At 48.8% G+C, this 141,843-nt stretch overlaps 4 protein-coding genes and 5 pseudogenes across 5 annotated transcripts; 4 read left to right on the top strand and 5 right to left on the bottom strand.

Annotated features, from left to right (window-relative positions):
* Positions 1-22,172: 22,172 nt before the first annotated feature.
* LOC137456221 (feather keratin Cos1-2-like) lies at positions 22,173-23,475 on the bottom strand. The gene is made up of 2 exons (XM_068167517.1): positions 23,410-23,475; positions 22,173-23,054 (listed from the first exon to the last, which is right to left on the bottom strand). Exon 2 carries the CDS (start codon positions 23,031-23,033, stop codon positions 22,728-22,730), a length of 306 nt encoding a protein of 101 aa, XP_068023618.1. The 5' UTR covers positions 23,034-23,054; positions 23,410-23,475; the 3' UTR covers positions 22,173-22,727.
* Positions 23,476-25,935: 2,460 nt separating this feature from the next.
* LOC137456200 (feather keratin Cos1-2-like) lies at positions 25,936-26,945 on the top strand (annotated as a pseudogene).
* A 7,995-nt stretch (positions 26,946-34,940) lies between these two features.
* On the bottom strand, positions 34,941-65,419 carry LOC137456212 (feather keratin Cos1-2-like). 2 transcript variants are annotated; one of them, XM_068167513.1, is made up of 2 exons: positions 65,400-65,419; positions 34,941-35,823 (listed from the first exon to the last, which is right to left on the bottom strand). In XM_068167513.1, the coding sequence occupies exon 2, from the start codon at positions 35,800-35,802 to the stop codon at positions 35,497-35,499; it is 306 nt and encodes a 101-aa protein (XP_068023614.1). In that variant the 5' UTR covers positions 35,803-35,823; positions 65,400-65,419; the 3' UTR covers positions 34,941-35,496. The 2 variants fall into 2 exon arrangements, with proteins under 2 accessions (XP_068023614.1, XP_068023613.1); XM_068167512.1 differs by lacking the exon at positions 65,400-65,419 and adding an exon at positions 36,170-36,234.
* Positions 57,260-58,315, top strand: LOC137456181 (feather keratin Cos1-2-like; annotated as a pseudogene).
* Positions 65,420-67,252: 1,833 nt separating the features above from the next.
* On the top strand, positions 67,253-68,300 carry LOC137456198 (feather keratin Cos1-2-like; annotated as a pseudogene).
* A 16,976-nt stretch (positions 68,301-85,276) lies between these two features.
* LOC137456174 (feather keratin Cos1-1/Cos1-3/Cos2-1-like) lies at positions 85,277-86,320 on the bottom strand. The gene is given in 3 exon segments (XM_068167486.1): positions 85,277-85,912; positions 86,188-86,275; positions 86,278-86,320. Coding segments are annotated over 3 exon segments (450 nt in total). The 3' UTR covers positions 85,277-85,593.
* A 7,562-nt stretch (positions 86,321-93,882) lies between these two features.
* LOC137456170 (feather keratin Cos1-1/Cos1-3/Cos2-1-like) lies at positions 93,883-94,920 on the top strand. The gene is made up of 2 exons (XM_068167483.1): positions 93,883-93,941; positions 94,216-94,920. Exon 2 carries the CDS (start codon positions 94,237-94,239, stop codon positions 94,543-94,545), a length of 309 nt encoding a protein of 102 aa, XP_068023584.1. The 5' UTR covers positions 93,883-93,941; positions 94,216-94,236; the 3' UTR covers positions 94,546-94,920.
* Positions 94,921-100,243: 5,323 nt separating this feature from the next.
* On the bottom strand, positions 100,244-101,198 carry LOC137456210 (feather keratin Cos1-1/Cos1-3/Cos2-1-like; annotated as a pseudogene).
* A 24,869-nt stretch (positions 101,199-126,067) lies between these two features.
* Positions 126,068-126,889, bottom strand: LOC137456177 (feather keratin Cos1-1/Cos1-3/Cos2-1-like; annotated as a pseudogene).
* Positions 126,890-141,843: the final 14,954 nt, after the last annotated feature.

Here is a 141,843-nt window from a genome sequence, read left to right on the forward strand (position 1 = left end):
CCTTGCCTCCAGCCAGGTGGAGGAAAGGGACAGTCAGGTTTCCTGTTCTGTGGAGATCCAATGGTCAGGCACATCAGACACACAGGAGGAGAAGGCTCAAGCAGACATTGGTGCACAGAGTCACCCTCATGCCCTCCAGCTGTAGAGGGCTTGAACACATCTCTGCATCTGGGTGACAGAGGGATCCCAAGAACTGAGCATGTGGGAAGCTGAAGAGAGTTCAACCAGGACTGAGTGGCGCAAACCCCCACATTGTGCCTGGCCCAGAGGCCCTGTGCACCCCTGGCATAGAGTGACTCAGAAGAGGCTTTTTCAAGGTCCCAGAAGCGCACCAGTGCATCTTTGCTGTAGCTGCCTTAAAGATGGAGGGAAATAAACTGTTGTCCCTCTTGCCTGATCCCTTGCAAGAGCCTTCTGAGATGAGGGATTAACTTCAGGTGAGGGATAAAGTTCAGCAGGTGCCAGTTGCTACCACAGTGCTGCACCAGCAGCAATATCACACAGCCCAGCCCCATCCATAAATTGATTGGTCAGTTGGAGAGCCAAGGGTGATCAGCAAAACTGGTCCAGCCTTCAGCAGCCTCTCTGGGAAAAGTAAATGCCTAATGGAGACAGGTTCCTCAATTCAACTGCCAACCCACCACCCTCATGCCTGTGTAAACATCTTGCAAACTCCCATGTCTACATGACTTTGGAAGATCTCCTAATATCCAACTTAAGCCTCCCCCTGGCACAACTTGAAGTCATTCCCTCTTGTTTTATCACTTGTCCCTCAGGAGAAGAGGCCAACACCCACCTCACTGCAACTTCCTTTCAGGAAGTTGTGGAGAGCAACGAGCTGTAGACTCAGCCTCCTCCTCTCCAGGCTGAACAACTCCAAGCCCCACAGGTGATCCACACCAGACTTGTCCAACCATTTCACTAGCCTCCTTGACCTTCTCTGGACATGCTCCAGCCTCTCAATTGCCTTTGTTGAGTGAGAGGCCCAAAACTGAACACAGTATTCGAGGTGTGGCTTCACCAGTGCCTAGTAAAGGAGCATGATCACTGCCCCACTTCTGATGGCCATACCATTGCTCTTAGCCTTCTTGTACTCTTGAGCACATGCTGGCTCATCTTCAGCTGCTGTCAAACAGCACCCCCAGGTTCCTTTTTGCCAGGCATTTTTCAGTCACTCTGCCTCTAGCCTCGAGCACTCAAGGGTAGTTGTGAGCCACATGCAAGATCCAACACTTGAATCTCATAAAACTGACCCCAGCCTAGCAGGTGCCTCAGCAGAGCCTTTCCACCCTCAAGCCTATCAGCATTGCCACCCAATTTAGTGTCATCTGCAAAATTACCGTGGGGCACTCAATCTCCTCGTCCGATCACTGATAAAGAACCAGCTCCAAAACTGAGTCCTGAGGTACACCACTATTTACTGCTCACCCACAGGATTTAACCAAACTCTCTGGGGCCAGCCATCCAGACAGGTTCTTTTGCAACAAAGAGTTCATCTTTCCAACCCATCAGCTGCCGCTTTCTCAAAGAGGATGCTGTGGCAGATAGTGGCAAAGGCTTTACTAAACTACAGGCAAACACATCTACAGCCACCAGGCAGGTCACCTGGTCATAGAAGGAGATCAGGTTGGTCAGTCAGGAATGCCCTTCATGAATTGATGCTAGGCAGGCTTGATCTCCCAGTTGTCCTGCACATGCCATATGGGTTCACTGTGGTGGTCTGAGCCTTAATTGGGATTTAAGAGCTCAGGTGGGGGCAAGGCTGAGAATCCCTCCTCCACTCCCCCCTCCTCTTTCCCAAGGAAAAAAAAAAAAAAGAGGAAAAAAACAGGAAGGAGGAAACCTACCAAGAAGTAATTTGGAGTCAGTTTGGAAGTAGAGAGGTAAAAAATTTTCTTTAAACAATATGTTTGTATATAACAATAACAGTAAGGGTTCACAAGGGTAAAGAACAAGGATGGTGGGGAAAAATATGTATACAAAACCAGTCCTTTAAAGAGGCATGGATGTAGCAGAGAGGAGGGCCAGGCCTGACCACGTGGCAGAGAAGCAGGAAGCCATCAGCAGTCCTGTCATCCAGGCAAGGCAGGAGACAAAAGAGAGCTAATGGCTGCAGTGTCTTCCTTTTTATAGGTTTGCTGGACAGGAAGGGACCAGAACACTCTCCATCCCAGGCTCCACAGCAAAAGAAAAGGCAAACACAGAAAGATTAAAACTTCTTCCTTTTGAAAGTGAGGGACAAAGAGGGACAGACCAGCCCCTCTGACACAATCTCCTCTGCAACACCTTTGGAGTGTCTCCTTCCTTGATGCTTGGGTCTCCTCAAGCTCTTGATGAGGTTGGCCTCTCCTGTCTCCCACACAGTGTCTCTCCCTGTCAGCACACCTTGAGGCTGCAGCTCTCACAGACACAAGGGTCAACATCATCAAATCCTGCTGACACCAACTCTCCCATTCAGCTCACCAGGCACTGTGCACTTTCTCCCTCTGCTCAAACAGAGATCTCTCAGGAATTAATATGTGAAACTTCCTGCACCAGTCTCACACCCCATCTGATCCAAACTCACATCAGCCTTTTCACTTGACCATAACCCTTCCGTTCTCACTGTCTTTAAAACAGATTTGATCAGAGTTCATCCTCTCAGTGCTTCTCTCCTTTAGGACACAAACCAGACTCTTGGTTGTTTTTTTTTTCCCATAGAATATTTTTTCCCCAAACAATAATCCAGCTCTGGTGCTGAGATATTTGTGTCCCTTCTCATGGTGGGTCTCATTATATCTGTCTGGACAGGGCTCTGCCCAAGTCCTGAACGTCTCCAACGTCACCGCATGCACACCAGCTCTCAAAATGTGAAACCAAATCCAGAATTTCCTACATTCCAAATGTGTCTGCTGCCTCTCAGCCTTCCATTGTGCACTTTAAAGAGAAGCTGGTTTCATCTTTTCTAAATCCTCAGAGCTCACAGACACCCTTCAGCCTTTTTCTCCTAAGGCCCTGTTCACTCAGGCTCTCAGTGTGTCCTGCCTTCACACCTCCATGGCTTCTCAGAGCCCAGAGCAGTGACATAGAACAAATGACATAGAACCAATTTGGCATGGAAGAAGAAAAGGAAGAAGGGCTTGGACTCAGGATCCCAGGGCTCAGTGCTGGGCCATTCCTGTTTAACATCTTTATCAAAGACTTGGACTTTAGAACTGTGTGCAGCCTCAGTAAGTTTGCAGACAACACAAAATTAAGTGGGAGTTTATCTGCTCGAGGATAGGAAGACTCTGCAGAGAGCTATGAATAGGTTGGATCAATGAGTTAAGGTCAGTTCCATGAGATTTAATAAGGCCAAGTGCCAAATGCCAGGTCCTGCACTTGGGTCTCAACAACCCCATGAACACTAGAGGCCTGGGGATAAGTGGCTGGAAAACAACCTGAGACATGCAGGCGTGGTTGGCATCAGCTAGGGTGAGCCAGCAGTGTGCCCAGGAAGGCCACCCAGATCCTGGCCTAGGTCAGCAGTGGTGTGGCAAGCAGGAGCAGGGCAACAATTGTGCCCCTGTAATGGCCATGCCTTGCACACTGAGGTCAGTTTTGGGCACTGCAGTATTGAGGGGCATTGGTGGGCTGGAGTGGATAGAGAAGGGCAAAGAAGCTGGTGAGGCATTTGGAGAGCAGGGCTTGTGAGGAGAGACTGAGGGAGTTTGTGTTATTGAGGCTGAAGAAGAGGAGGCCAAGAGGAGACCTTATTGCTCTCAGCAGCTACCAGAAAGGAGGCTATCGACAACAGAGAATGGCCTCAAGTTGTGCTGGGGGAGGTTTCAGTTGGAGATTAGGTAAAATCTCTTTCCTGAAAGAGTGCTCAGGTATTAGAACAGACTGTCCAGGGAGGTGGAGGAGTCACCACCCCTGGAGGTGTTCCAAATATGAGTAGACATGGTATTTTGGGACATAGCCTAGTGGGCATAGAGCTGTTGGATAGAAAGTTGGACTTGATGATCTTAGAGGAATTTACCAATCTTGATGATTCTATGATTCTACAATTCTGATGAAAGATTCCACAAAATATGGAGGTAAGAATCCATGATGGAACAGTTCAGAGATGGCTCCTGGGCCCCCAGGATGTCTGTGGCCCCAGGATGTCTGCAGCCCTTCCACTGTATTCCCAAGAAAGTGTGGTCCAAACAGGAAGGGAGTCTGGGAACAAGTAAAAGAGCACAGACCAGACAGAAAGGTATCTGAGCCTCAAAACTACCACATTTGGACATCTGGAGGAGGACTGTGAGAGCAAAGTCCCTTTCCTGACACCTTGGCCACAAATAAGCCCACAAGAATGATCCAGGAGCATATCACGTGCGTGCATGGGATGCCACCAGTACTTGACTCAAGACTTCTGCCTGTGCTGACCTGTGTCTGCCCTGAAAATCCTTGGGCTCTCATCTGGCCACTAACAGAAGCCTTTTGATGGTAAAGGATGTGGCAGAAATCAGGAAATGAAAAGGCAGCAGAGCAGGAAACCAGGACACAGCCTGTTGGGATGGTTTGCATTTGTCATGAGCTACTCTGAGAATTCTTCCTTAAACACAGCTGCCTCTGGGACTGAGGCACTGCATCACTGCTATAAAAGGCAGCCCAGCTCTCTGCTCTCTCATACACTTCTCTAACCCCCTTCTCCTTGGCAACCAGGTAAGTCTGAAGCCTCTGCTTCTCTTCCTTCAACATCAAAACTCTTCTTGATATCTGTCTTGCTTGACATCTCCTAGGAGACTAAAACAGTCACAGGAATGAAGACCTTCTGCAGAGAGGCTGGGACTTAGCTGAGGTAGAATAGAATAGAATAGAATAGAATAGAATAGAATAGAATAGAATAGAATAGACCAGGTTGGAAGAGACCTTCATGATCATCACGTCCAACCTATCATCCACACCACCTAACCAACTAACCCATGTAACCAAGCACCCTGTCAAGTCTCCTCCTGAACACCTCCAGTGACGGCGACTCCACCACCTCCCCGGGCAGCCCATTCCAATGGGCAATCACTTGTTCTGTGTAAAACTTCCTCCTGACCACCAGCCTGAACTTCCCCTGGTGCAGCCTGAGACTGTGTCCTCTTGTTCTGGTGTTGGCTGCCTGGGAGAAGAGACCAACCTCTGCCTGTTTACAACCCCCCTTCAGGTAGTTGTAGAGAGCAATAAGGTCACCCCTGAGGCTCCTCCTCTCCAGGCTAAGCAGCCCCAGCTCCCTCAGCCTCTCCTCATAGGCCTTGTGTTCCAAACCCCTCACCAACTTCGTTGCCCTTCTCTGGACTCGTTCCAGCAAGTCAACCTCCTTCCTAAACTGAGGGGCCCAGAACTGGACACAGTACTCGAGATGTGACCTAACCAGTGCAGTGTACAGGGGCAGAATGACCTCCCTGCTCCTGCTGGCTTATGATTGACCGGTACCCCCCAGGTCCCTCTCTGCCTAGCTGCTCTCCAGCCACTCTGACCCCAGCCTGTAGCTCTCATGGGGTTGTTATGGCCGATGTGCAGAACCCGGCACTTGGATGTGTTCCATCTCATGCCATTGGACTCCGCCCATCTGTCCAGCCTGTTGAGGTCTCTCTGCAAAGCCTCTCTACCCTCTAGCAGATCAACTCCTGTCCCCAGCTTGGTGTCATCAGCAAATTTACTGATTTACTCAATGCCCTCATCCAGATCATCAATAAAGGTGTTAAAGAGGATGGGGCCCAGCACTGATCCCTGGGGGACTCCACTACTGACTGGCCGCCAGCTGGATGTGGCACCATTCACCACCACTCTCTGGGCTCGGCCATCCAGCCAGTTCCTAACCCAGCTCAGAGTGCTGCTGTCCAAGCCAGGGGCTGACAGCTTGGCCAGGAGTTTGCTATGGGGGATGGTGTCAAAGGCCTTGCTGAAGTCCAGGTAAACTACATCCACAGGCCTCCCCACATCCACCAGGTGGGTCACCTGCTCGTAGAAGGAGATCAGGTTGGTCAGGCATGACCTGCCCTTCCTAAATCCATGCTGGCTGAGCCTGATCCCTTGGCCATCCTCTAAGTGCTGTGTTACTGCACTCAGGATGACCTGTTCCATGATCTTGCCTGGCACTGAGGTCAGGCTGACGGGCCTATAATTCCCTGGCTCATCCAGCTGGCCCTTCTTGTAGATGGGCACCATGTTGGCCAGCTTCCAGTCCTCTGGGACATCTCCAGTGAGCCAGGACTGATGAAAAATGATGGAGAGTGGCTTGGCCAGCTCCTCTGCCAGCTCTCTTAGCACCCTAGGATGGATCCCATCTGGTCCCATGGACTTGTGGGGATCCAGGCGGCTGAGCACATCACCAACTGCCCCATTTTGGAACAGTGGAAAACTATGCTGCTCCCTGGCTCCTTCTGCCAGCTCTGCAGGCCAGCTGTCTGGAAGACATTCTGTCCTGCTAGTAAAAATTGAGGCAAAGAAGGTGTTAAGTATCTCTGCCTTTTCCTCATCCCTTGTCACAACGTTCCCCTCCATGTCCACCAAGGAGTGGAGGTTGTCTTTGCCCTTCCTCTTGCTATTAATGTATTTATAGAAGGACTTTGTGTTGTCCTTCACAGCAGAGGCCAGACTAAGCTGCAAATGTGCTTTTGCCTCCCTAATTTTCTTCCTACAAGACCTAGCAACATCCTTAAATTTTTCATGGGTTGCCTCCGCTCTCTTCCAAAGATGATACACCCTCTTTTTTCCCTTAGCTCTATTAAAAGTTCATTAACCATCCAGGCTGGCCGTCTGCCCCAGCGGCTCATATTCCGGTGTTTGGTGGGGTATGAGTTCAGCAGCAGTCAGGAGGGGGTCTGGGCTCCACTGTGGCTGGGTTCATGCCTGCTTCTCATGTGTCCCTTTTAACTACTTCCTTCCTCCAGCCCCAGCCATGTCCTGCTGCAAGCCATGCCAGCCCTGCTGCCAGCCCTGTGGCCCAACCCCACTGGCCAACAGCTGCAATGAGCCCTGCTGTGTCAGGTGCCAGGACTCCACCATTGCCATCCAGCCACCTGCTGTGGTGGTGACCCTGCCAGGACCCATCCTCAGCTCCTTCCCTCAGAACACCGCTGTGGGCTCCTCCACCTCTGCTGCTGTTGGCAGCATCCTCAGCTCTGAGGGAGTGCCCATCACCTCCGGGGGCTTTGACCTCTCCTGCATCACCAACCGCTACTGCTGCCCCTGTTAGAGCTGCTGGGAAAGGCCTTGGCAAGAACATCAAAGACAACAAAACATGGTGCGAGACAGAAGACATAGCTCCAGGCCATTGTTGCCTTCTTCCACTCTCCCTCCTTTTTACTATCACTGTCATCCAATGCCAGTCAAGTCACTGTCTCCAAATGCCAACATCTGACTATTGGTCTACCTCCCTCTACAGGGCAGGAAGTTGAATACTCTGCAACCACTCCACCCCATCTTAGCTGGTGAAGGCCTTGGTGCTCTCTGTCAGACACTTCCTTTTCTAGACTCATTAAAATTTGTGCTGCATCAAAGTCTGGGTTCCTGAATCCTCCTTCTTTCTCTGGCAACCCTTCCAGTCTGCTTTGGGGAAAAGATGCAGGAAGGGGAGCCTGGGACTCCCTGGAGGGATTTTGTCACCTGGCAACATGGTTAATTGATTTCCTGCTTTCAGGAATGAACTGATAGTCACTGCTGACAAGGGATGCTCAGCTGAGTGCATGTCTCAAACTACCTTAGCTGCCTTGGTGTGGTAGTGCGAAAGTTTAATCCTCTCACCACATAAAGCACAGCTAACTCAGTCAGGGAAGTGAATGAAAAGTTGTGTTTTCCAAGCAGAATGAAATGCAATTAATATATACAAAATGCACAGGATTTACAGTATATACAAAAATACACAGGCAAGAATGCAACACAGAAACATCCTCCCGAGGAGAATCCCCACTGCATTCTCCCCAAACCCCACTCTCTTCCCCCCTTTCTTGTCCAAGGTGAATAGAATAGAATAGAATAGAATAGAATAGAATAGAATAGAATAGAATAGAATAGAATAGAATAGAATAGAATAGACCAGGTTGGAAGAGACCTTCAAGATCATCTCATCCAACCTATCATCCAACACCACCTAACCAGCTAAACCATGCAACCAAGCACCCTATCAAGTCTCCTCCTGAACACCTCTAATGATGGTGACTCCACCACCTCCCTGGGCAGACCTTTCCAATGGGCAATCACTCTCTCTGTGTAGAACTTCTTCCTAATATCCAACCTAAACCTCCCCTGGCACAGCTTGAGACTGTGTCCTCTTGTTCAGGTGCTGGTTGCCTGGGAGAAGAGACCGAACTCCGTCTCTCTACAACCCCTGTTCTTAAGGTAGTTGTAGAGAGCAATAAGGTCTCCCCTCAGCCTCCTCTTCTCCAGGCTAAGCAACCCCAGCTCCCTCAGCCTCTCCTCATAGGGCTTGTGTTCCAAACCCCTCCCCAGCTTTGTTGCCCTTCTCTGGACATGTTCCAGTAAGTCAACATCCTTCCTACACTGAGGGGCCCAGAAATGGACACAGTACTCAAGGTGTGGCCTAACCAGTGCAGTGTACAGGGGCAGAATGACCTCCCTGCTCCTGCTGGCTGTGTTCAGTCTCATGCCGTTGGATACTGTCCATCCAGCCAGCCTGTTTAGGTCCCTCTGCAAAGCCTCTCTACCTTCCAGCAGATCAACTCCTGCCCCCAGCTTGGTGTTGTCTGCAAATTTACTGATGATAGACTCAATGCCTTCATTCAGATCATCAATAAAAATGTTAAAGAGCATGGGGCCCAGCACTCATCCTTGGGGCACATCATTAATGAATGGCTGCCAGCCTGATGTGGCACCATTCACCACCACTCCCTGGGCTCAGCCTTCTGGCCAGTTCCTAACTCAGCTCAGAGTGCTCCTGTCCAAACCATGGGCTGATAGCTTGGCCAGGAGTTTGCTGTGGGGGACAGTGTCAAAGGCCTTGCTGAAGTACAGGTAGACTGCACCCAAATTCTGCCCCACATTCATCAGGTGGGTCACCTGATCATAGAGGTAGATCAGGTTGGAGAGGCAGGACTTGCCCTTCCTAAATCCATGCTGGCTGGCCCTGATCCCTTGGCCATCCTCTAAGTGCTGTGTGATTGCACTCAAGATGGCCTGTTCCATAACTTTGCCTGGCACTGAGGTCAGGCTGACAGGCCTGTAATTCCCTGGCTCATCCAACCGGCCCTGCTTGTGGATGGGCATCACCTTGGCAGCTTCCAGTCTACTGTGACCTCTCCAGTGAGTCAGGACTGATGAAAAATGATGGAGAGCACCTCGGACAGCTCATCTGCAAGCTCTCTCAGCACCCTAGGATGGATTCCGTCTGGTCCCATAGACTTGGTCAGATCCAAGTGGCTGAGGAGATCTCTAACTACCTCCTCCTGGAACACAGGGAAACTATCCTGCTCAGTGGCTCCATCTACCAGCTCTGGAGGCCAGCTGTCTGAAAGACATTCTGTCCTGCCATTAAAAATTGGGTCAAAGAAGGTGTTAAGCACCTCTGCCTTTTCCTCATTTGTTACTACGTTCCCCTCCATGTCCACCAAGGAATGGAAGTTGTCCTTGCCCTCCTCTTGCTATTAATATATTTATAGAAGGATTTATTGTCGTCCTTCACAGCAGAGGCCAGTCTAAGCTCTAAATGTGCTTTTGCCTCCCTAATTTTTTCCTACATGATTGAGCAACATCCTTAAACATTCCATGGGTTGCCTCACCTTTCTTCCAAAGAAAATACATCCTCTTTTTTTCCCTTAGCAAAGAAAATACATCCTCTTTTTTTCCCTTAGTTCTTTCAGAAGTTCATTACCCATCCAGGCTGTCCGTCTGCCCTGGTGGCTCATCTTCCGGCACAATGGCACAGCCTGTTCCTGCACCTTCAAGAGTTCTTTCTTGAAGAAGTTCCAGCTCTCCTGTATCCCTTTGTTTTTAAGAGCTGTTTCCCAAGAAACCTTCTGAGTTAGTCCCTTGAGTAACCTGAAGTCTGCCCTCTGGAAATCCAGAGTGGATATCTTCTTGCTGCAGCTCTTGGATTGATCTAGTACTGAAAAATTCAATTATCTCATGTTCGCTGGCCCCTAAACATCCTCCAACCACCACATCACCCACCAGCTCTTCCCTAGTGGTGAAGAGGAGGTCAAGCATAGCCTTACCCCTGGTAGGCTCATGCAGCACCTGGGGTAAGAAGCTGTCCTCCATACACTCTAAAAATCTCCTAGACTGCCTTCTCCCTGCTGTGTTGAGATCCCAGCAGATATCAGGTAGGTTGAGAAAAAGGTCAGGTGATCTTGAGACAGCCTTTAGCTGCTTATAGAATGATTAATCAACATCTTCTTCGTGGATGGGTGGTCTATAACAGACTCCAACCAGGATGTCTGCCTAGATGGTCTTCCCCCTAATTTTCACCCACAAGCACTGAACCCGATCATCCCTGATCTCCAGCTCAATGGCATCTAGTGCCTCCCTGATGTACAGGGCAACCCCTCCACCCCTTCTCCCTGGCCTGTCTCTTCTGAAGAGCCTGTAGCTGTTGATTGCAGCACTCCAGTCATGTGAGTCGTCTCACCACGTCTCCGTGATGGCAACTACATCATAACTTTCCTGCTGCAACAAGGCTTCCAGCTCCTCCTGTTTGTTGCCCATACTTTGTGCATTAGTGTACATGCACTTCAGCTGGGCTGTTGGTTTTGCCCCTGGCTCCAACTTATCACCCTCAGACTCCTGCCTGGGGGGACTGGTTTCAGCCCCTTTCCCCTTTTGAATCTAGCTTAAAGCCCTGTCAATGAGACCTGCCAATTCCTTTCCTAGAATCTTTTTCCCTCTGAGGAATAGCCATTCTCGTACACTGTGATCTTTCCCCTCCTCTGGGACAGATGTACTCCATCTGTTGCCAGCTGACTTGGTGCAGTAGAGTTTGTCAAGATCAAAATCCCAAAATTCTTTTGGTGGCACCAGCCTCTAAGCCACTTGTGGACTATAGCTGCTGACCTCTTCCTTATGGTATTCCCTCCTGCAGCTAAGGGTATTGAGGAGAAAACTATTTGTGCCCCTGATCCCCCAACCAGTTCTCCCATGGCCTTGAAGTTGGTTTTGACATCCCTGGGAGTTCTGGTTGCAACATCATCATTCCCTAACTGCATATCTATTAAGGGATAGTAGTCAGAGGGCTGCACCAGACTAGGCAGCCTTCTGGTAACATCTCTAACCTGAACAGGAGGCAACAAACTTCCCTGTGAGAAGGATCTGGCCAACTTTTGGGGCCCTCTGTTCCCCTCAGGAGTGAATCACCAATGACAATTACCCTCCTCTTCTTTTTGAGGGAGCAAGTCCTAATGCCAGGGGACGGCTGTTTTGCCTTAGGCTGTTTAGCCTTAGGGAAAACCTCAGATGGTGTATCCTCCAGCATTAGAATCACCTCACCCTTGACCTCCAGTGCCCCATACTTGTTTTCCAAGGACAGTGAGGAAGGTGAGAGGAGCAAGGAGGTTTTACTTTGTGTCTTTTGAGAGTAACCTGTGTCCATTCCGTGCTGCTTTTTGCATAACCAGTCTCTGCTGGGGGAGCCTGTAGAGCCTGATTACTCAAGCTAATCTCCCTCCTACATTCCCTTACAGCTCTAAGTCTAGCAACATTGTCCTTCAATCTGGCCACCAGGTTAAGCAAATAGTCGATCTGCTCACTCCTGATGCAGGAGCTGTCACCACCACCCTGCATCTCAAGTGCCAGGCTCCAGCACTCTCTGCACCCAGATACCTGGACACCCACCTGCTTATGTTCCACCCCACTCTGGGTCAACACTGAATTTTTGAAGGAATTTTTGTTGCGAGTCACAAGCATCCCTGCCCCTGGCCTCCCTGACCTCTCCCTGGCCACGGGATGTATTGGACAAAAACTAGAAAAAGTGTACCTACGGTGGCTTTGTTAGCCAGCCACCATTTACCCGCCTCCTCTTTTTGATACGACTGTAGTTTATGAAAGTTGTGTTTTGATTTAATAGCACATATTAGCGATGATGGGCAAGCTTAAGTAGCATAAGCTGTTTTATGAGTTTAGATTTTAATTTTTTTTCATGGTCTATACCTTTTTTTTTCTTTTGTTTCCTTTTCTGTGTGCCATGTCATCTCTTTCTTGTTCTCTCTTTTTTATTTGACATTGACTTGATAATTTAATTTTATCATCATTTTTAAGGATTTTTGATATTAGCATAAGGTAAGGGTTTGATATAGGCATATTATAAAATGAAACATTTTAGTGTTTTCTTTGTATTCATAATAGCTTTAAGGATTATATATATATATATATAAAAAAAAAAAGAAGAGCAGTACTGCAATCATCTCAACGGACAGCACAAGAATCAAGAAGATGGAAAAACAGCATTTCCCATGAAGCTGAAAATCACCAGAACCACCTTACACTGATCAAAATGACTATTATAATAATCTGAGACCAAAAGCAACAATCAGAAGAATGTACCAAGAAACATCTGAATTGAGACTGAATATTATGATTGTTTACTTGTTGTGTGATTAGAGAAAATGTTCACATGGATTTATATGTTAATGCTATAGTTTGTCATAGTTAAGTAATAATGTCAATCTTGCTTGTTTTTATGTATGCAAAGAATGTTAGGTTAGAGTTATATAGTTGTTGCCTTTTGATTTTGTTTGCTGTGGAGTTGTTAGCGAAGCTTTGTAGAAAAAGATAAACTTTATTATAACATGTGTGAACAATTAACAATAACTAACCATTAACAGGAACTGTGAAAAAAAACTTATTTACAACAATTATTGAGATCACAAAGAGCAGAGAGTAACACATTTACAGATCAATAATGAAGGTTGGTTTAAAAGATAGTGTAAAGGATGAAAATCCTCTGGTTAGTTTCTTTTGATTGTTAAAACTGGGTTATTAATATTATTAATTGTGATTGTGATGCTATTGATGTTGCCTTGCCTGATTAGTCTGTTGCTGGGAAATTGTGATGAATTTGTGGACCCTTTGATGGGCCAAGAAGAGATTGATCTCAAAAGTATCGCTGTGTATTGGTGACCACAAAAATCATCTCCCAGACATGGATTGTTCAAAAATTTAAAAGGGGGTATTGCAGGGGATTTCTTGGCATAACGTGAACACCTGATGGGAATAATGAACAATCCACACTATCAGGCCTGGGAAGAAGTGTAGGAGCTGGGGCGGCAGGCAACTTGCCCTTGGAACAGCACAGAACGATGAGAAAAGATGACCTGGCAGCTGATGAAAAAAGCTGCTCTGCAGCTGTCTGACCTTGGAAAGAAGGAGTTCCTAATCACAGAAACTAGCTATGCAGAGCACTGTGTAACCAAGCTTAACCTTAGAGACCTATAAAACCAAGACATGTCAGAATAAAGTTGAGCTATGCTTTAACCATATTGGTGCTTGTCATAGTCTCCATTGCTCTCTTCCCGACACTGGGTGATGTGGTGGTCAGAGGCTGTCTGGGGTCCAGCAACCAAGAAATATTTGAATTTTTAGTACTCAGTCAATCTAAGAGGGGAAGCAAGAAGACCTTCACTCTGGACTTCCGGAGGGTGGACTTCAGGTTACTCACGGAACTAACTCAGAAGGTTCCTTGGGAAACTGCTCATAAAAAAAAAAGGGGTCCAGGAGAGCTGGAACTTCTTCAAGGAAGAACTCTTGAAGGCACAGGGACAGGTTGTGCCAATGTGCCGGAAGATGAGCCACTGGGTCAGACAGAAAGCCTGGATGGGAAATGAACTTCTAATAGAACTAAGGGAAAAAAAGAGGAAGAAAAGTGAGGCAATCCATGGAATGTTTAAGGATGTTGCTCGATCATGTAGGAAAAAATTAGGGAGGCAAAAGCACATTTAGAGCTTAGACTGGCCTCTGCTGTGAAGGACGACAATAAATCCTTCTATAAATATATTAATAGCAAGAGGAGGGCAAGGACAACCTCCACTCCTTGGTGGACATGGAGGGGAAAGTAGTAACAAAAGATGAGGAAAAGACAGCAGTACTTAACACCTTCTTTGCCTCAACTATTAATGGTAGGACAGAATGTCTTCCAGACAGCTGGCCTCCAGAGCTGTCAGATGGAGCCACTGAGCCCTGTGTTCCAGGAGGAGGTAGTTAGAGATCTCCTCAGCCATTTGGATCCCCACAAGTCCATGGGACCGGACGGGATCCATCCTAGGGTGCTGAGAGAGCTTGCAGATGAGCTGTCTGAGGTGCTCTCTATAATTTTTCATCAGTCCTGACTCACTGGAGAGGTCACAGTAGACTGGAAGCTGTCAAGGTGATGCCCATCCACAAGTAGGGCCGGTTGGATGAGCCAGGGAATTATGGGCCTGTCAGCCTGACCTCAGTGCCAGGCAAAGTTATGGAACAGGTCATCTTGAGTGCAATCACACAGCACTTAGAGGATGGCCAAGGGATCAGGGCCAGCCAGCATGGATTTAGGAAGGGCAGGTCCTGCCTCTCCAACCTGATCTACTTCTTTGATCAGGTGACCCGCCTGGTGGATGTGGGGCAGGGTTTGGGTGTAGTCAAACTGTACTTCAGCAAGGCCTTTGACACTGTCCCCCACAGCAAACTCCTGGCCAAGCTATCAGCCCATGGTTTGGACAGGAGCACTCTGAGCTGGGTTAGGAACTGGCTGGATGGCCGAGCCCAGGGAGTGGTGGTGAATGGTGCCACATCCAGCAGGCGGCCATTCAGTAATGATGTGCCCCAAGGATGAGTGCTGGGCCCCATGCTCTTTAACATCTTAATTGATGATCTGGATGAGGGCATTGAGTCCATCATCAATAAATTTGCTGATGACACCAAGCTGGGGCCAGGAGTTGATCTGCTGGAGGGTAAAGAGGCTCTGCAGAGGGATCTCAACAGCCTGAATAGATGGGCGGAGTCCAAGGGCATGAGATTGAACACATCCAAGTGCCAGGTTCTGCACATTGGCCACAACAACCCCATGCAGTGCTACAGGCTAGGGTCAGAGTGGCTGAGAGTGGCCAGGCAGAGATGGACCTGGGGGTACCAGTCAATTGTAAGCTGAACATGGGCCTGCAGTGTGCCCAGGTGGCCAGGAGGACCAATGGCATCCTGGCCTGCATCAGGAACAGTGTGGCCAGCAGGAGCAGGAAGGTCATTCTGCCCCTGTACACTGCACTGGTTAGGCCACACCTCAAGTACTGTGTCCAGTTCTGGGCTCCTCAATTTAGGAAGGATGTTGACTTGCTAGAAAGTGTCCAGAGAAGGGCAACAAAGTTGGTGAGGGGTTTGGAACACAAGCCCTATGAGGAGAGGCTGAGGGAGCTGGGGTTACTTAGCCTGGAGAAGAAGAGGCTGAGGGGAGACCTTATTGCTCTCTACAGCTACCTGAAGGGAGGTTGTAGGCAGGCAGAGGTTGGTCTCTTCTCCCAGGCAACCAGCACCAGAGCAAAAGGACACAGTCTCAAGCTGCGCCAGGGCAGGTTTAGGCTGCATGTTAGGAAGAAGTTCTACACAGAGAGAGTGATTGCTCATTGGAATGGACTGCCTGGGGAGGTGGTGGAATACACCATCATTGGAGGTGTTCAGGAGGAGACTTTATAGGGTGCTTGGTTGTATGGTTTAGTTGATTAGGTGGTGTTGGATGATAGGTTGGACACGATGATCTTGAAGATCTCTTCCAATCTGGTCTGGTCCATTCTATTCTATTCTATTCTATTCTATTCTATTCTATTCTATTCTATTCTATTCTATTCTATTCTATTCTATTGCATTGCATTCCATTCCATTCCATTCCATTCCATTCCATTCCATTCCATTCCATTCCATTCCATTCCATCCTTCAGTTACAAGGTGTTTACATTATCCTCAGAGTGAAAGACGAAACATAACCTTCTGTAATTCAAGCAAATGCAAATCTTCCCTAGAGTCTTCTAAAGCTATCCAAATACAACCTCTTCCCACAACTGCTTGTCTCCAGAACTACTTTCCTCCTGGGAGGTGGTGGAGAACCAGTTATCCACGATTGTTTGGAAAAAATTGAGGCTACTTACTCCAGCAGACCTGACCTGAAGGAAGAACCCCTGGAAAAGGCAGACCATAACTGGTACACCAATGGAAGCAATTTTGTGATCCAGGGAGAAAGCAAAGCGGGGTGTGCTATAACTACAGGAGAAGAGGTAATCGAGGCAGAAGCCCTACCAAGTAACACCTGCGCTCAAAAGGCAGAGATGAGAGCACTAACCAGAGCCCTTGATCTTTCCCAAGTGAAATGTTCAAACACATGGCCTGACTCCAAATATGCCTTTGGGGTGGTACATGCCCATGGAGCCATTTGGAAAGACAGAGGACTGTTGTCATCTCAAGGAAAAGGTTTTAAACATGGGGAAGAGATACTGAGGCTGCTGGAAGCAGTGCAAGAGCCAAGCAAGGTAGCCACAATGCATTGCAAAGTACCCCAAAAAGGGAACACCGTCAAAAGAGAGGCAATCAACTGGCAGATGAAACATCTCAAAGGGTGGCCAGGGAGGGGAGGAAGGTGGCAGTGTTTGTTTTGATCCCAGATGGTAAACTGTCAATTGAGCCAAAAGAGCCAGAACCTGTGTATAGCACAGAGGATCAGAAACTAATCAAAGACCTTTTAGGGCTTAGGATAGGAAAGGGCTGGGCCAGGACACCAGATGGAAGTTAATCTTACCCACTAACCTTCTCTGGGCTTTTGTTCAGATGGAACATGCAAAGACCCATTGAGGAATGGAACCCCGGTATGGAAAATTGGTTCAGGAGTGTATAGCATGAAAGTTATACAGCACAGGAGAACAGGCAACCCGACAATGTGATGTGTGTCTTAAGGATAAGCCAAAGGTAAGGAGGGGAGTTAGGTTGGGACAGGTTAGCAAAGGCAATTATCCAGGACAACAATGGCAAATGGATTTTACTGAGCTCCCAAGAAAGGGGGGATCCAGGTATCTGTTGGTATTCACTGACACCTTCTCTGGTTGGCCAGAAGCATTTCCCTGTTGCACAAAACAAGTACCAGAGGTGTGGTGGGTTATCGCCCATCCTGAGAAAAAAAAACAAAACAAAACAGGAGTTCATCACCCTCTGCACCTTGTGCCAGGTGTGGGAACAGTCTTCACTGGGGTCCTCACTGTTGGTCAAAAGTTGATAAAAACATGTGAGCACTGGAAAGATAGTTTCACTTATGAAAGACTCATTGCTATGCTGTTGCTATGCTGGTTGCTGCCAAGGGCTTGGCAGGGCATGCCAAGGCTGACTCCGGTGGCAGCCCCCTCCAGATGCTGTGGAGGCAGCTTTTCCCCACTGCTGTGGGGGTGTGGTGTAGGGGCTGGTTCACCTGGAACAGGCTCTTGGGTGCTTGCCAGTGCCGGCGGCGCTGTGGACTTTGCAGGATGCTGTGGGGGGAGTGGTTCCCCTCCTGGAGTGGCTTGAGAGTGAAGGGTGGGGTGTGTGTCACGGAGCGGCTTTCCCTTGGCAAAGCTCAGAAATAAGCAAGCATCTGGGACACTCACAGATGGTCTCAGCAGGGCACAGACAGTGCGTTGGATCATCCTGACCCTTTCGCTTACAGAGTGTGGTGCTGTGGGCAACTCCTTCTCCAGCAGCTTAGCAGCTAGCAGACAGGAAAGGCTGAGTGCGGTTCTTGCTTTTGCTCACAGGTCTGCAACTTCGCTTGCAGCAGACACACAGAACTGCTGAAAGGATTCAGGCAAGTTCTCCCCAGTTGGCTAAGCTTACCAATGGGGCTCAGTCCCTTTAAGGTACGGTGTCAACTTCTTCCTCCTGGCAGGACTGCAGATAGGACACTAAGCTGTAGTTCCAGGGCAGCTTACACGAAGGACTCTTTGCTGCTTCTGGGTAAACTGAGGGACTCTGCCCCTTCCTGGGTAGCAAAGCTTCTCTCTGGAATGCAGACAAGGCAGAACACATGCATGAAAGCAGAGCATGTGCACAGAGCAAGAGCAGAATAGCTTAACAGCAAAAGAGCAATAGCGAAAGAACAGAAGAACAAGTTGTTTACAATTTGGTAATGTTTATAACTTGCTCAAGGCTTGGATTTAGCCAATAGTCAAACATGGTCAGCACCATTAGCCAATAGTAAAGCATATGGTTAGAATTATGCCCATGTTTGAAGAAGCACAAGCACAGCACAAGCATCCCATAAGGTGGGTGCATGATCTTGCTTACCCCAAAAAAGGCAGTTTGGGTTGCTTACCCAGGCTTGTTGATACCTAGGCCCTTTGTTTACTCAGCTCTGGCTGAGTACACACTCCAGAAAGGAGAGGGAAGGGGGGTTTGAGCAAAACATGTAGGCACAAGTTTTGACAATATTTGGGTCATAGGCACCCTTTACCACACAGTTATGCACTGCACAGGTTAGCCATACTCCAATCCCTGCTGCATTAACAATCTTCTTAGATGGCTTTGGCAAAACAAGTAAGGCAGGCGTTGCATGGCTACAAGATGGAAGCTGGCACACTTATGTATGTTCTCAGAATGGTTCCACACAAAAGCTGAGCTGCAAGCAGCCATCTTGGCCTTACAACATTTCTGACCCAGGAAATAAATATAGTTGCAGACTCTGCATACGTAGTTAGGGTTGTACAGTGACTTGAAGTGGCATTAGTAAGGGAAATTGGTAAGAAGCTATCGTCTATGTTTCTAGCACTGCAAGGCTTAATTGATAAGCACCAACCTCCTCTGTTTATCACCTATATTTGATCTCACACTGATTTATCAGGACCCCTGACAGAAGGAAATGCCTGGGCCGATGCCATTGTAACAACCACTCTAGCTTCTCAGAAAGCTCAGGCTTCTCACAATTTTTTCCATCAAAATGCCTACAGCCTACAGAAGACATTTGACCTTACTAAATTGCAAGCCTTAGATATCATCCAGGCTTGTCCAGACTACCAGCAGACTGCAGGTACCCCCTCTGTGAATGCAGTAAATCCAAGAGGCATAAAACCCAATATGATCTGGCAAACAGGTGTAAACCCACACCATTGTTTGGTCATTTCCAATGGGTTCCTGTTACAATTGATACCTTTTCTGGAATGATACGTGCCACTGCAGCTACAGGAGAGAAGGTTACACACATACAGAGTCACTGGTTAAGCTGTTTCACAACTATGGGAGTGCCAAAATTAATCAAAACAGATAATGGACTTGCTTATGCAGCTTGTACTACACAATTCTTTTTACAGCAGTGGGGGATTTGCCATAAGACAAGCATTGCATACAACCCCACAGTGCAGATGACAGTTGAACATGCTCATTCTACACTGAAACCCTGCTTTTAAAACAAAGAAGGGGGAATGCTGTTGATAGAATAGAATAGAATAGAATAGAATAGAATAGAATAGAATAGAATAGAATAGAGTAGAATAGAATAGAGTAGAATAGAATAGACCAGACCAGACCAGGTTGGAAGAGACCTTCAAGATCATCACATCCAACCCATCATCCAACACCATCTAATCAACTAAACCATGGCACCAAGCACCCCATCAAGTCTCCTCCTAAATGCCTCCAATGATGGTGACTCCACCACTTCCCTGGGGCAGCCCATTCCAATGGGCAATCACTCTCTCTATGAAGAATTCCTTCCTAACATCCAGTCTAAAGCTCTCCTGGCACAGCTTGAGACTATGTACACCACACAATCAGCTAGCAATGGTTTTATATACTCTTAATTTTCTAAACAGAAATCATTCTGCCTTAATGGCAGCAGAATGCCATTTTGGTGTTGCAGCAGACTCTGTGGGCAAACTACAGGTTCTGTACGAGGTAGTTCTTTGTCACTGGATCAGGCAGAGGAGGCTCTGCATTAGCAACCAGGTAAAAGGTCTGGGGCCTACCTAGCACCTCTTACCACAGTCAAGGCCAAGACTGGGTTGGCCTCTGTGTTTGCCACCAAGAAGAACCTCTAGCTCCGCTGTTGGCTGTGACCCAACAATCACTGAGTGGTGGAGACATATGCCATACCAGACCTTCACATGAGGGATGGATTTCTCTATTATGAAGAGAGCTATCCAGGAGGGGAGAACAGGCCAAACAGCCTGTGATTGGCACAAGGCTAATGCACCTGAAGTCCCCTGCCTTCAATGAGGATGGCCAAATGAACACTATCTGCTCTGATGGCTGTGCCTATAAAGCTGGAAGTCAACTTAAGAGTGATCCAGAGCCTGATCCTGTGTGAATGAAACCAAAAGGCATCCAATTCTTGACTGAATTCCATGATTGCCATGTACTCAAAACTAAAATCAAAAAGAGGGGAGATGTGGAAACATAAGGGAGTAGCTAAGAGGATGTTGTTTTGTTGTACCTTGAATCCTGTGAGAAAGGAGGGTACTATCCTCCCCCTCTACTCAGCATCCTCCCCCTCTACTCAGCCCTGGTGAGACCCCACCTGGAGTACTGTGTCCAGTTCTGGAGCCCCTATTACAAGAGGGATGTGGAGGTGCTGGAACATGTCCAGAGAAGGGCCACGAGGATGATCAGAGGGCTGGAGCACCTCTCCTATGAGGACAGACTGAAGGAGTTGGGGCTGTACAGTCTGCAGAAGAGAAGGCTCCGAGGAGACCTAATTGTCGCCTTCCAGTATCTGAAGGGGGCCTACAGGAAGGCTGGGGAAGGACTTCTCAGGATCTCAGGTAGTGATAGGACTAGGGGGAATGGAATGAAGCTGGAGGTGGGGAGATTCAGGCTGGATGTGAGGAGGAGGTTCTTCACCATGAGAGTGGTGAAACCCTGGAATGGGTTGTCCAGGGAGGTGGTCGAGGCCCCGTCCCTGGGGGTGTTTAAGACCAGGCTGGATGAGGCTCTGTCCAGCCTGATCTAGTGTGGGGTGTCCCTGCCCATGGCAGGGGGGTTGGAACTAGATGATCCTTGTGGTCCCTTCCAACCCTGAATGAAACTATGAAACTATGAAACTACTAAAGATAACAAAATGCTGTATCTTTGAAACAGATGGGAGAGACAAGTGGGGAGAAAGCCACCTGTTAAAATAAAGATAAAATAGCCAGCTGTGTGATGGGTTGAAAATTCCCAAAAGCATTAAATTTGCTGGACCAGCACAGTTGGAAACAAATGAAGCTGTATTTACAAGCAAAATTACGATCTACAATGAAATGCAAGAATATGTACAAAACATACAATATTTACAGATATTTACAATTTATAAACAGCAGAAGAACCTCCCTGGCCAAAAAGCAGGAGAGCTGCAACCTTGTCCCTTCACCCATTCCCCTCCTTACCCCCTCCTTGGACACAAAAAGGACAAGTAAAAGAGCAGAGAAGTTGTTGTTACTACCAGGCACAGCAAAAGCAATGCAGTCAAGGCCAGTAGAGGCAGGAGAAGCATCAGCCAAAGCTGAAGAAGCCAAAAAAGGGAGATTGTTTTAATTACTAGCTTATGTTTGTTATCTCTCCAATGGATTATTAGGACTTATCATTATTTTCCTTTTTACACACAACAGTGATTTCTTTACATTTTAGCACTTTCTGTTCAAGATCTGTGGAAAACTTTAAAGGTACAGCCTAAAACTAACACAGAGTGGTAGGCTGTGGGAATGTGAATTATACCATGCACAAACTCCTTAATATATAGCCACTGACTCTGCAGGTGGTTGCCATTTGGCCCACCCTGCAGCTGTGATCACCTCCTCAGAACCTACTCTGTCAGTTTGTCTTTCAGCTCACTGTGGTGGCACTGCCTGGATCAGGACCACTACATTTTTCACAATTCTCTCAGATAACACCTGTCCCTACTGCCAAAGGCCAGGTGTGCTGCCAATGGCCCCGAGCTGTGAATGAAGGAGACAGAGAGAGGTTGAGTAGGGACTTTGGGTCAAGCTAAGGACAAGTCCTGCCATCCTTCAGCAATCTCATCTTCTGGGCATTCTTGACCAGCATAGCACCAGCTAAATCAACAGAAGCACACTTCTCTGAGACCTTGCTAGCCCATTAAGCTCCCCAGGGCCTCCCACATGCTCACAGGTCCTCTCTTGATGAAAGCAGTTGTCAGGATTACTGTTCACATGGAATGTTCCAGAGTTGTTCTAGTTTGAGACTGCCTGCTTTAACAAGCAAGCCCAGTGCACACATTGGGAGTGAAAATGAGAGAAACATACAAAAAGCCCAGTGGCTGAGACAAGGAGAGTTTAATGGAATGATGCAATGACCAATCCTTCAGACTATTTTGCAGAAAAGCAACAGCAGAAGCAGTGGCAGAAGCCAGAGAAAAATGATACACAGTGAATGCCCTCAAAGACTTGGAATGAGTCTAAAGAAGGAAATGAGGTCACTCAAGTGGAGGTGCCCAGCACAGTGAGCAGCAGGAGCAGGCAAAGATGTCTTTCCCTTTTCCTGTGGCAGAGTCCCCACAGGGCATCTGTCCCCTGCATGGCAAAGGGAAACCAGGCTGGAGCATCTCTCCAGCCTGGTTCCTGTGATCCACAGAGCAGTTCTGAAAGCAGCAAATTGTAACCAAGGAAGAGAGAAAAAGTGTGAGTGGAAGACAGGAAAGGTGAACATTGGCCAAGTCTTCAGGGAACCCAGAATATCACTGTTCAGGCTTTCTCTTCAGGACAAGCCTGAGGTGATCATCTGCTCCTAAAGCAATGGCCCAAAGTGTGATCCTCTGTCCATCATCACATTCTGAAGTGCCTGGGGGTCCTTCTCTGAGGCCATTGCCAGCATCTCTAGCAGGGGCGGCAGGGCCTGCAAGAGTAGCGGTTGGTGATGCAGGAGAGGTCAAAGCCCCCGGAGTTGATGGGCACTCCCTCAGAGCTGAGGATGCTGCCAACAGCAGCAGAGGTGGAGGAGCCCACAGCAGTGTTCTGAGGGAAGGAGCTGAGGATGGGTCCTGGCAGGGTCACCACCACAGCAGGTGGCTGGATGGCAACGGTGGAGTCCTGGCACTTCACACAGCAGGGCTCATTGCAGCTGTTGGCCAGCGGGGTTGGGCCACAGGGCTGGCAGGGTGGGCATGGCCTGCAGCAGGACATGGCTTGGATCTGGAGGTTCACCTGGATGAGAAGGCAGGGGAGGAAACAGAGAAGGTGAGTGGATGAGGGAGGAGCAGCCTGGTGACTCTATCACAAAGGAGCCAAGGCCAAGCCTGAGTGCCCAGCTGGAATCTGTGCAGGGTCTTCATCACCCTGTTAAGAACAACCTGGCCCAGGGAGGCTCTCTCTGAGTTCAGAAATCAAAAGCTCCTCAGACACTTCCCTGCCTCCCCCCTTTAGCAGACCCTCTCCCTGCTTCCCACTCTCCAGACAGGAAGTACCAAAACCCAGGACAGAACAGAGGCAATAGGAGCTGAGAGCTCCATCAGGGAGAGATCTCCTTATGGAAGAGGAGCAGCAGGGGCTCCAGACTCACCTGGTTGGCAAGGAGAAGGAGGCAGGAGAAGTGGATGAGAGAGCAGGACCTGGGCTGCCTTTTATACCTGCCCCTCATTGCCGCAGGACCAGAGGCACCTTGGCAGAGGTAACAATTTTTGCACAAACTCATCTTGAATGCAAAGCATCACAGCTAAGGACATGGCTGTGCTTTCATTTCCTGCACTGCTGCCTTTTCATTTCCAGGTTTGTGTCAGGACCACACCCCAGCTAAAGCTTCTTCTGTGCCCTGGGAAGAAAAGCTCCAGGATTTCCCAGTAAGGAATGCAGTAGTGCAGGCAGGAGAGTCATGAGAGGTTCCTTTGAGGTCGGCTGCCCTCTCTGAAGCTACAGGAAATGGGAAGACAAGACCCTGACATTAACCCAAATTTGAAAGCACTCCCTCTGCAGAAAAAAGGCACCCAGTGTGTGCTGGTGAGACTCTAAGGGTCAGCTGCTATTCACCCTGATTGTGATGAAGACCTGACAGCCTCATGGCCTAATTTCAGTCAGCAGCTTGCAGACTGTGCTGCATGTTCCAGCTCCAGCCACAGGATGGGTGTTCTTGTTTTGAAGTTGGACTCTTGATATTGTCCCTAAATCAGGGCTCTTCACCCAGGCTTCCAGGCACCAATCAACTCACTGAGTGGGGAGATTTGTCTTTATTTCTGTTCTGCAGGATCAGGTGCCAGGTGTCTAACCACAGCCAGCTCAGCTGCCCAGAGATGCATTGGGCTTTGTACAGAAACAGTAACTAAGAATGAGCTGCCCCAAAGGGAGCGATTGGTCACCTGAGCTTGTGCAAGAGAAGTTTCTTTCTGCATGTGTTAATGACTGCCTAGCTCATTATGCTGAGGTGGTCCTCTGCTGACATGTAAAATCTCCTCTCAGATATGTGTTCTTCAATAGTGTAATTAATGTATTTAATATAATAATATACTGAAATTTTAATAGCTCATGCATCTGATTCTATCATTATGTACACCAAATCCATCAGAAGGTCTTTCGAAAAACTGCCTGTGTGAGCTGATGGTTCCCAGTAGCAACCCACAACTGAAGAGAAGCTCCTCTGAGGGGATGAGAGTCTCCTGATGAGACAGAGGAACCATACTTGCAGTGCAAGGCAGTGCTTACCCTGTGGTTACCTCAGGAAGGCAGCCAGGATGAGGTAGGCGAGGCGCAGGCTGAGACTGATACTGCTGCGTGTGTGAGAGAGACTCCAAAGGCCACAGGACCCAGCCAGAGCCCCACGAGAGCAGAGCTGCCGGAAATGACACTGCCAGGGGCACAGACTCGTGTAGCTAGGCTGAAGTTGATTTTCCATCCCACTTGCTCATGTCCTACCCATGGTCACATAAGTAAAACCCACAGGGTACACTGTGCTCTATACCTCCCAGATTCTCTCGCTTGGACAGGGAAGTGCCTGCTCCTCATGGATGAGACACACTAGCATACAGGAATGAAATAGCACAGGATCTCTTGGATTTGCCTGATCTTCTGAGACAGTTCTTCACAGCAGGGACACAGGCCTGTACAAAGGAAGAGAGACTTCTCTTGCATTGCTGGGGCTTGCCATTTCATCTGCTGTTTGTCTCTGGCCATCTTCTAAAGCCAGAGATAAAGACTGAATGAGTGCCCCTGGCTCTTTCTCCTGTTGCCCTGATGACCTTGACTCATCCTCATCCTTTGCCAGAGGAGTTGCTTTCCTGGTATGGATCTTTTTCAGTTCAAGGGCAGCTGATCCTGACACAGGCTGGTTCTCTGGTGCAGCTGTCGTGCCTGTTGGTCTGTCTGTGGGCCCAGAGACCTTGTCTTGCCCCTGAGCATTCTGAACACTGATGGGAAGCCCTTGATAGGCATGGGCCAGGCCCCAAAACACTGCAGTGATTTCTGTCTCTTGGGAACTTCCAGACTGACAACAGATATCCTTACAGCACACGGACACCCACAAGGTCTCCCTTCAACTTTCTTCTCCTAGGCCCCATACCCTAAGAGTGTCAGCATGTCCCGCCTTCACTCCTCCATGAATGCTCACAGCCCAGAGCAATGCCACAGAATTTAGCAGAGGACAGGGTATAAGACAAAGAAGAAGGGCTTCAACCCAGGATCATAAATGATTCCATATAAAATTTGGAGACAAGAAGGGATGATCGGACAGCAGGGCATGCTCAGAGCTCCTGGGCTCCCAGGTGTCACAAGCAGCTGTCAGAAGCAAGAGACAAGGCTGTGACAATTCCTCTCACATGTCAGTGTTTGGGCATCTGGAGAAAAGCATGAGTGGTGCCCATCTCCTGAAAACCTGGCCACAAACAGGCCCACAGAAATGGCCCACATCACCTGCATGCACAGGATGCCACTGGCACTTCAGTCTCCTGACTGTGTTGGCAAGTGTCTGCTGCAGAAGCGCTTGGGGCTCTCATACTGACACTTTAAGCCTCCGGTGGGTAAGGACAAGGCGGAAGGCAGGAAGTGATGTAGCAGCAGAGCAGGAAATCCATCCCATCATCTGGGATAGTTTGCATTTGTCATGATCTGCTCAGAGAATTTTTCCTTCCACAAAGCTGCCTCTGGGCCTGAGGCACTGCAGCACTGCTATAAAAGGCAGCCCAGCTCTCTGCTCCCTCATCCACTTCTCTTGACTCCTTCTCATTGGGAATCAGGTGAGTTTGAACCCTCTACTCTTCCTCTTTCAACATCAGATCTCTCCTTGATGTATGTGTCAGCTGATAGGGGCTGTGCCGGGACTGGGAGCTGCTTGTCCTGTGAGAAGGAAGGGGAAAGGACTTATCTGAGGTGTCTCATGGGCTTTGAATTGGACAGTGTATGTCTGGTCAGGGGGAAACTTGAGTGGCTGAGTTCATGCCTGCTTCTCATGTGTCCCTATTTTCCATTTCCTTCTCCTCTCTCCCAGGCACACGTCCAGATACAAGCCATGTCCTGCTGCAAGCCCTGCCAGCCCTGCTGCCAGCCCTGTGGCCCAACCCCACTGGCCAACAGCTGCAATGAGCCCTGCTGTGTCAGGTGCCAGGACTCCATTGTTGCCATCCAGCCTCCTGCTGTGGTGGTAACCCTGCCAGGACCCATCCTCAGCTCCTTCCCTCAGAACACTGCTGTGGGCTCCTCTACCTCTGCTGCTGTTGGCAGCATCCTCAGCTCTGAGGGAGTGCCCATTAACTCTGGGGGCTTTGACCTCTCCTGCATCACCAACCGCTACTCTTGTAGGCCCTGCCGCCCCTGCTAGAGCTGCTGGCAACTGCCTTGGCAAGAACTTCTAGGGCCTCAGAACATGGTGCTGTTTAGAAGGCCATTGTTGCTGCCTTCAACTGTCTTTCCTTTCTTCTTCTTACTGTCAGTGTGACTCAATGGCAGCCTAGAGGAGCCTCCCAGTGCCAGCAGCCTGACTGTTGGTGTCCTTCTCTCTGCAGGGCTGGACACTCTGAAACGGCTCCACCTCATCTTAGTGGGTGAAGTCTTTGGTGCTCCCTATGTGCCACCTCCTTTTCTTCTCTAGAATCATTAAAGCTGTGCTGCATCCAAGCCTGGGCCTCTGAATCCTCCTTTCTTTTCTGGCATCTCTTCCAGTATAGTCAAGAGGAAAAATGAAGGAAATGGAGGCAGTGCTTTCCTGCAGGGGAATTTGTGTGCTTAGTAATGCAGTCAACTAATTTCCTTCTTTCAGGAATGAACTGATAGTGAGGCTGAGGGATGCTCAGCCGAGTATCTCACTCTAGCTTAGCTCTCTTGGGCAAAGACCTTGGCAGCTTTCTCCCAGCATTCTCTCCTCTACCCAACCACACTTGAAGAAATCCTAGCTATGGTCTTTGTTACAGCTCACAACCACCTTGGGTGTTTGAAGGAGGTGATGAAGAAGACAATGCACCCAGGTGTTGTGGTTTAGGCTTAGACAAGCCCCTTGAAGCATTCATACTCTGCCCTCCACCCTGTAGTGGCATTAGAAGAAGCACTGGGAGCAAATGGAAAACCCCTGGGCTGAATACCCCAGAGATCCAAGAAGCACCAGGAGTTACACCACCACGAAAGAAGAAACACTGAAAGGCAGTGATATGAATCCTGAAGAGCTCAGCCCACAGGCCAGAGCCAAAAGCCCCCTGCCCTCACTGGACCTCCCCTTCTACACTGGCCATGATGTCACAATGGCATCCAGTGCCCCATTGGCTACTCTGGCTGTGGCTGCTTCTTGCTTCCTGTGAGAAAATTAACCCTCTCCTAACCGTATCCAGAACATTATCTACAACGTTCTGTGCCCTCTACCTCCTGCCCAGGAGATTGCATTTTTCACATCCAGTGGGGAGCCCAAAGGTTTGAGATAATGAGACATCTGACCAAGGTCTGTTAAAACAATTAGTTCAACAGTCCATGGCCTCAATGGGGGTCTACCGGTCAGCATCTTGATACTACATAACTCCCCATGTGCTCCATGTACTCCCTCTGGTGATCATCATCTCAGGGCCATGGGTCAAGTCTATGCTATTGCAGTATGTTGTCACTTATAAGATGATTACAGCACTGAGCATGGAGTTAGGGAATTTGGTTGGAGCATTCTCCTCTCTCAGTTATCTCACCCCATTTTTTGGTGAGACAGGGGAGGAGATTTTCTCAGCTTTGTCGAATGTTGAATATCTCTGAGATGTCCAAGCCAGTCTGCTCATGTTGCAATGTCTCCTGATAGTGTCCCACATCTTCTTCAGGTTTACAGCCCCCAGAGATCTGCCCAAAGGCTGGATAGTTGAGAGTGGCAGGTTGCATGGAATGTATGGACAAGTGCCTAGGGCAGTGGTCACCTCCAGTGCTTTGCAATTTCACTCCTGAACAAGTGCAGAATCCTGGAAAACTGGTGAAGTATTTGGAAGAATCTTGTCAACCTGGCAGTTCCTGAGAGGCAGAAATCACTGCCATGTGCTGGGGACTTGCATCCACCTACTAAGTCCTTCTCATCACTATCCTGTGTTGACAAGGGTAAGAGAATATCTCTGCAGCAGCTAACCAGGCAGTGCAGGTGTCAGTTGCCTCTCTACAGGAACAGAAATAGACCAGAACATCACTTCTCCTGATGAGGGATGATACTGAAGAACCAAAGCCATCAGGGGAACAGGAGGAAGAGCCAGGTATAATGACCCAATCCTTATCACTGAGTGATCTGTGAGATATGAAAAAGAGATATGAAAAAGGTGAGCCCATGATCACTTGGCTCCTCCTATGCTGGGATTATGGGGCCAGGGGTTGGAATTGGAGGGCAGAGAAGCAAAGCAGTTGGGATCTCTCTCTGGGGAAGGGGACATTGACAAGGAAATTGGAAAAGGGACACAGACCCTCAGCCTCTGTAGGTGGCTTCTGTCAGCTGCAAAGAAAAGGTCATATGTCACCTAGGCAAGCGGACCAACCCATGGACAGGGATATCTAGTGCCTGAGGGAATTAACTATGCTGGAGGTGATTTATACTGATCGCAATGACAAGCAGCCACCCTCAGATCCAGATGCAGTCCAATGCACACTACCCATGTGGCAGAAGTTCTTTTGAAGCACACCGCCATCATATGCAACTCATTGGCAGTGGTGCACTGGAAACACAGCCAGGGACAAAGGCTGGATAAATTTGCTGTCAACTGCACCAATATGAGAGAAGTCTCCCTTCCTCTCTGCTAAGAGGAACAGATATTCAATGCCCTAGAGAGAGAATCTGGGAGCTACCTACCACATGGAGATGAACATGACAAAATGGGATGGAAAATCCACTCCAGTCCTAGCTGCACGAGTGCATGGTCTGTGAGGGAAACAATCACAGAAGGGAATTCCTCCCACAGGAATTGTGCTCCAGTATCCTGTGGGCACTTCCCCAAAGAGAGCCAAAGGGCTCTTCTGTGTCACTGACATGGGGAATAATGCTGGCTTTGGTATCAACACCTGCTCTATTGCAATGTTGAGCAAGTTTGGTGCTGGGGCATTCCCACAGATCCAGCGCAGCAGATGAAATCCACAGCAGATATTCATACATTGAAATATGCCTCAAGTCCATACTCATTAACTAGCCAGTGGTCACTTTCTTGCTCACTTCAGATTAAAGCTTCAGAGTCTCTCAAATTCACTGCACATGCTCAGAGGATGAGGAGTTTATTTGGGACAGGATTATTCCAGCTAGGAGGTGTGGTCCTGAGTGTCTATGATGGTTTTCAGGAGAGAAAACTTTTCTGAAGTTTCTTTAATCCTTTGAACTCTTCTTCCTCATATGGTCATAAGTTAGATCATCACTTTGTTTGTCAGGTCCTGGACACTATCAACTGGTTCTAGCTGGTTTTGAAGGACAGTTTGTTAGGTAAGGGGAAGGTGTATGTGGAAGCTTCAGAAATAAGGATGCAAGGACTCTTTGTTACGGGTGATAAGGATGTGGTTACATTGCTGAGGTGGCCCCAGCTGCACAAGCTAATTGTATTTGTAACCATTTCCCAACAATTCCTCCCTTTGAGATTTCCAAGAATTTCTTTCTTGGAAACCTCATGGTCTTGCTCTGTAAAAATGAAAATGATATTTCTCTTCCTTGGGGTTTCTGTACAGTTTTGTTAGACACTGGATGGTCAGTGGAACAAATTGGATTCTGAAACAACATCAGATACTGTCTTGTTCCGGAGAGGGAAAAGACTCAGTTCTTTTGAATATTCCTGTGTTGTGAAATGAGAGGCACAAACGAGGCCAAAATATCAACAGCTAGACTATTTTTTACATAAACAAAGTGGATGGATCCGAAGGGGAGAGAGAGAAAGTAGAGAGGGAGAGAGAGAAGAGGAAAGAAATTATATTACCACACCCCTCACCCCTCCAAGACAGTTTGAGTCTGTGGAGGAAAGGTGCTGCAGGAGAGGTTGGGTCTGTAGAGAAACGATGCTGAGGCTTTTGGCTGGAGAAGAGATGTGGTCCTCTGGGCAGCCTGGGTCTGTAGAGGAAAGGTGCTGAGGCTTAGGCTGGAGAAGAGATGTGGTCCTCTGGGCAGCCTCTTCAGTTCCATGAGTTGCAGCAGGCGGATCTTAGGACATGGGGAGAAGGTTCAGTCTGCTTCTTCCAGGCTCCACGGCCTCTTTTCTCCGGAGCAGCTTTGTCCTGGGCTTTTCCTGCTCAGCGGCATGCTCCTTCTTCTGTGTTTTCCTTCATCTCCATTTTTCTCCTGTGTTTTTCTTCTGCAAGCCAGTAGTTGCTCAAGTCTTTTATACAGTTTTTAGTCCTTAGGTATGTGTCCAAATATTGTCCTTCAGGAATTCAGGGGCCAGGAAATCATCCTTAGGTAAATATCCAGGTATCATTCCCCAGGAAATCTTTCTGTGCATTAGGAAGGGGTCTGGATAGAGGGGGGGGGGGGGGGCCTCCACCTCCTCCTTGTTGATCTACATGCCCCCACACTCATTACACATCAGGAAACAGGTGGTGAATCCATTGTCTACCCTTTCCAGGGCACTTGATGGGTGGAGATTATTTTGTCCTGAAGGTGTGATGGCTGGGTCCTAGGGCCATTGTTGTAGGCCAGCTGCAGTCCAGTGTTATCATGATGCAATTACAAGGTGATTTGCATCCAGGATTGGTAGACAGGATTTCTACATGATCTTTGCACCTTCCTTCCAGTGGCTCTGCCCAACACATATCAGCTATTGTCTGGGCAAGCAGCAAGTGATTTTATCTTTGTTGAGTCACACCAGGAGAGCCAACCTTTAGTCTCTCACAGATACCTGCAGCTGTTACTGTCACAACAGCCACTGACATTCCTTGAGTCACTGAAGGTTTGTAACCAAGAGGTAAGCCAATTCCACCAGGATTTCTCTTTTGTCTTCTCCCATTCTTCACTGCTTTCTCAATAGATGATTTTCCTCATTGCTGGATCTTAAAACCATCTTCTACCTACGGGCAACATTCTTTCCTAATTAGAATACAAGTGCCCCCTTGGCTCACTAAGAAGTAATCTAAAGCCATCTTGTTTGGCAGGGCTACCCTTCTGACCTTCTTGAAGGTCTCTTCCAACCTGGTTTGCTTTATTCTAATAAAGGTTTATTCTAATAAAGACCTTCAAGATCATCGTGTCCAACCCATCAACCAATCCAACCCACCCAAACAGCTAACCCATGGCACCAAGCACCCCATCAAGTCTCCTTCTGAACACCTTCAATGAGGGCAACTCCACCACCTCCCCGGGCAGCCCATTCCAATGAGCAATCACTCTTTCTGTATAGAACTTCTTCCTAACATCCAACCTGAACCTCCCCTGGTGCAGCCTGAGACTGTGTCCTCTTGTTCTGGTACTGGCTCTTCCAACTGGTACTGTCTCTTCCAACCTGGTTTGGTTTATTCTAATAAAGTTTATTCTAATATTCTAATTATGAAGAGTCACTTGCAATTTCCCCCAGGTGTGAAGCCCTTTGATTCTCTGCTTTTGTTTTTTTTTTTTTTGCTTTTTTCCCCTGGGCCATTTTAAAGTCCTGATCAAGTCCTTAATCAAGTCCTGATATTATTTTAGGCTCTTCAATTCACCAGCTTTATCAGGATTCCATTTCATGTGCTCCCTGGGGAGATGCAATTTCAGGCTGGGTTCATGCTTCTGAGCCACTTTCTCTGCTGCATTATCCCAGCTTGTCCATCTTTCCTCAGGAGTAAACACATTCAAGCAGAGCCTGTCTGTCTCCCCTGTCAGGACTGTGAGTCACCAGTACAGCTTCCACAGTACTATCTATGCACATGCACTGCTTTTCCTCAGGTCCCACAGCCTAAGAGAGTCATTGAGCCTGAGTTCTTCCAGACACCAGACTGGCAGCTTCAGCTTCTTCCTCAGCAGAGGATTCTGATTCTGTCTGTCTCAGGGCAGCTGCCAGCAGCTACAGCTCTGTTACAGCCAACACCGCTGATGCAAGGCTGAACCAACAAACCCACACAGCTTCAAAACAGATCCTGCAGGCTACAGTGCCTGAGCAAAGACCTTTGTCTAATTAAATGCTAAACCAGTGCCAGAGTCTACAGCCCTTAGTATGATAATGAGTCAGTTGGAGCACTTGCTAAACTTGTCTGACTGTGTTACTCAATCCTCTACCCAATTCAGGCCAAGCATCACACAGAGAGCAGAGACAGAGCTAGGATATAAAAATCCACAAAAGGTTGTGAACATAGCAGAAAGGAGGACAGTTGAGGGGCTGTGCCTCTGCCTCTCCTCCCAAGATAGGGACACCTTCCTGATGAGAACTGGGTATTTAACACAGCTCAGCCTTGGCTGCCACAACTGTCACTGCCATGATTTGCATCCCTGACCCTCTTGGGTGCTACTCAGAAGTTACCAACTCCATCTCATTTATCATCACTGACACATTTGAGTCCCACATTAGCAGTTCATGTTATTAACATATTCACATCACTAACAGTTTACGTTATTAGCATATTAAGAGTTTCTTGCTCATGAATATTTTTCAAGTCAACTGATTTCTTCTGTGTCAGCAGGTCTCCCCCCAAGGTCTTTTAATGTGTCCCAGAGGAGACATCTTTGAGAGACCTTTCTCAGAACCCTTGGACAACTGACTAGACCTCACAGTAAAAAAACCCAAACAAATCAGAACAATACAATGTCCAACAAAACAATGAATTACAATTCCAAATGTTACAATTCCAAATGTTACAGGAGCAGGGAGGTCATTCTCCCCCTGTACACTGCACTGGTTAGGTCACATCTTGAGTACTGTGTCCAGTTCTGGGCCCCTCAGTTTAGGAAGGATGTTGACTTGCTGGAGCGTCTCCAGAGAAGGGCAACAAAGTTCATGAGGGGCTTGGAACACAAGACCTATGAGGAGAGGCTGAGGGAGCTGGGGTTGCTTAGTCAGGAGAAGAGGAGACTCAGGGGTGACCTTATTGCTCTCTATAACTACCTGAAGGGAGGTTATAGCCAGATGGAGGCAGGTCTCTTCTCCCAGGCAACCAGCACCAGAACAAGAGGACACAGACTCAGGCTGTGCCAGAGCAGGTTCAGACTGGATATTAGAAGTTCTCTACAGAGAGAGTGATTGCCCTTTGGAATGGGCTGCCCGGGGAGGTGGTGGAGTCACTGTCATTGGAGGTATTCAGGAGGAGACTTGATGGGTTGCTTGGTGCCATGGTTTAGTTGTTTAGGTGGGTTGGATTGGTTGATAGGTTGGACACGATGATCTTGAAAGTCTCTTCCAACCTGGTTTATTCTATTCTATTCTATTCTTTTCTCATAACAATAAAATTCTGAGCACAGAAGCAACCAACACCCTGGTGGCACTTTGGGCATCGCCGTAGTAGCCTTGAGAGCACTGAATACTTTACACCTTGGCTGGCACTCTGGGCCATCCCTATAACAGAGAGCAATCAGCCATCTAGACTGCTGTTATATCCTTTATAACCCAAATCTAAGGGAAAACATTTCCTGACTTATCACAGAATCACAGAATGGTAATGGTTGGAAAAGATCTCTCAACATCATCATGTCCCACTCCCATGCCAAGACAGGATCGCCTACGGCAGTTCAGACAGGAATGCATCAAAGTGATTCTTAAATGTCTCAAGAGAAGGAGACTTTAAAACCTGTCTGGACAGCCTGCTCCAGGGCTCAGTCACCCTCACAGTAAAGAACTTTTTCTCCATGGTGTGGTGGAACTGCCTGGGTTTCAGTTTGTGTCCATTGCCCCTTGTCCTATCACAGGGCACTGCTGAAAAGAGATTGGCATCTTCTTTTTGACAACCACCCCTCAGATGTTTGTGAACACTAATAAGATGCCTTGGGCAGTGATGAAGGGTTTCCTCATGTCTCTAGCTATTTCTCCTCCAAAACAGAGGCTTTGTCCCTCATCAGTAAGCATGCAGATGGAAAGACCACCAGAGAGACACAGGCAGGGCTGCAGCAACTTTTAAATGTGTCTAAAGAGGGAATGGAGGTGCTCAGCATGGGACTAGCAGGAGCAGTTAAAGATCTGCTTCCCTTTCCCTTGGGCTGTGGCCAAGTCCTGGGCACTTCTAAGTCTGGATCCTGCACAACATCCCAAAAATAAACCCCAGAGTTTCTAAATCCTAAACAGAACTTCACAGGTTCCAAAGTGTGACCAAGGTCTCTTGCCCTACTATTGTGTGCTGTGAGAAGAAGCTGGTTCCATCTTTTCCACATCCTCAGAACACAAAGACATCAAAAAAGTCTCCCTTCAGCCTTCCCCTAAGGCCCTCTTCTCTCAGCCTCTCAGCATTCACTTCTACATGACAGATCAGAGCCCAGAACATTAATGTGGAATCTTTTAGAGGACAGGGAAGAAGAAAAGGAAGAATGGCATAGACTAAGGATCATAAATTACTTGCTAGCCTATTGAGCTCCCTAGGGCCTCCCACATGCTCACAGGTCCTCTCTTGATGAAAGCAGTTGTCAGGATTACCATTCACATGGAATGTTCCAGAGTTGTTCTAGTTTGAGACTGCCTGCTTTAACAAGCAAGCCCAGTGCACACATTGGGAGTGAAAATGAGAGAAACATACAAAAAGCCCAGTGGGTGAGACAAGGAGAGTTTAATGGAATGATGCAATGACCAATCCTTTAGACTATTTTGCAGAAAAGAAACAGCAGAAGCAGTGGCAGAAGCCAGAGAAAAATGATACCCAGTGAATGCCCTCAAAGACTTGGAATGAGTCTAAAGAAGGAAATGAGGTCATTCCAAGTGGAGGTGCCCAGCACAGGGAGCAGCAGGAGCAGGCAAAGATGTCTTTCCCTTTTCCTGTGGCAGAGTCCCCACAGGGCATCTGTCCCCTGCATGGCAAAGGGAAACCAGGCTGGAGCATCTCTCCAGCCTGGTTCCTGTGTTCCACAGAGCAGTTCTGAAAGCAGCAAATTGTGACCAAGGAAGAGAGAAAAAGTGTGAGTGGAAGACAGGAAAGGTGAACATTGGCCAAGTCTTCAGGGAACCCAGAATATCACTGTTCAGGCTTTCTCTTCAGGACAAGCCTGAGGTGATCATCTGCTCCTAAAGCAATGGCCCAAAGTGTGATCCTCTGTCCATCATCACATTCTGAAGTGCCTGGGGGTCCTTCTCTGAGGCCATTGCCAGCATCTCTAGCAGGGGCGGCAGGGCCTGCAAGAGTAGCGGTTGGTGATGCAGGAGAGGTCAAAGCCCCCGGAGTTGATGGGCACTCCCTCAGAGCTGAGGATGCTGCCAACAGCAGCAGAGGTGGAGGAGCCCACAGCAGTGTTCTGAGGGAAGGAGCTGAGGATGGGTCCTGGCAGGGTCACCACCACAGCAGGTGGCTGGATGGCAATGGTGGAGTCCTGGCACTTCACACAGCAGGGCTCATTGCAGCTGTTGGCCAGTGGGGTTGGGCCACAGGGCTGGCAGGGTGGGCATGGCCTGCAGCAGGACATGGCTTGGATGTGGAGGTTCACCTGGATGAGAAGGCAGGGGAGGAAACAGAGAAGGTGAGTGGAAGAGGGAGGAGCAGCCTGGTGACACTGGAGCCAAGGCCAAGCCTGAGTGCCCAGCTGGAGTCCGTGCAGAGTCTTCATCACCCTGTTAAGAGCAACCCGGCCCAGGGAGGCTCTCTCTGAGTTCAGAAACCAAAAGCTCCTCAGACACTTCCCTGCCTCCCCCCTTAGCAGACCCTCTCCCTGCTTCCCACTCTCCAGACAAGAAGTACCAAAACCCAGGATAGAACAGAGGCAATAGAAGCTGAGAGCTCCATCAGGGAGAGATCTCCTTATGGAAGAGGAGCAGAAGGGGCTCCAGACTCACCTGGTTGGCAAGGAGAAGGAGGCAGAAGTGGATGAGAGAGCAGGACCTGGGCTGCCTTTTATACCTGCCCCTCATTGCCGCAGGACCAGAGGCACCTTGGCAGAGGTAACAATTTTTGCACAAGCTCATCTTGAATGCAAAGCATCACAGCTAAGGACATGGCTGTGCTTTCATTTCCTGCACTGCTGCCTTTTCATTTCCAGGTTTGTGTCAGGACCACACCCCAGCTAAAGCTTCTTCTGTGCCCTGGGAGGAAAGGCCTCAGCATTTCCAGGTCAGGAATGCAGCAGTGCAGGCAGGAGAGTCATGAGAGATTCCTCTGAAGTTGGCTGCCCTCTCTGAAGCTACAGGAAATGGGAAGACAAGAGCCTGACATTAACCCAAATTTGAAAGCACTCCCTCTGCAGAAAAAAGGCACCCAGTGTGTGCTGGTGAGACTCCAAGGGCCAGCTGCTATTAATCCTGATTGTGATGAAGACCTGACAGCCTCATGGCCTAATTTCAGTCAGCGGCTTGCAGACTGTGCTGCATGTTGCAGCTCCAGCCACAGATGGGTGACCTGTGGCTGATGGTGTGCTGTTGGTGCTGTGCCTGAACTGGGGTTCTTCACCCAGGGTGTCAGATGCCAATCAACTCACTGAGTGGAGATACTTGCCTTCATTTCTGCTCTGCAGGATTAGGTGCCAGGTGTCTATCAACGTCCAGCCCAGCTTCCCAGAGACATCACAGTATTACAGAATCACATAAGACTAAAGCAGAACACTTAGGGCAGATCACACAGGAACACATCCAGGTGGGTTTTTAAGATCTCCAGAGAAGGAGACTCCATGACCTCTCTGGGCAGCCTGCTCCAGGGCTCCAGGACCCTCACAGTAAAAAATGTTTTTCTCATAATAAAATGAATTTCTATGGTTGAGTTTACATCCATTGCTCTGTTTCCTGTCACTGGGTTCCACTGAAAAGAGACTGGCTCCGTTCTCCTGACACCCATATTTGAGATGTTTGTAGACACTGATAAGGTCCTTTCTCTAAATACCTGAGGTCTCTGAGGTCTCCCAGTCTTTCCTTGTAAGAGAGGTGCACCAGTCCATTAATCAACCTCTCTTCAGTAGTTCCCTGTGTGTCATGTACTGGGGAGCCTAGAACTGTTCACAGTATTCAAGATGTGGTCTAAACTGGGATCAGTATAAGTGGAGGAGGCCCTCCCTTAGCCTGCTGGACATGCTCTTCTTAATGCACCCCAGGAGACCATTGGATACCAGGGCACATTGCTGTCCCATGGATAATTTATTATCAACGAGGACTTTGGAGTCCTTCTCTGTAGAGCTGTTCTTGATTAGGTCAATCCCTAACCTGTACTGGTGCAGGGGGGTTATTCCTCCCCAGGTGGAGGGCTCTACACTTATCCTTTGTGAAGTTTATTAGGTTCTTCTTTGCCCAGCTCTCCAATCTGTCCAGGTCACTCCTCACAGTTTGGTATCATCAGCAAACTGACTGAGGGTCCACTGCATCTCTTCATTCACATCATTGGTGAAGATGTTGAAGACTAGGCTCAGTACTGACCCCTGGGGAACACCATAAGCTACAAGTCTCCATCTGCACCTTTGAATAGAGTAGAACAATATTCTGGGCTCTCTTGTTCAACCAGTTCTCCATCCATCCATCTCACTGTCCACTCTTTAAGCCTCACTTTTTGGGCTTTCCCACAGGGATGTTATGGGAGACAGTGTCAAAAGAATAGAGTAGAGTAGAGTAAAGTAGAGTAGAGTAGAGTAAAGTAGAGTAGAGTAGAGTAGAGTAGAGTAGAGTAGAATAGAATAGAATAGAATAGAATAGAATAGAATAGAATAGAATAGACCAGACCAGGTTGGAAGAGACTTTCAAGATCATCGTATCAAACCCATCATCCAACAAAACCTAATCAACTAAACCCTGGCACCAAGAATCCCACCAAGTCTCCTCCTAAACACCTCCAATGATGGTGACTCCACCACCTCCCCAGGCAGCACATTCCAATAGGCAATCACTCTCTGTGTAGAATTTCTTCTTAATATCCAGTCTGAACCTGCCCTGGTGCAGCTTGAGACTGTGTACTCTTGTTCTGGTGCTGGTTGCCTGGGAGAAGAGACCAGCCTCCATCTGGCTATAACCTCCCTTCAGGTAGTTGTAGAGAGCAATAAGGTCACCCCTGAGACTCCTCTTCTCCAGGCTAAGCAACCCCAGCTCCCTGAGTCTCTCCTCATAGGTCTTGTGTTCCAATCCCCTCACCAACATTGTTGCCCTTCTCTGGACACATTTCAGCAAGTCAACATCCTTCCTAAATTGAGGGGCCCAGAACTGGATACAGGACTCGAGGTATGGCCTAACCAGTGCAGTGTATAGGGGCAAAATGACCTCCCTGCTCCTGCTGGCCACTGTGTTCCTGACACAGGCCAGGATGCCATTGAAAAGCCTTACTCAAGTCAAGGAAGACAATATCCACTGCTCGCTCTCTATCTACCCATTCAGTCACAACACCGTAGAAGGCTCCCTGACCTTCCCTTGGTAGATCCATGTTGGCTGCTCCTGATGACCTTTTTTTCCTCCATGTGATTAGAGATGACCTCCAGAATAGAATAGAATAGAATAAACCAGGTTGGAAGAGACCTTCAAGATCATCATGTCCAACCTATCATCCAACACCATCTAATCAACTAAACCATGCAACCGAGCACCCTACCAAGTCTCCTCCTAAACACCTCCAATGATGGTGGCTCCACCACCTCCTTGGGCAGCCCATTCACCTTTCCAGGGATGGAGGTGAGGCTGACTGGTTTCTAGTTTCCTGTGTCCTGCTTTCCCTTTTTGAAGTCTGGAGTGACATTGGCTTTCCTCCATGCCTCAAGCACCTCTCCCATTCCCCATGATCTTTCAAAGATGATGGTGAGTGGTAGAGCAAGACTACCAGCCAGCTGCCTGTCGTAGTTTGGGCTGGGTGCCCTCTGCTACAGGAGTGTTTCCTGTGTCCAGAAGTCCAGCCCAGTGGGTGGACACAGGAAATTATGTTATTTCCTACCATGATCCCTTGCACCACTATAAGTTTCACGGCAGGGTCTGGCACTTCCTCTTTCCTTCCTCTTCGCCACCCGGTAACTGGGGGAGAGATCTCCCGGCCATGGGCCTGGTTAGGCCCAAGGCCACAGGGGGGATGGGCAGTCTCAGATCTGGCCAGGTGAGACTAGCCTAGCAGTGGGGGGGGAAGGAGGAGCCCTGGGGGTTTTGGGTGCACCCTCAGGTGGGGATGGGATCTTTCTGGGTCTGTTTTGGGGTTCTTCTTGTCACTGTGTTTCTAGGTCTCTGCATGCACTCACTGTTCTCTGTTTAAACTTTCCATCACTTTTGCAATCTGTTTGTTTGAGTTGTTATTTCTGCATGTGGTGGGGAGGGGGTTTGCCCCAACCCATTACACTGCCTCAGCACTAGCAGTTGTAGTCCATTGGAGCCCATGGATTTATGTACGTTTGGCTTACTCAAATGATCTGTAACCCAATCTTCACTGACCAGTAGGGAGTCCTCCTTCTTCCAAGCTTTCTTTTTTAATTCCAGAGTCTGGGATTCCTGGGGGCTAGTCCTAACTGTAAACAATTAAGCAAAGAAGGCATTCAGTAACTCTGTCCTCTATGCATCCTTGGTTACCAGGGCTCCCTGCTCGGTCAGCAGTGGGACCACATTATCCCCATTCTTCCTTTTGCCACTGATGTACTTGAAAAAGCTTTTTTTGTTGTCTTTTGTTTCCTTCACCAGAGGGCCTTGGCCTTCCTTGTTGCATCTCTACATACCCTGACTGTGTTCATATAATTTTTCCAAGTGACCAGTCCCCTTTTTCACATACTGTGAGTTTCTTTTATCCGTGTGACTTTACTCAGCAGTTCTTCACTTATCCATGCAGGTCTCCTGCCTTCTCTACTTGAGTTTTTACTCAAAGGAATGCACCTATCATGAGCTTGGAGGAAGTGATGTTTGAATATTAACCAAGTTTTGGCCTGTGGGATCCATCCAAGCAGGTCTTTGAAGAGGACAAAGCACTCCTGGAGTCTATGGTTGCAATTGTACTTATTGCCCTGCATCTTCCTCATGTGATACTGACCTCCACCATGTTACGGTCTCTATGACTGAGGCTACCCCCAATCTTTACATCTTCAACCAGTCCATGTTTGTTAGCACAAGGTCCAGTAGCAAAACTCTCCTTGTTGCATACTTCACCACCTCTGTCAGAAAGTTGTTAAGACACTGCAGGAACCTTCTGGATCATGTGTGCCTAGCTCTGTGGCCTTGCAGCAAATAGCTGAGTGATTGAAGTCACCCATAAGCAGCAGGGCAGGTGACCGTGATCCTACCTCTAGCTGTGTGTAGAAATCTTTGTCCACTTCCTCTTCTTGCTCTGGAGATCTGTAGGAAACACCCATGATAATATCTTTCATTTTAGCCTGCCCCTCATTTCTTACCCGTACATTTTCAACAGGTTCTTCATCACCCCCTAGACAAAGCTCAATGAATTCCAGTTGCTTATCCACATATAGAGCAACACCACTGCCTCACCTGTCTGGTCTATCTTTCCTAAACAGTCCAAGAAAACATTCCAGTCATTTGAGTTATCCTACCATGTTGCACTAATTGTGATGAGGTCATGGCCCTGTGACTGAAGACAGATCCCCAGCTTCTCATGCCTGTGTACACTAGTATAGATGCACTTCAACTGAGCTAATGAGCCTGCCACTGTTTTAGGGCAAGAAGCCCTAATTCCTACCTGACCATTCTCAGATGCTTCCATGGCTACTAACCTATCAACAAGCCCAGTGTTATTCTTCCTGCATGGATATCCCACCTCAACTGCACTGTCAAACGGTCAAGCAATGATGTGCCATGTCTAGGCATGTGCCATGTTTAGTTGATTAGGTGGTGTTTTATCACTTGTCACTCAGGAGGAGAGGCCAACACCCACCTCACTGCAACCTCCTTTCAGGAAGTTGTGGAGAGCAATGAGCTGTTGGCTCAGCCTCTTCTTCTCCAGGATGAACAACTCCAAGCCCCACAGGTGATCCACACCAGACTTGTCCAACCATTTCACTAGATGCTGGGGACCACGCTGGTGGAACAAGATTCATACAGTCACAGGCAAAACCAGGCCCCAGACCTGCTGCTGATGTTCCCTGAGAACCTGCACAGAGTGCACAGAGAGAGGATGATGTAGATGAGCCCAACAAACCTGCCCCAAGAGCACTGTTATTGCTGCAGTTGGGTCAAAGTCTCCCAGCAGAAGTCCACCTGTGTGGAACCATGCATGACCATTAGAGACATATGGGGGAACAATAGACAAGGCTGTGACAGTTTCTCTCAAATGGTAGTCTTTGGGCATCTGGAGGAAAAGCATGAGGGCTGTGCCAATCTCCTGACAACCTGGCCACAAAGAAGTCCACAGGAATGACCCAGGAGCCCATTACCTCCCTGTATGGCATGCCAGCAGCATTTGAGCTGTGTTTACAAGTGTCTGACCTGAAAATCCTTGAGACTCTGATCTCCACACTTCAAGCATTTAAATGGGAAAGGATTTGGCAGATGGCAGGAAATGAAGCATCATGAGAAGGGGAACCTGGGATGCAGCTTGTGCCATCAGCTTGGGTGGTTTGCATTTGTCATGAATGCTCAAAGAATTCATCCTTCCACAAAGCTGCCTCTGGGCCTGAGGCACTGCAGCACTACTATAAAAGGCAGCCCAGCTCTCTGCTCTCCCATCCATTTCTCTCACCTCCTTCTGCTAGGTAGCCAGGTGAGTCTGAAGGCTCTGCTCATCCTGCAAGATGAGGCCACTCTCCAATGTGTCTTCACAGGATAGGTGCTGTCTTAGCACAGGACTTCTAGCGAGAGAGGCTAGGACTTAGCTGACATCTTCTCTGCCTTGTGTTGGGGAGTGTATGCTGAGCCAGCAGGGAACTTCACTGTGGTTGGGTTCGTTGCTGCTCCTAATATGTTCCTATTTTCTCCTTCATTATTCTCCTCTCTCCTAGGTGCACCTTCAGCTCCAAGCCATGTCCTGCTGCAAGCCCTGCCAGCCCTGTGGCCCAACCCCACTGGCCAACAGCTGCAATGAGCCCTGCTGTGTGAGGTGCCAGGACTCCATTGTTGCCATCCAGCCGCCTGCTGTGGTGGTGACCCTGCCAGGACCCATCCTCAGCTCCTTCCCTCAGAACACTGCTGTGGGCTCCTCCACCTCCGCTGCTGTTGGCAGCATCCTCAGCTCTGAGGGAGTGCCCATCAACTCCGGGGGCTTTGACATCTCCTGCATCACCAACCGCTACTCTTGCAGGCCCTGCCGCCCCTGCTAGAGCTGCTGGCAAAAGCCTTGCACAAGAATATTCAAGACCTCAAAACATGGTGCTGAACAGAAGATGTACCAAATCCACCCCATCTTAGTGGGTGAAGCCCTTGGTGCTCACTCTCAGCCACTTCCTTTTCTCCTCTAAACTCATTAAAGTTGTACTGCATCCAAGCCTGTGCCTCTGAGTCCTTCCTTCTCTGGCTATTCATCCAGTCAGCTCAGGACAAAAGGTGGGAGAAGGAGAGGCTGGGACTCCCTTCAGGGGATTTTGTCACTTGGCAACATGGTCAATTAATTTCCTCAGCTGTGCAGCTGTCTCACCCTTGGCAGTCTAAGCCTTGGCTGCCTAATACCTTGGGTATTTGAAAGAGGCAATGAACCAATGCACCCAGCTGTTGTGGTTTAGTCTCAGCCAAGGCCCTTGAAGCCCTCACAATCTGGCCTCCACCCTACAATGCAAAATTGAAAACCTGTGGATTTCCAGAAGGAGTTCAACAGAACAGGCCAGAAACCAAAGGAACACCAGGAATTACTGCACCACTAAAGAAAATCCATTGAAATTCAGAGATATAAAACCTAACCAGCCCAACCAGCAGTGCCAGAGCCAAAAGCCCCATGCCCTCACTGGACCTTCCCCTCTATATCAGTCATTTTTGTGTTTGGACTGTGGAGGAACTGCCCCTGAATTTCCAGCAGTCCAAAGAAGACATATCCTGCTCTCCATCTGTACAGTTCAGGATCTCAGCTAAGAAAAAGAATCTTCAATGGCCTTGAGAGAGAATCTGGGAAGTACAAACCATGGAGCACCCTCTGGTTTTACCTATGGGACCATGGAGAGGATATGAGGATATGGGATGGAAAACCCACTCCAGTCCTAGCTGCATGAGTACCTGGTCTATAAGGGACACAATCACAAAAGGGGATTTCTTTCACAAGAAAACCATTCCAGTATCCAGTGGGGACATCTGCATACAGAGCAGGAAGACTGATCTACCTCTGATCCTCTTGAAGGAAGGTCCAAGCCACCTTCTCAAGAAGGGTGTGCTTCTGACTAGGATTAAAGGGGCCTTGCCTCCAGCCAGGTGGAGGAAAGGGACAATCAGGTTTCCTGTTCTGTGGAGATCCAATGGTCAGGCACATCAGACACACAGGAGGAGAAGGCTCAAGCAGACATTGGTGCACAGAGTCACCCTCATGCCCTCCAGCTGTAGAGGGCTTGAACACATCTCTGCATCTGGGTGACAGAGGGATCCCAAGAACTGAGCATGTGGGAAGCTGAAGAGAGTTCAACCAGGACTGAGTGGCACAAACCCCCACATTGTGCCTGGCCCAGAGGCCCTGTGCACCCCTGGCATAGAGTGCCTCAGAAGAGGCTTTTTCAAGGTCCCAGAAGTGCACCAGTGCATCTTTGCTGTAGCTGCCTTGAAGATGGAGGGAAATAAAATGTTGTCCCTCTTGCCTGATCCCTTGCAAGAGCCTTCTGAGATGAGGTTGATGAGGGATAAAGTTCAGGTGAGGGATAAAGTTCAGCAGGTGCCCATTGCTACCACAGTGCTGCACCAGCAGCAATATCACACAGCCAAGCCCCATCCATAAATTGATTGGTCAGTTGGAGAGCCAAGGGTGATCAGCAAAACTGGTCCAGCCTTCAGCAGCCTCTCTGGGAAAAGTAAATGCCTAATGGAGACAGGTTCCTCAATTCAACTGCCAACCCACCACCCTCATGCCTGTGTAAACATCTTGCAAACTCCCATGTCTACATGACTTTGGAAGATCTCCTAATATCCAACTTAAGCCTCCCCCTGGCACAACTTGAAGTCATTCCCTCTTGTTTTATCACTTGTCCCTCAGGAGAAGAGGCCAACACCCACCTCACTGCAACCTCCTTTCAGGAAGTTGTGGAAAGCAACGAGCTGTAGACTCAGCCTCTTCTTCGCCAGGCTGAACAACTCCAAGCCCCACAGGTGATCCACACCAGACTTGTCCAATCATTTCACTAGCCTCCTTGACCTTCTCTGGACATGCCCCAGCCTCTCAATTGCCTTTGTTGAGTGAGAGGCCCAAAACTGAACACAGTATTCGAGGTGTGGCTTCACCAGTGCCTAGTAAAGGAGCATGATCACTGGACTACCGAGCCCTAAATGAAGTGACACCACCTATGAGTGCAGCAGTACCAGACATGATGGAGCTACAGTATGAGCTGGAATCCAAAGAGGCCAAATGGTATGCTACCATAGACATTGCTAATGCATTTTTCTCTATTCCCATAGCAGAGGAATGCAGGCCTCAGTTTGCTTTCACCTGGAGAGGAATCCAGTACACTTTCAACAGGCTGCCAATGGGCTGGATCCACAGCTCAAGCATCTGTCATGCAGTGATCCATGATGCTCTGGAGAAAGGAGGTGCTCCAGAACACATCCAGTTCATCGATGATATCATCGTCTGGGGTAAAACTGCTGAGGAAGTCTTGGAGAAAGGTAACAAAATCATTGACATTCTTCTGGATGCAGGTTTTGCCATCAAACGAGACAAGGTGAAAGGACCTACCACAGAGATTCAATTTCTGGGAGTGCAGTGGCAGGATGGACGCCGACACATTCCAGTGGATGTGGTAAATAGAGTCTCTACCATGGCAAGTCCCACAAACAAGCAAGAGACCCTACGTTTCTTGGGGATAGTGGGATTTTGGAGACTACACATTCGTGGATACAGTCAGATTGTGAAACCTCTGTATGATGTGACTCGAAAGAGAAACCATTTCCACTGGGGACCTGAGCAACAAGCAGCCTTTGACCAGATAAAGCAAGAAGTAATTCAAGCAATGGGTCTGGGACCTGTCCGAGATGGTCCAGACATTAAGAACATTTTGTACACGGCTGCAAGTGACAATGGTCCAACCTGGTGCTTGTGGCAAAAAGCTCCAGGTGAGACACGTGGACGACCTCTTGGTTTCTGGAGTCGAGGTTACAGAGGTTCAGAGGCTAATTACACTCCAACAGAGAAAGAAATTTTAGCTGCCTATGAAGGAGTGAAAGCATCTTCTGAAGTGATTGGAACTGAATCACAACTTCTTCTAGCTCCCAGATTACCAGTTTTGAATTGGATGTTCAAAGGCAAAGGATCCGCACCACATCATGCCACAGACTCAACCTGGTCTAAGTGGATGGCTCTGATAACACAGAGAGCTCGAATGGGAAATCTTGAAAGACCTGGTCTAGTGGAGGTGATCTCAAGTTGGCCTGAAGGCATCAACTGTGCTAAACCTCCAGAGGAGAAAGTAACTCGTGCTGAGGAAGCTCCTCCTTACAATGACCTTTCTGATGATGAAAAGAAATACGCTTTGTTCACAGACGGTTCCTGTCGTCTTCTTGGAAACAAGCGAAGGTGGAAGTCTGCAGTGTGGAGTCCAACACGCCGAGTTGCAGAGGCGAAAGATGGAGAAGGAGAATCCAGTCAGTTCGCAGAGGTAAAAGCTGTCCAGCTAGCTCTTGACGTAGCTGAACGTGAGAGATGGCCAAAGCTTTATCTCTACACCGACTCATGGATGGTAGCCAATGCTCTATGGGGTTGGCTAAAGAACTGGAAGAAGAGTGGTTGGCAGAGAAAAGGAAAACCCATTTGGGCAGCCAACCTGTGGCAGGACATTGCTGATCGAATCGAGAGAATTCCAGTGAAAGTGAGACACATTGATGCTCACATTCCTAAGAGCAAAGCTACTGAGGAACAGCAACACAACCATCAGGCAGATCTAGCTGCAAGAGTTTCTCAAGTAGACATGGACTCTAATCTTGATCTCGACTGGAAACACCGAGGTGAGATATTCTTAGCTCGGTGGGCTCACGATTCGTCAGGACATCAAGGCAGAGATGCAACATACCAATGGGCTCGTGACAGATCCATAGACATTTCCATGGATGCTATCACACAAGTCATCCATGACTGTGACATTTGTGCTGCTATTAAGCAGGCAAAACGACTTAAGCCCTTGTGGTATGGTGACAGATGGTCCAAGTACAAGTATGGTGAAGCTTGGCAGATTGACTACATCACTCTACCACGTTCTCGTTCTGGTAAGCAGTACGTGCTTACTATGGTAGAGGCAAACACTGGATGGTTGGAAACTTATCCAGTTCCACATGCAACTGCACGCAACACCATTCTCGGTCTGGAGAGACAGATCCTGTGGAGACACGGAACTCCAGAGAGGATTGAGTCAGACAACGGAACTCATTTCAAGAACAACCTTGTAAAGAGCTGGGCAAAAGAGCACGGTATTGAGTGGATATTCCACATTCCCTACTATGCACCAGCTTCAGGGAAGATTGAACGCTACAACGGTTTGTTGAAGACCACTCTCAAAGCCATGGGAGGTGGATCTTTGAAAAACTGGGAAAAGCATTTAGCACAAGCAACCTGGCTGGTAAATAGTAGAGGTTCAGTGAACCGAGCTGGACCTGCACATTCAGATCTGCTACGGAAAGTGGAAGGTGATAGAGTTCCTGTTGTTAGAGAAAAGAATCTGTTAGGTAAAACTGTTTGGGTATTTTCACCCTCAGGAGAGGCTAAACCTGTCCGAGGGGTGGTTTCAGCTGAAGGTCCGGGTCACACTTATTGGGTAATGCAAGAGAATGGTGAAATTCAGTGTATTCCACAAAGAAATTTAACTTTAGCTGAAAGAGGTTAATTTCAAACTGCTGTACAGCTACATCGCGTCCAGAGGAAGAATCAACGAGGAATCTACGGTGCACGAACCCTGAGATCCCTGAGAGCCCTGAGTCAACTCAGAGACCCTGAGAATCCCTGTTTCCCTTTTCTTCGCTTCATCAGTGAAGGAATGAACTGTTTTCCATTTTTCTCATTTTCTGATTTTCTTGGACTTTTGAATCATCTACATCTGAGCGTAGCCGGAATGGACTATGAACTTTACTCACGAACTGTAAAAATCGTTTTGGATTGGATGGACAGTGTGAACAGCCAATGAAATTGTTTAGAAGGGGTGGACTGTGGCCGGTTGACGTTGCCCCCTTAAGAAAGGGAACATGGTGGACGGAAGTTGGTAAACGGAAGGAATAGTCTAAACTAATTTCATTGGACGAGTGGGAGGAAGCACCTTCTGAAGTGGGAGTGAAGTGGACATTTCCAGCACTTCTCAGTCAGTCTTGCTTCCGCCTTTCCACGGTGCGGCTGCTCTCTGTCCCTGTGCTGGGCTTTCTGCCAAGGCTCCGGCCTTGAGAAAAAAAACTGATAAGGCCTGTATTAACTCCTTTCCAATTAACACGAACTGCTTCTAACATTTTTTTTTCTCTCTTCTCTTTTCTCTTTCTATCCCACTCTGGGGAAAAGGGGGGGAGAGAGGGGAGAGCGGAGGTGGGGGACCCCTCTCTGCCGAGAGGGGTCACTCTCATTTCTGTGTTACTCTGTTGTATATCTTTGTATATATTGTAGATATTGTAAATTTGTAAATATCTCCCTGCAAACCCTACATTGCTTTGTAAATATAGCTCCACTGCTTTGCTAATTCAGCTTGCGAGTTTTTTTTCCTTTCCCTTCAATTTTTTTTTTTTTTTTTTTTCCTTTTACTTTACAAGGGGGAAGGGAGGAGGCTTCTCAGCCTTACCCTTCCAAACCCACCACAGAGACCCAAAACTGAACACAGTATTCGAGGTGTGGCTTCACCAGTGCCTAGTAAAGGAGCATGATCACTGCCCCACTTCTGATGGCCATACCATTGCTCTTAGCCTTCTTGTACTCTTGAGCACATGCTGGCTCATCTTCAGCTGCTGTCAAACAGCACCCCCAGGTTCCTTTTTGCCAGGCATTTTTCAGTCACTCTGCCTCTAGCCTCGAGCACTCAAGGATAGTTGTGAGCCACATGCAAGATCCAACACTTGAATCTCATAAAACTGACCACAGCCTAGCAGGTGCCTCAGCAGAGCCTTTCCACCCTCAAGCAGATCAGCATTGTCACCCAATTTAGTGTCATCTGCAAAATTACTGTGGGGCACTCAATCTCCTCGTCCGATCACTGATAAAGAACCAGCTCCAAAACTGAGTCCTGAGGTACACCACTATTTACTGCTCACCCACAGGATTTAACCAAACTCTCTGGGACCAGCCATCCAGACAGGTTCTTTTGCAACAAAGAGTTCATCTTTCCAACCCATCAGCTGCCGCTTTCTCAAAGAGGATGCTGTGGCAGATAGTGGCAAAGGCTTTACTAAACTACAGGCAAACACATCTACAGCCACCAGGCAGGTCACCTGGTCATAGAAGGAGATCAGGTTGGTCAGTCAGGAATGCCCTTCATGAATTGATGCTAGGCAGGCTTGATCTCCCAGTTGTCCTGCACATGCCATATGGGTTCACTGTGGTGGTCTGAGCCTTAATTGGGATTTAAGAGCTCAGGTGGGGGCAAGGCTGAGAATCCCTCCTCCACTCCCCCCTCCTCTTTCCCAAGGAAAAAAAGAGGAAAAAAACAGGAAGGAGGAAATTTACCAAGAAGTAATTTGGAGTCAGTTTGGAAGTAGAGAGGTAAAAAATTTTCTTTAAACAATATGTTTGTATATAACAATAACAGTAAGGGTTCACAAGGGTAAAGAACAAGGATGGTGGGGAAAAGTATGTATACAAAACCAGTCCTTAAAAGAGGCATGGATGTAGCAGAGAGGAGGACCAGGCCTGACCACGTGGCAGAGAAGCAGGAAGCCATCAGCACTCCTCTCATCCAGGCAAGGCAGGAGACAAAAGAGAGCTAATGGCTGCAGTGTCTTCCTTTTTATAGGCTTGCTGGACAGGAAGGGGGAGTGGAACAGACTAACTCAGTTTCCCAGGGGGAAAACCCCCTGCAGGGAGAGCAAAGCTCTCACAAGTCCGTCCCCCCCACTTTCAGGATGGACGTAACTCATCACATTCACACAAGATCAATGGCTTCATAATCCTCCCTGTTACTGAGATCAGGCTGACAGATCTATTGTTCCCCTCATCAGTCCTCCAGTCCTACTTGTAGATGGGTGTCATACTGACAAGCCTCCATACAGAGTTGTTTGTGAGAATTGTGAAAAATATAGTGGCCCCAATCCAGCCAGTGCCACCACAGTGGGCTGAAAGACAAATTGACAGAGCAGGCTGTGAGGAGGTGGCCACAGATGCAGGGTGGGACAGAATGACCCTGATCTGCAGAGCCAGTGGCTATTTATTGATGTTTGTTCATGGTTTAATTCACTTTCCCACAGCCTATCCCCCTGAAGCCCACTGTTTTATCTTCTTTTAACAGACAGTTGTCTGGGATCTTCCTTGTTAACCAGGACTGCTGATGGATGATGGAGATTGTCTTCTAAACTGCTGTATGTTCAGATAGATGGAGTCTTCTGCTGTCACACAGCACCTTTGGGGACCATAACTAGCTTGTGACAAGCCGAGATTAGTGTTGTGTGTTTGGGGACCTGTCAGAGTTCACAGCTTACCTTCACTCTATTTTGAGTGGGTTTCACAGGAACAGAGACCAATACAAACTTGGAAAAACCTCAGCATTACATGTAGATACAAGAGGGGACCCTGCCAAATGCTGCAGGGGGTACCTGTCCTGCTGCCAATGGCCAGGTTTGAGACTGTCTACTCTAACAGCCAAGCCCCACACACATTGGGAGTGAAAATAAGAGAAACATACAAAAAGCCCAGTGGTTGAGACAAGAATTGTGGCAATGGCAGCAATAAGTGGTGTGAGAAATCTGGCAGTATAAGCTTAGAGCCTGACATGGTGGTAGGCCATGCTCAGCATAAGTGCAGAAGTAGCTAGCAGTTTTGCAAAACAGTGCTGTGCCTGCAGCATGTAACTAAAGCAGGGCACTGGTAGCTATAAACACAGAAAGTTATCTGGGAATAACAGGACGCGCACCAGCATCAACAACCTTGCGTGTCATTAGTAGTTTGACCAATAATCTATAACAGTACAATGTGTGGTCACTCGTGGGGAACCAAAGAAGCAATGCCAGCGAAGCTCTCCGAGTCTATATAAGCTGTAGAAGTTCCCTTAATAAACGAACAATACAAGATCATGCTGGTCGTCCGTATTGACTCCATTCTCTGTCACCAACAGAGAATTTAATGGAATGTTTCACTGTCCAATCTTTTAGAGTATTTTGCAGAAAAGCAGAAGCAGCAACAGAAGCCAGGGAAAATATGACACCTGGTGAATAGCCCTCAAAGACTTTGAATGAGTCTAAAGAAGGAAATGTGGTCGCTCCAAGTGGATGTGCCCAGCACAGGGAGCAGCAGGTGCAGGCAAAGATGTCTTTCCCTTTTCCTGTGGAAGAGTCCCCACAGGGCATCTGTCCCCTGCATGGTAAAGGGAGACCAGGCTGGAGTGTCCCACCAGTCTGGTTCCCTGGGTCCACAGAGCAGCTTTGAAAGCAGCAAATTATGACCAAGGAAGAGAGAAAAAGTGTGAGTGTAAGATAGGAAAGGTGAACATTGGCCATGTCTTCAGGGAACCCAGAATATCACCTTTCAGCCTGCCCTTGCAGGACAAGCTTGAAGTGACCAGCTGCTCCTATAGCAATGGCCCAAAGTGCGATCCTCAGTCCAGCATCACATTCTGAGTGCCTCTCTGAGCATCTTTAGCAGGGGCAGCAGGCTCTGCAGCACCGCCAAGTTGGTGATGCAGGAGAGGTCAAAGCCCCCGGAGCTGATGGGCACTCCCTCAGAGCTGAGGATGCTGCCAATAGCAGCAGAGGTGGAGGAGCCCACAGCAGTGTTCTGAGGGAAGGAGGTGAGGATGGGTCCTGGCAGGGTCACTGTCACAGCAGGTGGATGGATAGCAACAGTGGAGTTCTGGCAGGGTCGCTATCACAGGGGAGGCCTCAATGACAGCAGTGGAGCTCTGGCACTGCCTGCAGCAGGGCTCATTGAATCTGTTGGCCAGTGAGGTTGGCCTACAGGGCCAGCAGGATATGCAAGGGTTGCAGCAGGACATGTCTTGAGGCTTAAGGTGTATCTGGCAGAGAGGACAGCAGAATCAGAGCACAAGCATAATTCAGGTGCAACCTCATTACGCTTTCACAAAGGACCCAAGGCATCAATTTCTAAGATGAAGGTTCTGCCAGGAGCAAACCATCTTCACTGCTTCATCCATCCAGAGCCTTACAAAGAGCAGCCTGACCCAAGAAACCTCTCTCCTAGTGCATAAACCAGAAGCCACCACAGCATGTTCCTTCCCTTCCCTAAGCAGAAATCATCCTTGCTTCCTTTTCTCATGAAAAGCTCTCTGAGCCCAAATAAAACAAGTGAGAGGTGCATTGAAGGGAGATCTCATTATGGAAGAGGAGCAAAAGGGGCTTCAGAATCACCTGGTTCCCGAAGGCTAGAGTGCAAAAGAAGTGGATGAGAGAGCAGAGGGCTGCCTTTCATAGCTGCCTTTCACTACTTCAGGACTAGAGGCACCTTGGCAGAGGTAACAATCTTTGCACAAGCTCATCTTGAATGCAAAGCATCACAGCTAAGGACATGGCTGTGCTTTCATTTCCTGCACTGCTGCCTTTTCATTTCCAGGTTTGTGCCAGGCCCATACCCCAGTGAACGCTTCTTCTGACAACTGGGAGGAAAGGCCCCAGGGCTTCCAGGTCAGGAATGCAAGGATGGACAGAATAGTCATGACAGGTTTCTCTGAAGTCAGCTCTGTCCTTTGAAGTTACAGGAAATGGAAAGACAATCTCCTGACATTAACACAATTTTGGAAGCACTTCCTCTGCAGAAAAAACAGTGTGTGCTGGTGTTTGGGCCAGGTGTTATTAATTGTTATTTTTATTGTGATGAACACCTGACAACCTCATGCCCTAACCTCCGTCAGCATTTTGCAGAGACCTGCTTATTCCAGCAGCAGTCATAGAATAGATGTCTCCTGGCTCAGGTTGGGCTGTTGTTTTTGTCCCTAAATCAGGGTTCTTCACCAAGGCTGACAGACACCAATCAACTCACTGAGTGGAGAGATTTGTCTTTATTTCTGTTCTGCAGGATCAGGTGCCAGGTGTCTAACCACAGCCAGCTCAGCTGCCCAGAGGCGCATTGGGCTTTGTACAGAAACAGTAACAAAGAATGAGCTGCCCCAAAGGGAATGATTGGTCACCTGAGCTTGTGCAAGAGAAGTTTCTTTGTGCCTGTGCTAATGACTGCACTAAGGTGACCCTCTACTGACATGTAAAATCTCCTCTCATAGGTGAGTTCTTCAGTATTATAATTAACAGAATTAATATAATCATATACATTATATTTAATAGATAATTTATGTAATCGTATAATTATAGATATTTGATTCATCAGAAGCTGTTTTGAAAAACCACCTATGTGAGCTGAGGGTTCTTGACACTGGTCCATAATTCAAGAGAAATTGCAGAGATCTGCTGAGGGGATGAGGGTGCCCTGGACAGAAGAGGAACCATGCTTGCAGTGCAAGGCAGTGCTTATCCTGTGGTTGCCTCAGGAAGGCAGCCAGGATGAGACAGGTGAGACGCAGGCTGAGTCTGATCCTGCTGTGTGTGTGGGAGAGACTCCAAAGGCCACAGGTCCCAACCAGAGCCCCACGAGAGCAGAGCTGCCAGAAATGACTCTGCCAGCGGCACAGCCACTGCCATGGGGAGGAGAAAAAGCTGCTGCTCAGCACACCTGCAGTGTCCCTGCTCTGCTCCTGCCTCCTCCAGTATCAAGTCTTGTTTCTGCAGCCAGATCTTTCTATCCAGATGTCACAGTGGATTTTTCATGGACTCCAGAGTAATAATTGAAGACAATTTATTAACACTTCTGAGATTTTATATATCCCCTTATATATACACCCGAAACTGGTTGATGTAACATATGGGCAAAGATACAAGAACCAGAGCTCAGTCAATTAAGTCATTTTAACAAGCACGCATTCTTTCAGTCATCTGAAAGGTCAGGGCAGTCACAGACAGCTGACTCCTTTAGAGAAACACCAAAAAGTTTCAACCCACAGCTTTGAACTTCCAAGCACAACACTTTTTTGTTACCTGCCTGATCTCTTAAAGGGGACTTAGATCTTGATAGTTCCAATCCCCACATTCAGATCCCTGTTGGCTCTGGATTCCCCATGGTAGGATGGGCCTCCTCTTGGACTGATGCGCCATTGCAGCCACCTGGAGCATCTGGCTGTGTCCCTTCTTGTAGCAGGAAAACCTGCATCCTGAGAGGGGAGCCAGGCTCCAACCATAACTGGACTCTAAAAGAGTGTTCTTCAATCTCTGCAATATTAACAACAGTTGCCATCATCATCTTCAACAGCAGCAGCTGCATTTCCCCTTTCTCAGAGCACTGTACACCCCCAGAGAGGAAAGGAGATGTAGATGGTTCCAAGATGCACTCAACCTCATCCAGACCAAGCTGTCCTGTCTCCAAAATCTTTGGGCAGTGCATCAGTCAGAGCTGGCTGCAGTTGTCCTCCCATGTCCCCAGGTTGGAGAGCAAGGGGCCAGAACACTCCCATCCCATGCTCCACACACAGAAGAAAAGCAAATGCAGAAAAATGAAGGCTTTTGCCTCTTAAATCACCCCTGGAGATCAGATACTCTAAGGCCCTATTCAGAACAGGTCTCATTAGATCAGGCTGGACAGCTCAGTGCCCAGCCCCTGGACACATTCCAAGGCTGGATCGTGCACAACATCTCAAAAATTAAACTCAAGCCTTCTAAGTCCTGAACAGAATTTTCCAGGTTCCAGAGTGCCTCCACTGCATCCCTGCCTACCACTGTGCCCTTTGGGAACATCCTGCTTCAGCCAGTTAAATCTGAGGGGCAGTATTCAATACCATGCTGACATAATGCCAGCATTGTAACAAAAGTGCTGGCTGGAGCAAAGCATCATGGGGCTTGGAGTTTAGACTGTAATCTGTGGCACTTCCTGCCTCCAGGGCTTTCTTCCAGTTTCTGGTTTGGGTTGTGGGTCTCTTCCGCTTTGCTGGCTGCAGGATTGGATGTTGCCCTTTTCATCTTGCTGGTTCATTTGCTGATTGTCTTTGCTGGCTTGCTTCTTTGCTTGCTCACATGAAGGTGTATGTTTTGGTGTTCCATTAACCTCTCCTTAGCCAAACCCTAATGGGGCGACGGAGATTGGGAACCAATACGGCTGACCAATGTGATCGAGTATTGTTCCTTTATTGTCCCAGTGTTACAGGCCGATGGTGCAGGCCTGAGGTGCAGGCCTATGGAGCAGGCCTGTAGTGCAAGTATAGCACGGTAAAGTGTAGAAGAAACAGGAGACAGGAAAGGCAGAAGAAGAAGTGCGTAGCAAGGCAACTGCTACGACTTATATAAACTCGGAGTGCCTTGTTGGCACAGCTCCATTGGTTCCCTATGAGTGACCACACATCGCACTATTGTAGATTATTGGTCCAACTACTAACAACACACAAGGTTTGTTGATGCAGGTGCATGTCCTGTTGTCCCAAGATAACTGTCCATGTTTATAGCTACCAGTGTCTTGTTTTAGTTACATGCTGCAGGCACAGCACTGCTCTGCTACACTGCTAGCTGATTCTGCATTTATGGCCTAACATGTCAGGCTCTAGGCCTGCACTGCCAGACCGCTCACACTGCTCGTCGCTGGCATTGCCACAAAACCCAGAGGAGTTTTGTGTTTCCTTTGCTCCCAGTCTGTGTGTGTGAGCCTTGCTTGTGTGAGCAGGCTGCTTTAACCAGGACAGTGAAGAACCTGCCTCCATCTTTTTCACATCCTCACAGCATGTGCACAACCACAAGGTCTCCCTTCAGCTTTCTTCTCCAAAGGCCCATTCCCATAGGCTCTCAGCATATCCTGCCTTCAGTCCTCTGTGACTACTCACAGCCCAGAGCAGTGATGTGGAATCTACCATAGGACAGGGAAGAAGGAAAGGAAGAGCAGCTTGGACTAAGGATCATAAATGATCCCATATAAAATTTGGAGAGAAGAAGGGATGATGGGACAGCAGGGCGTGATCAGATCTGATTCCTAGGCTCCCAGACATCACAAGCAAGGTTTCTGCAGCCCTTGCACCATACCCCTGTCTTTCTGATAAAGTGCTGCCTAATCAGTGGTGGAGTCTGGTAATAAGTAAGTGAGAACAGACTGGAGAGAAATAAACAGGACAGATATATCGATGTCACCATGATGCAGGTCTCACAAGTGTAGGGTGACACCCATGTGCTCCTGCCTGCCTGCATGGAACTGTGCAACAATCTGTGTGCTCACAGAAAGCCAGGAAAACATCAGCAGTGGTGGCCTCTGCTGAGGAGCTGCTGGGGACCACTCTGGTGGAACAGGATTCATACAGTCACAGGCAAAACCAGGCCCCAGACCTGCTCCTGTCATTCCCTGTGACAAGTGCCATTCCTCAGGGATGGCTAGTGATTCTGGTGCTGTTTAACATCTTTGTTGCATCAGTGCACCCTCAACAAGTTTGTGGATTACAAATGCTGTGTGGTCTGGCTGACATGCTAAAGGGATGAGATGGGACCCAAGGGACCTGGACAAGCTTCAGAGCTGAGCTGACATAAACGTCATGAATTTCAAGGTCCTACATCTGGGCTGGGGCAATATAAGCACAAATAAAGGCTGGGAAGGGAATGGCTGGAGAGCAGTCTGAAGAAGAAGGACTTGGGGTTGTCAGTAGGTAGAAAACTCAACATGAGCTAGCAATGTGCACTGGCAGCCCAAAAAGCCAACCATGTCCTAGGATTCATCAAAAGATATGTGGCCAGAAGGTCAAGGGATGTCATTTTGCCCCTCTACTCTGCTCTGGTGAGACTTCACTTGGAATACTGCATCCAGGTTTAGAGCCCCCAGCACAAGCACATGGATCTGTTGCAGAAGGTCCAGAAGAAGCCATGGAGATGACCAGTGGGCTTGAGCACCTCTCCTGTGAGAATAAGCTGAGAGAGTTTGGTCTGTTCAGCCTGGAGAAGGCTCTGGGAAAACCTTAGATCACCCTTCCAACACCTGAACAGGGCTACAGGGGAGCTGAGTAGGTACTTTCTAGAAGAGCCTGTGATAACAGGACAAGGGAGAATGGCTTGAAACTACAGCAGGGTATATTTAGTTTGGACATTAGGAAGAAGCTCTTTACTGTGTGGATGGTGAGACACTGAAGTAGGTTGCCCAGAGAAGTTATGGATGCCTCACCCACAGGGCTTAGGACCAGGCTGGGTCAAGCTTTGAGAAACCTAGTAGCAGGTGTCCCTGTCCATTGTAGGGGGCATTGGAACTAGATGATCTTTAACATTCCTTCTGACCCAAGCCATTCTATGGTTGGGTCATATTCCATCAGAGACTACACAAGGAGGGGAGAAGCTGAGCCCAGCAAAATAGTTCTGAGAGCACTGTTAGTGCTGCAGTTGGATCAAAACCTCCCAGCAGAAGCCCACCTGTATGGAACCATGAATGGCCATCAGAGAGAGGTAGGGGAACAAGAGTCAAAGGTTAGAGCAATGCCCATCTCCTGACACTTGGTCCACAAATAAGCCCTCAGGAATGACCCAGGTGGACATCACCTGCATGCATGGGATACCACAAGCACCTGAGCTGAGTCTCCTGACTGCAATGACACGTGTCTGCCCTGGAAACCCTTGTGGCACTCATCCCCAAACTTCAAGCCTGCCAATGGGAAAGCATGTGGCAGAATACAGGAAATGAAGCAGCATCAAAGCAGGAAACAAGGACAGAGGCAATCCCACCAGTTGGGATGGTTTGCATTTGTCATGAGCTGCTCAGAGAATTCTTCCTTCCACAAAGCTGCCTCTGGGCCCAAGGCACTGCAGCACTGCTATAAAAGGCAGCTCAGCTCTCTGCTCTCTCATCCACTTCTCCCATCTCCTCCTCCTTGGGAACCAGGTGAGTCTGAAGCCTCTGCTCCTCCTTCAACATCAGGACTCTTCTCAACCTATCTCTTCTGATAAGGGCTGTCATTCCCAGGACTGGGAATGACTTCACCTCTGAGAAGGAAGAGGAGAGAAGGTCTTTAGAAGAGAGAGGCTGGGACTTAGTTCAGGTGTTTCAAAGGTTTTGAGTTAGGCTGTGTATGCAGGAAAGAAGTAAAGAGGAAAGTTGTGCCTACTGTGGGTGGGTTCATGGCTGCTCCTCTTCTGTCCCCATTTTCTCCTTCCTTCTTCTCTCTCCCAGGTGCACCTCCAGCCCCAAGACATGTCCTGCTGCAAGCCCTGCCAGCCCTGCTGCCAGCCCTGTGGCCCAACCCCACTGGCCAACAGCTGCAATGAGCCCTGCTGTGTCAGGTGCCAGGACTCCATTGTCGCCATCCAGCCCTCTGCTGTGGTGGTGACCCTGCCAGGACCCATCCTCAGCTCCTTCCCTCAGAACACTGCTGTGGGCTCCTCCACCTCTGCTGCTGTTGGCAGCATCCTCAGCTCTGAGGGAGTGCCCATCAACTCTGGGGGCTTTGACCTCTCCTGCATCACCAACCGCTACTCTTGCAGGCCCTGCCGCCCCTGCTAGAACAAAGACCAAGCACAAGATTGTCCAAGACCTCAAAACACGGTGCTGAACAGAAGATAGAGCTTCAGACCATTGTTGCCTTCATCCAATCTCCTAGTTCCTTTTACTGTCACTGTCACCCAATGCCAGTCTACTGGGGACCTCTTAATGCCAGCATCCTGGCTGTTGGCCTTGCTTCATCTGCAGACCAGGCAAATGGACATTCTGCAACAGCCCCACCCCACTTTGGTGGGTGAAGTCCATGGTGCTCCCTATGAGCCACCTCCTTTTCTTCTCTAGACTCATTAAAGTTGTGCTGCATCTGAGCCTGTGCCTAAGCATCCTCCTTCCTTCCTTGGGTGACCCCTCTACTCTGCTCAGGGCAAAAGGTGGAGGAAAGGGAGGCCAGGACCCCTGAAGGGATTTTGTCACTTGGCATCATGGTCAATTAATTTCCTGCTTTCAGGAATGAACTGTTGGCCAGCAAGGCTGAGGGATGCTCAACTGAGTGTCTCAGTCTCACTTAGCTCCCTTGGGCAAAGACCTTAGCAGCTCTCTCACAGCATTCTCTCCTCTGCCCAACCACACTTGGTCTATGTTACAGCAGACAGGCACCTTGGGTATTTGAAGGAAGCAATGTAGAAAGCAATTGGAAGTAGAACTGGGAGCAAAATGGAAAACCCCTGGATTGAGTGAAGAGTTCAATGGAACAGCCCAGAGACCCAAGGGACACCAGAAATTACACCACCACTAAAGAAGAAACACAGAAAGGGAGTGATTTAAAGCTAAGAAGACCAGCTCAACCCACAGTGCCAGAGCCAAAATCCCCCTGCCCCACTAGACCTCCCCTTCTACAGTGGCCATGATGTCCCTATGGCATTCCATGCCCCACTGGCTGGTTCAGATGACTAGTCTGACTCTGGCTGCTCCCTGCTCCCTCTCCTGGCTAAACCCAGGATATTTCCTACCTCTTGTTCTGTACTCTCTACATCATGTCTTACGCAGCTTGTTGGTACCACTTTTCATGTTCATGCATAACCTGTCTGACAGTGTTCATGCTGATGTCTACCCCTTTACCACAAGCCCATCTCTATGTTACATCTCTTCCCTGATGGCCTGAGGTATCTTGGGCCCACCGAGCAATGAATAATTCACTCATGTTGTCAATCAAAATCTACCAGAGCACTTTGATATCAGTAGCCTGATCCATCTGCTGGTTATTTTGATGCACTTCAGGGGCCCAACTCTTGGCTACATGGACATCCACATCACATACTTTCACAGCCAAGTTCTGTATCCAAGAAACAATATCTTGCCATAACACGCCAGTCCAGTTGTTTTTACACCCACTTTGTCAGTTGCTCTGCTTCTATTGCTGCAACAACCCCCACAGGGCATTTGCCACCATCCAGGATGTGGGAACCCAAAGGGAGTAGCTAAGGGAATGTTGTCCTGAAGGGACAAAAAGCCTCAAAAATGCTCTGAACCAGACAGTGGGGCAGGAGCCAGCAGGTCTGGTTTTTCAGGAAAATGCCCACGTTGCCCGGGCTTGTCTGAACATGTCCTGGAGCCCAAATGGGCCAGGTGTGTGTGCCTTTGGCCACATTTGGAGAAAACTCTTCCTATAGGTTACAGTGTCAGGGGTTTATCTCTCAATCTGTGTTGTCAGTGCCATTATTGTCTCAGGAAATCTGTAAGTACCAGCCCAAAGAGCCAGAGCCTTACCTTGCAGTTGTCCAAGCTCTGGGAGAAATCACAAGCCTTGCTTGGAACCCAAGCTGTGTTTCAGCTTACTCACTGTATAGCGTTGTAAAGCCCAGGAGCAGACCAGACATTCTCGCCGGGCCGAGAGGCAAAACCCTGGAGGAGCTGAGTCCCTGGCACAGTTTCGTTTCATTGGAAGAAGCGATGTGTGCCGCTGTGAAGACTGCAGCTGAAGAACCACTTTTCTACAAAGCTTTCAGCTACAAAGCCTTCAGGAATACATCTTGAATGAGTCTCAGCAACAAGCTGCAGACACCAACAGAAAGTGAAACTCTGCTCCTGCAGCTTCCACGTGGTCAACGCCAGTTTGGTTTTGATTAAACCCCGACATGTGCTACGGAGTGCCAGGATCAGTGAGGAATTACAACATCTGATTTTTATAAGCATCTATTTCAGGTCTGTTGCCCTAGGGAACTCTGGAGTTACCCCCCACCCCCCCACCCCCCGCCTTGTGGGCAGTGTCTGGCTTCATTGCCAATGTTCCCTTTCTTCTTCACAAAGTGCTGTTTGTTGTTTCTGGATTTTTGTACATATTGTTTAAATTGTTACTTGTTCCTGCTGGGGAGATAGCTGTTTGTGGTGGTGAGAGAAGGTTCAGTTCTCCCTCCCCCACAAAGAAAGAAAACACAGCTGACTCAGTTGGAGAAACAAAATGAATTAAAGCTGTATTTACAAGCAGGATGAAATGCAGTGGATATATATATACACAATATATAAAGTATTTACAATATATACAGAAATACACAGCAAAGAAAGTAATACAGAACAATACTCCCTCCTCCAGACAGAGGAGGGCTCCACCCCCTGCACCCCCCTCTCTCCCCCTACCTCCCTTTTTTCCCAAAAAGGGTTAGAGAGAGAGAAAGGCAAATATTAAGGAGGAAATTCTTCTTAGGCTCAAAAGCGCATGCAAGGATTAGTTTTCTTATCTCAAGGTTAACATGTCCTGCCGCTGTTGCTCAGAAGCAGACAGGCTGAAAAGACAGAACAGACTGGAACAGAGTTAGACTCAAACTAAACTAAAACTTAAAGTTGCATTCTACCAATCTACCAATGAAATTCGTTTAGACCTATCTTTGTTTGTCATTCTATACCAAAACATTCCACCAGAGTGTTCCAGCACTGTCCCTTTCTTAAAGACACAGCCTAAAATGGTCACACTGTTCCACAACTCAATATTTCCAACCAGTAAATAGGTTTTATTAACATTTCCACGGGATTTTTTTGTGATTAATAAAGTTATTAATATTTTTATTAATCATTCAGCCTATTGAATATCATCAGCTTTATACAATCAAAACAAATGCATAGATGTCTTTCATGTCTATGTGGGAGCCTGGGATGTGATCCCCCAGGGAACAGTGCTGGGCCCCATCCTCTTTAATATCTTCATTGATGATCTGGATGAGGGGATTGAGACAGTCATCAGCAAATTTGCAGGTGACACCAAGTTGGGAGCAGATGTTGGTCAGTTAGAGGGCAGAAACGCTTTGCAGAAGGACCTCGACTGATGGGCAGAGTCCAATGGGATGGCATTCAACAAATCCAAGTGCCAGGAGCTGCACTTTGGCCACAGCAACCCCATGCAGAGCTACAGGATGGGGTCAGAGTGGCTGGAGAGCTCCCAAACAGAGAGGGACCTGGGGGTGCTGATTGATAGCCACCTAAACATGAGCCTGCAGTGTGCCCAGGTGGCCAAGAAGGCCAACGGCATCCTGGCCTGCATTAGGAATAGCGTGGCCAGCAGGAGGCCACACCTTGAGTCCTGTGTACAGTTCTGGGCCCCTCAGTTTAGGAAGGACATCAAGACACTTGAACGTGTCCAGAGAAGGGCAACAAGGCTGGGGAGAGGCCTTGAACACAAGCCCTGTGAGGAGAGGCTGAGGGAGCTGGGATTGTTTAGCCTGGAGAAGAGGAGGCTCAGGGGTGACCTCATTGCCCTCTACAACTACCTGAAAGGTGGTTGTAGCCGGGGGGGGGTTGGTCTCTTCTCCCAGGCAACCAGCACTAGAACAAGGGGACACAGTCTCAAGCTGCACCAGGGGAAGTTTAGGCTGGAGGTGAGGAGAAAGTTCTTCAGCGAGCGAGTCATTCGTCATTGGAACCGGTTGCCCAGGGAGGTGGTTGAGTCATCGACCCTGGAGGCGTTCAAGAGGAGATTGGACGTGGCACTTGGTGCCATGGTCTAGTCATGAGGTCTGTGGTGACAGGTTGGACTCGATGATCTTTGAGGTCTCTTCCAACCTTAGTGATACTGTGATACTGTGATACTGTGAAGTGATGTTGTACCTTGAATCATGGGATGGAAGTAAAGATAATGAAATGCTGTATCTTTGGAGCAGATGGGGAAAGTGATTGGGCAAAAAACCACCTGTTAAAATAAAGACAAAACAGTGAGCTTAAGGGGGATAGGCTATGGGAAAATTAATTAAGCCATCTACAAACTTCTCAATAAATAGCCACTGGCTTAGGAGTTCAGGGCTATTTTTGGTCCAGCTGCAGCCATGGCCACCTCCTCACACCCTGATCTGTCAGTTTGTCTTTCAGCTCACCATGGTGGCACTGGCTGGATCAGGACCATTATATTTTTCACAATTCTTATGAAAAACTCCGCACCAGGAGTCAGCTTAGAGATAAAGAATTGGGCATTTTCCTCCATCAGCAGTGTCTAAAGCCAGATGTATGGCTTTCACCTGCACCAACTGACTCTACCCACCTTCTCCTTCAGCAGTTTCAGCAGCTTCTGGTAACTGTTCACTCTTCAGCTGACATGTGTTGATGATTTACTGTTTCAAGCTTGGTTGTACACAAGTTAAGAGCCTCACAAAGTCTCAGAAACAGGATGGGCTGGCAGGTGGTTTGACGCTAAGGTAGCAGTGTACTGAGATAATTAGTCCTGCAACAACAGGTAGCCCTGGAACACCATGCTGAGGAGATATACCCTTGAAAATTGGTATTGCTTTGAAAAGTCAGCCAAAACTGGTGCCTTGATCTTGGAATGCCTCATTACAATATCATAATAATGGGGAAATTCTCCCCTAGTTAGCAAAGCCCCTGCCAAAATAAGCCACTTACCCTTGCAGCATGTGCAGGGAGTTCAGCAGGAACTGCATCTTTAACATCACCAACAGAACAAGAGGACACAGTCTCAAGCTGTACTAGGGGAGGTTTAGGCTGAACGTTAGGAAGAAGTTCTTCACAGAAAGAAAGATTGGCCATTGGAATGTGCTGCCCGGGGAGGTGATGGAGTCACCATCACTGGAGGTGTTTAAGAAGAGACTGGATGAAGCACTTGGTGCCATGGTTTAGTTATTAGATGGTGTTGGGTGATAGGTTGGACTTGATGATCTCTAAGGTCTTTTCCAACCTGGTTAATTCTATTCTATTCTATTCTATTGTAGTCTAGTCTAGTCTAGTCTAATCTAGTCTAATCTAGTCTAGTCTAGTCCATTCTATGAAGGGAGAAGGAAAGAAAGACACCAATGTCTGGTTCCCAGGTGCTGACAGGAGCTTAGCCAATGCATTTATCTCTATAAGTAACTGCTGAGAACTTCAACCACTGTGCAAGCTCTGTACAGCTACCATCTGGTGCTTTCCAGTGCGGAACTTGCAATAGAACAAACAACTCTGTTTGTCAATTGGCTTTTACACACTGAGTGAAGAACCCAGAGCTGGGGCAACACTTCTAATAGGGAACTCCACAGAGCAGCCTCCCACCTCAGATGATTTCTGACAATGTGACAGGACCTGTCAGCAGATGGGGCACATTGCTTCTCACTTCCAGCACATTTTTCATACAGTAGGGCCTCTTCAGCAGGTGTCACCTATGGTTGTGCTGGTGCATGCCCTGTATCACTGAAAGGCAACTCAAGGATGCTGCCGACCACAGAATCAAGTCCCACTGTCACTGCCATGTCTCTGTGGAGCTGGAGTTATCTGCTATCATGCAGCACCTTTAGAGATCAGAGCTGGGTTGTGGTGCTTGAGTGCCTATAGAGTTTCTGAGCCTGAGGAAAGCTGCTGTGTGCTTGAGGAAGACAAGGCAGCAGAGAGCAGTGTTGTGTGTTTGGGCACCAGGCATCATCCTGGGACTGCCCCACTCAAGGTGTTGTTGGTTTCACAGGGACAGAAAACTCTGGTGAGTAGCCTGCTGGGGCTGACAATGATATGATCTTGGGAACACCATGGCCCTGCACATGGAATCAACAGGAGCCCTGCCAGATGCTGTGCTGAAAGGGTGACAGGGCTGCAGAGGGAACCTGTCAAGGCAATGACAGATGGCCATTGGCTCCGGAGTGACAAGGGAAGTCTTTTCTAGCATCACAAGGCAATGTCTGAAAGAGGACCTGCTGCAGTGTCCCACCCTTCAATGCCTCTGCAGTGAGAAAGGGATCCTCTGTGCCCCCACCAATTTCCTCACCTAAGCAGTGACTTTTTCCCTCATCAGTCAGCATGATGATTGAAAGACCACCTCAGGGACACAGGCAGTGTTGCAGAAAAATTTAATGAATCTGAAGACAGAAAAGAGGTCACTCCAATTGGAGGTGCCCAGCAAAGAGAGGTGCAGAGGCTGTTGAGAATATGTTTCCTTTTCCTGTGGTACATTTCACATAAGACATATATTGACCTCCATTGTAGATGTCACACAGAACATCTATTGACCTCCCTAGCAAAGGGAGACAGGTTGGAAGGTCCCACCAAGATGGTTCTGGGGGTTCTTACAGCCACTTTGAGTGGAGCAAAAACAAAAAAGGGAAGAGACAACAAGGCTGAGTGGAAAGCAGGAAAGGTAAACATAGGCCTTGTTTTAAGAGAGCTCAAAATACCACCTTTCAAGCTGCCCTTGCAGAACAAGCCACAGGTGACCATCTGCTCTTAAAACAATGGCCCAGAATACGATCTTCTGTCCAGTATCATGTTCAAGGTGCACAGAAGTCCTTGTCCCATGTAGTCACCAGCAGCTCTAGCAGGGGCGGCAGGGTCTGCAGCAGTAGCGGTTGGTGATGCAGGAGAGGTCAAAGCCCCCAGAGTTAATGGGCACTCCATTACAGCTGAGGATGCTGCCAACAGCAGCAGAGGTGGAGGAGCCCACAGCAGTGTTCTGAGGGAAGGAGCTGAGGATGGGTCCAGGCAGGGTCACTATCACAGCAGGTGGCTGGATGGCAACGGTGGAGTCCTGGCACCTCACACAGCAGGGCTCATTGCAGCTGTTGGCCAGTGGGGTTGGGCCGCAGGGCTGGCAGGGCTTGCAGCAGGACATGGCTTGGGATAGAAGATGCATCTGGGAGAGAGGACAGGGAGGAAGCAGGGAAGGTGGGGAAGCAGGAAGCTGTGAGTAGCAGCCTGATGACATTATCACAAAAGAGCTAAGGCCAAGACTGAGTGGGGAGTTGGTAGCCGTGCAGCATCCACAGGGTCTTCATCACCCTGTTAAGAGCAGCGTGGCCCAGGAAGGCTTTCCCTTATTTCAGAAACCAAAAGCTTCCTCAGACACTTCCCTGCCTCCCCCTTAGCAGACCCTCTCCATGCTTCCCTCTTTCCAGACAAGAAGTTCCAAATCTCAGGACTGAAAAGTAATATCTGCTGAGAGCTCCATCAAGGAGAGATCTCATTATGGAAGAGGAGCAGAAGGGGCTCCAGACTCACCTGGTTGCCAAGGAGAAGGAGGCAGGAGAAGCGGATGAGAGAGCAGGACCTGGGCTGCCTTTTATACCTGCCCCTCATTGCCGCCGGACCAGAGGCACCTTGGCAGAGGTAACAATTTTTGGGCAAGTCCATCTTGAATGTAAAGCATCACAGCTAAGGACATGGCTGTGCTTTCATTTCCTGCACTGCTGCCTTTTCATCTCCAGGTTTGTGCCAGTCCCATGCCCAAATGAATGCATCTTCTGAGAACTGGGAGGAAAAGCCCCAGGACTTCCAGGTCAGGAATGCCTCAGCGTGGGCAACAGAGTCATGAGAGGTTCCTTTGAGGTCAGCTGCCCTCTCTGAAACTACAGGAAATGGGAAGACCTGATCCTGACATTAACCCAAATTTGAAAGCACTCCCTCTGCAGAAAAAAGGCACCCAGTGTGTGCTGGTGAGACTCAAAGGGCCAGCTGCTATTCATCCTGATTGTGATGAAGACCTGACAGCCTCACGCCCTAGCTTCAGCATTGGCAGCTTGTGGGGAGCCCTGCTTGTCCCAATTCCTGCCATAGGAACAGGCCACTGCAGCATCACTGCCTATATGGGAGGTGGAACTAATCCCAGAACACCATTTGGCTCCTTAGAAGATGATCAGGCCATCATGGAGTGGTCAAGTCTCCTATGATTATTACTTGCCTTAGTAAGAGCATGAGAGGAGATGCCTACAGATCCCAAGACAAAGTTGCCTCTGGTTGAGAATGTGCTGTTGATACACCCACTGTGGCTGTAGGCATTGTGCTATCTTTAGATTTTGTGCAGTTCCTCTCTTTCCTCATCAGTGAGGTGTAAGGGCAGGAAAAGTATCCCCAGACGCAGCAAAGAACACCTGTAATCTTTCACAGATTCATAGAATGGTTTGAGTTGGAAGGGATCTTGAAGATTATCTAATTACAAGCCCCATGAGATGGCCAGGGACACCCTCCACTGGGCTACATTGCTCAGGGCCTCAACCTACCTGGCATTGAACACCTCCAGAGATGGGGTATCCATGACCTCCCTGGGCAACCTGTTCCAGTGTCTCCCCACCCTCACTCTAAAGAATTTCTTCCTACTCTCCAGTTTCAATCTCCCCTTTCCCAGCTCAAAGCCATTTCCCCTCATCCTGGCACTACAAATCCTTCTCAAAAGTCCCTCTCCAGCCCTCCTGGAGTCCCTTCAGGTACTGGAAGGCTGCTATAAAGTCTCCCTGGAGCCTTCTCCAGGCTCAACAGCCCCAACTCTCCCAGCCTGTCCCCAGAGAGGAGATTCTCCAGCCCTCCAATCATTGCTTTGGCCTCCTCTGGACCCACCCCAGCAGGTCCATGTTCTTCTTGTGCTGGTGGCCCCAGAAATGGATGCATCTTCTTCAATTCCTTTGTGCCTTAGGAAGGCCACTGGGAGGATCTGCTCAATGATCTTGCCAGCCACAGAGGTCAGACTGACTGGTCTAGTGTTTCCAAGGCCTTCCTCTTTTCTGTCTTCGAAGATGTGGGATATGCTTCCATGTTTTCCAGTCATCAGGGATTTCTCCAGGTTGACATGAATTTTTCTTTGGGAATCTGGATGAGTATCACAATTTGATCTCAAGCAAGCCCACCGGAATGAGCCAGGTGCACATCACCTGCATGCATGGGATGCCACCAGCAGTTCATTGAAGTCTCCTTCCTCTATTAAACTGTTTCTGCCCTGGAAACCCTTGGGGCTCTCACCCTGGCACTGACAGGAGACTTCCAATGGGAAAGGATGTGGCAGAATTCAGGAAATGAAAAGGCAGCAGAGCAGGAAACCAAGATGCAGCCTGTTCTTTCTGCTGGGATGGTTTGCATTTGTCATGAGCTGCTCACAGAATTCTTCCTTCCACAAAGCTGCCTCTGGGCCTGAGGCACTGCAGCACTGCTATAAAAGGCAGCTCAGCTCTCTGCTCCCTCATCCACTTCTCTTACCTCCTTCTCCTTGAGAACCAGGTGAGTCTGAAGCCTCTGCTCCTTCTCCTTCAACATCAGGTCTCTCCTTGATGTATGTCTCAGCTGATAGGGGCTGTCCTACTGCATGGCTTGGAGCTGCTTGTCCTGTGATAAGGAAGGGGAGAGAAGGTCTTCATCAGAAAGAGGCTAGGACTTTGCCAAATTTGAAGTGATCAGCCTGTGCTGGGCCAGTAGGGGTTTTGGCTGCAAGTGTTTTACAGACACACTGCTTCTCATGTTTTCTCTCCCCATTTTCTCCTTCCTTCTTCTCTCTCCCAGGTACACCTCCAGCCTCAAGTCATGTCCTGCTGCAAGCCCTGCCAGCCCTGCTGCCAGCCCTGTGGCCCAACCCCACTGGCCAACAGCTGCAATGAGCCCTGCTGTGTGAGGTGCCAGGACTCCACCATTGCCATCCAGCCACCTGCTGTGATAGTGACCCTGCCTGGACCCATCCTCAGCTCCTTCCCTCAGAACACTGCTGTGGGTTCCTCCACCTCTGCTGCTGTTGGCAGCATCCTCAGCTGTAATGGAGTGCCCATCAACTCCGGGGGCTTTGACCTCTCCTGTATCACCAACCGCTACTCTTGCAGGCCCTGCCGCCCCTGCTAGAGCTTGCAAATGTCCTCAAACAAGGTCCAACAAGATCTCAGAACATGGTGATGGACAGAGTATACAGCTTCAACACATCGTATTTAGAGCTTTTAGCCATGGTTTTCTTCCATTTTTCTCTGTCCCCTTCCCATTGCAGCTGGTGTCTGCCAGTGCCAGACTAATTGGGACCTCTTTGCCTCACTCCCTGTGCAGGCCAGGCACCCTGCAGCAGGTTCACCACATCTAATTGGGTGGAGACCCTGGTGCTTCCTGTCAGCTACCTCCTTTTCTTCTCTGGACTCATTAAAGTTGTGTTGCATCCAAGCCTCAGCCTACGAATCCTCCTTCATTTTCTGGCAACACTTCCAGTGTGCTCCATTCCTCCTGCCTGTAGGGGATTTTGTTTTCTGCTCTTGGAAGTGAGAAGACATCTCTGCCTAATACACAGCCAGTGACCATCAGGGAGTGTATTTGTCTGAAGTGTGGAAGGGATGGAGACAGGAAACATCATTATCTAATGACTGCATAAATCCCCATTTCCCCCTTTCCTTCCCTGAGGTCACTCACCAATTAGGATTTCTAAGAGTCACACTCAGCCTATGCAATGAAATCTCCACTAGCTGTGAACCCAACAAATCCATGGGCTTCTGCAGCTCCAGGAGAGCATGCAGTGACCAAAGACAAAGTTTCTGGCCACCACCAATCATCTACAGGCAGACAGAGAAAAGTGGGCAGATGGCTGCAGTGCACAGAGCATCCCCACAGCAACTCAGGGTCCCCACAGTTCAGTGACCATCTTCCCCTCTTTCAGGGTACTTTTTCCCCACCAAAAAGATCTGAGGTTTCACTCTTGATGCCAACAACTCAGTGTGATTTTCAATGGATTTGATGGGGGCTGAATTAATGAGGTGGGAATTATAAAAATAAAGTTATCTTTATTTTTACCAAAAGCCCCACCCCCAAATTAGGTATAAAACTTATTAAATTATTGACAGGTTCTATTCAGGCACAAAATCTACCAGGATGCTTCTGGGCATCTTTAGGAAAAGTTAGAAAAGCCAGGAACACTAGGGAAAGCCAGTGGGAATGAGAGGTAGTACTCACCAGGATGGAGCAGGGGTTTGGCGTTGGTCCCTAGGGTCTCTCTGGTGGCAGGCTGCAGAAACTGCAGGTTTTATAACCCAGTTTGTGGAAAATGCAGCACGATCCAAAGGAATAGAATAGAATAGAATAGAATAGAATAGAATAGAATAGAATAGAATAGAATAGAATAGAATAGAATAGAATAGAATAGAATAGAATAGAATAGAATAGAATAGACCAGGTTGGAAGAGACTTTCAAGATCATCATGTCCAACCTATCATCCAACCCCACCTAATCAACTAAACCATGCAACCAAGCACCCCATGCAGTCTCCTCTTAAACACCTCCAATGATGGTGACTCCACCGCCTCCCCAGGCAGCCCATTCCAATGGGTAATCACTCTCTTTATGAAGAATTTCTTCCTAACATCCAGACTAAACCTCCCCTGGTACAGCTTGAGACTGTGTCCTCTTGTTCTGGTGCTGGTTGCCTGGGAGAAGAGACCAACCCCCACCTGGCTACAATTTCCCTTCAGGGTTCTCAGTAGAGAGCAATAAGGTCACCCTTGAGTCTCCTCCTCTCCAGACTAAGCAACCCCAGATCCCTCAGCCTCAGTATCACAGTATCACAGTATCACAGTATAACTTAGGTTGGAAAGGACCTCGAGGATCATTGAGTCCAACCTATTGACACAGACCCCATGACTAGACCATGGCACCAAGTGCCATGTCCAATCGCCTCTTGAACACCTCCAGGGACAGCGACTCAACCACCTCCCTGGGCAGCCCATTCCAATGACGAATGACTCGCTCGGTGAAGAACTTCCTCCTCACCTCGAGTCTAAACTTCCCCTGGTGCAGCTTGAGACTGTGTCCCCTTGTTCTGGTGCTGGTTGCCTGGGAGAAGAGACCAACCCCTTCCCAGCCACAACCACCTTCAGGTAGTTGTAGAGGGCAATGAGGTCACCCCTGAGCCTCCTCTTCTCCAGGCTAAACAATCCCAGCTCCCTCAGCCTCTCCTCATAGGGCTTGTGTTCAAGGCCTCTCCCCAGCCTTGTTGCCCTTCTCTGGACACGTTCAAGTGTCTTGATGTCCTTCCTCACAGAGCTGTGCCCCAAATGCTTCCCCAGCTTTGTTGCCCTTTTCTGGACACCTTGCAGCATCTCAACGCCTTTCCTAAACTGAGGAGCCCAGAACTGGACACGGGACTCAAGGTGTGGCCTAACCAGTGCAGTGTACAGGGGCAGAATGTCCTCCCTGCTCCTGCTGGTCACACTGTTCCTGATGCAGGCCAGGATGCCATTGGCCTTCTGGGCCACCTGGGCACACTGCTGACTCATTTTCACCCTACTATCAACCAGTACCCCCAGGTCCCTTTCTGCCTAGCTGCTCTCCAGCCACTCTGACCCCAGCCTGTAGCACTGCATGGGGCTGTGAACAATGTGCAGAACCCGGCACTTGGATTTGTTCAGTCTCATGCCCTTGGACTTTGCCCATCTGCCCAGCCTGGCAAGGTCCCTCTGCAAAGCCTCTCTACCCTCCAGCAGATCAACTGCTGCCCCAAGCTTGGTGTCATCCACAAATTTACTGATCGACTCAATGCCCTCATCCAGATCATCAATAAAGATGTTAAAGAGCATGGGGCCCAGCACTCATCCTTGGGGCACATCATTACTGAATGGCCGCCTGCTGGATGTGGCACCATTCACCACCACTCCCTGGGCTTCGCCCTCCAGCCAGTTCCTAACCCACTGCAGTGTGTTCCCATCCAAGCCATGGGCTGACAGCTTGGCCAGGAGTTTGCTGTGGGGGACAGTGTCAAAGGCCTTGCTGAAGTCCAGGTAAACTACATCCACAGGCCTCCCAACATCCACCAGGTGGGTCACCTGATCATAGAAGGACATCAGGTTGGTCAGGAAGGACCTGCCCTTCCTAAATCCATGCTGGCTGGCCCTGATCCCTTGGCCATCCTCTAAGTGCTGTGTGATTGCACTCAAGATGACCTGTTCCATAATCTTGCCTGGCACTGACATCAGGCTGACAGGCCTGTAATTCCCTGGCTCATCCAACCGGCCCTTCTTGTGGATGGGCACTACGTTGGCCAGCTTCCAGTCCTCTGGGACATCTCCAGTGAGCCAGGACTGATGAAAAATGATGGAGAGTGGCTTGGCCAGCTCATCTGCCAGCTCTCTCGGCACCCTAGGATTGATCCCATCCAGTCCCATGGACTTGTGTGGATCCAAGCTGCTGAGGATATCTCTAACTACCCCATTCTGGAACAGAGGAAAACTATGCTGCTCCCTGGCTCCTTCTGCCAGCTCTGCAGGTCAGCTGTCTGGAAGACATTCTGTCCTGCTAGTAAAAATTGAGGCAAAGAAGGTGTTAAGTACCTCTGCCTTTTCATCATCCTTGGTTACAACATTCCCCTCCGTGTCCACCAAGGAGTGGAGGTTGTCCTTTCCCTTCCTCTTGCTATTAACGTATTTATAGAAGGACTTTTTTTTGTCCTTCACAGTAGAGCCCAGTTTAAGCTCCAAATGTGCTTTTGCCTCCCTAATTTTCTTCCTAGAAGACCTAGCAACATCCTTAAACATTCCATGGGTTGCCTCACCTTTCTTCCAAAGATGGTGCACCCTCTTTTTTTCCCTTAGTTCCATTAAAAGTTCATTAACCATCCAGGCTGGCCGTCTGCCCCGGCGGCTCATCTTCCGGCACATTGGCACAGCCTGTTCCTGCGCCTTCAAGAGTTCTTCCTTGAAGCAGGTCCAGCTCTCCTGGACCCCTTTGTTTGTAAGGGCTGTATCCCAAGGAACCTTCTGAGTTAGTTCCTTGAGTAACCTGAAGTCTGCCCTCTGGAAGTCCAGAGTGGAGGTCTTCTTGCTGCCCCTCTTAGCTTGACTGAATACTGAAAATTCAATTATCTCATGTTCGCTGGCCCCTAAACACCCTCCGACCACCACATCACCCACCAGCCCTTCCCTGTTGGTGAAGAGGAGGTCAAGCATAGCTTACCCCTGTAGGCTCTCGCAGCACGTGGTATAAGAAGCTGTCCTCCATGCACTCTAAGAACTTCCTAGACTGCCTTCTGTCTGCTGTGTTGAGATCCCAGCAGATATCAGGCAGGTTGAAGTTGCCCATGAGAACAAGGTCAGGCAATCTTGAGACAGCCTTAAGCTGCCTATAGAATGCTTCATTAACATCTTCCTCCTGGTTGGGTGGTCTATAACAGACTCCAATCAGGATGTCTGCCCTACTTCTCTTCCCTCTACTTCTTACCCACAAGCACTCAACCTGATTGTCCCTGATCTCCAGCTCAACGGCATCTAGTGCCTCCCTGATCTACAGGGCCCCCCCTCCACCCCTTCTCCCTGGCCTGTCTCTCCTGAAGATCCTGTAGCCATCAATTGCAGTGCTCCAGCCATGTGAGCTGTCCAACCACGTCTCTGTGATGGCAACTACATCATAACTTTCCTGCTGCAACAAGGCTTCCAGCTCCTCTTGTTTGTTGCCCATACTTTTTGCATTAGTGTACATGCACTTCAGCTGGGCTTCTGGCTTCACCCCTGACTCCAGCTTTCTACTCTCAGACTCCTGTCTGGGGGGACTGGTTTCAGCCCCTTCCCCCTCTGAATCTAGTTTGAAGCCCTATCTATGAGACCTGCCAACTCCCTTCCTAGAATCTTTTTCCCTTTGGGGGATAGGCCATTCTCGTACATTCTCATCTTTCCCCTCCTCTGGGACAGATGTACTCCATCTGTTGCCAGCTGACCTGGGGCAGTAGAAAGTGTTTCAAGATTGAAAAATCCAAAATTCTTTTGACTGCACCAGCCTCTAGGCCTCTTGTTGACTATAGCTGCCAACCTGTTCCTTATGGCATTCCCTGCTGCAACTAAGGGTATTGATGAAAAAATTATTTGTGCCCCTGACCCCTCAACCAGATCTCCCAGGGCCTTGAAGTCATTTTTGATAGCCCTGGGAGTTCTGGTTGCAGCATCATCATTCCTTAACCGCATAACTATTAAGGGATAGTAGTCAGAGGGCTGCACCAGACTAGGCAGCCTTCTGGTAACATCTCTAACTTGAGTTCCTGGGAAGCAACAAACTTCCCTGTGAGTAGGGTCTGGCCGACATATGGGGCCTTCTGCTCCCCTCAGGAGGAAATCACCAATAACAATTACCCTTCTCTTCTTTTTGAGGGAGCAAGTCCTGATGCCGGGGAAAGGCTGTTTAACCTTAGGCTGTTTAGCCTCAGGGAAAACCCCAGATGATCTGCCCTCTGGCATCAGAATCACCTCAACCTCGACCTCCAGTGCTCTATACTTGTTTTCCAAGGGCAGTGGGGAAGGTGAGGGGATAGAAGGAGGTTTAACCTTGCATCTTTTGAGAGGAACCTGCGTCGATTCCCCTCTGCTTTTTGGATGACCAGCCTCTGTTGGCGGAGCCCGCAGAGCCTGGTAATTCAGGTTCATCTCCCTTCTACAATCCCTTACATCTCTGTGTCTAGCAACCTCATCCTTCAGTATGGCCACCAGATTAAGCAGACAGTCGATCTGCTCACATGTTATGCAGGAGTTGTCCCCACTACCCTGCAGCTCAAGTGCCAGGCTCCAGCACTCTCTGCAGCCAGATGCTTCTACACCTACCTCTTGCTTATGACATCTACCAACCTGCTTATATTGTCCCTCAGTCTGAGTCGAGACTGATTTTTTGTAGGAGTTATTGCAAGGAGTTACCACCATGCCTAGTCCTACCCATGTGACCTATTGGACAAAGATTTAGAAAACGTGCGGCAGCGCGTGTGTCTGGCTGCAGCTGAGCAAAAAGCCATGGGCTGAAATGGAAACGCCTGCAAGGTGCCACCGGCTTTTAAAAGTGCCGCCGGTGACACAGCAAGCCCGAGTGATCCCAAGCAACAAGCACGTGGAGAAACGGCAAGTACCAATTGTAGCCGAATGCTGAGAGACCGTGGGGGTCCTGCTGTTCCCGTAGGTTGAAAAGGAAAGCTGTTAGTGCTCTCCGAGGCTGCTGGTCGCACTGTGTTCCTGAGAGAGCTTCCCGCTGAAACAGAGATACAATATTTACAATATATACAGAAATATACAGCAAAGAACGTAATACAGAACACCTTTCCCTCCTCCAAGAAGAGGGGTTCCCCCCAACACTGTACCCCCCTTCTCCCCCTACCTCCCTTTTTTCCCAAAAAGGGTTAGAGAGAGAGAAAAAGGTAATTATTAAGGAGGAAATTCTGTTAGCTGAAAGCATATGCAAGTATTAGTTTCTTATCTGGTTAGCTCAGTTAATTCAAGGTCAACTCCATCTAGCACAGCTGTTGCTCAGAGAGACTGAAACAGACAGACTGAAAAAGACAGACTGAACTAGATTCAAACTGAACTATAGCTAAAATTTTAAAGTTGCATTCTACCAATCTACCAATGAAATTACTTTAGACTTATCTTTGTTTTCATTTTAATACCAAAACATTCAGCCAGAGTGTTCCAGTAACTGTCCTTTTCTTAAAGGCACAGCCTAAAACGGTCACACATCTGCAAATTTACTGATGATGGACTCAATGCCCTCATCCAGATCATCAATAAAGATATTGAACAGGATGGGGCCCAGCACTGATCCCTGAGGGACATCACTGGTGCCTGGCTGCCAGCTGGATGGGGCATCATTCACCGCCGTTCTCTGGGCCCAGCCTCCAGCCAGTTCCTAACCCAGCTCAGAATGCTGCTGTCCAAGTGAGGGGCTGACATCTTGGCCAGGAGTTTGCTGTGGGGGAAAGTGTCAAAGGCCTTGCTGAAGTCAGACTATATCCACAACCTGCCCCACATCCACCAGGCAGTCACCTGATCATAGAGGAGAGTAGGTTGGAGAGGCAGGACCTGCCCTTCCTAAATCCATGTTGGCTGGGCTTGATCCCTTGGCCATCCTCTAAGTGCCGTGTGATTGCACTCAAGATGACCTGTTCCATAATCTTGCCTGGCACTGAGGTCAGGCTGACAGGTCTGGAATTCCCTGGCTTGTCCAACTGGCGCTTCTTCTGGATGGGCATTACCTTGGCAGCTTCCAGTCCTCTGGGACATCTCCAGTGAGCCAGGACTGCTGAAAAATGATGGAGAGTGTCTTGGCAGCTCATCTGCCAGCTCTCTCAGCACCCTAGGATGGATCCCATGTGGTCCCATGGACTTGTGGGGATCCAAGCAGCTAAGGAGATCTCTAACTACTTCCTCCTAGATCACAGGGAAACTATACTGCTCCCTGCCTCCATCTGCCAGCTCAGTCAGGACCTGCCAGAATCAAAGTGTTTGTAGATACGGCTGCTGTGAGGCAAAACTCATGAGCGAGAAAGCCGCAGGTTTCACAGAAGGCAGGGTCACTCTGTGGCAGGCAGGGAGCAGGATTCCAGGCAGGCAGGTCCACGGAGAAGCCAGGCCCAATTGGAGTGAGTTAGATGAAGGCAGGAACCGGAGCAGAAGAGCGAGAGAGAGGGCAGGAGCAGGAGCCCTGATCACTTTCTGGCCACTCCATTTAAGGTGTTTCTGGACAAAGTGTCCAAGGCCAATGTACAATGGGCACAAGGCACCCTGCTAAACATGGCTCCCAAACCCAACAGACTTCCCCACCAGTACATACCAGTGAGGGAATTCCGCCCCAGCAGGAAGAATGGACACTAATTACCTGTCCCCAAGTGAAGGGGAAGGCAGTGACACTGGAAAAGTCCCTTTGAGCCTTGGCACAGGTACACAGTGCTCCATGGACAAAATGAGGTTTCCCTCATGTTCCTCCTGACCTCTTTAGGAACAGACAGCATCATTCTCAATTAGAGAAATCTGTGGCCACTCAGCACCTTCAGAGGTACAGAACAGGCACCAAAAGAAGCCAAACAAAAACAATGAGGGTGACCCTGCCTGAACTCTCCAGGTGCCCTGAAGTAGGACCTGCCCCAGCTCTGCTCACACCACCTCTGCTCCTCACATGCAGGCCAGGATCTTCCCAGCACTGCTGTCCCTGCTGCCTGGAAATCTGCCCAGCAACATACCTTGTGCACACTGGAACCACATGGCCACTCTGAAGGGCAGGGCCATGCCCTCACAGCAGGTCACCTCCCCTTACACTGGGCTCTGCTGGGAGAAGGACACCACCCCAGCATGGGTCCAAGGCCTCTCTCTACCCTGGACCCTGGCAATGTACCCCTGAGAGGAGCCTTTCAACACACAGCAGAGGTGACATGAAGAAAACCCTGAGAATCACTGCACTGCTCTGGGTACATCCATCTGCCACCCTAGACACAAGTCTAGTATGAGCCTCCTGACACCCTTTGAGCTTCTCCTTTCTCTTGAACCTGACAAAAAGCCTTCTGGAGAGGAAGTTCAGATGTTCATGCTCCTCTCTGCAATTCCCTGGCTGCAGTGAATGTCTCTATAGCTGAACAAGTCTAGGAAAGAAGAGGACATTAGCCATGAGCAGCCCATTTGCTATGAAAAGCAAAAAGGGAGTCTTGACTGTGAACTCTTTTGGAATGTGGATTTTCCCTGGCTCAATATCTGTCCAAAGGAGTCATTTGTGTACAGTGACACCATGGCTGAAGGACATCCCTGGGAGGACTCTAAAATTTATAGAACAGTCCAGGTTGGAAGAGGCCTTGAATGATCATCTGGCCCAAGCCTTCATGGGAAAAAAGAGGCAGGATGAGATTATCTCTCACGCTGTCAAACTGCATCTTCAAAACTCTACCATGCACCTGAGGAGCTTCTTCCAGGGAGTGACTGTTCCTACTGTAAAAAATACATTTCTTGGATGAAACCTCCCACAGTGCAAGAGTGCACTTATCAGTCTTGGATCTGTTGTGTTTAAACACAACACAAGATGAAACCTTCTTGTTACAGGTAAAGGGGTGCAGGTGGGTATTAATAAACAGGTGTCCTCTGATGGCTTCAACCTTGAACAAAGCAGAGCTCTGCCCTTCAACCAGGAATGTAAATAACTCCAGGGAAGATCTGTGGATAACAAAGGAAGAAACAAGAGAACTCCCTGGGCTACCAAAAGGGGGAGAGATGTGCATGGACAGCAAGCTTAATCCAATCACTTAGGTGTGAAGTGCACATGGTCACAGAAAGAAGAATACATAAGCCATGATGTGTGTGTCCGCTGCTGGTGGCTGGTGCTTGAGCACATCTTGGTGCCACTCCTTTTTCTCCATCACCGACAACTGGTGACCCTGGTGTGATAGAGGAAAGAGACCAGCAGACCAGAGAGTGGCAATAGTGGAGCCCAGGCTGGAGGAATAGATTCAGCAACCTAAAGAGCTGAGTCATTTTCCCCGACATAAAGTAGTAATCCCTATGGGGTAGGAAGCAGACCATAGAGCAGAACCTAGGAAAAGTGTTACTTCTGTGGACCTCAGGGCCAAAGAAGGGGTAGTGTTCGGTGGACCTTAGAGCCAAAGGAGTCTGGACTGTAAGGACTCAAGACACTGAGAAGGTGAGCTATTGTGAATGGGAACAATGGGGGCACAGATTTCAGCTGAGGAGAAGGAAATTCTGACTATATTCAAGTGCATCTTAGAAAAGCGCAGTGTTAAGTTTGAGGAGCAGACTTTAACTATGAACTGTGTTTCTTGTTTGGTGCAAGAAAAACAGGATAAAAGCTGATGCCCAAGCTGCCTTTTAAGTGAAACTTGGGAGGAAGAAGGGAAAGTTCTCTTTGATGCTGCAACAAAGGGGGACTTGCTTGCAACTTCATCTCTTACAACTTGGTGCATAGGGCTTGAATTGTTAAAGCAGCTTAAACCAGATTGAGTGGTTGCTGCTGCTGCCATGGTGGCTACAGTGCCTCAGCAGGAGGCTCAAAGGGATCAATTTAGGTTAGACCTGCTGCCATCACCTCCCCCAGAGACTTGCCTGTTACCTTTGGGTACTGATTTCACAGGCTTTAGCAAATCTGTGAGGCCCTCCATGCCCCTGACAGACCCTGCAGCCTGATCCAGGAAACCTCTAAGACCCCTGCACCTCTGATAGACCCCGCAGTCCAACCTCACGAACCCATAAGACCCTCTGTGCCTCCAATAGATCCTGCAGTCCGTCCCTGAGAGAATAACAGAGAGACACTGTTGATAGATCTATTCTCCCCACAGACTGTGGGTAGTGGGTATGCCCCATTTGGAGCTGCTGCTCAGGATTTATCACTTGTAGAACTTTCCAAGGTATCAAAGATCCTGATCCAGGGAAATTTTGGAAAAAGATAAAAGATCAGGCACTGAAAGAAGGAGACATGGACCTATCTGTGGCTATCCTTGCTTGCCCAGTGGTCCGACAGATTGAGGGGCTGGCTGGATAGGACCCATTCCACTGGAGTGTAATACGTGATCTGAGATATACAGTGATGCAGCATGGGTTTGGCTCCCTGCAGGGAGGCAGTTCAGAAGCAGGTGGATAATGTGCAAGGACAGGAAGCTTTGATCTTACAGTTGGCTCGAGATAATGCTAGCAAGGACTGTAAAAAGACCTTACTGCCATTATAGAATCCCTCATTAGTAGACATGATCAAGGCTTGCAATCAAGTAGGGACTGCTGCTTATCAAATGGAGGCTTTGGTAAAAACTTCTGCCACTGCTGTTCATATACAAGCAACTTGTTTCATCTGTGGGCAGCTGGGACATTATAGGAAACATTGTCCACGAAAGGGTGGATGAGAACTTGTTTCTCTCTGGCTCTTGTGTGTGATCTGGTAAGAATGGACACTTCACCAAATGTGGTCACTTTGGGTTTGATAGCTGAAGACAAGCCCCTCCCCCGAGAAATGATTCGGGAAACAGGAAGCCGAGCACGATGGGAGAGCACACAGACACACATGCCTCCCCGCTGCCCCTTTCAGGCTTATGCTGTCAATTGCAAGCAAAACCCAGCAGTAGCACCAGAGTAGATGTCACAATAAATGTTTTAGTCACCATATGTTGCAGTTTGTGCTGGGTGCCCCCCTGCAATGTTTACTTCCTGTGTCCAGAAGTCCAGCCCAGAGGGGTGGACACAGGAAATTATGTAGTATTTCATACCACAATCCTTTGCACCTCTATAAGATCCAGCGCAGAGTCTAGCACGCTCTCTTTTCTTCTTCCTCCGTCAGCTGGTAATTGGGGGAGATGGCTCCTGGCTTTGGGCCTGGCTAGGCCCAAGGCCATGGGGGGATGGGCAGTCTCAGATCTGGCCAGCTGAGACTAGCCTAGCAGTGGGAGGGGGAAGAAGGAGCCCTGGGGGTCTTGGGTGTACCCTCAGGTGGGGATGGGATCTCTCTGGGTCTGCTTGGGGATTTTTCTTTGTCACTGAGCTTCTGGCTTTCTGTAAATGTTCACTGCTTTCTATTTAAACTTTCCATCACTTTTACAATCCGTTTGTCTGAGTGTTTATTGTTGCCAATGGTGGGGAAGGGGGCTGCCTCAACCCAGCACACCATAACAGATGAAAAGGTGCATATAGTGCCATGAAAGCACATGACATTTGGAACACGGGCTAAGTACCTTACTATTAGGAAGATCTAGCACTACATTAATAGGGCTTTTTGTGCTCCCAGGAGTGACAGATTGTGACTACCAAGGGCAAATCTCTGCCATGGTGTGGATGCTGTCCCCTCCAGTAACTATCCCTGCAGGGAGTTGAATTGCTCAGCTTGTGCATTTTACTGCACAGGTCCTGGCAGCAGATGCCCAGGAAAGGGGAATGAGAGGTTTTGGTTCTATGGGAAAGCCTGAAGTCTTTCGGGCACAGACTACTTCAAAGAATAGGCCAAAAATGATATGTATCCTCAGAGTGAACACCCTAAAGAGATGACAATTAAGGAGGTGACTGATACAGGTCCAGATGTTACAATCATACCATCCACTCAACAGCCACTGTGGCAGGAGTCAGGGGCACTACAAACAATCAATAAAGGGTGCTCCCTGCCCAGGTAGTAAGCCCTGAGGGGCAAGTGAATACAGTCCTTCCAACCCTGACTGATACTATGATACATAGGTGTGGTGGCTTTGAATCTATGGGGCTGGGACATCTTTAGTATATGGGGTGTACACATTACTACCAATGCCCGGGATTTTTCATAGGGGTTGCTGTGATTGAGGGCATATGTAAACCTACTGTCTCATTATGATGGCTGACATCAATCTCTGTGTAGGTGGACCCCTACCCAATGAAAAACTCATAGCCCTCAAAGAGTTGGTAAAGGAACAGCTGCAACATGGCCATTTAGAACCATCTCACAGCCCATGGAATACCCCAGTCTTTGTAATTAAGAAAAAATCAGGGAAGTGGAGGCTGCTTCATGACCTGAGACAAGTAAATAGTGTACTGGAAAGTATGGGCTCTTTACAGCCTGGAATGCCCTCACCAGCAATGATCCCTGAAAACTGGGGTATCTGTGTTATTGATTTGAAGGATTATTTCTTTATCATCCCACTGCATCCTGGTGATGCTCCAAAATTTGCCTTCACAGTCCCAGTGACTAGTAATAGTGAAACCAGTCAGAGGTACCAGTGAAATGCATTGCCTCAAGGCATGAAAAACAGCCCCACGATTTGTCAATGGTATGTGGCACAGGCATTATCATACGTAAGAACACAATATCCAACAATGTATTGTTACCATTATATGCATGGTATTTTAATTGCCACACTGACAAAGGACATGCTGAGTGCAGTTGTGCCTGATGTGACAGAAGCATTAAGGAAGTATGGGCTAGAAATAACCCCAGAGAAGGTGCAATGCCAAGCACCTCGGAAATATTTGGGGCTAAAAATTTTAGATCAAATGATTCAACCACAAATGATACAAATTCAGCAATCTGTAACCACCCTTAATGATTTGCAGAAATTATTAGGAACCATAAACTGGATAAGATCCTTGCTAGGTCTCAGTACAACCCTACTGGCTCCCTTATGTGAGTTATTGAAGGGAGATCCTGACCTTTTATCTCCTCAAAATATGACTGAAAAAGCACAACACGCACTTGAAGCAAGTTCATCTCACCACTGCCAAAAAAACAGGCTCATCAAATAGTAGAAGCAGTGTCTGTTAGTATTTATGTGCTTATTTCTTAAGGTCATCCTCCAGCTCTCATAGCACAATGGAATGAAAACTGGCAGGATCCTTTGCATTTTTTGTAATGGGTGTTCTTGCCATATCATCCAAAGACAACAGTGATGGCTCAGATTGAGCTGGTTGCTCAGGTTGTGTGCAAAGCCAGGCAGTGGTGTATTCAACATTTAGGACAGGATCCTGCCATTCTAACATTGCCTTTAACGACAGAATATCTGGACTAGTGTATGGCACATAGTGCTGAGTTACAAATGGCCTTCCTAGATTATCCAGGGAGGGGTTTGTCATATACCCTGGCACATCAATTTTTGCAGCTACATGACAAGTTGCAACTAGTGGAACCAGCCTGGCTCTGTATGACACCAGGCCCAGGAAAGACAATCTTTACTGATGGTTCAGGGAAAATGGGGAAGGCAGTAGCTACCTGGTGAGAAAAAGGGAAATGGCATGAGCTCATAGCTTATCAGGATGGCTCACCTCAGCTCCTGGAGTTAAAAGTTGTGGTAATGGTCTTTAATAAGTGGCCTAATGAACCCATAAATGTCATTGACTCACAGCATGTTTGTAACATTGTTCAGCGGTTGGACCCTGTACTGCTAAAGGAGGTTAGCAACAAAACTTTATTTCATTTACTAAAGGCACTATGGCTTGCACTGCAAAGTCAAACAGAACCACATCATGTGCTGCATGTTTGTAGTCATGCAGGGCTGCCAGGGTTCATTTCTGAGGGAAATGCCAGAGCTGATGCCCTAATGCCACCTGCTTGGGCTGCGCCTATACCTGACATGTGGCAGCAAGCAGCTCAATCCCATGCCTTTTTCCACCAAGGGGCTCACACACTGCAGAGGTAATTTGGCATATCGTTGTCTTCAGCACAGGATATTGTGGCTTCTTGTGCAGATAGTCAACATTTCTCCTCAACCCAAGCAGCTGGTGTTAATCCCAGGGGATTACAGAACCTACAGATATTGCAATCCGATGTTACTCACATATCTGAATTTGGATGTTTGAAATATGTTCATGTCTCAGTTGGAACATTCTCTGCTGTGATATGGGCTATGTGATGTGGTGAAATGGCCTGAGATGGAATTATGCACTGGAGAAAAGCTTTTTCTGCCTTAGGTATACCACAGCAAATTAAAACTGATATTGGTCTCGGCTATATCACCTCTAGAACACAAGTGTTTGTATGCCCGTGGGGGGTTCCTCATGTTACCAGCATACACCACTGCCCTATAGGACAGGCCATAACTGAACATGCCCATCACACTCTTAAAGCCCTGCATGAAAAGCAAAAAGGGGGAATGTCAGGGGAGACACCACACCATAGGCTGTGTAAAGCTGTATATAACCTGAATTATTTGACCATTTCTCAGAATGGTACAGATCCTGTAACAGCAACTCATTCTTTGTTGTTACAGTCTATAAGAGATCCTTTAGCAAAAAACAGCCCCAGTGTGGGTCTGCAATTTACACACTGTTATTGGGAAGGCCCCTGGGATCTTGTGACTTGGGGCCACGGGTACGCTTGTGTTTCCACAGATGCCAGGGACTGGTGGATTCCTGCTCACTGTGTTCAGCCTGCTTTAGTCTGCAAAATCCTGCCGCTGTTGATTTTTTGTTATTAGCTCACAGTCATGACTGTATAGAATTTGATGGTATGAGTTGTACAAACCTGAGTGATCATTCTAAATTTATACATGGGAGTATTACAAACTGGATTGTTAATATTGCTTGTTGTATTAATCCTGACTTTGACAGTGCTGGGCTCATTTTCTTGTCTGCAAAGGGAACTGTAGAAGATAATGAGCACTGTCCCAGAGTACAGGAAGCGTAGAAGTAGTTAAAGATCAGTATTTGGAAAACCACAGGGCACAAGGGCAGTATATTGCACCTACTAACAAGAGAAGGTCTTCCCTGGAGACTCAGGCAGGTTCCGAATATACTCACAATGCTGGTTCCAGTTGTTAGTAGACCTCCTAGTGTCTCTGTTTCTAGAGGAATCCATCTGGACTGCAATATGTGGTCCACATGTGCAGGGAAGAAAATCCCAGGAAGAGCTTTTAGTGCTTTCTAGCAAACCCATTTGATATCAGGTTGTGGCCCAAATGTCTTGAGTTGCAAATGCCACAGATCATATTACACATGCCAACAAAGGGCAAGAAGCTGATCAGCATCAGGTTCTGCATTGTCCAGGCTTGTGTTGGCCAACTCAGCCTCCCCCAGTCTTGTGGTGGGTTAATGCCTTTTTCTGAAAACAAAAGAACAAAGCAGGGTGGAGGGCTTGTGGATACTTTACCCTCCCTGCAGGGCATTTCCCCCTGGGAAAGCTGAGTCTGTTCCACTCCCCCCTCCCTGCCCAGCTAAGGTATAAAAAGCAGGACATCATAGCTGTTGGATCTCCTTTTTGGCTCCTGCCTCTGCTGGATGAGAGCTACTGCAGCTGCCCTCCTGCTCCTCAGCCACGTGGCCAGACCTGATCCTTTTCCCTGCTGCCTCCACACCTCCTCAGAGAAAGACTGGTTTTGTATTATTCTTTTCTGTCCCCCTCCCATCCATTCTTGTTCCTTGCCCTTGTGAACCCTTTTTTTCCCTGTTATTGTCATATATATAATTTGAAGAAAAAATTATTCGCCTCTCTAGTTCCAAGCTGACTCCAGATTGTTGTTTAGTGGATTTGCTCCTTACCTTTTTTTTTTTTTTTTCCCTCTCCCTGTTTGGAGGGAGGAGGGAGGGGAAATGGGGAAGAGATTCTCAGCCTTTTCCCCATTTGAGCTTTTAACTCTCAGTTAAGGCTCAAACCACTACAACTCTAAATGACCCCTTGCTCCTTACCAGCCCTGTCTCCAGCCCCTTCCCCAGATTTCTTACCCTTCCCTGGACATGATGCAGCTTCTTAATGCCCTTCTTGGAGGGAAGGTCTCAGAACTGAACCCAGTATTTGAGGTGCAGCTTCCCCAGTGCCCAGTCCAAGGGGACAATCCCTGCCCTGCTCCTGCTGGCCACACCATTACTGATCCAGGCCAGGATGCTGGTTGCCTTCTGTCTCATGTTAAGCTGCTGTCAATCAGCATCCCCAGGTCTTTTTCTGCCAGGCAGCTTCCAGCCACTCCAAATACTCCCAGGTCTGGAGTGTTTATGTGGTTGTTTTGACCCAAGTGCTTGGGCTTTGTTAAACCTCATCCTATTGGCTGCACTGATACAGCCTAGTCTGATCCTTTTGCAGCACTTTCTTTCCCTCCAGTCGATCAACACTTCCACCCAACTTGATCCCACTGTCTATATTATTGATGAAGATATTAAACTGCACTGCTGCCACCTGAGAAACTTGTAAGCCATCTTCATCTGGACATTGAGCCATTGACCGCTACCCTTTTATGAGACCAGACAGTCATTTCCTTATCCACTAAACAGTCCACCCATCAAATGCATATCTCTTGAGTTTAGAGAGAAGGTTGTTGTGGGAGACTGTATCAAATGCTTTACAGAGGTCCAGTTAGATGACCTTTGTGACCCTTCCATTGTCCACTGAGGTAGTCAATCCATTGCAGAAAGCCATCAAGTTGGTCAGGCAAAACTTGCTTTTAACAAAGCCACAAATCATCTGCCTGTCCTCCATGTGCCTGAAAACAGCTTCTAGGAGTACCTGTTCCATGATATTCCCAGTTACAGAGGTGAGGCTGACAGGTCAGTAGTTCCCAGAGTCCTTCTTTCTACCCTTTTTAACAATGGGTGCATTGTTTCCTTTTTTCCAATGCACTGAATCCTGTTGCATTCCATTGTATGCCTAACAAGTTCCTGGGTGCATTGTCTTCTTCAAATGCCCAAGGTGCCTGTCAGCTGTAACACAGAGATTTCATCAAGGGTGGTTGGGCAGTGGGCAAAACACTGTGGGAGAGCTACCAAGGCCTTTGTTCAAGTGAGCTTAGATAGGGTGAATCATGCATTCAGCTGAGCATCCCTCAGTAGCAGTGACCATCAGTTCATGCCTGAACGTAGGAAATTACTTCACCATGTTGCCAAGTGACAAAATCTCCTGTAGGGAGTTGCAGCCTTCCTTTCCTTCAACATTTTCCCTGAGTAGCCTGGAAGATTTGCCAGAGAAGAAAGGAGGACTAGGAGGCCCAGGCTTGGATGCAGCACAAATTCAATGAGTTTAGAGAAAAAAAGGAGAAGGCTCATAGCAAGCATGAAGGACTTCACCCACCAAAGTGAGGTGGAGCTGTGACAGAATGTCCATCTGCCTGGCCTGCAGAGGGAGGGAGACCAACACTCAGGTTGCTGGCATTGAGAGGTCCACACTGGGCTGGCATATGGTGAAAATGACAGTAAAAGGAAGAGAAAAAGGAGAGTGTAAGGAGGCAACAATGGCCTGGATCTCTATCTTCTGTCCAGCACCATGTTCTGAGCTCTTGTTGAATCTTGCCCAAGGCCGTTGACAGCAGCTCTAGCAGGGGCGGCAGGGTCTGCAGCAGTAGCGGTTGGTGATGCAGGAGAGATCAAAGCCCCCAGAGTTGATGGGCACTCCCTCACAGCTAAGGATGCTGCCAACAGCAGCAGAGGTTGAGGAGCCCACAACAGTGTTCTGAGGGAAGGAGCTGAGGATGGGTCCTGGCAGGGTCACTATCACAGGGGAAGGCTCAATGACCACAGTGGAGCTCTGGCACTGCCTGCAGCAGGGCTCATTGCAGCTGTTGGCCAGTGGGGTTGGGCCACAGGGCTGGCAGCAGGGTTCACAGGGCTTGCAGAAAGACATGATCTTGGGGCTGGAGGTTCACCTGTGAGAGAGGGCAAGTACAAAGAAAATGGGGCACATGAGAAGTATCACTTGACCCAAGCACAGCTGATCCAAGGCCCTTCATAACCCAGCATACCCTGTCCACCTCAAAGCCTATGAAACAATTCAACTAAGTCCCAGCCTCTCCCTGCAGAAGAAACTTCTCTCCCAGCAAGATGTTCTCAGGTCTGAGCTAGGGTAGCCCCTATCATATGAAATATACATCAAGTAGAGACCTGTTGTTGAAGTAGGAGGAGAAGAGGCTTCAGACTCACCTGGTTCCCAAGAAGGATACAAGAGAAGTGAATGAGAGAGCAGAGAGCTGAGCTACCTTTTATAGCATAGCTGCAGTGCCAGAGGCAGCTTTGTGGAAGGAAGAATTCTCTGAGTAGCTCATGATAAATGCAAACCATCCCAGATGGCACAGGCTGTGTCCTGGTTTCCTATTCTGCTGCAATTTACATTTCCTGCACTCTGTCATGTCCTTTCCCTTTAAAAGGCTTCTGTCAGTGCCAGGGTGAGAGCCCCAAGGGTTTCCAGGTCAGAAACAGGCAGGAGACTTGGATAAACTGCTGATGGCATCCCATGCATGCAGGTGATGTGCACCGGGCTCATTCCTCAAGGGTTGTTTGTGACCAGATTCTCAGGAAATGGGCTCTTGTACTAGTGTGGTCCTCAACTCCTCCTTAGGACAGTCCCCATTTTTTGATGTTTTCCAGTTGCTGCAATATGAGATAGTTGGACTAAATCACACCTAGTGCAGCTGAGCATTACCCCTTCCCTTCATTGGGCTTGTTCACATCATTTCCAAATGGTGCTTTTGAGGGGATTCTGTGAAAGCCAACTCTGCTTCCCCCAGGAACAGCTTGAAGGCTAAGTTTAAGTGCTCAGCCCCAACTTGGGTTACATCTCTGTAGATGATGGAGAACAGAATCAATACGGATGACCAATATGATCTGGTATTGTTCCTTTATTGTACGACTATTGTACAATGTAGTGCATACTGAATGATGATGAGCGAGAGAGAGAATTTATTAAGGGAACCTTTACAGCTTATATAGACTCAGAGAGCATCGTTGGCATAACTTCATTGGTTCCTCACAAGTGACCACACATCATACTGCTATTGATTATTGGTTAAACTAGTAATAACACACGAGGTTGTTGATGCAGGTGAGCATCCTGTTATTCCAAGGTAACTCTCTGTGTTTATAGCTACCAGTGTCATGCTTTAGTTACATTGTGCAGGCATAGCACCGTTTTGCTACACTGCTAGTTGCTTCTGCACTTATGCTGAACATGGCCTACCACCATGACAGGCTCTAAGCCTATACTGCCAGATGGCTCACACTGCTTATTGCCACCACTACCACACTTCTCCATTTGTGACACACTTGTGTCCTGCATCAAAGCTGATGACAGAGAACTACCTTCTCCCATGGTTTCTCAGACCTCTGTCACCTGAATTTCTTCTCCCAACCATCCATCCCTCCTTTTCCATCTTTTGAGAATAGAATAGAATAGAATAGACCAGGTTGGAAGAGACCTTCAAGATCATTGCATCCAACCTATCAACCAATCCAACCCACCTAAACAACTAAACCATGGCACCAAGCAGCCCATCAAGTTTCCTCCTGAACACCTCCAATGATGGTGACTCCACCACCTCCCTGGGCAGCCCATTCCAATGGGCAATCACTCTCTCTGTAGAGAACTTCTTCCTAACATCCAGCCGAAACCTCCCCTGGCACAGCCTGAGATTGTGTCCTCTTGTTCTGGTGCTGGTTGCCTGGGAGAAGAGGCCAAACTCCGCCTGTCTACAACCTCTGTTCTTAAGGTAGTTGTAGAGAGTAATAAGGCTGTTTAACCTTAGGATGTTTGTCCTTAGGCTGTTTAGCCTCAGGGAAAACCCCGGATGGTGTGTCCTCCGGCATCAGAATCACCTCACTCTCGACCTCCAGTGCCTCATACTTGTTTTCCAAGGGCAGTGGGTCTATCCCCTCTGGTCTATCCCCTCTGAGTGGTTCCCAGATGGACTCATGGTCCCAAATTTCTGAGATTCAAGCATGAACATCACCTGGTGAGAGCTGTTTTTTGTGAACAGAGAAAGATCATATGGAATGTGAAAGTGAAAGTCCATCATGGGCACAGCAATCCTGAAATGCCAGAGTTTTCAAATTTTTAGGCAGTAAGGTGGGGGCTCAGCAGATCAGCAACTTTGGATTCTGGCAGGCATACCTTGGCCTATTTAGGAGACTGGTTGACAGAGTCCCTTGGGAGGCAGTCTTGAAGGGCCAAGGAGTCCAGAATCGTTTGATACTCCTCAAGCAGGAAATCTTTGAGGTGCAACAGCAGGGTGTCCTGGTGTCCTGAAAGACAAGCCTTGCTGGCTGAACAAAGAGCTTTGGATCTCAGGAAGAAAAGGAAAATTCTGTGGCCTGTGGAAGAAGGGGAAGACATCTCTAGCAAGGCTACAAAGGCTTGGTAAGGCTGTGGGAGTGAGAAAATTAGAAAGGCCAAAGCCCAGCTAGAAATTAATGTTTGCTGCTGTAGGAAAGAAAAAAAACCACACCAGACATGTTTCTATAAATGCATTACAACAAAAGGAGGAGTAAGGGAAATCTCCATCCTCAGTTGGATGCAAGAGGAAGCATAGTGACCAAGGCTGAGGCACTCAATACCTTCTTTACCTTAGTCTTTAACAGGAAGACTTTAATAGTCCAGACTCCTGAATGGGACAACAAGGATGAAGAGCAATATGAAACCTCCATAATCCAGACTTGTCATTCTGACCTCAGTGCCAGTGGAGATCATGGAACAGATCATATTGAGTACTGCTATGCAGCCTGTGAAGTGCAATCAGATGATCAGTCCCAGCCAGTATGGCTTTATGAAGTATAGGTCCACCTTGATTAACCCAATCTCATTCTGTGATAAAGTGACTCACTTAGTGGATGAAAGAAGACTCTGCATGTGTCTAACAGGACTTCAATATAGCACTTGCCACCATTCCCCATGACATTTTCCTGGGCATGGAGCCTGCTCTTGACTTAGACAGGAGTACTTTTCACTGGATAAAACATGTCTGCATAACCAGAGCCAAAGAGCAATGAAGAGTGATGAGGAAAAGGCTGAGGTATTCAATAAATTCTTTACCTCAGTCTTCACTACAAGGGCCTCTAGCCACACTCCTGGAGTCATGGAAGATAATGGCAGGGACCAGGAGGAAGAACTGCCCATTGTAAGTGAAGATCAGGTTCATGGTCACCTGAAGAACCTGAAAGTGTTCAAGTTCATGGGACCCGACAGGGTATGCCCATAGGTACTGAGAGAACTGGCAGATGAGGTTGCTAAACCCCTCTCTATTATATTCCAAAAGTCATGGCAGTCTGGGGAAGTCCTCACAGACTGGAAAAGGGGAAACATTGCCCCCATCTTCAAAAAGGGTAAGAAGGAGGAACCAGGGAACTACAGGTCAGTCAGTCTCACCTCTGTGCCAGGAACAGATCATGGAGCAGATCCTCCTGGAGGCACTATTGACTCAGAAGAATAGTGATGAGGTGATTTGGAACAGTCAGCATGGCTTTGCCAAGGGCAAATCCTGCCTGACCAACCTGGTGGCCTTCTCTGAACAGATGACAACATTAATAGATGAAGGGCGAGCAACTGATGTCGTTTACCTGGACCTGAGCAAAGTCTTCAACACTGTGCCGCTCCACATCCTGGTCTCCAAACAGGAGACACATGGGTTTGATGGGTGACCACTAGATGGATACAGAACTGGCTTGATGGCCGCACCCAAAGAGTGGCTGTCAATGGCTCCATGTCCCAGTGGAGGGCAGGGACAAGCGCAGTCCCTCAGGGATCAGTCCTGGGACCTGTCTTGTTCAACATCATTGTGGGTGCCATGGACAGTGGCATTGAGTGAGCCCTCAGCAGGTTTGCTGATGACACCAAGCTGTGTGGTGCAGCAGACACGCTGGAGGGAAGGGAGGCCACCCAGAGGGACCTTGACAGGCTGGAGAGGTGGGCACAGGCCAACCTCATGAAGTTCAATAAGAGCAAGTGCAGGGTCCTGCATCTGGGTGGAGGCAATCCCAGGCACAAATCCAGGCTGGGCAGTGACTGGCTGGAAAGCAGCCCTGAGGAGAGAGACTTGGGGGTTCTGGTGGACGAGAAGCTCAACATGAGCTCTCAATGTGCACTTGCAGCCCGGAAAGTCAATCAGATCCTGGGCTGCATCAAGAGAAGTGTGGCCAGCAGGGCAAGGGAGGTGATCCTCCCCCTCTACTCAGCTCTGGTGAGACTCCCACCTGGAGTACTGTGTCCAGTTCTGGAGCCCCTATGGCAAGAGGGATGTGGAGGTGCTGGCAGGTGTCCAGAGAAGGGCCAGGAGGATGATCAGAGGGCTGGAGCACCTCTCCTATGAGGACAGACTGAAGGAGTTGGGGCTGTTCAGTCGGGATAAGAGAAGGCTCCGAGGTGACCTAATTGTGGCCTTCCAGTATCTGAAGGGGGCCTACAAGAAGGCTGGGGAGGGACTGCTCAGGATCTCAGGTAGTGATAGGGCTAGGGAAATGGAACAAAGCTGGAGGTGGGGAGATTGAGGCTGGAGGTGAGGAGGAAGTTCTTCCCCATGAGAGTGATGAAACCCTGGAATGGATTGTCCAGGGAGGTGGTTGAGGCCCCCTCCCTGGAGGTGTTTAAGCCCCGGCTGGATGAGGCTCTGTCCAGCCTGATCTAGCGTGGGGTGTCCCTGCCCATGGCAGGGGGGTTGGAACTAGATGATCCTTGTGGTCCCTTCCAACTCTGACTGATACTATGATACCATGATACTAAGAATGGAGTTCAATGCAGTTGGTGGCAGCTCATATGTGGTGCTCACCAGGGTTCAGTACTGGTGCTTGCTCTCTGTAACATTGTGCTGGGTTACACCATCCTTGATGGGTGCTGAAAGAGCCCAGCCTCCAGCTGGACAAAAGAAACTCGATCCAGGTGGGCACAGAGACTTGGTTTTTCCCCTCCCAGGAGGAGGGGTCCCCTCGGTCAAAGGTGGTCAATTCCACTCCCCCTTCCTGTCCAGCAAGCCTATAGGAAGGACAGACACCTTTTGCTTCTCACTCCTTCCCTACTTTGCCTGCTGGAGAGAGAGAGCATCAGCTGCTGGAGCTTCCTGCACTGACCATGTGCTTTCCAAGCTGCATCCAGTCTTTCTAAAGAGCTGAATCCACATACATCCAGGGTATCCAAGGCCACGTGGGCTTGGTTTTGTACATGTTCTTATTTATCCTTATCCCTTACCTTTGTAAACCCTCCCTCTTATTGCTATATATATACTTCATTAAAAATATACCTCTTTTACTTCCAAACCAATTCCAGACTATTTCTTTTGTTAATTTACCTCTCCTTTTTCCTACCTGATTTTGTGTTACATTATCTTACCAGGAAAGAGAGGGGGGAGGAATCTCTACTTGTTACCATTAGGGCTTTCAGACTCCATGTAAAGATCAAACCAGCACAAACATCTTCATCAATGATCTGGATGAAGGGACCAAGGGCACCCTCAGTCTGCAGATGACAGTTGAGGTGGGGAGTTGATCTTCTGGAGAGTAGGGAAGATCTGCAGAGAGATCTAGACAGGTTGGAGAGATAGGCAGAGGACAAGGGGATGAGTGCCAGGTCCTACGCTTGGGTCATGACAGTGCCATGAATGCTCCATTGTTTGAGAAAGAGTGAATGGAAACTGCCTGGAAGAAAAGGACCTGGGATGATAGTCAACAGCCTGTGGAATATGACGTAACATGTTCTGATCTAGTTGGAGATGCCCCTGGTGAATTCAGGGAAATTGGACTAGATGATCTTTGAGAGTCCTTTCCAACCTGGTGCATTCTATGAAACTATGATTCTACATGCCCAGTTGTCCAAGAAGGCCAACAGCATCCTGGCCTGGATTAGCAATGGTGTGGCCAGAAGGGGCAGGGCAAGAATCATCCCCCTGTACAGGACACTCTTGTGGTTGCAGCTCAAAATCTGAATTCATGTTAGTGGTCCTCACTCCAAGAGGGACATTGAGGTGCTGGAGCCTGTCCAAAGAAGGGCTTCAAGCCTAGTGAATGATCTAGAGCAGGAGATTTCTGTGAAGCAGCAGAGGAAAGTAGGGTTGCTCAGCCTAGAGAAAAGAATGCTCAGGGGAGATCTTATAACTGTCTACAACTCCCTGAAAGGAGGTTGGAGTGAGGTGATGATCTGCCTCTTCTCTGGGGGAGAAAAAAAAAAAAAAAGAAAAAAAGAATATATAAGTCAAGAGTGAAGAGCTTCAAGTTGCCTCAGGGACTTTTAGCTTGGAGATAAGGAACAGTTTCTTTAGCAAAGGGGTTGTCAAGATATGGAGCAGGCTGTTCAGGGCACTGCTGAAGTCAGCATCCACAGAAGGATTCACAATAGGCATATGGGGGGTGCTGAGGAGCCTGGTTTCAGGGTGACTTGGCAGGACTGGGTTAAGGGACAGATTTGGTGACCTTGATGCTCTCATCCAACCAAAACTGTTCTATGAAGGGATCCACTCAGGGACAATACCTGCATAGGCAGGCAGGATTCTTGGCCTTCCTCCCTGTACATAAAGCAAGAAATGGAGGTCAGAGGAAGCAGAGGCTGCACTGCAGTTCTCTAAGCACATCTCTGCAAGGTCAAAGGTACCAACACTGGGCAGTAGATAGGCTCCTTCTGGCCAGGAAAGCATACTGCTCTGTGATTCTGAGAGAGATATCAGGGGAGAGCCCTCCTGGGCATCATGAGAGGCACCAGGTACAGGATGACACCTGTGTGTTTGTGCCTGGAAAACATCAGCAATGGGGGACTCTGCTGAGGAGGTGCTGGAGACCATGGTGGCAGAACAGGACTCAAGTACCCCTAGGAAAACACATGCCCCAGAACTACTTCTGGTGTTACTTGAGACCTGTAGAGACTTCACAGGTGAGGATGCAAATGAGCCCAGCAAAACTGTCCTGTGACCGTTTTAGGCTGTGCCTTTAAGAAAGGGACAGTGCTGGAACACTCTGGCTGAATGTTTTGGAATAATAACAAAAACAATCAGATATTCTAAAGGAATTTCATTGGTAGATTGGTAGAATGCAACTTTAAGTTTTAGTTCAGTTGGAATTTTTCTCAGTTCCTCTCTGTTCTCCCTTTCCAGCCTGTCTGCTTCCGAGCAAGTAGCCAGAACGACGTTGGATAGCAGATAAGCACTAATCCTGCATGCGCTTGGAGGCCTAATACGAATTCTTTTCCTTAATAACTGCCTTTTCTCTCTCTAACCCTTTTTGGGAAAAAAAGGAGGTAGGGGGAGAGAGGGGGGTACAGGGGGGGAGCCCTCCTCTGTCCAGAGGAGGGAGTTTTGTTCCTGTATTTTTCTTTGCTGTGTATTTCTGTATATATATTGTAAATACTGTATATTGTGTATATATAACCTGCATCTCATTTTTGCTTGTAAATATAGCATATCCTTTTGCTTCTCCGACTGAGCTAGCTGTGGTTTTTTTCCTCTTTGTGGGGGAGGGAGAGCTAGGCCTTCTCTCAATCTACCACATCTGTTAGTGCTGCAGTTGGGTCAAAGCCTCCCAGCAGAAGCCCACCTGTATGGAACCATGAATGACCAGCAGAGAAGGATATGGGGAGCAAGAGGCAAGGCTGTGACAATTCCTCTTGTGTGGCAGTCCTTGGGCATCTGGAGGAAAAGCATGAGAGCAGTGCCCATTTCTGACAACTTGTCCACAAACAAGCCCGCAGTAATGATGGGGTTTCTCATCACCTGCCTGCAAGGGATGCCACCAGCTCTGGAGCTGAGTCTCCTTCCGTCGATGTGCATCTGCCCCGGAAACCCTCAGGCCTCTCATCCCAAGGATGGGAGGCACCATACAAAGCTGCCTCCAGGCCTGAGGCACTGCAGCACTGCTACAAAAGGCAGCCCAGGTCCCTGCCTTCTCATCCTCTTCTTTCACCTCCTTCTCCTTGGGAACCAGGTGAGTCTGAAGCCTCTTCTATTCATCCTTCAAGATCAGATCTTTCCTCAATTTATGACCTCTGAGAGTTACAAGCTGCTGTAGCACAGGGCTGGGAGCTGCTTTTCCTGGGAGAGGAAAGGGCAGAGTTTTTCAGAGAGAGGCTGGGACTTAGCTAAGGTAGCTGCTGGGCTTTGAGATGGGCATTGTGTGTGCTGGGCCAGAAGGGGCCTTGATGACATGACTGCTTCTCGTGTGTCTCCTTTTCCTATTTCCTCCTTGTTCTCTCTCCCAGGTGAATCTCCAGCCCCAAGCCATGTCCTGCTGCAAGCCCTGTGAGCCCTGCTGCCAGCCCTGTGGCCCAACCCCACTGGCCAACAGCTGCAATGAGCCCTGCTGCAGGCAGTGCCAGAGCTCCACTGTGGTCATCGAGCCCTCCCCTGTGGTAGTGACCCTGCCTGGACCCATCCTCAGCTCCTTCTCTCAGAACACTGTTGTCGGCTCCTCCACCTCCGCTGCTGTTGGCAGCATCCTCAGCTCTGAGGGAGTGCCCATCAGCTCCGGGGGCTTTGACCTCTCCTGCATCACCAACCGCTACTGCTGCAGACCCTGCCGCCCCTGCTAGAGCTGCTGGCAACGGCCTCACCAAGAAGCAACAAGAGCTCAGAATGTGATGCTGGACAGACAACAGAACTGCAGGACAATGCCTCTACTGTTTCAGATCATTCTTTCATTTTCCTCCTCTCCTCTTTCTCTCTTTCCTTTACTATTGCTGTTTCCCTATACCAACTGTTCTAAATGCAGTAGTGGTTGGTGATTTGTGTTACAGAACAACATCAACCTTTGCAATGCCTACCACCTGTTGGTCTCTGTCCCTCTGCCCAACAGGCATAGGGGCACTCTGCGACAGCTTCAGCCCATCTTAGTGCCTGCTCCTGGTGCTTCCTCTCAGCCACCTTCTTTTCTCCTCTAGACTCATTAAAAGTTGTGGTGCATGCAATGATGTGCCTCTGAGTCCTTTGTCAGCAACTCTTCTACTCTGCTCAGAGGAAAAGCTGGAGGAAGGAGAGACTGGGACTCCCTGCAGGGGATTTTGTCACTTGGCAACACAGCTGATTAATTTCCTGTTTTCAGGAATGAACTGATGGTTACTGCTGCTGAGGGATGCTCAGCAGAGTGGGTGCCTGTTGTAAATTTGGCTCAGCTGGCAGCTGCTCACACAAAACTCCCCTGCACTACCCTCCCAGTGGGGCAGGAAGGAGAACCAAGAGCAAAAGAAAAAACAAAATTCTGTGGGTTGGGATCAGGAGAATTTAATGTAATTAAACAAATAATAAGAGATCATTTCAGAGAGAGAGAGAGCAACAAGTGGAAAAGGAAGCACAAAACCCTAGAAGTGGAAGAAGAGTGAGAAAACTCTGGGAACAAAGTATCATGGGTCACAGCCTGAACCCCAAGCCCCATTATCCGTTGTGCCAGACAGCTCTTTCCTTATACAGCAGCATGGCATCTGCATGGTACTGAACCCCCACTGGCTAGGTCAGCTGGATGGCTTGGTTGGTATTCTCTCCCAGCCAAAACCCAGACAATGTCTCAATCTATCTTAGCTTCCCTGGGCAAATCTCCCCCAGTGTTCTCTCCTCTGCCCAATAACACTTAAGGAAATCTTTCCCCATGCTCTATGATACAGCTGACAGGCACCTGGGTAAAGGTGACCTGCTGTGAGGGCATGGCCCTGCCCTTCAGAGTGGCCATGTGGTTCCAGTGTGCACAAGGTCTATTGCTGGGCAGATCTCCAAGCAGCAGGGACTGCAGTGCTGGGAAGATCCTGGCCTGCATGTGAGGAGCAGAGGTGGTGTGAGCAGAGATAGGACTGGCCCTACCTCAGAGCACCTGGGAAATCCACACAGGGTCACCCTCAGTGTTTGTGTTGGGCTTCTTTTAGTGCTCAGTGCCCAGGAATTTTCCAGATGGAGAAAGATGGTGTCTGTTTCTAAATGCGGGCAGGAAGATCATGAGGGGAGCCTCATCTTGTCCATCAGGCACTGTACCCAAGACATAGTTTTGATCCCAGTGGTGACTTCAGGAATTCCTTTTGGGCACTCAGGAGACCTCAGACACCTGAGTGCTGCCAAGATTTAGAGCACTGAGTGGGGCTGCAGGCTAAGAGCCCTAAGGGACTTTTTTACTAGTGTAATTGGAAATCACACTGAGTTGTTGGCAGCAAAAGTGAAACCTCAGATCCTTTTGGTGGGGCAAAAGTCCCCTGAAACAAGCCATGAGAAGGCAGAGGGTCACTGCACTGTGGGGACCCCAAGTTGCTGTGGGGATGCTCTGTGTACTGCAGCCATCTGCCCACTTACCTCTGTCTGCCTGTAGATGGTTGGTGGTGGCCAGAAACTTTGTCTTTGGTCACTGGATGCTCCCCTGGAGCTGCAGCAGCCCATGGATTTGTTGGGTTCACAGGCAGTGGAGATTTCATTGCGTAGGCTGAGTGTGACTCTCAGCAATCCTAACCAGTGAATGACCAGTGAATGGTTGGTGACCTGCTGCACCACTTTGACACACACAGGTTGATGGGAATGGATGGCAAATACCTGAGGGCACTGAGGGAGCTGTTGGCAGTGCTCACCAAGCCACTTTCCATCTTGTACAGCAGTCCTGGCTCAGTGGGGATGTCCCAGCTGACTGGAGATTGGCAGACGTGATGCCCTTCTACAGGAAGGGCCAGAAAGAAGGTCAGGGGAACCACAGACCTGCCAGGCTGATCTTGGTGCCAGGGAAGGTCCTGGAGCAGGTCATCCTGAGTGCCATTCTGCACCATGTGACCCAGGCGACCAGGCCCAGTCAGCAAGGGGTCATGAAGGGCAGGTCCTCCTTCACCAACCTGGTCTCCTTCTATGACATCTCCCTGCCAGGGGATGAGGGCAGGCTGTGGGTGTTTTTTACCTGCACTTTAGCAAAGCCTCTGGCAGCATTTCCCACAGCATCCTGCAGAACCTGGCTGCTGCTGGCTTGCCTGGGTGGAGGCTTCCCTGGGTCAACCACTGGCTGCTGGATGAGCCCAGAGACTGCTGTGTGGAATGGAGCTGGATGCAGCTGGTGGCCGCTTGCAGCTGGTGTTCCCTAGGTCTCAGTGCTGGGCCAGGTCTGTTAGATGTCTTTACCCTTGATCTAAATGAGGTAATTGAGTACACCCTCAGTAAGTTTGCAGATTACATCAAATCAGGTGGGAGTGTTGCTGGAGGGTAGGAAGGATCTGGCCAGGCTGAATTGATGGTCTGACATCAGTTGTATGAGGTTTAACAAAGCCAAGTGCAAGGTTTTGCACTTGGGTCACAACAATCCCATGAACACTCCAGACTTGGGACAGAGTGGCTGGGAACTGCCCAGCAGAAAAGGCCCTGGGGGCATTGGTTGACAGCAGCTGAAGATGAGGCAGCAGTGCCCAGGTGGCCAAGGAGGCCACCAGCAGCCTGGCCTGGATCAGCAATAATGTGGCCAACAGGAGTAGGGCAGGGAATGTCCCCATGTACTGGGCACCTGGAATCCTGAATTCAGTTTTGGGCCTCTCACTCCAAGAATGACATTGAGAGGATGGAGCAGGTCCAGAGAAGGGCAACAAAGCTGGGGAAGGGTCTGGTGAACAGGGCTGGGGAGGAGCAGCTGAGGGAACTAAGGTTGTTTAATGTGAAGAAGAGGAGACTGAGGGGAGACCTCTTTGCTCTCTACAACTCCCAGAACGGAGTGAGGTGAGGCTTGGCCTATTCCCCCTAGTGTCGGGTGGTAGAATGAGAGAAAATGGCCTGAAATTTCACCATGGGAGGCTTAGTTTGGATATTCAGACATAAGTTATCAGGGATTGGAACAGGCTGCCCAGGGAGGTGCTGGACTCACCATCCCTGGAGGTGTTCAAAAAGATTGTGAAACATAGCAGTTGGGAACATGGTTTAATGGCCATGGTGGTGTTGTGTTTATGATTGGACTGGATGATCGTAAAGGTCTTTTCCAACCAGAACAGTTCTATTATTCTATGATCCCATTGTACACCCCATCATGCAGCAGCCTGCAGGAAAACCAACCAACACAACAAACAGTTAAATACTATACAGAGAGTGATGAATGGTGGAGCCCTCAAAGGTTGAGTTTAGCAAAAGCCACCTGGTTAGTCAGCACTAGAGGAACTCTCGGTCAAGCTGGTCCTGCCCCATCACAACTTTTACAAACTGTAGGAGGGGATAAAGTCTCCAAAGTGCACATAAAATAATGCTGTGGAAATCAGTCAGGGCTGGTCTTGCCTCAGGCAGAGAATCATTGTGCACAGGATGGGTGATAATGGAGCATGGTGAGGTCCAGTGTGTGCCTCAAGGGGATTTGGTTTAAATGAGGATAACCAACACATGACTGCATGTCATGTTAATTGCTCTCTGTGGCAGTTTGAGTCTGATGTCTAGGAAATTTTCTACACATCCTGAGCAGAAAACTGGTAGAATGTAAACAAATTACCATTGGATGTAAAGGGGAAATAATGATAAGGTCTAAATGATCCCATTGGTCTGAAAACTGGCATAAAGTTAGTTGTATAAACTAACTTTGCTCTCTCTCAGCTCTAGCAGATACTGGCTGGGGGCTTTTGCTTGGCTGTTGCTGACCTTGGCTGCTTTCTTGTTGTTGCTAGGTAATTAACAAGTTACTCTCTGCTCTTCTGAAGGGCACAGAGAGGGGGAAGGTATTGGTAGCCCCCTGGTTTTGTCCAGGGGGGTCCTTGAGTTGTTTATTATCTGTAAATATAGGTAAATATTGTATATTTTATACATATTCTTTGTATTCCATATTTCTAGGTTGTAGTTTGCTTGTAAATTGTGGCAGTTTAAGCTGGGTGCCTCCTGTTGCTGCCACACAAGATACACCTCCAGTGCCCCAAGTGTCCAGCCTGGTGGGCTGTGCATTTCATACCCATAATGTCCTGCTCCCTATAAATCCATCTGCAAAGTCTCACACTTCTTTCTTCCCTCGCTGCTCCCATGGGAGATGCTCCCTATCTGGTAATCAAAGGGGAGTTATCTCAAGGCCCCTTAGGCCTGTCTAGGCCTAATGCCAGGAGGAGAAGGGAGAAGGGAAATCTCAGATCTGCCCAGCTGAGATTGGAGGGGGGGGGAAGAAAGAGCCCTGGGGGTTTTGGGTGTACCCTCACATAGGGAGAAGGGAAATGTTGGTAGGCTCTTGGGTATGCTGTAAGGGGATTCTGTATGCTTTGGTATCTCTTTTGTCACTATGCTTGTAGTTCTCGATAAAACATTTTACTGCTTTTCCATTTAAACTTTCCATCACTTCTGCAATCCATTTGTGTGAGTCTCATTTTTCTGCCCCGGTGGGAGGCAAGAGAGGATCTGTCTGTCCTCAAACCAGGACAAAATACAGCTTCATTTGCTTCCATCCCAAACTGAACTGGCAATTTTATTGTGGGAGGTAGTTCTCCAAATTAGTTAGAAGACCATTTCAGCCACCACACTCTGTTACCCTGCCCTGTCTGTCACCACTCCCACTGTCTCTAGGTGCTCTGTCAGTGCTGCCAGTGTGAGAATCACTTGGGTTAACAAAGAATTAACTTTGGTCAAACAAAGAGAAATGCTGTGGTGATGGAACCAGAATTGACTTCAGTGTGCCACAGTCCTAAGCTGCACAGCATCCTCCAGCTGTGAGCTTTGTCATCCATTCATGACAACACTGCCCAACCCTGTTCTGCCGACAATAAACTTTACAGCATTCCTTGGGCCCAGAGTATCAGGACACATGGAGCCTGTCTTCAGAGGTGTGCCCAGCGAATGAGATCAGTTACAGCTCTTTTCCTTTGTTGTGGCCCAGCACATGATTGGAAGGAAACACCTGCTCAGGAAATGTCTGACCATGCCTAGAACGAGGTGCAGGTAGAAAAAGAGAGCAGAGAGAATTTGGCAAATTTCTCATCAACATGTTTGGCTTGCTGGAACTGACCACTGCCATGAAATAGCTGAGTCCTGCTGCACCCCATTGGATGTCTGCTCATTTTTTGTTGTGTTGGCTTCATAACAGTGTCCTTCTTCAGTGCCTCCTTCACAGTGAGGGAGAGCTGCCAAGGTCTTTGTCCAAGGGAGCTAAAGCTAGGGTGAGACATTCAATCAGCTGAGTGTCCCTTGGCAGCACTCACCAACAGTGTATTCCTGAAAACAGGAAAGAAATTGACCATATTGCCAAGTGACAAAATCCCTGAAAGGAGTCTCAGGCTTTTGCCCTGAGTGGACTGGAAGAGCTGCCAGAGAAGGAAGGAGGACTCAGGCCCAGGCTTAGATGCAACAGAACTTTAATGAGTCTAGGGAACAGAAGGAGGTGGCTCACAGGGAGCATGGAGTGGATGGGGTGGATCTGGTGCATGGTGTCCATCTGCCAGCCTGCAGAGGGTGGGAGACCAATAGGTCCCCAGAAGCTGGCATTGGGACAGAAAAGGGAAAAGAATGGAAGAAGGCAAGAATGATCTTCTGTCCAGCATCATACTTTCATGTTTTCAACATTCTTGTGCAAGGATTTTGCCAGCAGCTCTAGCAGGGGCGGCAGGATCTGCAGCAGTAGCGGTTGGTGATGCAGGAGAGATCAAAGCCCCCAGAGTTGATGGGCACTCCCTCAGAGCTGAGGATGCTGCCAACAGCAGCAGAGGTGGAAGAGCCCACAGCAGTGTTCTGAGGGAAGGAGCTGAGGATGGGTCCAGGCAGGGTCACTATCACAGGGGAGGGCTCAATGACAACAGTGGAGTCCTGGCACCTGACACAGCAGGGCTCATTGCAGCTGTTGGCCAGTGGGGTTGGGCCACAGGGCTGGCAGCAGGGCTCACAGGGCTTGCAGCAGGACATGGCTTGGGGCTGGAGGTGCACCTGAGAGAGAACAAGGGAGAAAGAAAACAGAGAAACATGAGGAGCAGCTATGAACCCTGCCACAGTGGAGCCCCTTCTGACCCAGCACTCACTGCCCACCTCAAAGTTCAGCAGCTAAGTCTCAGCCTTTCTGCAGAAGATCCCCTTCCCTCTCACAGGAGAAAAACAGCCCCTATCACCAGAACTCATATGTCATGAAGAATCCTGCTGTTGAAAGAGGAGCACAGGCTGCAGACTCACCTGGTTCCCAAGGAGGAGGAGATGAGAGGAGTGGATGAGAGAGCAGAGAGCTGAGCTGCATTTTATAGCAGTGCTGCAGTGCCTCAGGCCCAGAGGCAGCTTTGTGGAAGGAAGAATTCTGTGAGCAGCTCATGACAAATGCAAACCATCCCAGCTGATGGGACAGGCTGTGTCCTGGTTTCCTGCTCTGTTGCCATTTTCATTTCCTGCCCTCTGTCACATCCTTTCCCATTGGAAGGCTTCTGTAAGTGCCAAGGATTTCTGCAACACGTGGGTGCGGTCAGGAGACTCATCTCAAGTGCTGGTGGCATTCCATGCATGCAGATGATATGCACCTGGGTCAGTCCTGAGGGCTTGTTTGTAGTCAAGTTGTCAGAAATGGGCACTGTTAGAATAGAATAGAATAGAATAGAATAGAATAGAATAGAATAGAATAGAATAGAATAGAATAGAATAGAATAGAATAGAATAGAATAGAATAGAATAGAATAGAATAGAATAGAATAGAATAGACCAGGTTGGAAGAGACCTTCAAGATCATCGTGTCCAACCTGAGACTGTGTCCTCTTGCTCTGGTGCTGGCTGCCTGGGAGAAGAGACCAACTTCTGCCTGTCTACAACCCTGCTTCAGGTAGTTGTAGACAGCAATAAGGTCACCCCTGAGTCTCCTCTTCTCCAGGCTAAGCAGCCCCAGCTCCTTCAGCCTCTCCTCATAGGGCTTGTGTTTTCCAAGCCCCTCACCAACTTCGTTGCCCTTCTCTGGACTCGTTCCATCAAGTCAACATCCTTCCTAAACTGAGGGGCACAGAACTGGACACAGTACTCATACTTCTCCTCCAGATGCCCAAGGTCTGCCATGTGGGAAGAATTATCACAGCCTTGTATCTTGCTCATCTCTCTCTGATGGCCATTCATGGTTCCACACAGGTGGGCTTCTGCTGGTAGTTTTTGACCCAACTGCAGCAATAGCTGTGCTCTCAGGACAGTTTTGTTGGGTTCACTTCATAGTTTCAAAGTTTCATTCAGGGTTGGAAGGGACCACAAGGATCATCTAGTTCCAACCCCCCTGCCATGGGCAGGGACACCCTACACTAGATCAGGCTGGCCAGAGCCTCATCCAGCCTGCTCTTAAACACCCCCAGGGACAGGGCCTCGACCACCTCCCTGGACAACACATTCCAGGGCTTCACCACTCTCATGGGGAAGAACCTCCTCCTCACATCCAGCCTGAATCTCCCCACCTCCAGCTTCATTCCATTCCCCCTAGTCCTATCACTCCCTGAGATCCTGAGAAGTCCTTCCCCAGCCTTCCTGTAGCCCCCTTCAGATACTGGAAGGCCACAATTAGGTCATCTCGGAGCCTTCTCTTCTGCAGACTGAACAGCCCCAACTCCTTCAGTCTGTCCTCATAGGAGAGGTGCTCCAGCCCTCTGATCATCCTCGTGGCCCTTCTCTGGACACGTTCCAGCACCTCCACATCCCTCTTGTAATAGGGGCTCCAGAACTGGACACAGTACTCCAGGTGGGGTCTCACCAGGGCTGAGTAGAGGGGGAGGATCACCTCCCTTGACCTGCTGGCCACACTTCTCCAGATGCAGCCCAGGATCTGATTGGCTTTGCGGGCTGCAAGTGCGCATTGAGAGCTCATGTTGAGCTTTTTATCCACCAGCACCCCCAAGTCTCTCTCCTCAGGGCTACTTTCCAGCCAGTCACTGCCCAGCCTGGATTTGTGCCTGGGATTGCCTCGACCCAGATGCAGGACCCTGCACTTGCTCTTATTGAACTTCATGAGGTTGGCTTGTGCCCACCTCTCCAGCCTGTCAAGGTCCCTCTGGATGGCCTCCCTTCCCTCCAGCTGTCTGCTGCACCACACAGCTTGGTGTCATCAGCAAACTTGCTGAGGGTGCACTCAATGCCACTGTCCATGGCACCCACAAAGATGTTGAATAAGACAGGTCCCAGGACTGATCCCTGAGGGACTCTGCTTGTCACTGGCCTCCACTGGGACATGGAGCCATTGACAGCCACTCTTTGGGTGCGGCCATCAAGCCAGTTCCTTATCCATCTAGTGGTGCACCCATCAAACCCATGTGTCACCAGTTTGGAGACCAGGATGTGGTGCGGGACAGTGTCAAAGGCTTTGCTCAGGTCCAGGGCATCCTGCCCTCTCTGTGTGCTCTCTGTGGGTCCTCAGGAGCAGGTCTGGGGCCTGTTTTTCCTGTGGGTTCTTGAGTCCTATTCTGCTAGTATGGTTCCCAAAGCCTCCTCAGCAGAGTTCCCCCTTTCCTGATGTTTTCCTGGCTTCCTGTGAGCACACAGATTGTTGCATGGCTCCATGTAGGCAGGCAGGAACACATGGGTTTCACCCTGCACCTGTGTGATTTGAATCCTGAGGACTTGTACCAGGTCACACAAGACTCTCCTGGCCATTGAACTGAATGAAGCAGCAGGTTGCTGTGGCCAGAAGAAGTCCCTCTCCAACTGAATGTTGGTGCCTTTGACCTGGCAGAGAAGTGCTCAGAGAACAGAAATGTAGCCTCTGCCTCCTGAGCACTCTTTTTTTTGCTTTATGTCTTGGGATAGTTTTTTCCTAAGTTCAACCTAAACCTCCTTTGGTGCAACTTGATGTCATTGCCTCTTCTCCTATAGTGTTTTTATCTGGTGAACAGACAGACCATCACCTCAACCCAACCACCTTTCAAGTAGTTACAGGTCTTCCATGAGACTCCTTTTCTTCAGGCTGAGCAACCCCAGTTCCCTAATCTGCTTCACAGGAATCTCCTGCTCTAGAACCTTCACCAGCTTCAGTGGTCTTCTTTGGACATGTGCCAGCACCTCAGTGTCCTTCTAGGAGTGAGGAGCACAAGCGTGAACTCAGATTTTGATCTGAAACCATAAGAATGTCCGGTACAGGGGGAAGATACTATGATACTATGATGCTAAGATCCTTGCCCTACTCTTCCTGGCCACACCACTGCTGATCCAGGTGAGGATGCTGTTGGCCTTCTTGGACACCTGGACACATGATAGATCATATTCCACAGCCTGTTGACCATTACCCCAGGCCCTTTTCTTCCAGGCAGTTTCCATTCACTCTTTCTCAAACATGAAGCATTCATGGCATTGTTGTGACCCAAGTGCAGGACCTGGCACTTGGCCTTGTTGAATCTCATTCCATTGGCCTCTGCCTATCTCTCCAATCTGTCTAGATCCCTCTGTAAATCTTCCCTACTCTCACAGCAGATCAATTCTACTGCTCAATTGTCATCTACTAACTCACTGAGGGTGCCCTTGATCCTCTCTCCCAGATGAAGATGTTATAGAGAGCAAGCCCCAGTACTGAGCCCTTGGGAAGGACCACTTATGACCAGACACCAATTCTCCACCACTCTTTGGCTCTGGTTATCCAGCTGATTTTTATCCACAGCTTGGACAAGCAAAGAATACTGCTGACAGCCCACAAAAGGAGCCCCAAGAACACAGAAGATGATGCCAGACTGAATGACAGTGATGGTGGCCATTGCTGTGATAAGGACTGAGCATGCCGCATTCCTCCTGCAAAGGGTGTCGGCTCCCTGCAAGGCACCAGTTCCATCCCACCCTGGGGTGTAGAGGAAGAAGAGTTCTATGGCAGAAGCTCTATCTCCACCTTCTTGTTTTCCTGAGGCTCTAAATCCAGCCCCTCACAGAAAGAGGATCTTTGCCTGCAGATCCCTAGGTGTGGAACAGAATCAGGGTTGCCAGGGGAAGAAACAAGGGCCCTTTCCCCACAGATCAGCCTTGCACAGAAGAGTCTCCCGCCAGGATGTCAAAAGAGGGCAAATGCATTGCCCCTTTTGTCCTAGCTGCACTTCTCCTGATGCCTGGAGCTCACAGAGAACAGATTTTGGTGCTCAGACCTCAGAAATTTGGGACTACAAAGATGGCCAAGATCTACACTGGTGTGCATGTGAAACATTGAGAGTGGACGGTCTGGAAAAGAGGGAAAATAAGGGATGGGTGGCTGGGGAGAGAAGGTGAAGGGGGTCTGAGAGAGCTACAGGAGCAGGTGGTTCTTCTGTCACTTGTTCTGATGCAGGACCTATGCTGGCAGAGCCAGAGCAAGCTGAACAAAGCAGGTCATCAGCACAGCAGCTCCCATGCACAGCTTTCCTCTCATGTGGCCTTTGTAGTCTCCTTGTTCATTTGAGGCTATGGCAGAAGGGTTTGGGGGCTGAACTCTGCCCATGGCTGTTCCCAGGGACACAAGCACAAAGGCCAAGTGACATCATTGTCCATGGTCCTCTGAGGGGAACAACAGTGGGAGAAAGAGGCTGCTCCCGGTGGCACAGAGAGAACAGAGAAAAGAAGCTGTTGAGGAGCAGAGACCTTGGCTGGCTTCCAGACACCTCCACAGATGCTTTCTTTCTCCTCAACAGGACAGGAGGAGAAAGTAAGGTGGAAATGTCTGTTGGTTAAGATAAAGACAGAGGGATTACTTCCCAGTTCCCATCACAGCCAAAACAGACTTGACTTGGGAAGATTCATTTAACTTATTACCAACAAATAGTTGAAGGTGAGAAGCAGCTAAAACAATGTAGCTATCTTCACCTGCAGTGCTGATACCTGTTCCACTATGGTCTTGGGGCACATGGGTATCTCTGCACTGTCACCTGAGCTTTTTGTTTTCTCCTCTGTATTTGTACTATTTTTAAATTTCTATATTCATGTCAGTTGTATATTCTTGTCTTTTTCTTGTCATCAGTCCACATGAAGACATTAAAATAGCTTCTTTTAGTTCTTTGAAACGTGCTCTGGTTGGGGAAAGAGTAATTAGAATTGCTGTCTACAACTACCTGAAGAGATGTTGTACCCATTTGGAGGCTGGTCTCTTCTCCCAGGCAGCCAGCACCAGAACAAGAGGACACAGTCTCAAGCTGCACCAGGGCAGGTTTAGGCTGGATGTTAGGAAGAAGTTCTTCATAGAAAGTGTGATTGCCATTGGAATGGGCTGCAGAGGGAGCTGGTGGAGTCACCATCACTGGAGGTGTTTAGGAAGAGACTGGATGGGGTGCTTGGTGCCATGGTTTAGTTGATTAGATGGTATTGGATGATAGGTTGGACTCGATGATCTCAAAGGTCTTTTCCAACCTGGTTAATTCTATTATTCTATTCTATTCTATTCTATTCTATTCTATTCTATTCTATTCTATTCTATTCTATTCTATTCTATCCTATTCTATATTCACCACATCATTCTTCTTTGTCTGACATCGGGACATACCTTAGACGACTCTTATAGAAACCATCCCTGCAACATTCCTCCTCCTCCTCCTGCCAGGGCTTGCCATATAAGCCCAATACCAAGAGACCAGAGGAGAATGAGGCAGAAGCAGATGAATAAAGATGCCAACAGAGTAGAACCAGTCCAGGCTTCAGTAGGATGGATGTAACTTTGGTAATGTTTGATATCACTGCTCATGCGTAAAGAAAGAAAGAAATGCTTCAAAACCACAGCACTGGCAGGTTCTTGGTAGGTCCTTTAGGAAGTGAAACAGCTGGAGCAATTATGGTGATTTCCCTAAGATATCATCAGAATGTACCTAACTGTTCATAGAGCCAAGGCAGGTCTCAGCTCTAGCTGCAAGTCATCTGCATGTCAGAGTCCAAACTGATATCAGTGGGGCCCATGGCCAGAGGGAGGCACAGAGGTATCACAGCTGGACATGCTAATGAGGTTGGGGTCTAACACTAGAACCTAAACTTCAATGCCACACCACTGGGAAAGAAAGTTGGACCCTGCTGAACCCTTTCAGCAGTACCATAAGCAAGCTCAACAAAGGGAAGAGTTACTGAGCTACACTACTTCCAAGCAGGGTCAGTCAAACTGTCCTACATCTAACACAAGAAACAGGAAAACATTAAAAAAGAGGAACTCTACAGAGGAGAGGCTGGGGACCAACACTAGCATTAGTGGCCATTTCCTGGCAATATGACCACAAACAAGCCCACAGGAATTACCCAGGAGCCCATTACATGCATTTATGGGATGCCACCAGTACTTGAGCTGTGTTGCCACGTGTCTGCCCAGGAAACCCTTGAGGCTGTCATCCTGGCACTTACAGAAGCCATCCAAAATGGAAAGGAATGTGGCAGAAGGAAGGAAATGAAAGGGTAGCAGAGCAGGAAACCAGGACATAGCCTGTCCCATCAGCTGGGATGGTTTGCATTTTTCATGAGCTGCTGGTAGAATTCTTCCTTGCACAAAGCTGCCTGAGTGCTGCCTGAGGCACTGCAGCACTGCTATAAAAGGCAGCTTAGCTCTCTGCTCTCTCATCCACCTCTCTCACCTCCTTCTCTTTGGGAACCAGGTGAGTCTGAAGCCTCTCCCTTCAAGTTCAGGTCTCTGCTTCATGTATGTCTTCTCATGACATGGGCTGCCCTACTGCAGGGCTGGGAGACACTTCTCTTGTGTAAGAAAAGGAAGAGAAAGTCTTCAGAGAGGGGCTGGGACTTAGTTGAGGTGGTTTCTGGGCTTTGAGGTGCACATTGTGTGCTAGGTCAGAAGGGGCTCCATTATGGTGGATGGCATGGGTGCTCCTCATGTTTTTCTGTTTTCTATTTCCTACCTGTAAATTCTCCTAGGTGAACCTCCATCCCCAAGATCATGTCCTGCTGCAAGCCCTGCCAGCCCTGCTGCCAGCCCTGTGGCCCAACCCCACTGGCCAACAGCTGCAATGAGCCCTGCTGTGTCAGGTGCCAGGACTCCACTGTTGTCATTGAGCCCTCCCCTGTGATAGTGACCCTGCCTGGACCCATCCTCAGCTCCTTCCCTCAGAACACTGCTGTGGGCTCTTCCACCTCTGCTGCTGTTGGCAGCATCCTCAGCTCTGAGGGAGTGCCCATCAGCTCTGGGGGCTTTGATCTCTCCTGCATCACCAACCGCTACTGCTGCAGACCCTGCCGCCCCTGCTAGAGCTGCTGGCAACGGCCTTGGCAAGATGCTGCAAGTACCCAGAAGATGGTCTTGGACAGAAGATATATCTTCAAGACATTGTGTTTAAATCTTTGGACCATTCTTGCCTTCTTCTACTCTTTTCCCTTTACTGTCCCCGTGCCAGCTTACTGGGGACCATTGGCCATCCTGCTTCTTCAGGACAGGCAGGTGGACCCCCTGCTGCAGCTCTACCCCATCTTAGTGGCTCCTGGTGCTCCCTGTGAGCCACCTCCTTTTCTTTTCTACACTCATTAAAGTTGTGCTGCATTGAAGCCTGGGTCTCTGAGTCCTTCTTCGCTCTCTGGCAACTCTTCCTGTACTCTCAGGACAAAATGCAGAGGAAGGGGAGTCTGGGACTCCCTGCAGGGCATTTTGTCATTTGACAACATGGCAAACTAATTTCTTACCAAGGAATGCTCAACTGAGTGGATGTCTCACCCTAGGTTAGCTCCCTTGGGCAAAGAACTTCATCTATGAAAACATTTGCTGCAGACAGGGAGTAGCAATGAGGGACATGAACATTTGAACTTTGCTCCAGAAGGCTTTTTGTCAGGCTCAAGAGAAAGGAGAAGGCCCTAAGTCTATCAACAGGTCCATATTAGACTTGTGTCTAGGGTGGCAGATGGATGTACCCAGAGCAGTGCATTGATTCTCAGAGTTTTTTTCTGTTGAGTGTTGAAAGACTCCTCCCCGTGGGTTCATTGCCTGGGTCCAGGGAAGAGAGAGGCCTTGGACCCATGCTGGGGTGATGTCTTCCTGGGCTTAGTACCAGTACTCCTCCACCCAGTGTAACTGCCCAGAACAGTCCTGTGCCCTGCAGAGCCCAGTGTAAGGGGAGATGCTGTGAGGACATGGCCCTGCCCTTCAGAGTGGCCATGTGGTTCCAGTGTGCACAAGGTCTATTGCTGGGCAGATCTCCAAGCAGCAGGGACAGCAGTGCTGGGAAGATCCTGGCCTGCATGTGAGGAGCAGAGGTGGTGTGAGCAGAGATAGGACTGGCCCTACCTCAGAGCACCTGGGGAATCCACACAGGGTCACCCTCAGTGTTTGTGTTGGGCTTCTTTTAGTGCTCAGTGCCCAGGAATTTTCCAGATGGAGAAAGATGGTGTCTGTTTCTAAATGCGGGCAGGAAGATCATGAGGGGAGCCTCATCTTGTCCATCAGGCACTGTACCCAAGACATAGTTTTGATCCCAGTGGTGACTTCAGGAATTCCTTTTGGGCACTCAGGAGACCTCAGACACCTGAGTGCTGCCAAGATTTAGAGCACTGAGTGGGGCTGCAGGCTAAGAGCCCTAAGGGACTTTTTTACCAGTGTAATTGGAAATCACACTGAGTTGTTGGCAGCAAAAGTGAAACCTCAGATCCTTTTGGTAGGGCAAAAGTCCCCTGAAACAAGCCATGAGAAGGCAGAGGGTCACTGCACTGTGGGGACCCCAAGTTGCTGTGGGGATGCTCTGTGTACTGCAGCCATCTGCCCACTTACCTCTGTCTGCCTGTAGATGGTTGGTGGTGGCCAGAAACTTTGTCTTTGGTCACTGGATGCTCCCCTGGAGCTGCAGCAGCCCATGGATTTGTTGGGTTCACAGGCAGTGGAGATTTCATTGCGTAGGCTGAGTGTGACTCTCAGCAATCCTAACCAGTGAATGACCTCAGACCTGCATGTCTGGAGAGCTGCTGGGCCCTGCCAGAACCCAAAGTACTGTACAAGGTACCACTCTCATTTGCCTATGTCCATGAGCAGCTGCTTCAGAAGCAGTCACAGCAGCAGTAGTGGTGGATCTCAGTGTACAGAGGGTTTCCTTTGATTTTCCCTTGGTGCAGAAACGGCAGGGGAGTGGAAACACCCACCAGGAGCTGGCAGTTCCTGTGGGACAGGCTGATGAGGTGTTGACATTGCCTGGCAGAGGCAACCACACCCACAACTTTAAAAGAGCCCTCAGGAACTGAGCATGCAAACAGTGTGGGACCTCAGCCAGGGTGTGCCTGGGCCTGGTGCCAGAGTTTTACACAGTAGGGCAGGCAGCAAATTTGCTGAAGCTTGGCCACTTCACCCAGGTAATGGTGCCCACCTGGCAGTAAGTATCCCTGAGCTTTGCACCCAGCAGGTCTGAGGTCACTTCCCAGGTGGAGCTGTGGTGGGAACACTGTGGGGCTGCAGAATCACTCTTGGTCACTCTTACACCAACGTCAGATGGCCGCAGTAAGCACACCTGAGGAGACACTGTCAATAACCTCGTGCTATGGGCTTCCCACACCTCGCAAGGTGAGCACATTTGGTCCATGACTTCGGGCTCCATCTGTCATAAAAGGCTGTCTAGGGAGAAAGGGTGATGCAACATCCACTCAGATGGAAGAATAGGGTCAGGCAGCAGTGACAGGGTGTAGTGGTTTGAGCCTTAGCTGAGAGTTAAAAGCTCAAATGGGAAAAGGCTGAGAATCTCTTCCCCACTCCCCCCCACCTCCTCACTTCAAACAAGGAGAGGAGGAAAAAAAAGGGGTAAGGAGCAAATCCACTAAGCAACAATCTGGAGTCAGCTTGGAAGTAGAGAAGCAAATAATTTTTTTTTTCTTCAAATTATATATATATAACAATAACAGGGAAAAACAAGGTTCACAAGGGCAAGGAACAAGAATGGATGGGAGCAGGACAGAAAAAAAATAATACAAAACCAGTCTTTCTCTGAGGAGGTGCAGAGGCAGCAGGGAAAAGGATCAGGTCCGGCCACGTGGCTGAGGAGCAGGAGGGCAGCTGCAGTAGCTCTCATCCAGCAGAGGCAGGAGCCAAAAAGCAGATCCAACTGCTATGATGTCCTGCTTTTTATACCCTAGCTGGGCAGGGAGGGGGAAGTGGAACAGACTCAGCTTTCCCAGGGGGGAAACGCCCTTCAGGGAGTGTAAAGTACCCACAAGCCCTCCCCCTGCTTTCTTCTTTTGTTTTCAGAAAGAGGCGTTAACCCACCACACAGGGGCAGGTGATGTGAGGTGCAGCAGCTGGATGGTGTCTAGCTGCACGCTATCCCAGCTGTGTTTCACTCAGTTTTACTAAATTCCTTCTTAATTAACCCAAGTGATTCTCACAATGACACCACTGAGAGGGTACATGGAGATGATGAGAGTGGTGGCAGACAGTGGCAGGATTATATGACACTTAACATGATATGAGGTAATTTATTGGTTTTCTTCACCTCAACCCAAATCCTCGTGAGGAGTACATTTTACTTCCCCATCCTTCAGTGTCACCCACCAGGTGCACTAAGAACAATGCCAGAAATGGGTTTACCTTTGCCCCAGGCACAACTAACCCCGACTGATTTCTGCAGCACAATTTTATGTTCAATATGGAGAATTTATCCCCTTCTACAGCTCTTAAAAGTTGTGATGGGACAGGACTAGCTCAATTGACAGATCCTCTAGTGCTGACTAATCAGCTGAATGTGTATCCTCATGCTTGGAGATCCTACCACCCATCACTTTCAGTGTAGTCTTTGTTACATGATCACAGAATCATAGTATGTTAGGGGTTGGAAGGGACCTCGAAAGATCATTCAGTCCAACCCTCCCTACCAGAACAGGATCACCTAGAGCAGACCACACAGGAACATATCCAGGCAGGTTTGAATATCTCCAGAGTGGGAGACTCCACAGCCCCCTGGGCAGCCTGTTCCAATGTTCTGTCACCCTCACAGTGAATTTTCACCACCCCCCCCCCCCATGTTTCCAAGGAACTTCCTATGCCTCAATTTCCACCACTGCCCCTTTTGCTGTCATTGGACATCACCAAGCAGAGCCTGGCTTCATCCTCTTAGCACTCACCATCAATGAGTGCACCCCTCAGGCTCCTCCTCCTCTCCAAACTAAACAGCCTCAGCTCTCTCAGTCTCTTCTTGTAAGGAAGATGTTCCACTCCCTTCATCATTTTTGTGGCTCTGTGCTGAACTCTTTGAATCAGTGCCCTGAGGTCCTTCTTGAACTGAGGGACCCAGAACTGGACACAATATTCCAGATGTGGCCTCACCAGGACAGGGCAGAGGCAGAGTAGAGTTTCTAGTGCATGGTTTCATAGTTTCATAGTTTCATAGTTTCATTCAGGGTTGGAAGGGACCACAAGGATCATCTAGTTCCAAGCCCCCTGCCATGGGCAGGGACACCCCACACTAGATCAGGCTGGCCAGAGCCTCATCCAGCCTGCTCTTAAACACCCCCAGGGACAGGGCCTCGACCACCTCCCTGGACAACCCACCCCAGGGTCCCACCACTCTCATGGTGAAGAACCTCCTCCTCACATCCAGCCTGAATCTCCCCACCTCTAGCTTCATTCCATTCCCCCTAGTCCTATCACTACCTGAGATCCTCAGAAGTCCTTCCCCAGCCTTCCTGTAGGCCCCCTTCAGATACTGGAAGGCCACAATGAGGTCACCTCGGAGCCTTCTCTTCCGCAGACTGAACAGCCCCAACTCCTTCAGTCTGTCCTCATAGGAGAGGTGCTCCAGCCCTCTGATCATCCTTGTGGCACTTCTCTGGACACATGCCAGCACCTCCACATCCCTCTTGTAATAGGGGCTCCAGAACTGGACACAGTACTCCAGGTGGGGTCTCACCAGGGCTGAGTAGAGGGGGAGGATCACCTCCCTCGACCTGCTAGCCACACTTCTCCTGATGCATCCCAGGATCTGATTGGCTTTGCGGGCTGCAAGTGCACATTGAGAGCTCATGTTGAGCTTTTTGTCCACCAGCACCCCCAAGTCTCTCTCCTCAGGGCTGCTTTCCAGCCAGTCACTGCCCAGCCTGGATTTGTGCCTGGGATTGCCTCGACCCAGATGCAGGACCCTGCACTTGCTCTTATTGAACTTCATGAGGTTGGCTTGTGCCCACCTCTCCAGCCTGTCCAGGTCCCTCTGGATGGCCTCCCTTCCCTCCAGCGTGTCTGCTGCACCACACAGCTTGGTGTCATCAGCAAACTTGCTGAGGGTGCACTCAATGCCACTGTCCATGTCACCCACAAAGATGTTGAACAAGACAGGTCCCAGGACTGATCTCTGAGGGACTGTGCTTGTCCCTGGCCTCCACTGGGACATGGAGCCATTGACAGCCACTCTTTGGGTGCAGCCATCAAGCCAGTTCCTTATCCATCTAGTGTTCCACCCATCGAACCCATGTGTCACCAGTTTGGAGACCAGGATGTGGTGCGGGACAGTGTCAAAGGCTTTGCTCAGGTCCAGGTAAATGACATCAGTTGTTCGCCCCTCATCTAATAATTTTGTCACCTGCTCATAGAAGGCCACCAGGTTGGTCAGGCAGGATTTGCCCTTGGCAAAGCCATGCTGACTGTTCCCAATCACCTCTTCACTATTCTTTTGAGCGAGTAGTGACTCCAGGCGGATCTGCTCCATGATCCTTCCAGGCACAGAGGTGAGACTGACTGGCCTGTAGTTCCCTGGTTCCTCCTTCTTACCCTTTTTGAAGATGGGGGTAATGTTTCCTCTTTTCCAGTCTGTGGGGACTGCCCCAGACTGCCATGACTTTTGAAATATAATAGAGAGGGGTTTAGCAACCTCATCTGCCAGTTCTCTCTGCACCTGCGGGTCCCATGGACTTGAACACTTTCAGGTTCTTCAGGTGATCACGAACCTGATCTGCACTTACAATGGGCAGTTCTTCCTCCCCGTCCCTGGCTTTGACTTCCATAACATCAGGAGTGTGGCTAGAGGCCCTTGCAGTGAAGACTGAGGTAAAGAAGTTATTAAGTACCTCAGCCTTTTCCTCATCACTTGTGACCATGTCACCATTTTCCTTTCTGAGGGGGCCCACACCTTCCCTAGTCTTCTTCTTCCCATTAATATACCTGTAGAAGTTCTTAGTGTTCCCTTTAATCTCCCTGGCTAGATTCAATTCAAACTCTGCTTTGCCTTTCCTAACCAGGACTCTTGCTGCTCGGGCAGCTTCCTTATATTCCCCCTGTTCTACCTGTCCTTCCCTCCACTTCCTGTAGAGTTTCCTTTTAAGTAATAGTGTGTCCAGTAGCTCCTTGCCCATCCAGGCAGGCCTCCTAGCATTCTTACCTGCTTTTCTCTTTGTTGGTACACAGAGCTCCTGGACACAGAGGAGGTGGTCCTTGAATACTGACCAGCTGTCCTGGGTCCCTCTTCCCTCCAGGGCTTTGTCCCAGGACAATTTGGCTAGCAGATCCCTGAAGCGATCAAAATCTGCACGCCTAAAGTCTAGGGTCGTGAGTTTGGAATACTTCCTCCTGATTGCCCTGAGGATATTAAATTCAACTGCTTCATGGTCACTGCAGCCAAGGCCGTCTCTGAGCCTCACATTGCTTACCAGCCCTTCCCCGTTGGTGAGAACAAGGTCCAGCATAGCACCATTTCTTGTTGGTTCCTCTACCATTTGGAGGAGGAAGTTGTCTTGAATTGTTGTGCATATATTCTCCATAAACTGATACAGTTTAACAATTTTGAACCAAATTAGAAAAATACAAAGCTCAAGAGAGCTAGGGTGCAATCAGCCACTTGTCCAACTCATCAGGACCTGGTGAGCAAGGCTAGGTGTCAGGCATACAATTAAAGGAACCTTTCAAAGAGACTTAAACCAATTTTTACTCATAAATTATAACTCCAGGCATACTGGGACCTGCTGCTTTGTAATCCACAGGTTACAATAGCACACAGGCTAAAGTGCAGGGATTTAAACAGAACCAAAACTGGTGTTAAACAAGTGAACACTGGAACAATACAGTTTCACTGGTGGAGGCTTGTTGCTAAGCTGGTTGCTGCTGTGGCTGGCTCCAGAGGTGGTCCCTTCCAGATGCAGTGGAGGCAGCTTTCTCCTGCTGCTGCAGGGATGCAGTGTGGGGCTGGTTCATCTGGAACAGGCTCTCAGGTGCTTCCCTTGGTGCTGGCCGATCTGCAGAGTCTGCAGGATGTTGTAGGGGAGAAGTTGCCTTCCAAAGTGCTGGAGAGTATGTTGGGGGCAGCACAGAGCAGCTTTCCCCTTGGCTCAGCTTGGAAATGAGCAAGTGTCACAGATTCCTCTTGGCAGCTCCTTTTCCTGTTCGTTCTCGGGGCTGTGGCAGCTGGGTTGCCCTGGCACTTGGGCTCTCAGGCAGGTAGAGCAACAGGCAGCTCCTTCTTCTGCAACATAGCAGCCAGCACAAGAACTGCTGGGCATGGTTCTGGCTTTGCAAGCAGCATATGAAGGGTGGGTTTGGCTTGCAGGACTGCAGCTTCATGGTTGCAGCAGACATGCTTAGAACTGCCAAAAGGGATCCAGGCACATTCTCCCTGGCTGGCAGGGGTGTCAATTCTCTCATAACTCAGGTGAGATCCTGATTCTCCCCAGGCTCTGCTTATGGTGAGTCTCCCACCCACTAGGACCCCCAGGCCCTTTTTCCCCTTCACTGCTCTCCAACAGGTCAGTCCCCAGCCTGTACTGATCCATGGTACTGGTCCCAGTACTGAGCCCTGAAGGACTCCACTAGATAAAGGTCTAGACTCTGTCCCATTGACCACAACACTCTGACTTCTTTCCTTCGACCAGCTGGCATCCACCTCATTCCCTGACCCTCCAGACCACATTGCCTCAGTTTAGCAGCAAGGATGCTGTGGGAAACAGTGTTGAATGCTTTACTGAAATCAAGATAAACCACACCCACTGCTCTACCATCATCTATCCACCTGGTTGTGTCCTCATCAAAGGCTATCAGGCTGGTCAAACATGAATTTCCCCTGGTAAAAACATGTCGACTGCTGCTAATGACCCTCTTGCCCTTGATATGTTTAAGGACAGCACTGAGGATGTTTGTTGCATTGTTTGATGTTGGTGCATGATGTGTGTGTAAAAATATCTACTCATTGGCTATTCGCTCCTTGACCCAAGTGGCCATGGGGCTATTTCAGAAATGTGTCTAGTTTTCTTGACTCTGTACTTTCTGAGATACCCATGACACCATAAGACTTCCTTTTCAGGATCTAGAATAACATGCCAGCTGGTGGCTTGGTGCTGAGGAGATGTTTCCAGCCATCCAGTGGTTGTTTCCACCATTGTAAGCACATGGCACTTGCCTTGGAGGGTTTGTGGAAGTGTGGTGTGGTCAATCTGCCAGGCCTCTCCCTATTGATGTTTCACCTTTTGTCCTCTGTACCACAGAGGCTTTAACCACTTGCTTTGCCTGAAGGCAGTGCATATTTCACACACATGGATAACTGTCGTAGTTTGGGCTGAGTGCCCTCTGCTACAGGAGTGTTTCCTGTGTCCAGAAGTCCAGCCCAGTGGGTAGACACAGGAAGTTAGGTTATTTCCTACCATGATCCCTTGCACCACTATAAGTTTCACGGTGGGGTCTGGCACTTCCTCTTTCCTTCCTCTCCGCCACATGGTAACTGGGGGAGAGATCTCCCAGCCATGGGCCTGGCCAGGCCCAAGGCCACGGGGGGATGGGCAGTCTCAGATCTGGCCACCTGAGACTAGCCTAGCAGTGGGGGGGGGGGGGGAAGGAAGGAGGAGCCCTGGGGGTTTTGGGTGCACCCTCAGATGGGGATGGGATCTTTCTGGGTCTGTTTTGGGGTTCTTCTTGTCACTGTGTTTCTAGGTCTCTGCATGCACTCACTGTTCTCTGTTTAAACTTTCCATCACTTTTGCAATCTGTTTGTCTGAGTCGTCATTTCTGCACGTGGTGGGGAGGGGGTTTACCCCAACCCATTACAATAACCTGCATGGCCATGGCTACAGGTACCTCTGAGTCATGAGTCCATATATATGTTGCATCTCTTCCCTGATGGTCTGAGGGCTCATGGGCCCACTGAGTCTGACACACCCAAGGTCACTCACATGCTAACAGGACTTCTCTTGAAGGCAGCAGTTGTCAGAATTCCTGTTTATATGATGTGCTCCAGGGTCAAGAGGGGATTTCTGAGACACACCCAGACAATGACTGATGCCTACTCGCCATGGGGTGACTAGGGATGTCTTTCCCAACTTCAAGCAGCAGTACCTGCAGCAGTGTCCCACCTTTCAGTGCCTCTGGCAGTATTGAGGTGTTCCCATGTCCCTGCTGATTTCCCCTTTTCCCTCAACAGTCAGCATGCAGATGGAAAGATCACCTCAGGGATACAGGCAAGGTTGCAGCAATCTTTTAATGAGTGTGAAGACAGAAGTTAAGTCACTTCAAGTGGAGATGCCCAGCAAGAAGAACAGAAGCAGCCAAGAATCTAATTCCCTTTTCCTGTGGCAGAATTCCTACAGGGAATCTGTAGACCTGCCTGAGAAATGGGGACAAGCTGGTGGGTCCATACAGCAGAAGACAAAGAAGGACAGAGAAGAGCAAGGGTGAGTGGAATACAAGAAAGGTGACATTGGCCATGTTGTCAGAGTGCCAGAGCTTCCAGGCTGCCCTGGCAGGACAAGCCAGAGATGACCCTAAGGCAATGGCCCCAAGTTTGATCCTTTCTCAAGCATTGTGTTCCGAGTTCTTTGACCTTCTTTTCTGATGCATTTGCCAGCAGCTCTAGCAGGGTCTGCAGCAGTAGCGGTTGGTGATGCAGGAGAGATCAAAGCCCCCGGAGTTGATGGGCACTCCCTCACAGCTAAGGATGCTGCCAACAGCAGCAGAGGTGGAAGAGCCCACAGCAGTGTTCTGAGGGAAGGAGCTGAGGATGGGTCCAGGCAGGGTCACCACAACAGTAGGTGGCTCAATGACAACAGTGGAATCCTGGCACCTCACACAGCAGGGCTCATTGCAGCTGTTGGCCAGTGGGGTTGGGCCACAGGGCTGGCAGCAGGGCTCACAAGGCTTGCAGCAAGACATGTCTTGGAGCTGGAGGTTCACCTAGGAGAGAGGATATTCAAGTGTGGGTGAGGAGCAATCTAGTTATTCTGTCACAAATGAGACAAGGTCATGAATCTCTGTGAATGTGGAGACTACCAGGAGCTGCATGAGTTTTAATGCCTCATCCAAGCAAGACCCTTCAAGAAGCAGCCTGACCCAAGGAACAGCTCTCCTAGTTCATTAACCAAAAGCCAACTCTGACAACCCAATCTCTCTATAAGCCAAACTACTCCCTGTTTCCCATTGTCATGACAAGCATTCCAAACCCCAAAATATGAGAAAAACAGCCTGAGCTGAGAGATCCATTGAGTGGAGGGATAAGAGGAGAAGGGGCTCCAGACTCACCTGGTTGCCAAGGAGAAGCAGGCAGGAGAAGCGGATGAGAGAGCAGGACCTGGGCTGCCTTTTATACCTGCCCCTCATTGCCGCAGGACCCAGAGGCACCTTGGCAGAGGTAACAATTTTTGCACAAGCTCATCTTGAATGCAAAGCATCACAGCTAAGGACATGTTTGTGCCAGGCCCACACCCCAGTGAAGGCAACTTCTGAGCACTGGGTGGAATGCCTCAGTGTGTTCAGCAGAGTCATGAGAGGTTCCTCTGAGGTCAGCTGCCCTCTCTGAAGCTACAGGAAATGGGAAGACAAGACCCTGACATTAACCCAAATTTGAAAGCACCCCTCTGCAGAAAAAAGGCACCCAGTGTGTGCTGGTGAGACTCCAAGGGCCAGCTGCTATTAATCCTGATTGCAATGATCAGCTGACAGCCTCATGCCCCAGCCTCAGCATCAGCAGCTTGCGTGGAGCCCTGGTTGTCCCAGCTCCAGCCAGTCCAGCCACAGGAGTACGTCACTGCAGCATTACTGTCTGCATAGGAGCTGCAACTGGTCCCACAACACCATTTCAGTCCAAGAGGATAAGACCACCATGGAGTGGTAAGGCCTCCTGTATTATTGCTCACTTTCTTGTCAACATCAGAGGGGACATCAAAACTTCACAGTATCACAGTATCACAGGATCACAGTATCACTTAGGTTGGAAAGGACCTCGAGGATCATCGAGTCCAAACTATCAACACAGACCCCATAACTAGACCATGGCACCAAGTGCCACGTCCAATCTCCTTTTGAACACCTCCAGGGACGACGACTCAACCACCTCTCTGGGCAGCACATTCCAATGATGAATGACTCGCTCGGTGAAGAACTTCCTCCTCACCTCGAGTCTAAACCTCCCCTGGCACAGCTTGAGACTGTGTCCCCTTGTTCTGGTGCTGGTTGCCTGGGAGAAGAGACCAACCCCCACCTGGCTACAACCACCTTTCAGGTAGTTGTAGAGGGCAATCAGGTCACCCCTGAGCCTCCTCTTCTCCAGGCTAAACAATCCCAGCTCCCTCAGCCTCTCCTCATAGGGCTTGTGTTCAAGGCCTCTCCCCAGCCTTGTTGCCCTTCTCTGGACACATTCAAGTGTCTAAATGTCCTTCTTAAACTGAGGGGCCCAGAACTGGACACAGTACTCAAGGTGCGGCCTAACCAAAGCAGAGTACAGGGGCACAATGACTTCCCTGATCCTGCTGGCCACACTATTCCTAATGCAGGCCAGGATGCCATTGGCCCTCTTGGCCACCTGGGCACACTGCTGGCTCATATTCAGGCGGCTGTCGATCAGCACACCCAGGTCCCTCTCTGTTTGGCAGCTCTCCAGCCACTCCGACCCCAGCCTGTAGCTCTGCATGGGGTTGCCGTAGCCAAAGTGCAGCTCTCGGCACTTGGACTTGTTGAATGCCATCCCATTGGACTCTGCTCATCTGACCAGTCGGTCGAGGTCCCTCTGCAGAGCCTTTCCACCCTCTTACTAACATCTGTTCCCAACTTGGTGTCATCTGCAAACTTGCTGATGACTGACTCGACCCCCTCATCCAGATCATCAATGAAGATGTTGAAGAGGACAGGGCCCAGCACTGAGCCCTGGGGGATGCCACTGGTGACTGGCCACCAGCTGGATTCAGCTGGAACAGTGCCAGCTCCCTTTTCCAAGGGAGGATGGGTGTTCCCTCTTTGAGGATGTGCTGTTGTTTTTATCCCTAAATTGGGGGTCTTCACCCAGGGTGCCATATACCAAGTGAAGAGATTTGTCTTTGTTTCTGTTCTGGAGGATCAGGTGCCAGATCTGTAACCACAGCCGGCCCAGCTTCCCAGAGACACGTTGAGCTTTTTACAGACAGAAAATATTACCTAAGAAGAAGCTGCCCTGTGGCAATGCCAGCGACGAGCAGTGTGAGCAATCTGGCAGTGCAGGCCTAGAGCCTGACATGGTGGTAGGCCATGCTCAGCGTAAATGCAGAGTCAGCTAGCAATGTAGCAAAACAGTGCTGTGCCTGCAGCATGTAACTAAAACAAGACACTGGTAGCTATAGACATGGACAGTTATCTTGGGACAACAGGACATGCACCTGCATCAACAACCTCGTTGTGTCATTAGTAGTTGGACCAATAATCTGTAATAGTGCAATGTGTGGTCACTCAGAGGGAACCAATGGAGCTATGCCAACAGGGCACTCCGAGTTTATATAAGTTACAACTTATATGCCTTGCTACGCACTTCTGCCTTTCCTGTCTCCTGTTTCTTCTACACTTTACAGTGCTATACTTGCACAACAGGCCTGCTCCATAGGCCTGCACCTCAGGCCTGCACCATCGGCCTGCAACACTGGAACAATAAAGGAACAATACTCGATCACATTGGTCAGTCGTATTGATTCCAATCTCCGTCATCTACACTGCCCCATAGGAAATGATTGGTCACCTGTACTTGGCCAAGATAATTTTCTTTGTGCATGTCCTACAGATCCCTCAGCTCATTATGCTAAGAAAGTCCTCTACTGACATGGAAGACCTCCTTTACTATGGAGCTCAAGTCCAAGTAACATGAGGAGAAGGCAAAAGAGAGTGCATGCAAAGTGTGTAAGGAAGTGCAAAGGCCACAAACTAAAAATGCAGCCCCAGTGGAGATGGGAGAAGACTCTGGCCCAGCACAGGCAGAGCAAGGGAGGTAATTCCCACCAGGTGATAGTTAAGGTTCCTGAGCCTGCCACAACTCTCCTCCACTTGTCAGCTATCAGGAAAATGCCCTTGACAGCACTGCCCTTCTTGGATGAAGCCAGTCCTTAAGCACAGAGGAGCTCCCCATGCAGCATAGTGTCAGCACCCATGTGCTCCTGAACCTGCCAGGCTGAGAACTCCGATGTCTGATGAACAATTTCACTTTGCAGACTTACAAAGGGTCAGACAGAGCTTCCCACACTGTTGGATTCAGGCTCCACAATCACCAAAGTGAAAATCTTACTGCTGCAAGAGGTTTTTCACCAGCCTCTCCTCCTGTGCTCAGCCTGAATGAAGAACAGTTGGGAAAGTGTTGCAGGGGTTGTCCAACGCACTTGGAAATATTTGTTCAACTATTGGACTCTTCCCCACCTGGAGATTTCCACTTTATTTGGTTCTGAAGGAGTCAGCTCTTGCTGACTTCATTGTCTCAAGAAATACCTTCTCTGGAAAGTCCCAAGGGTCTGCAGCACTTCCACCATGTCTGTCAGAGAGTGTGGTGGAAACAGTAATGGAGTCTGGCAACATGTAAACCACATTTTCTTGAGGAGCTCAGAGAGAGAAGCAATAACATGCACAGATGGAGACAGACCAGTCAGCACCAGCCAATCCATTGCATTGGCATGGCTCTGCACACTGTCAGGGACACTGAAAGTTGTTGTCATCTAACAGCAACAGGAAAGTGCACAAACAACTTCTGAATACAGGCAAGAGCCCCAGAGCCCCTTGTCTCACAACAGTAGTGTGACACAAGAGAATCACCTCACAAAGACAAAATGGGTGACGAGGTCCAGAGCTGCCAACACTGGGCAAAGTCAGGGAGTCATAAGGCAAAATGTCAGAAAAATAGACAAGAGCAGACTACATCTTCAGATGCCTTCACAATGCAGGTTACACAAGTACAGGATGACATCTGTGTGCTCATGCCTGCCTGCATGGCATCTTGATGAGAAGCATGACAGCAGTACCCATTTCCTGACAACCTGGCCACAAACAAGCCCTCAGGAGTGACACAGGTGCACATCACCTGCCTGCATGGGATGCCACCAGCGCTTGAGATGAGTCTTCTGCCTGTGTTGACCCAAGTCTGCCCCAGAAATCCTTGGGGCTCTCATCCCTCCACTGAGAGCATACTTCCTGATGGGAAAGGAAATATGACAGAAGTCAGGAAATGAAAAGGCAGCAGAGCAGGAACCCAGGATGCAGCCTGTCCCTTCTGCTGGGATGGTTTGCATTTGTCATGAGCTGCTCACAGAATTCTTCCTTCCGCAAAGCTGCCTCTGGGCCTGAGGCACTGCAGCACTGCTATAAAAGGCAGCCCAGCTCTCTGCTCTCTCATCCACTTCTCACACATCCTTCTTTGGATTCAGGTGAGTCTGCAGCCTCTTCTTCAACATCAGGTCTCCCCTCAATGTAGTCTTCTGATGATAGGGGTTGTCCTAGCAGAGGGCTGGGAGCTGCTTGCCCCGGGAGAGGAAAAGGGAGAGAAGGTCTTCTGCAGAGAGAGGCTGGGATTTACTTGAGGTGACTTCTGGGCTTCAGTTGGGCAATGTGTGCAGGTCCAGGAGCAAACATGACTCCACTCTTGTTGGGTGCAGTGCTGCTTCTCATACGTCTCCATTCTTTGCTTCCCTCATGTCCTATCTGTCAGGTGAACCTCCATCCCCAAGATCATGTCCTGCTGCAAGCCCTGTGAGCCCTGCTGCCAGCCCTGTGGCCCAACCCCACTGGCCAGCAGCTGCAATGAGCCCTGCTGCAGGCAGTGCCAGAGCTCCACTGTGGTCATCGAGCCCTCCCCTGTGGTGGTGACCCTGCCTGGACCCATCCTCAGCTCCTTCCCTCAGAACACTGTTGTGGGCTCCTCCACCTCTGCTGCTGTTGGCAGCATCCTCAGCTCTCAGGGGGTGCCCATCAGCTCCGGGGGCTTTGACCTCTCCTGCATCACCAACCGCTACTGCTGCCGCCCCTGCTAGAGCTGCTGGCATCAGCCCTGGCAAGAACATCCAAGACATCAGAACATGGTCCTCAATAGAAGATAGGCTTCAGGACACTCTACTTATTACTTTGAATGATTGTTGCTTTGTTTCACTTGTTTATCTCTGTCCTCCTTGCTGTCCTTCTTTCCCAGTGTCAGCCTTGAGGGGACCTCTCAGCCACACTCCCTCTGCAGGGCAGGCACATGGATAATCTGCAGTAGCTGCTCTCCAACATAGTGGCTCCTGGTGCTCCCTGTGAGCCACCTTCTTTTCTTTTCTAGACTCATTAAAGTTATGCTGCATCCTAGCCTGGGCCTCTGAGTTCTCTGTCCTCCCCTGCAGCTATTCCATTCTTCTTACAGCAAAATGTGAAGAAAAGGGAGGCTGGGACTCCCTGTAGGGTTTTTTTTTCACTTTTCAACATGGTCAATTAATTTCCTGTTTTCAGGCATGAACTGATTGTAATTGCTGCTGAGGGATGCTCAGCCAAGTGAATCTTACCCTGGGGCAAAGACCTTGGCTGTTCTCTCCCAACATTCTCTTCCCTGCCCAACCACAGTTGATCAAATCTTTACCCATGGTCTATGTTACAGCTGACAGGCACCTTGGGCAATGAATAATGTGGCAGTGAAGCAAACAATATACCCAGGAACTTGCAGACATACAATGGGGTGCAACAAGAATCAGACATTTTATGCCAATGGTTAGTTCCAGCAAACCAGCAGTGGTATTCAGAAGTTTGTGAGGTCCTCTGTGCTCTGGTCTACTGCCCATAATTCAATACAGGGTCAGTCAGAACTTCATCTGGGGTAAATGGCTCCTGTGAGTCAGCAACAGGGCTGGTTTTGTCACTTGGACAGCAACAGAGAGAATAGACTGAAAGCAGCATAGCTTTGTTCCTCCACTCTTGTATGGGTATCAGATTTCTTCTGGTCATTTACAGGGCCACCTGTAATTGATCTCATTCCCTGGGCTTTCCACACCTCCCAAGGTAGGCAGATCCCCTCCATGTGTCTTCTAACCGTGATGGAGAATGGCCTCCTCATTGTCTTTGTATGGAGGAATCAGCACTTTCAGACTGATATATTTCTTCTTCACCACCAATGTTTCATTAAAAATAAAGACTTTCCTTGTCACCCAGAAAGTCTTTTGTGTTGCCTGACTGGCATGCTCTTTTTTCTTTTTTTTTCTTCTTGGCTGCCACTGAGTTCATGATCCTCTCAGTAATGTCTTCTAGTCTTGATGTCTCCGTATGCAAAGTGCTCCATTACACTAGTCTCACAAAAGAGAAAGTCTAATTCCTACAAGCCCTGGTAGTTGATAAATGGGCTTTGTGGTCATCTTCACCCAGGTGGTCTCCTGCTGACTGGCTGTTCTGCATCAAGAAAGCCACTGCCAGAAGCCAAGTCTCCTGTCTTGGCTTCCAATGATCCTGGCCCAGTGACTGCTGCCATCCTCTTCTACAGAGCAAAGTTGATGAAAGACCTGAAAACCCTGTCCCATGAGGAAAGATGGGAGTTGATTCTCCCTGCATGGAGAACAGAAGGTGCAGGGAGAATCTTTTCACAGCATCAAAGAGAATGGAGGCTCTGCCATTGCACGGAATCAGAAAGAGTAGGCAAGGGCTGACAAGTACACTCTTGCACTGCGGGAGGTTTCATCCAAGAAATGTATTTTTTACAGTAGGAACAGTCACTCCCTGGAAGAAGCTCCTCAGGTGCATGGTAGAGTTTTGAAGATGCAGTTTGACAGCGTGAGAGATAATCTCATCCTGCCTCTTTTTTCCCATGAAAGCTTGGGCCAGATGATCATTCAAGGCCTCTTCCAACCTGGACTATTCTATAAATGTTAGAGTCCTCCCAGGGATGTCCTTCAGCCATGGTGTCACTGTACACAAATGACTCCTTTGGACAGATGTTGAGCCAGGGAAAATCCACATTCCAAAAGAGTTCACAGTCAAGACTCCCTTTTTGCTTTTCATAGCAAATGGGCTGCTCATGGCTAATGTCCTCTTCTTTCCTAGACTTGTTCAGCTATAGAGACATTCACTGCAGCCAGGGAATTGCAGAGAGGAGCATGAACATCTGAACTTCCTCTCCAGAAGGCTTTTTGTCAGGTTCAAGAGAAAGGAGAAGCTCAAAGGGTGTCAGGAGGCTCATACTAGACTTGTGTCTAGGGTGGCAGATGGATGTACCCAGAGCAGTGCAGTGATTCTCAGGGTTTTCTTCATGTCACCTCTGCTGTGTGTTGAAAGGCTCCTCTCAGGGGTACATTGCCAGGGTCCAGGGTAGAGAGAGGCCTTGGACCCATTCTGGGGTGGTGTCCTTCTCCCTGCAGAGCCCAGTGTAAGGGGAGGTGACCTGCTGTGAGGGCATGGCCCTGCCCTTCAGAGTGGCCATGTGGTTCCAGTGTGCACAAGGTATGTTGCTGGGCAGATCTCCAAGCAGCAGGGACAGCAGTGCTGGGAAGATCCTGGCCTGCATGTGAGGAGCAGAGGTGGTGTGAGCAGAGATGGGGCAGAGCCCACCTCAGAGCACCTGGAGAGTTCAGACAGGGTCAAACTCAGCATTTTATGCTGGGCCTCATTTGGTACATGTCTTGTACCTCTGAAGGTGGTCAGTGCCCAGGAGGATAGGGAAACACAATGTCTCTGTTCCTAAATTACTCTGATAGTCATGGGCTGTGCAGTAGGCAGAGATGTCTTCATCAGCATCAAGGCAAAAGGCATAAAACAAAATCCCCATCAGAGCATCATAAACTGTGTTTGATGACCTCAGAGGTCTATTGCAGCCTCAATCATTCTGTGAGTCCCACCCTCCCCTTCCTCCACCGTTTGCCCTGAGCAGATTGGAAGAGTGACGAGTGACCAGAGAGGGAAGGAGGACTCAGAGGCCCAGGCTTGGATGCAGCACAACTTTAATGAGTCTAGAAAAGAAAAGAAGGTGGCTCACAGGGAGCACCAGGAGCCACTATGTTGGAGAGCAGCTACTGCAGAGTATCCATGTGCCTGCCCTGCAGAGGGAGTGTGGCTGAGAGGTCCCCTCAAGGCTGACACTGGGAAAGAAGGACAGCAAGGAGGACAGAGATAAACAAGTGAAACAAAGCAACAATCATTCAAAGTAATAAGTAGAGTGTCCTGAAGCCTATCTTCTATTGAGGACCATGTTCTGATGTCTTGGATGTTCTTGCCAGGGCTGATGCCAGCAGCTCTAGCAGGGGCGGCAGCAGTAGCGGTTGGTGATGCAGGAGAGGTCAAAGCCCCCGGAGCTGATGGGCACTCCGTTACAGCTGAGGATGCTGCCAACAGCAGCAGAGGTGGAGGAGCCCACAACAGTGTTCTGAGGGAAGGAGCTGAGGATGGGTCCAGGCAGGGTCACCACCACAGGGGAGGGCTCGATGACCACAGTGGAGCTCTGGCACTGCCTGCAGCAGGGCTCATTGCAGCTGCTGGCCAGTGGGGTTGGGCCACAGGGCTGGCAGCAGGGCTCACAGGGCTTGCAGCAGGACATGATCTTGGGGATGGAGGTTCACCTGACAGATAGGACATGAGGGAAGCAAAGAATGGAGACATATGAGAAGCAGCACTGCACCCAACAAGAGTGGAGTCATGTTTGCTCCTGGACCTGCACACACTGCCCAACTGAAGCCCAGAAGTCACCTCAAGTAAATCCCAGCCTCTCTCTGCAGAAGACCTTCTCTCCCTTTTCCTCTCCCGGGGCAAGCAGCTCCCAGCCCTCTGCTAGGACAACCCCTATCATCAGAAGACTACATTGAGGGGAGACCTGATGTTGAAGAAGAGGCTGCAGACTCACCTGAATCCAAAGAAGGATGTGTGAGAAGTGGATGAGAGAGCAGAGAGCTGGGCTGCCTTTTATAGCAGTGCTGCAGTGCCTCAGGCCCAGAGGCAGCTTTGCGGAAGGAAGAATTCTGTGAGCAGCTCATGACAAATGCAAACCATCCCAGCAGAAGGGACAGGCTGCATCCTGGGTTCCTGCTCTGCTGCCTTTTCATTTCCTGACTTCTGTCATATTTCCTTTCCCATCAGGAAGTATGCTCTCAGTGGAGGGATGAGAGCCCCAAGGATTTCTGGGGCAGACTTGGGTCAACACAGGCAGAAGACTCATCTCAAGCGCTGGTGGCATCCCATGCAGGCAGGTGATGTGCACCTGTGTCATTCCTGAGGGCTTGTTTGTGGCCAGGTTGTCAGGAAATGGGTACTGCTGTCATGCCTCTCATCAAGATGCCCAGGGCTTGTTGCATGATTGCATGCAGCCTGCATGAGCAGATGCATGTCTGCTTGTGCTTGTGTAACCCTGGTTTGACCTGTCAGAAAAGCACTAAGATAACTACAATGCAGATTCTGCCTTCTGTGTGTCCAATTTCTCGCTTTATGTCCAGGGAGAAAGGCCAAGAAGCCTTGCCTGTCTGTGCAGGCCTTGCCCTGTGTGGATCTCCTTATGGTGCATGTTTGCTGGTGAATAAGATGGGACCCAGGATCCTCATGTCCTTGTCAATGTCACTCAGCATTTAGTGGTGAGTGAGACAGAAGACACAACTCACACCAGGCTGCTTAAAGAGACCAACATTCAGATATTGCTCTGCTGTGAGGTGTGTGATATTGTCCCGAATAGACAAAAGCCTCAAAAATGATCTGAACCAGACAATGAGGCAGGAGCTAATAGGTCTGTTTTTTTCAGGCTTTCCTGAACATGTTTAGAGCCAGAATGAGCCAGGTGGGTGTGCTTTTGGCCGTGTTTGGAAAGAAGGCTTTCTATAGGTTGCAGTATCAGGGTTTTATTTAGTGATCTGTGTTGCTACTCACCATTATTGTCTCAGGAAATCTATAAGTACCAGCCCAAAGAGCCTGAGCCTTGTCTTGCAATTGCCTACACTCTGGAAGGAACCACAAGCTTTGCTTGGAAGCCGAACTGTGTTTCAGTTTACCCAGATAGGACAGCAAAGACCCCTTGCTGTTTTCAGTGTTGTAATGCCCAGGAACAGACACGCGTCTTGCTGGGCCGAGAGGCAAAACCCCAGAGGAGCTGAGTCCCCAGTGTGATAAATGGAATGATAATTCATGTCAATTACATGATTTTTATTAAAGCAAAAGCAGAAGCATGAATGATGAGACGAGGGGTCAGACACTGGGAACTTAGATATGTAACTAGAATGAGATTCTTTTTAGGCCTTAGTATAATCAGTTGTTTATGATTAATTTGACTTGTTTTATTATAGAGTAAGATTTTAGGGTTTATTATAACCTGTTGTTTATTAATTTTATTTGTTTTAATGTATGTATGCTAATGACTAATGCCCTAGTGAAATGTTAGGAATTAACAGCTAACAGTTGAAGTATTATTAAATAATAAGTTCTTCAAGGATGAGAAAGGAAGAGAAGTTGCTGCAGAAGACGTGAACACAAAGGACGATTGTGAGAATCAACAGAACCTATGTGAAGACCCATCTCTGCGAAAGACGTTGATTGTAACAACAGAACTAAAAAGACACAATCACAAGCACTTGGCACACAACCCACTGGCTATGCTGATTAGAGGATTACATCATTGAAAGACCACCAGAAGGACAAACTAATTTAAATAAACCCACCTTTATATGCATATGTATTAAGGGTAGAATATTTAAAGGGTAGTTAGAAATTCATTGGTGTGCATTTTAGCACCCAGCACTGTTTTGCATCTCTCTGATTGCTTTAAAATTGCTCTTTTCAAATTAAAACTATATTCAATTGACTTTAATTGGCTCAGTCATTTATAACACCAGGACAGTTTCATTTGACTGGAGCAAGGAGTGAGCGCCGCTGCGAAAGGATTGCAGCAGAGGAACCTCCTTTCTACAAAGCTTTCAGCTACAAATCCTTCAGGAGTAAATCCTGTCTCAGCAATAAGCTGCAGACACCAGCAGAAAGTGAAACGGTGTTCCTGCAGCTTCCACATGGTTAACGCCATTTTGGTTTTGTTTAGGCACATGGACAAGTGCCTACAATGGTGGCCACCTCTGGTGTTTAGGAATTTCTCCCATGAGTAAGTGCAAAATTCTGACAAGCTGCTGAGATGTCTGGAAGTAGACTTTTGCCAACCAAAAAGTTCCCAAGAAACAGAAATCACTGTGATGTCTTGGGGCCTGGCCAATGCCTATCAAGCCCTTCTTATCACTGTCCAGGGTGCTCACAGGCAAGAGATCTCTGGGCCTACAGATAGACCAACAGGCATGGCTGCTGCACCAGAGAACCAGCCCCTAGTATCAGCTCCCCCTGTACAGTCAAAGAAGCATACCAGGAAAGCAACTCCTCTGGCAAAGGGTGAGGATGAATCAAGGTCATCAGGGCAACAGGAGAAAGAGCCAGGGGCACTCACTCAGTCTTTATCTCTGACTTTGGAAGATGGTCAAGAGCAAACAATGGATGAAATGAGATGCGAGCCCTAGCAACACAAGGGAAGTCTCTTCCTCTGTACAGGCCTGTGCCCCTGCTGTAAAAGAAGTGTCCTGGGAGGTCAAGAGAATCCAGGAGAACTTGTTCTGTTTCTCATTTGCATGGTCCCTTGTCTCAGGCATGAGGAGCAGGCACTTCTCCGTCCAAGAGAGAGAATCGGGGAGATACTCACCACAGTGTACCCTGTGGTTTTACTTGTGTGACCCTGGGGAGGACATGAGGAAGTGGGGTGGAAAACCCACTGCAGTCCTGGCTGCATGATTCTGTGAATTACAAGGGGTTTCTCCCCCAAAGGATGCTGCCTCAGTTTCCAGTGGAAAATAGCCCAAAAAAGCAGACAAACTGATCTTCCTGAAGGGACTCCCAAAGTATCTTCCCAAGATGGAAGTGATTCCAGTCAGAACTATAGGGGCCCTGACTCCAAAGAAGTGGAGGAGAAGTACAGTTTGGTTTATTGGACTCTGCAGAACCAATGGTTTGGCAAATTGAACCTATGAGAGGATAAGGCTTTAGTAGATATAGGTGCAAGCTGCACTCTGATGCCATCAAACTGCAAAGGGTGGAACCTATTTGTCTTCTTGGTATGACAGTGGGACCCAAACAGCTGTGTTAGAAGCAAAGCATTGGGATGCAAGCCACAGTTTGCTTTGACTTGGAGGGGTAGAAGGAGTCACTGGAATCAACTGCCCCAGGAGTGGAAACACAGCCCCACCGTTTGGACTGGTCATGGACTGATCCAGACTGTACTGGAACAGAGTGGAGCTCCAGAGCATCTGCAGTGAGCAGGCTTCTGTGTACTGCATACAAAATGAGCAATCTCATTTTGAGTGAGAAAGGACAGTGACTGCATGGTGTGTGTTGGGTGATGTTAGTTGCTGCTGGGCATGATGCAGATATGATAGAATAAGGGGTGGAGAATGCCATGGGTGAGTTGCATCTGATGATGATATTCAATCCCAGGCTACTGTCATGTCATCTTCAAAATTAAAGTACTGTGGAGCAAGGTATGATGGGGCTTGAAGTTCAGATTGTAACATGAGAGGCTTCCTGTTATGATTGCTGCTTCCAGTTTCCTTTTATTTTGGGGTGTTCATTTTTAACACTGGGCTGGCTGTGTGTGCTTGGGTGAGGGAAAACAGTTTTGTTGCTGGCTTCTGCTGCTGTGTCTCCATTTTGCTGCACTTTTCTGCAAATAGTTTAAGGCAATTGTGCACTGCAGCAGGTCAGGATTAGCTGAACTGGAAAGAAATTCACCACTTTTTGCTATATTTATGGCATCCTTAAATTCTGTCAGTGTTGAGCTTGGTTTTCAGGTTGCACATCCTGGGGACAGAGCAGGCTTAAAGTGGGTGACAGTGGAGGTGATCCTTTGCAGTCTGCAGCCAAAATGTTTTTAATTATTAGAGGATCCTTTAGCCAAAATGTTAATTTTTAATAACTGCTCTTGTAAAGAGATATTCCAGAGCAGAGCTGGGATCTGGCAGTGGGGTAGTCTCAGAGGCCCAGAACTGCTGCCTAAATTTTGGAGGAGACCAAGTGCCACAGAGCAGCCATCGACCTTTGGGCACTGGGTGCTCTCTTGCAGCTGCAGTGACCCCTGGGACTGTGGGGTTCAAAGGGACTGGAGATTCCATTTTGTAGATGATACCAGTAACACTGGTGAATGATCTCACTCTGCAGGTCTGGAGAACAGTTGGGCCCTGCTCAGGATCGCTCGGGCTCCCTGCCTTGCCGGCGGCACTTTTGAAAAGCTGGCGGTACCTCGTGGGCGGTTCCATTTCAGCTCATGTGCTCTCTTGGGAACACACTGTGACCAGGAGCCTTGGAGAAGGATGAACTGCTTTATTTTTCAACCTACGGGAATGGCGGGACCCACACGGCACCTCAGCATTCGGCTGGATTCAGTGCTGCTGTTTCTCCACGTGCTTGCTGCTTGGGATCGCTCGGGCCCCCTGCGTCACCGCGGTGCTTTTGAAAAGCCGGTGGCAGCTCATGGGCAGCTCCGTTCTAGCCCATGGGTTCTTGCTCAGACACACGCGCCACTGCACTTGTTCTAAAACTTTGTCCAGTAGGTCCCGTGGGCAGGGCTAGGCATGGTGGTAACTCGTCACAATAACTCCTTTGAAAAATCAGTCTCAACTCAGACTGAGGGGGAATGTAAGCAGGTAGGTAGGTGTCATAAGCAAGAGGTAGGTGTCCAGGCATCTGGCTGCAGAGAGTGCTGGAGCCTGGCACTTGAGATGCAGGGTAGTGGGGGCAACTCTTGCATAAGATGTGGGCAGATTGACTATCTGCTTAACCTGGTGGCCTGACTGAAGGACGAGGTTGCTAGTCTTAGAGATATAAGGGAATGTAGGAAAAAGGTGAACCAGAGGAGGAAAGAGATGAACCAGAGGAGGAAAGAGATGATCCAGAGGAGGAAAGAGACGAATCAGAGTAAGCAGGCTCTGCAGGCTCTCCCAGCAGAGGCTGGTTATCCAAAAAGCAGAGGGGAATGGACACAGGTTCCTCTCAAAAGACGCAAAGTTAAACCTCCTTGCCTCCACTCACCTTCCCCGCTGCTCTTGGAAAACAGGTATGGGGCACTGGAGATCGAGGGTGAGGTGATCCTGATGCTGGAAGACACACCATCTGGGGTTCTCCCTGAGGCTAAACAGCCTAAAGTTAAACAACCTAAGGCAAAGCAGCCTAAGGTTAAGCAGCCTTCCCCTGGCATCAGGACCTGCTCCCTGAAAAAAAAGAGAAGGGTAATTGTTATTGGTGATTCCCTCCTGAGGGGAACAGAGGGCCCAATATGTCGGCCAGACCCATCTCATAGGGAACTCTGTTGTCTCCCAGGAGCCCAAGTTAATGATGTTAACAGAAGGCTGCCTAGCCTGGTGCAGCCCTCTGACTACTATCCCTTACTAGTTATGCAGTTAGGGAATGATGATGTTGCAACCAGAACTCTCAGGGCTATCAAAAATGACTTCAGGGCCCTGGGAGACCTGGCTGAGGGACCAGGTGTACGAATAATGTTTTCATCAATACCCTTAGCTGCAGGAGGGAATATCATAAGGAACAGGTCAGCAGCTATAGTCAACAAATGGCTTAGAGGCTGGTGCAGTCAAAAGAATTTTGGGTTTTTCGATCTTGAAAAACTTTCTACTGCACCAGGTCAGCTGGCAACAGATGGAGTACATCTGTCCCAGAGGAGGGGAAAGGTCACAGTATACGAGAATGGCCTATCCCCCAAAGGTAAAAAGATTCTGGGAAGGGAATTGGCAGGTCTCATTGACAGGGATTTAAAGTAGTTTCGAAGGGGGAAGAGGCTGAAACTAGGCCCCTCAGGCAGGAGTCTGGGGGTGATAAGCCAGAGCCAGAGGTGAAACCAGCAGCCCAGCTGCAGTACACGTACACTAATTCACGAAGCATGGGTAACAAAGAAGAGGAGCTGGAAGCCTTGTTGCAGCAGGAAAGTTATGATGTAGTTGCCATCACAGAGACGTGGTGGGATGACTGACATGACTGCAGTGCTGCAATTGACGGCTACAGGCTCTTCAGGAGACACAGGCAAGGAAGAAGGGGTGGAGGGGTGGCCCTGTACATCAGGGAGGCACTAGATGACATTGAGATGGAGATTAGGTACTATCGGGTTGAGTGCTTGTGGGTAAGAAGTAGAGGGAAGAGAAGTAGGGCAGACATCCTGATTGGAGTCTGTTATAGACCACCCAACCAGGAGGAAGATGTTGATGAAGCATTCTATAGGCAGCTTAGGGCTGTCTCACTGTGGTGGGTTGAGAGAGGAGGCCTAGCTTCCTCTCCCCCACAAAGAGGAAGAAAGGAAACCAGAGCTAACTCAGCCGGAAAAGCAAAAGGAATGCTATATTTACAAGCAAAAATGAACTGCAGGTTAGATATATACACAATATACAGTGTTTACAATATATATACTGAAATACAGAGCAAAGTAAAAAACCAAGAATACAGGAACTAAATTACCTCCTCTAGAGGAGGGTACCCCCCCTGTACCCCCTTCTCTTCCCCTACCTCCCTTTTTTCCCAAAGAGGGTTAGAAAGAGAGAAAAGGGCAGTTATTAATAAAGCAGAATTCTAGTAGGCCTATTAGTAGGATTAGTTGCTTATCTGTTCAAGGTCGCTGTGGCAAGGAGCCCAGAAGTAGGCAAGCAGGAAGAAGGAAGGAAAGGGATGAACTGAGAGAAAATCCCAGCTGCACAAAACATTAAACTGCATTCTACCAATCTACCAATGAAATTCCTTCAGAATATCAATGTTTTCATTTGTCTTCACCAAAACATTCAGCCAGAGTGTCCCAGCACTATCCCTTTTCTTAAAGGCACAGCCTCAAATGGTCACAGTCCACCCCTTCTAAACAATTTCATTGGTTGTTTGTACTGCCCATCCAATCCAAAACAATATTTACAGTTCGTAAGTAAAGTCCATAGTCCATTCCGGCTATGCTCAGATGTAGATGATTCAGAAGTCCAAGAAAATCAGGAAATGAGAAAAATGGAAAACAGTTTATCTCTTCACCGACAAAGCAAAGAAAAGGAAAACAGGGATTCTCAGGATCTCTTGGTTGACTCAGGGCTCTCAGGGATCTCAGGGTTCGTGCACCATAGATCCCTCGTAGATTCTTCCTTTGGAGGCAATGTAGCTGTACAACAGTCTGAAATTAAACTCTTGCAGCTAAAGGTAAATTTCTTTGTGGAATACACTGAAATTCATCATTCTCTTGCATTACCCAATAAGTGTGACCCAGGCCTTCAGCTGAAACCACCCCTCAGACAGGTTTAGCCTCTCCTGAGGGCAAAAATACCCAAACAGTTTTACCTAACAGATTCTTTTCTCTAGCAACCAGAACTCTATCAGCTTCTACTTTCTGTAGCAGATCTGAATGTGCAGGTCCAGCTTGATTCACTGAACCTCCACTATCCAGGTTGCTTGTGCTAAATGTTTTTCCCAGTTTTTCAAAGATCCACCCCCCATGGCTTTAAGAGTGCTCTTCAACAAACCATTGTAGCGTTCAATCTTCCCTGAAGCTGGTGCATAGTAAGGAATATGGAATATCCACTCAACACCGTGCTCTTTGGCCCAGTTCTTTACAAGGTTGTTTTTAAAATGAGTTCCGTTGTCTGACTCAATCCTCTCTGGAGTTCCGTGTCTCCACAGGATTTGTCTCTCCAGACCGAGAATGGTGTTGCGTGCAGTTGCATGTGGGACTGGGTAAGTTTCCAACCATCCAGTGTTTGCCTCTACCATAGTAAGCACGTATTGCTTACCAGAACGAGAACGTGGTAGAGTGATGTAGTCAATCTGCCAAGCTTCACCATACTTGTACTTGGACCATCTGTCACCATACCACAAGGGCTTAAAGTCGTTTTGCCTGCTTAATAGCAGCACAAATGTCACAGTCATGGATGACTTGTGTGATAGCATCCATGGAAATGTCTATGGATCCATCACGAGCCCATTGGTATGTTGCATCTCTGCCTTGATGTCCTGACGAATCATGAGCCCAGCGAGCTAAGAATATCTCACCTCAGTGTTTCCAGTCAAGATCAAGATTAGAGTCCATGTCTACTTGAGAAACTCTTGCAGCTAAATCTGCCTGATGGTTGTGTTGCTGTTCCTCAGTAGCTTTGCTCTTAGGAATGTGAGCATCGATGTGTCTCACCTTCACTGGAATTCTCTTGACTTGATCAGCAATGTCCTGCCACAGTTCAGCTGCCCAAATGGGTTTTCCTTTCCTCTACCAACTGTTCTTTTTCCAGTTCTTTAGCCAACCCCATAGAGCATTGGCTACCATCCATGAGTTGGTGTAGAGATAAAGCTTTGACCATCTCTCACATTCAGCTACGTCGAGAGCTAGCTGGACAGCTTTAACCTCTGCAAACTGACTGGATTCTCCTCCATCCTTTGCCTCTGCAACTCGGCGTGCTGGACTCCACACTGCAGACTTCCACCTTCGCTTGTTTCCAACAAGACGACAGGAACCGTCTGTAAACAAAGCATATTTCTTTTCATCATCAGAAAGGTCATTGTAAGGAGGAGCTTCCTCAGCTTGAGTTACTTTCTCCTCTGGAGGTTTAGCACAGTAGGTACCTTCAGGCCAACTTGAAATCACCTCCACTAGACTAGATCTTTCAAGATTTCCCATTCGAGCTCTCTGTGTTATCAGAGCCATCCACTTAGACCAGGTTGAGTCTGTGGCATGATGTGGTGTGGAGCCTTTGCCTTTGAGCATCCAATTCAAACCTGGTAATCTGGGAGCTAAGAGAAGTTGTGATTCAGTTCCAATTGCTTCAGAAGATGCTTTTACTCCTTCATAAGCAGCTAGAATCTGTTTTTCTGTTGGAGTATAATTTGCTTCTGAACCTCTGTAACCTCGACTCCAGAAACCAAGAGGTCGTCCACGTGTCTCACCTGGAGCTTTTTGCCACAAGCACCAGGTTGGACCATTGTCACTTGCAGCCATGTACAAAATGTTCTTAATGTCTGGACCATCTCGAACAGGTCCCAGACCCACTGCTTGAACTACCTCTTGCTTTATCTGGTCAAAGGCTGCTTGTTGTTCAGGTCCCCAGTGGAAACTGTTTCTCTTCCGAGTCACATCATAGAGAGGTTTCACAATCTGACTGTATCCAGGAATGTGCAGTCTCCAAAATCCCACTATCCCCAAGAAACGTAGGGTCTCCTGCTTGTTTGTGGGATTTACCATGGTAGAGACTCTATTTACCACATCCACTGGAATGTGTCGGCATCCATCCTGCCACCACACTCCCAGAAACTGGATCTCTGTGGTAGGTCCTTTCGCATTGTCTCACTTGATGGCGAAACCTGCGTTCAGAAGAATGTCAATGATTTTGTTACCTTTCTCAAAGACTCCTTCAGCAGTTTTACCCCAGAAGATGATATCATCGATGAACTGGATGTGTTCTGGAGCACCTCCTTTCTCCAGAGCATCGTGGATTACTGCAGAACAGATGCAGGAGCTGTGGATCCAGCCCATTGGCAATCTGTTGAAAGTGTACTGGATTCCTCTCCAGGTGAAAGCAAACTGAGGCCTGCATTCCTCTGCTATGGGAATAGAGAAGAATGCATTAGCAATGTCTATAGTAGTATACCATTTGGCCTCTTTGGATTCCAGCTCATACTGGAGTTCTATCATGTCTGGTACTGCTGCACTCATAGGTGGTATCGCTTCATTTAGGGCTCGGTAGTCTACTGTCAGATGCCAGTCTCCATTCTGCTTTCGCACAGGCCACACTGGACTGTTGAAAGGGGAATGAGTTTTGCTGATGACTTTCTGACTCTCCAACTGATGAATCAGATTCTGAATGGGCAACAAAGAGTCACGGTTGGTTCTGTATTGTCTGTGATGCACAGTCTGAGAAGCAACCGGCAATTGAATGTCCTGTATCTTATGTTGTCCCACAACTGCACATTCATCAGAAAGCTCAGGTCTAGCAGACAGCTTCAGTTTTTGTCCATCAACTTCTACAGAAGCTACTCCAAAAGCCCATTTGTAACCTCTAGGGTCTTTGAAATGCCCTTCTCTCAGAAAATCAATTCCCAAAATACAAGGTGCGTCAGGTCCGGTCGCAACTGTATGCTTCCTCCACTGTTTACCAGTTAAACTTATATTAACCTCCACCTTAGTTAACTCTTGAGATCCACCAGTGACTCCCAGAATAGTTATAGACTCTGATCCCTGATAATTTGATGGCATTATGGTGCACTGAGCTCCTGTGTCAACCAAGGCCCTGTGCTTCCGAAATTGTGAAGTGCCAGGCCACTGGATGTACACATCCCAATAGATTCTATTATCTCTGTTATCCCTCTCCTCCCCCTGGCTGGAAGCAGGGCACCCCTAGTTATGGGGAACATGCCCACATGTGCATTGAGCACAGTGTGCAGTGTTATAACTGGAGCCACTGTTGGAGCTATTATAGTTGTTTTGGGAAACTGTGGAAGTAACAGCTACCCTTCTGGTATTGCTACCCCGGGTTCTGCCACTTTGAAGTTCCCTCAGTCTCCTGAAAAGATTAGAAGTTGGTTGGCCATCCCAGCTGTTCATGTTCTCACCAAATGGATCACACAGAGTTATCCAAATAGTCCTACGTGATTGCCTTGGTGGTCTGTTTTGGTTTGACCTGTTTTGGAATGACCTCCTTGGAGGACGTCTATTCCTCACAGATGAAACTTGTATCCACGTGGAGGAAGAATTAGAATTATCTCTTTGTGCCAATTGGGATATGGTGTTTTTAAATTCATCCTTCAGCTCTTTCATGCAATTCTCAATTTTTCCAGACAGAGTTTCAATGGCTGAGACCAAAGAAACACGTGTCATGCTATCCTCCAATTGTCTCATTTGATCAGTGAATTGGCCAACCAGAGGAGAAGCTCCACCATAATTTCTTGCCACAATTCTGCTTGCCAGAATATTTGCATAATTAGAAGGAGCAGGCTTGATGAGCTTTTTAGCAAGACCAGTTCCTACAGGAATGTCATCAGGATGCAGAGTTTCATGTTCACCATAGAGTATCTCTGTAACAGCAAATTCTCTCAGGCACTTAATTCCCTCATCTCTGGTAGTACAGGGCTTAGGATTCCATGGAAGATCATCTCGGGAAGGGTATCTCAGGGCAACTGCAAATAAAAGGTGTATCCACAGATTAATCTTACCAAGAGTCTTGGCTAGATGTCTATCTATTCCATTATCCTTCAAGAGAGTTCCTAACTGTGCTGCTGACTTGTCTCCAACTATTAGAGCTGGTTCACCTGTATCATAACATCTACTAAGCCAAGTTAGAACTGGCTCCTTATCTGCTCTGGTGTAATCTTTACGGACGATGCGAACCTCTTCATGAGGTGAAGAACATCCAGAAATGTTGTCTTCTTCTCCATCTATCACATCTTCCTGAACATGTTGTCCCCATAATCCTGCTGTCACTCTCCTAAGGACCTCTTTAATGTGAGAAGCACCACTAGCTGATGTCCTAGCTGCATCTCTATCCTGTGTTGATCTCAATAATTCAGCTAGATCTTTAAAACAAATCTTCTCTTCCTCCTCAGCAGGATCTTTTCTAGTAGAAGGTCCCTCACCAGGATCAGTCTCCTGCTCTTCTCCCCCATTAGCTCCTGGGTCAGCTTTGGCCTTTCCACTTCTGGTCTTTAAAACTGCTACTTGCTTAATTGGAGCTGTGTTTGAATTTACAGCTACCTTAACAGAAGTTGACAGGTTTTGAGACAGATCAGCTGCTGTGGAAGGGGCCTCCGGTCCTGTCGAGAAGGTGGACGGAAATGGCTTTGCCTCATTAATGGCCGCCGAAGAAGACGGGGGAGCCACCATGTTGGGAGCTGCCGTCACCCCTGGCTGCTTGCCAGAATCAGCAACAGAACTGTTCAAAGCAGCCTTTCCAATAGACTTTTTAGCTTTATCTTTAACTGACACAGATTCTCCACTCTCTTCATCACTGGACGTCTCTGGAGCTGACCCAGAAGTACGCCGCCTCTTCTTTGATCTATGCTTAATAATGAAACAGGCCCTAGACACTTTTTTCTCCCAACGCCAAGAATATAGCAAATACACATTAGTTATCACCAGCAGCAGAATTACAAAGATCAAATAAATCACCTTTGGATCCCAGCCATCACTTAAAATTACTCTTTCACCTACTGGAATCTTAAACTGCCTTATCTCAATCGGGAGAGTGCTAGAGGTCGCATTCCTGTATCTTGTAAGCCAAAAGAATCCCAGCCAGCAATCATATAGAAGCCGGATTTTATACACAAACCACAAATAAATTTTCTACATTAAATATTTACCTAGGTGATCTAGAACCAAACCCAAACAATATTTGTAGATCAGAACCAAACATACTGAGAAGAGCAATTGCTTAAAAAATCCAAAGCACCTTCATGTTAGCTACTCCAGCTCGAGCAAGCAATAAATCAAGCTAATTATCTGCCGCACGTTGGGACGGCCAAAAAGAAATGTGGTGGGTTGAGAGAGAAGGCCTAGCTTCCTCTCCCCCACAAAGAGGAAGAAAGGAAACCAGAGCTAACTCAGCCGGAAAAGCAAAAGGAATGCTATATTTACAAGCAAAAATGAACTGCAGGTTAGATATATACACAATATACAGTATTTACAATATATATGCAGATATATACAGCAAAGTAAAAAAACCAAGAATACAGGAACGAAATTCCCTCCTCTGGAAGAGGAGGGTTCCCCCCCTGTACCCCCTTCTCTCCCCCTACCTCCCTTTTTTCAGAAAGAGGGTTAGAAAGAGAGAAAAAGGCAGTTATTAATAAAGCAGAATCTTAGTAGGCCTCATGTGAATTAGTTGCTTATCTGTTCAAGGTCGCTCTGGCAAGGAGCCCAGAAGCAGGCAAGCTGGAAGAAGGAAGGAAAGGGACGAACTGAGGAAAGTTCCAAGTGAGCTCAAAACTTAAAGTTGCATTCTACCAATATACCAATGAAATTAATTTAGAACATTGATGTTTACAAAACATTCAGCCAGAGTGTCCCAGCACTGTCCCTTTCTTAAAGGCACAGCCTCAAACGGTCACAGTCAGGATCACCTGACCTTGTTCTCATGGTCGACTTCAACATGCCTGACATCTGCTGGGATCTCAACACAGCAGAGAGGAGGCAGTCTAGGAGGTTCTTAAAATGGATGGAGGACAGCTTCTTATCCCAGGTGCTGCAAGAGCCTACCAGGGGTAAGGCTATGCTTGACGTCCTCTTCACCACTAGGGAAGGGCTGATGGGTGATGTGGTGGTCAGAGGGTATTTAGGAGCCAGTGACCATGAGATAATTGAATTTTCAGTATTCAGTCAAGCTAAGAGGGGCAGCAAGAAGACCTCCACTCTGGAATTCCAGAGGGCAGATTTCAGGTAACTCAAGGAACTAACTCAGAGAGTTCCTTGGGATAAAGCCCTTAAAAAAAAAGAGGTCCAGGAGACTTGGACCTGCTTCAAGGAAGAACTCTTGAAGGCGCAGGAACAGGCTGTGCCAGTGTGCCGGAAGATGAGCCGCTGGGGCAGATGGCCAGCCTGGATGGGTAATGAACTTTTTAATAGAACTAAGGGAAAAAAAAGAGGGTGCACCATCTTTGGAAGAAAGGTGAGGCAACGCATGGAATGTTTAGGGATGTTGCTAGATTATGTAGGAAGAAAATTATGGAGGGAAAAGCACATTTGGAGCTTAAACTGGCCTCTGCTGTGAAGGACAACAAAAAGTCCTTCTATAAGTACATTAATAGCAAGAGGAAGGGCAAGGGCAACCTCCACTCCTTGATGACATGGAGGGAAATGTTGTATCAAAGGATGAGGAAAAGGCAGAGGTACTTAACACCTTCTTTGCCTCAATTTTTACTAGCAGGACAGAATGTCTTCCAGACAGCTGGCCTGCAGAGCTGGCAGAAGGAGCCAGGGAGCTGCACAGTTTCCCTATGTTCCATGAGCAGGCAGTTGGAGCTCTCCTCAGCCACTTGGATCTCCACAACTCCATGGGACCAGATGGGATCCATCCTAGGGTGCTGAGAGAGCTGGAAGATGAGCTGGCTAAGCCACTCTCCATCATTTTTCAACAGTCCTGGCTCGCTGGAGAGGTCCCAGAAGACTGGAAGCTGGCCAACATGGTGCCCATCCACAAGGGCTGGTTGGATGAGCCAGGGAATTATAGGCCTGTCAGCCTGACCTCAGTGCCAGGCAAGATCATAGAACAGGTCATCTTGAGTGCAATCACACAGCACTTAGAGAATGGCCAAGGGATCAGGTCCAGTTGGCATGGATTTAGGAAGGGCAGATCCTGCCTGACCAACCTGATGTTCTTCTATGATCAGGTGACCCTCCTTGTGGATGTGGGGAGGCCTGTGGATGTAGTCTACCTGGACCTCAGCAAACTCCGGGCCAAGCTGTCAGCCCATGGCTTGGAAGGGAGCACACAGCATTGGGTTAGGAACTGGATGGAGGGCCGAGCGCAGAGGGTGGTGGTGAGTGGTGCCACATCCAGCTGGCAGCCAGTCACTAGTGATGTGCTCCAAGGATCAGTGCTGGGCCCTGTGCTCTCTAACATCTTTATTGATGAGCTGGATGAGGGCATTGAGTCCATCATCAGTAAATTTGCTGACTCCAAGCTGGGGTCAGGAGTTGATCTGCTGGAGGGTAGAGAGGCTTTGAGAGGGACCTTGACAGGCTGGACAGATGGGCAGAATCCAACTTCATGAGATTTAACACATCCAAGTGCTGGGTTCTGCACATTGGCCACAGCAACCCCATGCAGCGCTACAGGCTGGGGTCAGAGTGGCTGGAGAGCAGCCAGGCAGAGAGGGACCTGGGGGTACTGGTTGATGGTAAGCTGAACATGAGCATGCAGTGTGCCCAGGCAGCCAAGAGGGCCAATGGCACCCTGGCCTGCATCCGGAACAGTGT

The sequence above is a fragment of the Melanerpes formicivorus genome, unplaced genomic scaffold, assembly GCF_026170545.1.
Source record: "Melanerpes formicivorus ecotype bairdi unplaced genomic scaffold, bMelFor1.0.p_v2 SCAF_119, whole genome shotgun sequence".
NCBI lineage: Eukaryota > Metazoa > Chordata > Aves > Piciformes > Picidae > Melanerpes > Melanerpes formicivorus.

Bases quoted from the DNA above. Each gene is read 5' to 3' on its own strand.
- LOC137456221 (XM_068167517.1), bottom strand. From the start codon at position 23,033: ATGTCCTGCTGCAGGCCATGCCCACCCTGCCAGCCCTGTGGCCCAACC.
- LOC137456212 (XM_068167513.1), bottom strand. From the start codon at position 35,802: ATGTCCTGCTGCAGGCCATGCCCACCCTGCCAGCCCTGTGGCCCAACC.
- LOC137456170 (XM_068167483.1), top strand. From the start codon at position 94,237: ATGTCCTGCTGCAAGCCCTGTGAGCCCTGCTGCCAGCCCTGTGGCCCA.